Source organism: Zootoca vivipara, chromosome 4 (assembly GCF_963506605.1).
Source record: "Zootoca vivipara chromosome 4, rZooViv1.1, whole genome shotgun sequence".
In the NCBI taxonomy this organism is placed as follows: domain Eukaryota; kingdom Metazoa; phylum Chordata; class Lepidosauria; order Squamata; family Lacertidae; genus Zootoca; species Zootoca vivipara.
Window position 1 is genome coordinate 84,652,621 of NC_083279.1, and position 144,179 is coordinate 84,796,799.

At 44.4% G+C, this 144,179-nt stretch overlaps 1 protein-coding gene across 1 annotated transcript; it reads left to right on the forward strand.

The window, feature by feature from the left end:
* Window positions 1-19,974: 19,974 nt before the first annotated feature.
* TRPC6 (transient receptor potential cation channel subfamily C member 6) lies at window positions 19,975-92,347 on the forward strand. Its single transcript, XM_035115113.2, has 12 exons — window positions 19,975-20,810; window positions 64,256-65,030; window positions 66,449-66,628; window positions 67,809-67,973; window positions 76,858-77,071; window positions 80,087-80,320; window positions 82,358-82,622; window positions 84,156-84,351; window positions 85,001-85,204; window positions 89,220-89,303; window positions 90,004-90,079; window positions 90,527-92,347. The coding sequence occupies exons 1-12, from the start codon at window positions 20,665-20,667 to the stop codon at window positions 90,679-90,681; spliced, it is 2,694 nt and encodes an 897-aa protein (XP_034971004.2). The 5' UTR covers window positions 19,975-20,664; the 3' UTR covers window positions 90,682-92,347.
* Window positions 92,348-144,179: the final 51,832 nt, after the last annotated feature.

Here is a 144,179-nt window from a genome sequence, read left to right on the forward strand (position 1 = left end):
GTTTTTGACTATGTAACTTCTATTTTGAACACAATTCAACATACAATATCTCACTATGTGTAATTCCATAGACCAACACATCATGCCATACCTTCAAGTTTTCTTTTCTTTTTTTTTTCAAATAATTTTTATTCATTTTCCAAATAAAAAAACTCAAAACAGGAAAAAAACACAAAAAAGCAAAAACAAGACATAAAGAAAACATAAAGAAAAAAAATCTCAAATCTTATATTATTTGCTTAACATTGTTGACTTCCTCAATTCCCCCCTTGCTGGGTCCGTTTTAAAATTCCAATTAAGCAGTTTTTATCTTATGTCTTAAATTAATCTAACACATTTGATCATTAATATTTTATTCTAAAAATATCATCTATTTTCCACCAATAATTAATCAATTTATCCAATCAAAAATTATTTCCCCTTCCTTCTATCTTCTATTACTCCCTTTAGCCTCAAAAATTTTACCAAGAACTTTCCATAAATTTAAATATTAATTCTTCTATCATACTAACATTTAAACACATTATAACAAATTAAACCCCCTTCCCCTGAACTCAGGGTCTCCCAGATTCTTCAGCGAGTTCCATAAGTCATTCCAGTTTCAGACCGTCTAAAATCAGTCAAGAAAGTTACATCCATTATTACCCCTCACCCCACTCCCACCCTGTCCCAGCCTACCCACCATTCTTCCTCAATCACCCCCTGATGCCACCCCAATTCTTTAAATGCTATAGTACAAAACCATCCAGCAATAATTCCATTTTCCAGCCCTTTCTCAGTTTTTATTCCCTTTGGATTCTGACCCCAGCATGCATCCTGCCCTCCCTCTCTCACCGGGAGGACATTGCTCCATGCTGGTTCTTCTTTGGACTCCTTGGATCAAACAGATGTTCTGTTCCCCCCTCTCACTTGGGGAACGATGTTCCATGTATCTTCATCCTTTTTTAAAAGTTCAAATACACTGTCCAAGACTGATGATTGTTCCTCTTGCTTGCCTTCACTCTCTGTTAGAGTTAATCCTTTTTCTCTGTCCTGACAATTCTGATTCCTTTCACGCCATTCACACACCTTCATGTTTTCCATCTGATCCAATATCTACATACAAGGAACACTGGAATCCTCAAAGCAGCAATACGTGGAACACCATAAGATAAGCATACCATATTGTGGTTATTGCCAATATAGGAACTGAATGGACATTATCTCCTGACCATACATTGGACTTTAATTTTTGCAGGATATGTTCTGTTTACATGATGTGTTGGTCTATGGAATTACACATAGTGAGATATTATACGTTGAATTGTGTTCGAAATAGAAGTTGCATAGTCAAAAACAGCCTGCTACTTTGTGTGTGTTGTTGCTATGAGTTGTAACCACCATTTATTTATTTTTTATTAAATTTATATTCCGACCTTCCTCACAAAGAAGCCCAGGGCAGCGAACTCAAATGATAGAATAGTTTAAACATAATTAAAAACGTCTTTAATACATTTCCAATACAGATGCAGAATGAGAAAGATTTCAACTTGAAAGACTTGTTGGGAGAGGAAGATCTTTGGCAGGCAAGAAAAGACAAGAGAAATGATGACTGTCTGACAGCCCTGCTCAGGAAAGTTTATAATGTTTGATGTTTAATAATAATAATAATAATAATAATAATAATTTATTTATACCCCACCCATCTGGCTGGGTTATGTTTTTGGATGTGCTGGAAGAGGGTGGCTGGAGAAACCCAGCCAGATGGGCGGGGTATAAATAATAAAATTATTATTATTATTATTCTCATCATTAATCAAGGGGAGGGAATTCCAAACAGTTGGTGCCACAAAAACCTAAAACCCAGTCTCTATATCAGGCACCCCCAAAAACTTCAGCCCTCCAGATGTTTTGGACTACAATTCCCATCTTCCCCGACCACTGGTCCTGTTAGCTAGGGATCATGGGAGTTGTAGGCCAAAACATCTGGAGGGCCGCAGTTTGGGGATGCCTGCTCTTTATTGTATGGAATGCCTGCTCTTTATTGTATGGACCTCCTTATAAGATGGTAAATGTAGGAATTTGTTGAGAGGCCAGCAACACCTGGAGGGTCATTGGCCTTTAAAGATTCAGAAGGTGGCTACATGCTGTCTCAGACTTATCATCAAATTGGAAACCTACAGACAGCAAACCGCAGCTTTTGCAGGAATTTTTCATAATGGCATCTCCACACATTGAAAAAACACCTCTTTTTTTCCAGATACAAAGTTACAGAGTTCTGTACTTACACCCCATAGGCTTGATATCTATTTGCACTGAGGTCATTTTGTAGCACTATAGATTAGGTGTTAGTTACATTTACACTCCCTAAAAATTGCCTTTGCTGCGGCGTTGAAAACAGAATGGAAGAGGGGACTTCTTTTTGACGTTTTCGGTTTTTTATTTATTAAAAAAACCAACAAATTATTCAGCTTGGCAATATTCATAATGCCACAGAATAACAGCTTGCATATTTAGGTGATGTTGCACTGGTAACAAACAAAATTGGAATGAGACTTGAATCTGAATGCGAACAGTTCAATTGGGGGGGGGGTGTTTCTTTTTCTCACAAAAGAAAAAAAGTTTGAGATATTCATCCGTGAGATAGAAAAGAAAAGTATTAAAAATATCCACTTGTAAGAAAAGAGAATATTTAGGAATAGCTCACCAATATCACATTGCTTCCTGTCACATGGTTTCGTTAGCATGTGTTGTTGTTGATTGTATCATTGTGGTGGTAGAAATATAATAGCCATATTAGATAAGGATTGTTGTTATTGTTGTTGTTAATTTATTCATGACCTATACATTTGTATCAGAGCAAGCAATCTACAATAAAAAATTGTTTCAAAAGTTAGAAACATACAAGGTAAAAAGGTAAAAGGTAAAGGACCCCTGGACGGTTAAGTCCAGTCAAAGGTGACTATGTGGTTGTGGTGCTCATCTTGCTTTCAGGCCGAGGGAGCCGGTGTTTGTCCACAGACAGCTTTCCGGGTCATGTGGCCAGCAGGACTAAACTGCTTCTGGCACAACAGAAAACTGTGATGGAAACCAGAGCGCACAGAAACACAGTTTACCTTCCCGCCACAGCGGTACCTATTTATCTATTTGCATTGGTGTGCTTTCAAACTGCTAGGTTGGCAGGAGATGGGACAGAGCAAAGGGAGCTTATGCTGTTGCGGGGATTCGAACCGCCAACCTTCCAATCAGCAAGCCCAAGAGGCTCAGTGGTTTAGACCACAGTGGCACCCACGTTCCTAGAAATGTACAGTGGCGGAAGAACCCTTTCCGGCACCTGGGGCGGCGCAGCCCGTACGGACTGCGTGTATCCGGCATTCAGCGCATGTGCACTCCCTATGGAATGCCGCACATGCGCACTCCGTACAGGCTGCCACTCGCGCACGGTAGCTATACGGGCTGCCACTTGCACAGCATCCATACGGGCTGCTGTACGGAGTGCACATGTGCGGCAGCCCGTACGGACGCCGTGCAAACGGCATCCTGTATGGACTGCGCATGTGCGACAGCCTGTATGGTCACTGTGCGAGAGGCAGCCTTTACAGACTGCATGCACCCTCGGTCGCTCTACAGCTGGGGGAAGGCAGGGACCATCTTGTCACCCCTCCCAGAGTGGATACCCGGGGGGGGGGCTGCCTCCGCCGCCCCCCCTCCTACGCCCCTGGGAAACATACAACACCTTCCTCCCTGCCCAGAAATGGCCATTTATGAGAGGTTATGAATCAACACATTGGAGAAAACAATGGTAAGACTTTGACCATCAACCTTTGGGTAAAAATAATACAGTCTGTAAATAATACAGGACTGTAAAAATAATACAGTCCAGACTTTGACCATCAACCTTTGGGTAAAAATAATACAGTCCACCTCATCCCACTCATTCCTGTTTTATCTTAGGGCAGGAGTCCAAAATGGCCTTCTGATCTCTCTATGTGGGTTAGATTATGGACTAGTTAGAAAGCCTCAGGGAACTTGGTACTATCAGATAAACAGGCCAGAGAGCCAAGCTGCTTGATAACGTGGTGGAACATAATGTTTTGTGGGTAGGTGCTGACAAGATGTCGATATTTTTTTTAAGAACATTATTTGTTTTAAGATACCCAAACCTGTTCCAGATCCCAGCAAAGATGGTAAACAATGCCAGAAAGGGCATTTCCATTGTAATGCACACAGTATGGAACTCTGTTCATGGAAAAAAGTCAGGTCACATCAGTGTCCATCTTACATTGACAGATGGTTTTTTTTATAAAAAAAATCTAAATGCTTATCCCCTTTTTGTGACATCCTGTACTCTGTCAGTGACCTTTTAAAACATTGGTGCTTATTTCAATGCTTGTACTGTTCAAGGTATGTGCAATCTTATACAGCTGTGAGTCAGCAGCATTTGCTATAGTGGGACTCCTGAATAAACATTCAAGGGCTCAGAGAGCATGACTTTTGCAGTTTTATTTCCTGTGTCTAGGAGTGTGGCCTGACAGTTGTGTGCTGCAAAACATCCGCTAAATATGCAGGAACCTGGTCTGCTTTTTGGACAGGAGACCATTTGGAAACCCTGCGTTTGGAAGGTTGGCAAAATATAGGTAACTATAATAAGCAAAAATGATGTGTAGCCTACATTGGGAAGCCTCGCTGAGTATTCCCATAGAGAGGCAGCTCAGAAATGCACGCAAGCGGCAAGCATAAATAAAACATATTAGAAAGCAATATAAAATCTTTTCAAATATAAATGTTAAAAACCCAGTGAACGTTGCCCACAGGGTCTAACATTTCTGCAAAAGTGGTAACCTTTTCATAGTTATTGCAGTATTTTCCCTGCACAGGAATTCTAATTTATATATTATCGTCCAGCTCTTAATTCCTCACACTTAAAATCCATCTTATTTCCAAACTCTATATCCTTCAGAAATGTTTTATCTGATTCATTTTGACACTTCTTATTAAAATAGCCCTATTTGGATTGAGTGCAAGGGAATGCAAGAAAGGAGGAAACAAGGCAGAATTTAGATAAGAAAAAAACTTGGTGGTGGTGGTGGGGGGCGGTGCAATATCAATATTTATAAAACCCCATCTTTGGTTGAAATCTCTAGGTGAACTCATGCCATCAAAACATTATGAATAACTTTTTCAACATTTTCGCCATCATATGCAGCAGTGTTCTTACAGCTGACCTATTAGCAAAAACCTGGCAGTGGAAAATAGTACCTTGGAGACACGATTTTTCACCCAGTCCTTATACCCACCCAAGAATCATAGAATCATAGAGTTGAAAGAGACCACAAGGGCCATCCAGTCCAACCCCCTGCCAAGCAGGAAACACCATCAAAGCTTTCTTGACATATGCCTGTCAAGCCTCTGCTTAAAGACCTCCAAAGAAGGAGACTCCACCACACTCCTTGGCAGCAAATTCCACTGTGGAACAGCTCTTACTGTCAGGAAGTTCTTCCTAGTGTTTAGGTGGAATCTTCTTTCTTGTAGTTTGAATCCATTGCTCCGTGTCCGCTTCTCTGGAGCAACAGAAAACAACCTTTCTCCCTCCTCTATATGACATCCTTTTATATATTTGAACATGGCTATCATATCACCCCTTAACCTTCTCTTCTCCAGGCTAAACATACCCAGCTCCCTAAGCCATTCCTCATAAGGCATCGTTTCCAGGCCTTTGACCATTTTGGTTGCCCTCTTCTGGACACGTTCCAGCTTTTCAGTATCCTTCTTGAACTGTGGTGCCCAGAACTGGACACAGTACTCCAGGTAAGGTCTGACCAGAGCAGAATACAGTGGTACTATTACTTCCCTTGATGTATTCTAGTTGCTATACTCCTATTGATGCAGCCCAGAATTGCATTGGCTTTTTTAGCTGCTGCATCACACTGTTGACTCATGTCAATTTTGTGGTCTACCAAGACTCCTAGATCCTTTTGTGTTGGTCAGATAGCTAGCTAGCTAGGTCTTCTACACATTGGGCTATTTCAAATATAAACCCACTGAAAGTGCAATGGATAACATACTTTTTGGTAGAAGATGGATAGCAGTGGAATGAAAACAGTGGTGTACATGAAGAATGAGCAACGATGCCTTCTTACACCCCTAGCGTTGAGTACAGGAGAAGCAGTGTCCCCCCCCCCCAGCAAGAGCGTGCCAGAGTGCAGTTTCAGCATCTTCTTGGTTTTTTTTCTAGAAAGAAAGTGCTGGTTTAAAGTGTGGCACTTACTGTAACAACTTTGTGGTGAGTTCTGGTACCTTTTTTTTATAGAAAAAAAGCACTGAGGAGAATGGAACCTTGCACGAACATCTTCACTGTGCACCACAACTCAGGCCCTCAATAGTCCGTCCCCCCGCCTTTCAGCCCATGGCACCCCACTCTGACAATCTTAGACATGCCAAGACATGAGCACAGGCCACACTGAACAATCTGTGTTTCATCCAGGAGGGACGAGCTGTTTGATAAAGATCTTCTTCAGTGACCCAAGAACGCAGATCAAAAAATCGAAGATAAAAGAAGCTTGGATTTGTATGGATTATTCTGAATAATAATAATAATAATAATAATAATAATAATAATAATAATAGTGTTTGGGACGCGGGTGGCACTGTGGTCTAAACCACAGAGCCTAGGGCTTGCCGATCAGAAGGTCGGCGGTTCGAATCCCCACGATGGGGTGAGCTCCCGTTGCTTTGTCCCTGCTCCTGCCAACCTAGCAGCTCGAAAGCACGAAGTGCAAGTAGATAAATAGGTACCACTCTGGTGGGAAGGTAAACGGTGTTTCCATGTGCTGCTCTGGTTCGCCAGAAGCGGCTTTGTCATGCTGGCCACATGACCTGGAAGCTGTACGCTGGCTCCCTCGGCCAATAAAGCGAGATGAGCGCCGCAACCCCCAAGTCATCTGTGACTGGACCTAACAGTCAGGGGTCCCTTTACCTTTTCCGTTAATAGTAATAGTATTATTTATATGTCACCCATCTGACTGGATTGCCCCTGCCACTCTGGGCAGCTACCAACAAATTAGTAAAATACAATATTTCATACTATAAATTAATACTTCGTTGTGGCTTCGGTGGCACAGAAATATTTTTTCCTTAAGTACATTTCTATATACAGTATACGTGTCTGTCTCTTTCCATATATTGTTTGTCACCTCTAATAGGAAATGTCCGTATCATGCTACTGTCAGATTATCATACAAAGTGAAAATGTTATTGTTCATCTCTTAATGGCATATAAACAGAGCTTTTTCAATCTTCTTGGAAACAATTTCAGCTATACGGCAGATGATGGAATGATGCAGGATTAAAACCACACTCTATGTATCTGCATATGCATATCTTCAGGTCCTCTAATATTATCCGGATCGCTGAGTGCAAAAATGATGGCATATTCATACAAAATAAACAGCTGACCTGCACACACATTTTAGAAACTACAAATCTTCAATTCTGACCAAAAACGTGGAGCTACCGGTTGCAAAATATATTCTGAGAAACACTGTCTGCCAGACTTATCAATCATATTTCTTGAGATGCCGGCAGATTCAACAATGCTAACTGGATACACACTCTCTATTGAACACAAGCTTGTTTTGTGTGATAAAAGACCCGGTGTCCTCATGAGCACATCCTTTGCTCAACCAGCAGCCACAACCGGATGAGTCAAATATAGAGATCACATTATAAAGTGCTTTTAAAGGAATGGCATAAGCATTGTGTTTATATTTTCTTGTAGATTCCTGTATCTTGCCAGCTTGAAATGAACAGGTGGCTCATATACGATTGATGATACACCCTACATCTTGTGAATAAATAAATGTGTGCTTATATGTGTGCGTGAGTGTGTATGCATATATGTAGGGTGTATCATCAATCGTATCATCAATGCATAGCATGAGGGGGCTGCTGGGGCAATGGCCCCAGGCACATTTTGTAAGAGGGTTGGGGAGGGGTGGTAGGCTGTATGCCTGCTGAGCCCCTTCCTGGATCCAGTACAGATCCAGTTAGCCAGGCTAGCTTCCTGGTGAGGTAATTGCTCTCTTAAGGATGGGTCATTAAGGCAACAAAGGAAATGGTTCTGTGCCAGATAAAATGAAAGGGCCTCCTACCCTCAACTTGCTGGTAGTTAGAAAGACTAAGGCCAGAGTGGAGAGTTGTGTCTGCAAGCTAGAAGCAAGGCTGGGGGTGGGCAGCTGGGAGAGAGAACCATGCCTGATTTCTGGTGGAATCCAAGGCTGTAGCTATGGAAGAAGCAAGACCCGTTTGGGGTGTTAAAGGTGTGAGCCCTCATTCCGAGGAAACCAAACCCTGGATAAGCTTGGAACCCCTGGAATCTTGCACCACTCAGAGGTTGAGGTGGTGTATAACAGTAGAAACACGTGGTTTGCTGAGCTATTCCCCACTGGAGTGTTAAATGTGCATATTTGTAGTCTCTCTGTGTGCAATAAACATCTCTGTGTGCATGTGAAATACATGTCTATTGAAGATGCTCACCGGCAAAGTTCTTATGCCTTTTAACCACCCAGGGAAAAATATGTGGGATGGGTAAACTCATGAGAGAATGTTTTCCATTCCAGTGCCAATCCCATCATCACGAACAATCTCTTTTAAAAAAGAGAGTTCTGTGCACAAAGATGGAAATCGGACCTCAGTTTGCTTTCAACTTGTATGTATCAACAAGTTAATTTTTGTGACTGCGTTTCCCTCCCAGCTGCCAGCTTTTAAAACTGCTTTTAATGATGCAGTTTAAATTGTTGAAACCCACGCTTGTTACAAGTACATTATTATTGTCATTGTACTAATGCTATATGTGTATAGTCTCGTCCAGCAAGATGTGTACCTCTGATAGGTGTCCGCCTGTCCGGTGATATTGCCTCTCCCTCTCCCTCTGTCTCACACACAGCAGTTTAGGCCACAATCCTAACACTACTTACCTGGGAGCAAACACCATTGAACTTCTCTTTGAGTGGACACGGTTAGCATTGCAGCCTAAATCTCGGCGCTACAGGAATGTGGAAATGGTTTCCCTCCAAATGTTGCCAAACTACAACTCCCATCACCCCAACCATTGACCATGGGGCTGAAGGGAGTTGTAGTCCAGTGACATTTGGATGACCACAGGTCCCCAACTCTTATGACTTGTTCCTAAAGTACAAGGAGGCTTTCTTACTCACCCCCAAATTCCTTGTAAAACTTGAGCCGTTAAGTTAGCCGCTGTCAGAATTTACAGCAGTTGCTCAGTTGCCATTTCACAGTTGTGAGATGCCGCGAAAACATAAATCTGCTACGAGGGAAAACATGCTGTTGATTAAACCCTCTCAATTTATAGGAGCCATAAAAACGTTGGCTACAGAGAATTAAGCGTTCCTTCCCGCTTCCCCCAAGCTTTTATTTTTTTTGAGATGTTGAGAGTTCCCGCACCCTGCCTCTGCTGTGCTGGTCATCTTGAACCTTTTCAGTTCCTTGGCCACTTAGGAGTTGGGGCTGGATTCATTTGGCTGTTCCTGTCTTTGTCCTGCCATTCCCCCTGTAGCCATGCAGCACTGCTGTCTCAAAACACGGCTCAGATTTACCCAGGCAACCCTAGGAACACTCAGTGACTCCCTTAAACCACTCTGATTTCCCCCTTTCCATGGTGTTTTCTACCCTTTCTCTCCTCTTTTATTCCAGGTGAGTTTTCGCTTCTCCTCCGTTTCACTGAAAGGGCATTAATGCGATTCTGTCTCTTTCTAGATGCTTCACTCTTGTCAGTTGCTCTGCTTAAGGGCTTGCTTCTGCAGTGTGACCCCCCCATACGAAGGCAATACGACTGAAAGCTGAAACCTTCACCATCCAGTTCCCAGAATTACATAGTTTCTTTATCTTGGCCTTTGGCATCTGAGATACACATTACCAGGTCCCACTCTGTTCCTGCGATTTGTTTTATTATGACTATTTTTGTGTGTGTGTGTGTTGCATCGGATCGTTATAAGGTGTATGATCTTTGTTGTTCCTTCGGCTCGCAAACCGCCTTGCGTATAGAAATATAGAAAGGCAGTGTGTGAATTAAAAGTAAAATGGAAAAAAAGAAAATAAATGAAAATCTCAGGGGGGCGATCCTGCAAGGGATGGGTGATTCCCACCCTGGATCCCGACCTCCACTCAACAGCTGTAGATCAGAGGAGGCGATCCTGCAAAGACTGGGTGATGCTCCACTAGCAGCTTTACTTTAGGAAACCCCCAGGATTGCGAGCGAGGGGTCTGAAGGGGTGAGTCAGGAAACGGAGAGGGAGTGCCAGGGCTCTGGCAACATCAAAGAGCCCCTGCTCCATAGGCAGGAAGAGAGGGAGGCGGAAAGAGTGGACAGGAATAGGTCAGACAGAAGACCCGTCCCTCCCCCCCCCCGACGCCGGAATTGAGAAGGAGGAGGAAAGGGAGGCGCTTCTCAGTTCCGAGGCTTTTATGCTGGTCTCGAAAGCGGAAGGGAGTAGTGCAGGAATCTGACTTGAGCGGGTAGACATGAAATGAGCAATCCATTACACTGTAAATAATGTGCACCAATAAAAACGTCTGAAAGACAAGCATGTGGACGGTCGTTACTCAAGAGTAGTCACAACAAACCCTGACAATATGCATACCACACAAGTGTCTCATTTGAGCAGGATATCTCGGACAGATCGTGAAGCTGAGGCTCCAATACTTTGGCCACCTCATGAGAAGAGAAGATTCCTTGGAAAAGACCTTGATGTTGGGAAAGATGGAGGGCACAAGGAGAAGGGGACGACAGAGGACGAGATGGTTGGACAGTGTTCTCGAAGCTACGAACATGAGTTTGACGAAACTGCGGGAGGTAGTGCAAGACAGGAGTGCCTGGCATGCTATGGTCCATGGGGTCACGAAGAGTCGGACACGACTAAACGACTAAACAACAACAACATCTCGGATTGACAGAAGCTGTCTTGGCTTCTGGTCCCAATCCCGGGAGTCCTGTTTTGGCTCCCGTGCTCTGGTCGGTTCTTGTCTCACCCTGTGGCCCAAGTCAGTTGGCTGACATCAGAGTGCAGGACCAAAAAAATGGAAGTAAAACTTACTTTGTTCCCGCTTGCCACCACCCTCCTTCTTCCTCCTTCTGACAGCTTCTGGAAGTATGTCTGTGGTGTTGTTGGAGAAGGAGGAGGCGGCTGTGGCGAAGTTGTGAAGGAGTGGCTGGGTGACAGCAGCTGGTGAGTGAGCAGGCAGGGCAGGGTCAGGGTCAGGGGCGGGGTGTTTGTCCAGATTTGCCCTACCGAAATGTTGAAGGGTATGCTTAGGTGGGAAAAGATCTGCTGCTGGGCAGGGTTCCACCTTCCACCTTCAAACAACCCTTCCACTGCTGCATTAGGGAAGGAAATCCCTTTCACTCTAAAAGCAGTGGAAATGCACACTGGGTCAGAGCCCACACCCAACGCAACCCCCTTCCTCCACCCCTGCCTGCAGCCAAATAAATCAACATTCGGCATTTTCATGCATTCGTCTAGCTGAGTTGCCTTCGCAGCTCATGCAGAGGTAAGGCCCTCTCATTTCAGTGGGATTTATATTCCCAAGCAAATGAGTGTAGGGTTGTGGCCTTGTAGGGACATCCTTAAATGGCAGTCCTGTCATGTTTAGAGATCTTAAGTTGAATTTATAGGGCTAGATAAACAAGCCATCTGAACGTTAATTGTGCCCCAGCCATTTCTTCCAGGCTTCAGATGACCCATGTCAGATTATTGTTGCAGTCATTGTGTGTGTGTGTGTGTGTGTGTGTGTGTGTGTGTGTGTGTCATGGCAATATGAATCCAATCTTATCCTGGATTCCAGCCTGAATTTATTAATTGATGTTTTGCATACTTTTGGACTTATGCAAGCCTCTCTCTCTCTCCTTTTACATAAATGGATCTCCTCACTTTATGGTAGTATAGCACCACCGAGGCATTGCAATAGCAGCATGGATGGGCAGCTGCAAACTTTGGGGGTTCTTCCAACTCTGCTAGTGTCACTCTCTTGCACATGGTTTGTGCTGTTGCAGTTCCATAGGGCTGTCAGTCAGAGAATGAATTAACTGTTAGTACATAGGAGGACCCAGGTGGCGCTGTGGTTAAACCACTGAGCCTAGGGCTTGCTGATCAGAAGGTCGGCGGTTCGAATCCCTGTGACGGGGTGAGCTCCCGTTGCTTGGTCCCAGCTCCTGCCAACCTAGCAGTTCGAAAGCACATAAAAAATGCAAGTAGATAAATAGGAACCGCTACAGCGGGAAGGTAAACGGCGTTTCCATGTGCTGCTCTGGTTTGCCAGAAGCGGCTTTGTCATGCTGGCCACATGACCTGGAAGCTGTACGCCGGCTCCCTCGGCCAATAATGCGAGATGAGCGCGCAACCCCAGAGTCGGTCACGACTGGACCTAATGGTCAGGGGTCCCTTTACCTTTACCTTTACATAGGAGGAGGGTTGTAAAATGTTTTCTTCTGGGCATGTTGCGAAACAGTTAATGCTTCTCACTTTGACACAGGTCTGGCTCCAGTTCGCTATTTCAGGCATGCCCCATGGCTTTTGGCTTAGAACAGGACTTAGAAATTAACGCCTCCTCAATTTCAGAGGAGGATTGTCATATGGCTCAGGGGCTGCAATTTGAGAATCACAAACCTGCTTGTGTACAGAAGTGGTTATACAGTTCTTTGAATCCTGAACTTACTAATTTAATAGAATCATAGAATCGTAGTGTTGGAAGGGACCGCAAGGGGCATCTAGTCCAACCTCCTGCAATGCAGGAATCCATTTACAGCAGGGGTCAGCAAACCTTTTCAGCAGGGGGCCAGTCCACTGTCCCTCAGGCCTTGGGGGGGGGCTGGACTATATTTTTTGGGGGGGGAGATGAATGAATTCCTATGCCCAACAAATAACCCAGAGATGCATTTTAAATAAAAGGACACATTCTACTCAAGTAAAAACACGTTGATTCCTGGACCGTCCACGGGCCAGATTTAGAAGGTCATTGGGCCGGATCCAGCCCCCGGGCCTTAGCTTGCCTACCCATGATTTACAGGTATATATGGATGGCAAGCAAGTTGTTTGCAAGATTTTGCTAATGGACTCCATCTCCCACCAGCCCCAGCTAACAACCATGGCCAACAGTCAGGGGTGATGGGAACTAAGAAGAGAGCTTCTGGATCAGACCAAAGGTCTGTGTCACCTGGCATTTTGTTCTCACAGTGGCCAGCCAGATACACATGGGAAGCAGGATTATGAGCCTGACAGCACACACTTGCTCACAATACACTGGGTATACCGAAGGCTGAGAAGCAATGCCAAACTACCAATTCAGACTCCTCGCCCTCACTATGTAACCAGTGACAAAAATATCAGATGGAGAAAAGCCCTTATAGCTCTGTGGCTCCAGTTTATGTACTCTGCCATAGTCTCTCCCTATGAAAAGAAAGTTTGCCCAATTGGGGTGGGGTAGTAATGTGCCTAAAGATTTATCCTATTGGTTTGTTGAATCTACTTTAAGACTTTAAGGAATCATAGAGCTGGAAGGGAGCACAATGGTTATCTAGTCCAACCACCTGCAATGCAGGAATCTCAACATGCAGTCCAGTGTCTTCTCCCCGTACAGTATCTCTCCTTCGCCACCTCCCTTCACTTGGCCAAGGAATGTGAGCTCCAAGTTTCTCATTCCTTGACCTAGTAAAGGAGGGAAAGGATTACAACTTTCCATTCTGCATACCAGATAGATGTGTGAATGTATCATGGAGTGGGGAGCACAGAACTCCAGAGATCTGTCATATGAAAGCTTGAAGGTTCCCCTCCCTTTTAGGTGTCAATAAATGGTGTTTTGAAATCCTGGCTGGGGGGGAAAGGCAATGCAATCCCCTCCTTGAAACATTGCTCTTGATATTCTGCTGCCATCATATCTCAAAACCTAATTCTACATTTTCTGATTCCTGCAAGACTTTATAATGATTCATTAACAGGCTTCTGGTTTCCTTCAAACCACAGAGTAATATCTCACATGTAGTCAAATTCTGAGGAATATTATGACCTTTTACACAATGTCTGATATGAAATAAACCTTATACAACAAAATTCTCAGAGCTTTCATTTTCATACGAATCTAATTGTATTTATCACGGTTCCATTAAAAGAGAAACCCATCATTTTAATAAAACCACAATCCTCCCATAAGGCAAAGCTTCCAAGTATATTTACCTTATTAGATCTTCCATTATGAAATATGAGTGCTAATGGAGAATCCTTTAGCATTCAAACTGGGTAAATTATGAGTCGACTAAGAGTTCCTTTTTTAGCAGTCCCTGGCCTTTATATTTCATTATAAAATTTAAAATCTGCAACATAGCTCTTAGTGGATCCCAGGATTTTAGCATGCTGCCACAGGGAGCAATCCTATTTACAGAACGTTGGCATAAAGTAACCCAGTGTGAATTAAGCTGGTGTAAAGTTACACATTAAATCTGAATCCCCTCATCTATTCCAGATTGGGTGACACCTTGACATCTTTCTTAACATTCTGATTACAAGCTGCCTAAATTTCTCAAATAGTTTGAAAATGAAAAATAATAATAATCATGGTCTGTGTCAGTTTATGATAGTTTTAGTTCATAAAGAAGAATTTGCTTGATCCCTAGATCCAAGCATGGGGCAGAATGCTCTCCGGTGGGAGAAAGACCCAGCGGAGGTTTTAAAACACAAAATGTCCAGCAAAGTAAAGCATGGAATGCACACTGTTAGAGCCTTAAAATATCCTCCTTATAAGTTGCTTTGAGAGCTTCCCCTTTCTTCCCCTTCATCACGGCAAAGACCACACAATTTGGTAAGTTTAAAATAATGGTTTTACTTACTTACAAACTTCAAAGGCCAGTTTCATGTGCTTTCCCATGCAGCAGCCAGAAAAACGCAGTTACAGAACTTGGTAAAAACATTTCTAAGCACACGGTTAGGACTTGGACCGATCAGCTCACACATCCTGCCTGGTTGGATTCACATGGTTGAAGAGGGGAGTTAACAAAGAGATTTCTTGACCCTTCATCTTTTTTTGCTAAATTTGATTGCAGTGACTTTGTGATGTATGGTATCACATATATAACATAAGGAAAGCTTGCTGGAGCATGTCAGTGGTCCATCTCCATCCTGTTCTCAAATTGACTGAGCCTATATGCTGAACATAAGAGGGCAGGGCTTATATAGCATTAACATTCCAACAGATCTTACTCCCCACTTAGGTTTCTATGGGAGTTCCCAAAATCATCACATTGGGTTCCAGCATATTCAAGTCAAGTCTCTGGGTCTTCCCAGCTTCAGATTAAACTAGCTCTAACTAGTCCCTGGTCTAATATTCTTCTACCCCTAGGACAGTGGTTTTCAACCAGTGTGCTGCGGCACCCTGGGGTGCCTTGAATGATCCTCTAGTTATCTCCTGCTTGGACTACTGCAATGCACTCTACGTGGGGCTACCGTTGAAGGTGACCCCGAAACTACAACTAATCCAGAATGCGGCAGCTAGACTGGTGACTGGGAGCGGCCGCCGTGACCACATAACACCGGTCTTGAAAGTTCTAGATTGGCTCCCAGTACATTTCCGAGCACAATTCAAAGTGTTGGTGCTGACCTTTAAAGCCCTAAATGGCCTCGGTCCAGTATACCTGAAGGAGTGTCTCCACCCCCATTGTTCTGCCTGGACACTGAGGTCCAGTACCAAGGGCCTTCTGGCGGTTCCCTCATTGCGAGAAGCCAAGTTGCAGGGAACTAGGCAGAGGGCCTTCTTGGTGGTGGTGCCTGCCCTGTGGAACGCCCTCCCATCAGATGTCAAAGAGGAAAACAGCTACCAGATTTTTAGAAGACATCTGAAGGCAGCCCTGTTTAGGGAGGCTTTTAATGTTTAATAGATTATTTTATTTCATTTTTCTGTTGGAAGCCGCCCAGAGTGGCTGGGGAAACCCAGCCAGATGGGCGGGGTATAAATAAAAAATATATTATTATTATTATTATTATGATCAGGGGTGCAACTCCCCCCCCCTCCTCTGATGCCCTCTTGTGTCTCTACCTCCAAAAGGCTTGCACAGCTGTTTATTGCAGAAGCCCTAGCTACAAAGAGATGGGAGAGGAGAAGACGCTGAGGGAACACTCCACAAGAGAGGGTGTTCAAAAAAGGGTGGGAGGCTGCCAGCTCTGCAGGCAAGGGGTGACATAACTGGGCTCCTGAACCCCACAGGGGTGCCACAGAAAGAATGTAGTTGGTTAAGGGAGCTGTTAAGGTTGAAAATCTATAGGATGATGTGGCATTCAGCCAGGTTGGGGCAGGAGAATGCCTTGTCCTTCTGGAATCATCACTATGTGGTTGCAACATGGTCAAGTCTTTTGTCATGTTGAAAAGTATTATTTAACAGCAGTTCAGCAGTTCCTTTACTACTCTTTTACAGTATTTAAAGCCACAGACTTAGATTTGACCTAATGATATTCATACCATACTAATTTTATTGGTTGTTATTATTACTGTTATTATTATTGTTTTATATTTAATAAAATTTATTATATTTAACAAAACGTGTATGCCTCTTAAATAAAAAAACACACACCTCCAAATGGTTTACAAAGGATATACAATATATATTAACACTGTAAATAAAAATCAAGGTTAAAAACAATTCTATAAATAACAAAGTGAGTAAACTTAATGTTTAAAAGTATACATTCAAAGCGAACATCATTTTATATTTGGTATTTAATTTTGTTAGGACACTTTGAGCTTTTATTGTACAAAATGACTAACCAAATTCATAATTAATATTACAGATTAATAATTTTACCACAACTGAGCCTGGGTTACAAAGTCATTTTGCAACAGAAACCAAATGCGCTTCTTTCTTTCCTCCATTCTCTTCAATGTGTTGTTTATAAATTTTGGAGGGCAACAAAGCAGCAAAAATCTGCTGAAGCTTGTTTATAAGTACTGTGTCAGTAGGCTGAATAATATTTTGATTACCCCCTTCTTTAAGCAATAAAGGAACAATCACAATGTTTTGAATTGTGGGGAGAATAAAAAATAATCATCACACACAAAACTGTGTTCAGTCCATAGCAGCGTTTTCAACATGTTTTCAATAGCTATAATTCAGGGAGAAGCAATTACAGAGTATTTCAGTTGGGTTTTTTAATCCTATGTTTCTGTCTTTCTTGAGGCCCCAAAGCAAGTAAACACAACACTAAGTACTCCTAGTCTTTGATATTCAGCACAATATCCTTAACTCCCTGCACTGATATCAGCTAGTAAAAGAAACTGAAATCCATACAAAATTGAGCATGCTTGCCTAAAAATCTTATGAAAGATGGGAATTTGACAATAAGGAAGGCAAGCCTAAGTGGAATAAATTCAATCCAATTAGTATTTCTTTGCAACAGCAAGCGAGTTTGGAAAATGCTGTATCGTTTTCAAGTATGATTGCAATTACTTGTGAACCTTAAATGTGGTGTCTAATGAACTGGACGTGAGGTAGAGATGACTTTTCCCTTTTCCCCAAAGTCACGTTACAGCAGTGAGTTAAAGCTAGTGTGGTAGAGGTGATTTGAATTTCTTTGCTTTTTTCCCTTCCTCCTAGCTTTTCTCAGACACTGAAGCTTTCCTCCCTTTATCCTTTAACTCTGCACTCAGCAGCAGAGCTGTGTTGCTTCCAATAACCATTCAGCCAGACCTTCTTGTGCCATGACTTGCCTGCTTCCCGCAGGCATCTGGCTGGCCGCTATGGGAGCCGGATGCTGGATCGGGCCACTGGCCTGATCCAGCAGGCTCTTCTGTGGCCCTTATGTGAAATTTCTGAATTAGATATTTGTCCAGAATAGACAACCAGATGCCTAATTGCAAGGCATGCACCATGCCAAGCATGAAGATGGATACATCTGTGTTATATAAACACAATTTCCAGTCAACCGCCGATCATGAGGCTGAAATACATTTTCGTAATGCAAGCCATCCATTTTATTTACATGAAAGTCATCCTGTAACAAGACCTTGTTATCCTTTATGCCTCTTCTCTTCCCTCCCCCTTAAAAAAAAGATTACAGTCCATTGTGGATTTTTTCTTAAAAAAAGAAATAATAAAAATAAAAGATGAGTAGAACATATTTATCAAATGTATTTCCTGAAAAGACAGATTAATGGCCAGCTATTGTGCCAAAGAGATGGATGGCACACTTGTAAAGTGTGTCAAAACTTTCCTAAGCGCTGTGCAGATATTAAAAGGATAAGGCAGTCCTTGCCACAGGCTCATTATCTAACAATCATGATACTGGATAATAATAAAAAAAGCAATGAGAGGGTAAGAGGAAGGCAAACACTGGAGCAGCTGCACCTTCTTTGGCTGAGGGTATCATAGAATCATAAGGGACCCAGGTGGCGCTGTGGGTTAACTGGGTGAGAAAGCCATGGTAGTGTCCTTTATAGAATTCCACATAAAGCCATGGTAGTGTCCTTTATAGAATTCCAGGTGGCGCTGTGGGTTAAACCACTGAGCCTAGGGCTTGCTGATCAGAAGGTCGGCGGTTCGAATCCCTGTGATGGGGTGAGCTCCCGTTGCTTGGTCCCAGCTCCTGCCAACCTAGCAGTTTGAAAGCACGTCAAAATGCAAGTAGATAAATAGGAACCGCTACAGCGGGAAGGTAAACTGCATTTCCGTGTGCTGCTCTGGTTCGCCAGAAGTGGCTTTGTCATGCTGGCCACATGACCTGGAAGCTATATGCCGGCTCCCTCGGTCAATAATGCGAGATGAGCACGCAACCCCAGAGTCGGTCACGACTGGACTTAATGGTCAGGGGTCCCTTTACCTTTACCTTTATCATAGAATCATAGTGTTGGAACTTGGAAGGAACCTCGAGGATCATCTAGTTCTATGGTTCCCTATGTGGGGCACACACCCTACGAGGGGGGGCAATTTGATTTTTAAGACGGGCAATTCAAGAATGAGTTATTAACAGTGAATGGAATTTAAGCTTCCTCCACGTGAATAGTTAACTTTTTGAATAAGAATTATATGGGGGGGGGCATCAGGATTTTAGAGATTCTTAGGTGGGGCATGGCCAAAAAAAGTTTGGGAACCACTGATCTAGTCCAACCTACTGTAGCGCAGGACTCTTTTTGCCCAATGTGGGGCTTGAACCAACGACCCCAATATTAAGAGCCTTATGCTGTACCTACGGAGCTACACCTTTCCACGATGCTTGGCGATGGAGAGAGGTGAGCTGCTCCCTCGGACGCTTCCTCCTGATGCGCTACTACAGGGGTGGCCAACTCCCAAGAGATGGCAATCTACTCACAGAGTTAAGAACTGGCAGTGATCTACCCCCTTTTTTGGGGTTCAGGTCAAAGTTGTTGAGCTTTTTTTTTCCAAACGAAAGCCTGTTTTTTGGGTTCAGGTGAAAGAGTTGCTGAGTTGTTGTTGTTGTTGGTTTTTTTTAGGGAGGAGGAGGGCCCGTTTTTTAGGGGTGCAGAGAGAAAATGTTGAGCTTCTTTTCGGCGAGCCAAGGTATGGGGGGAGCCAATGATCTACCAGTGATCTACGTCAGACATCCAGTGATCTACTGGTAGACCACGATACCTGTTGGACGTGCCTGCGCTACTACCGTGTTTCTCATATTATAAGACACGTCTTATATTTATTTTTTCCTCAAAAAAACACACCATGGCTTATTTTCAAGGGATGTCTTATTTTTTTCCTCCTCCTCCTGCCGCGGCCGGCATTGCTGCTGCGCCTATCACTATGTCTTATTTTCGGGGTATGGCTTATATTCCTTGAATGCTTAAAATCCTGCTATGGCTTATTTTATGGGTATGTCTTAAAATATGAGAAACAGGGTACAAGGGGGAAAGCTAGGGAACGTCGACAGCTCCTAGGGGGCGGGCAGGAACCGAGGGGCGTGGCTGGCGAGGAATGGTGCGCCTCGCATCTCGGCCGGGCGCGCCAGAACTTTTCCTCCTGCGCCATGTGATTCTCTCTCGCTCTTCTTCTCCACCCCTTTCCCCCTTCTTTCTTCCTCGCCAGCTGGAGCTGCGTAAACTTTTAAAGCCCACTCCTTTTTTTTTGCAAAGGCTGCGGGCAGTGACGACTTTCGGAGGGGTGGCGGCGGCGGATCTCGCTGGTTGACATAGTAACTCCTCTCTCTCTCTCCCTCTCTGCTCGCCTCAGTCGGTGTCTGAGGGGCTGCTCGGTTGCTGCCGCCGCCGCGGCCGCCGCCGCCACCGCTACCTTCATGGACTGCAGCGAGCGACCCCGGCAGCAAAGCGAAGGAGAAGGGCTGCTCGGGGCTTCGCTGCCTCCGCTGGAGCTCCGGCGACCCCGGCTCCTTCGCCATGGGGACACCGCGCTGCCCGTAGCTGCGAGCGGGGCGGCAGGCGGAGGGTGCGCCCAGCAGGCGAGTCTCCTCCTCGGCGGCGGGAACCCCGGGGCCACTTTTTCTCCTTATTTCTGAAGGAAAGGCAGCAGCCCCGAGTGCGAGGAGCGCCCCACTCTCTCCACCTTTGTTTGTGTCAGGTTTTTTTTGGGGGGTCATCCTTTAAATAATAATTCGAGAAGAAAACGAGGGGCTTTCTCAGGGACGACGACCCCAACCAAGAGCGGGGTGAAGCAGCAGCAGCAGCAGCACCATGAGCCAAATTGGCCAGCTGCCCTTCGGGCCGAACGGCTCTCCGGCGGCGAGCGGGGCGCGGAGGAATGACAGCCGCGACTACCTGCTGATGGACTCGGAGGCGTGTGAGGAGAACTGCACCGCGCCCTACGCTTACTACCCCGCGTGAGTGGCTTTTCCCGCCAAAGTGAGGGGGTGGGCGCCGCTTTTTGGAGAGGGGTGGGAAGTCAGGCGCGTCTCTCTCACGCGCTGCGCAAACGACGACGACGGCGGCGGTGTCGGAATGGGGCAGAGGGAAGCCAGCTGCTCTCTCTTTCTCATTTTCCAAACACAAGAGTTCAAAGGGGGGGGGGCTGTCGTGTGAAACAATAGCGGGGCTGCTGCTAAGAGGTCGGTCTGACTCGCTTCCCGGATTCAGGGCTTCCTTCAGGCAGCTCCGCGGGGCGCGCGGAGCTTTCCCCCTCACGGAGCTGCACCTGTGGCTTCCAGCCTCCCCCGCTGGGAAAGGGAAAGCGCGCGGAAGATGTGGCAGGGCTGGAGGGGGCGATCCTTATCTAGGGAGCCTTTCCGCCGTGGGGTTTGAAGGAAGCTGAAATATAAGCCTTCGTCCCCCCACAATAAAATATCTGAGGGGGGGGGACTCCCAAAGTTGATGAGCATTGCCATTCAAATAGTGTGCCGTGTCATGTGATCGATTATGCGGGGCGGGGCTTACCTGCGCCCCCCTCAAATATTTCATTCAAATCTGCACCCGTGGAGGGAAGATAGGGAATAGGTTTGGCCACAGCGAGGCTGGCGCTGGTAGTTTCTCTCGTGTAAGAGTGCAATGGAGTCTGTGTGTTTTTCTCTGCCAGAGAGGCATCCCCTATGAGTGTAGCCAGGATTTTTGTTGGTGTGTGTGTGTGTGTGTGTGTGTGTGTGTGTGTGCAGAATCTCAGATTTGTATTGATGTTGATTGATTGGGGGGGGGCAGCCCCTCTTTCCATCCCAAGGTGGTGTGTAAAATTGAGGGTGGCATTAGCTACAGGTAAGAATTAAAGATATGGGCTGCTTGCTGCCCAGCTCTCTAGGCGTGGGAACCGTGGGAATGATGGGATGTAGAAGGTAGCCAATGCCATGCCCAAGGGGCAGAGGCGGCCAACCTGTTGTCCAAAAGCAGCGGAGAAATAAATAGGAATGGAGGTCCCCTGTGGGCTGGATATGGCATTGGGCTCCTGCCTGCCTGGCACCCCAGAACTGTTAGCTGCTGAGCTGCTTCACAACCCAGCTGAATGAATAGCCAAAGAGGAAACCCACACCAACACACTTATGTAGTGCCTATTTACAAGCATAGGAAGCTGCCTTATCCTGCATCTCATCATGGGTTCCACCTGGCTCAGTACTGCCTACACTGGCTGGCAGCAGTTGTCCAGGATTTCAGGCCGGGAGGCTTTCCCAGCCCTGCACAGAGATGAGGGGGAGCTTTCCCATGCAAAGCATGCGCTCTCCCGCTGAGCCACAGCTCTTCTTTAATGTGTTAAGATTTGAGGTTTTGAGCGCTGCTGCTTCCATCAAGGTTGGCAACCATTTGAGCATGCGCCTTCCTGCCCAGGTTTAGGGATGTGTGGGGAGTGTTTTGGTGAGGGCTGTAAGTGAGCAGCGTATTTGTGTGTGGCAATCAGTGGGAAGTGCAATGTGAGGAAGAGAATGTATGTAAAGTGTATGTTGAAGGAGGGAGGTGACACACAGGGGTGAAGGTGCTTTATCTGAGGAAGCCTGTGTGGCCCTCTAGGTGTTGGTGGGCTCCAACTCCCACCGGGCTCTGCCAGCATGTGCAGTGGTCAGGGAGGGTGAGATTTCTGGTTCAGAAACATCTGGAGAGCCACAGGTTCGTTCCCCCACCCCTGCTCTTAACAAGGCAGGGTGCATAAAGAAGGCGACGGTTCTTACACAGGATTGGCCGTGAGCTTTTTGTTACAGTTACAGGTGTATTTGAAAGAGGGGGGGGGATAAGGTGAATGTGGAGAACTCATATACTACGGCAGGTTGTTTGTCAGGGGTGCTGTCAAAGGGAGCTCTAGAGATCCTACAGTGCTAGCGTTAAACACCTTGAGGTCCTTTGTAGACTAGAAAAGATCCCAGTGGAATGAAATGAATAATAGTTTCCTTCTAACTAGGGCAGTTACAAATAAGGGAGGGAGTGGGAGGGACATATTCCGCTCTCTCTCTCTCTCCCAGTGCATTTTCACATGGAGCGAGACTCCTAATGTCCACAAATGATTGCGAGTACAAACTAAGGTTAGCAGGATGCAAAGATGTGAGTTGATCTACCTGCCACATGCTGGAGGAAGGCTACAAGGCACCAGGAGTGTGTGATTGGGTTGCTTTTTGCCAGCAATATGAAGAATTAATGGCTCACAGAGGGGTGGTGAGAGAAGAGACCATCGCTGCTTTGTGGTGACCTGAGGGATTGGGGGGAAGCCTGCACTCTGGCCAAGGGAACCTGGAAGAGAGATCTCTCATTGTGCTCACCCAGATGCCTCTCTGAAACCTCTCTGAAATCTGCTTCCCCTCCTCCTATCCCATTATGTCTGCTGGTAATGATGCAGAGACCTCCGTCCCCCCAGGTTGACACTCAGTGGTCTCTTCCAAAGAAAAAAAAAGTGTGTGTGTGTGTGGGGGGGAGACCACCAGGAAGGTGGAAAAGAAAGGGAGGGTACCCCCAGGTGCCCAGAAATACCTTTATTGAGAACTCTGTATTCTTTGAGTTACTGTATTCTTGAGAGGCACTTTTAGGCACAGCCAACCTGAGTCTTTGGCCTCCCACTCTACTGCAATACACATACAGTACTTGAAAAAGATTTGAAGAACTGATGAATTCTCTCCAGATGCAGTGAGTAATGCTATCTCCTGCCTACAGCCCAGTGCAGGAAGTGGAGAGGATAAAGGAAATGATAAATGCAAAAGAGAAAAAAAGAGGCATCTCTTTTCAAGTGTCAGAACTAGGAGTTGCTACATAACACTAGTCCGTCTTGGACTCGACATATGTGTAGGAAGGCATTGTGTGTGTGTGTGTGTGTGTGTGTGTGTGTGTGTGTGAAATGGAGCAGAAATGTGTATTTTGGGGGTGGGGTGGGGAAGACAAGGGAACCAAAAGCATCTGTCAGGTAAGTGAATAATGCTTCAGGGAATGTTGTTAAGGGTCTGATGAGGAGGAGAGATGAGCACACTCTGGCATGGAATATCTGTGTAAGTCCTTGCCAGATAGTTCTCATTTCAGCAGCCCATTATTAACATCCCCTGAAGCATAATCCAGTTATGCGACAGATGTTTTTGCTCCCCTCCCCTCCCCAACCAACATTTCAACTCTTTTCCCCCATAGGAGTAGGGGGGGGGTAACATCAGGAGTCCATGCCACACATGAATGGGTCACAACCAGTTGTGCATGCCTTGTGAATAGAAGGGAAAGTTGGACACAAACCACTGCCATCTGCAGCAGTAATTTTATTTTGCTAATCTGCATGGCATATTCCCTTACCCTAGTGTCAAGATTCATCCAAAACAAAAAAAAAATCCTTCAGTAGCACCTTAAAGACCAACTAAGTTTTTATTTTGGTATGAGCTTTCGTGTGCATGCACACTTCTTCAGATACAGTGAAATGGAAGTTTCCAGGCACTTATGTAGAGAAGGGGTGGGGAGGGGTGGGGATGGGGAGGGGGGATCACTCAGAAGGGTGGTGGAAATGGGTGATTGACTGACTGATAGCTGTTGATGACCGGAAACGACTGCAAATGGTTTTGCATGAAAAAGCAAGGGTTGAGATGGCTGAAGATTGCTTGCAACTGATAAGTTGCAACTTATCACCAAGCTCAAAACCATGGAGGGACCTGGTTTGAACAGAGATATCGGATTCTTATCTCATTATACATGATAAGCGATCTTCAGCCATCTCAACCCTTGCTTTTTCATGCACGGATTAATTCACTTTCCATTACTTTCAATGGGAAAGTTCGCTTCAGTTTATGAACGCTTCAGTTTATGAACAGACTTCCGGAACCAATTACACCCATGCTTCGGGTTAAGTACGCTTCAGGTTGAGTACTCCGTGGAACCCGTCTGGGACGGATTAATCCACTTTCTATTACTTTCAATGGGAAAGTTCGCTTCAGTTTATAAATGCTTCAGTTTATGAACAGACTTCCGGAACCAATTGTGTTCATAATCTGAGGTATCACTGTAAATTACCGGTAATGAAGCTATTTTAAATGGTGCATTTGTGTTTGTTTACCTGTTTTATTTTATTATTATTATTAAATCCAGAAAGTATACATTCAAAATAATGCATGGAAATGTATACAGATGTCAGGCATCCCCAAACTTCAGCCCTCCAGCTGTTTTGGGCTACAATTCCCATCTTCCCCAACCACTGGTCCTGTTAGCTAGGGATCATGGGAGTTGTAGGCCAAAACATCTGGAGGGCCGCAGTTTGGGGATGCCTGGTTTAAAGGAATAGAGTTTCTGAGAAATCACATGAACTTAACATGCTGTGCTTCCTGTTTTTCTGTTTCTTGATTTGCTGTTGACAACTTTTAACTTGTTAATGTGTTGGAGAGGTACAGTCATTCCTCCGTGCAGAATAAGAACTGATTACACTATGTAACATGACAAGAATCTGAACCGTTCAGTGATGGCTGTAAGAGGCATAGTTTCTTCCTCGCTAATGCTTTCCCTTTGTATCTTAACTACTTAACATGAGTCATTTTGTTATCCACCTCCTCTGATTTATACCACTTAAACTTGCCAAAACCTATTAACACAGCCTGGCACAGAATAGGACTGTTGGTAGGAGGCAGCAGCAATAGGAAAGGATTAAGATTAAGGAGCTCAGTGGTTATAAGTCTACATATTATTATCACTGTTATTCATTTCATTTCTTTATATTTTTAAAGGGGTGGGGGGAACAGTTTGCAGCCTACATAAAAAAAATTCAATAAAACATTTCTGAATAAAGTCAAATGTGAAATATACATTCAAAACAACATAGCTAACAGGAAACTAAAATATTATCTTGAAGATTTCAACATAAAAATTTGCAAAGGAGGTCAAGTACAGAATACACATTTAACGTGGCTAACATTTTTTTTTAACTTAAGCATTTCAAAAGAAAACATGGCTAAAGGAAGTCAAATACAAAATGCACATTTAAAACAGCATAATTAGCAAGAGGATGAAATGTTATAAACACTGAACGTATTTGCTGCTATCGCTGCCAATCCTGCCGATGGTGTTTCATGTCGGGTGGCGGCTGTGGAAGCTCAGGCTCAATGACCTGGGTCTTCACTAAGAGACAGACATGATGGTCATACATAAAAGAAACTTGACGAATATGAAAACTAACAATAAAGATACCAACAATAAAAACATAGAATCATAGAAATGTAGAACTGGAAAGAACCACAATAGTCTTCTAGTCCAACCCCCTGCAATGCAGGAATCTTTTGCCCAATGTGGGGCTTGAACCCACAACCCTGAGATTATTGTGGAGGGTGATATATAAATATTTTTTTTATAAAAGATTTTTTTTATTAAAGTACGAGAATTTTTACATACATTATATTCTCTCCTTCCAATTTTTAATTTCCCGTACCATTTTTCCTTTCCCATCCCACCCCCTCCCCCACCCACAATCCATCGAAAGGGTTCAAACAGTTGTCCTCAGCCATGGGCACAATGTCTTTCCTTTCCACTGAATGTCTTCTGATCCAGTAGTTGTTATCCATTGAAGATAGGGGTTCCATCTGGTCCTTATAATACCGTAGTTGACTTGGCCCTCCATGTTATTTCCTGTGACGTTACTGCCATGATGGCTGACTGAATAAATTCAAACAAATAATTAGTCCAGACCTCTGCTATCTATTTTTCTCTAGCTTTCCAACCTAAAGCTATTGTTGCCTTTCCTGCTAGTATCATTGCTTTGAAGGTGTGCTGGTCACCTTTCTCTATGGCAGTGTTTCCTAGTATACCCATTGTCATGAAATTGAAGTCTATTGCTAACTTCACTTTAAAAGCTTCATTAATAACCTTAAGGATTTTATTCCAAAATCCGGGTGATATATAAAGCTAATAAGTAAAATAAAATAAAATAAGCACAGGTAGATGATTTTGCAGGAATGAAAAGGGTTGGTTTTTTTTTTGCACTTGCTGGAAACAAAAAAGTGGAGGCTGTTGTCTATCTGACATATATCCCACAGTTTGGGAATTGTAGGCAGCTGCTGTGAAATAAATGGCCTCCAGTAGCCAATAAATTAATTCACCGAAAGGATGTGACTTGAACTCAACAAAACCAACTCTCCGGCCACAAGATCACTGTGATTTGCAACAGGCCCTCTTAGATTGTAAAACTGAGCAAAAGTTGACGGAACACATTTTTTACCAGAGTCTCTGGGTGAGCGCTATTGATCATTGTCTGTTGCTAACAGGAGGTTGCAGTGTGCTTGCTTAGAGAAAACCTGAGTCAAAATGACTTGCCTCACTTTATATCCTTTCTTTTTTCCTAATCGGGGAGAACAGCATTTAAGAGGGAAGCGATCCATCCATCCTAGGGCCGGGTTCTCAGAGGCGATATACCTTTAACGTGTCGTGAAATTATTACGCCTGCTTTGAAAGAATAATAATAATGATAATAATAATAATAATACATTATTTTCAGAGTGAGGTGAAAATAAATTTAGGTTTGACCCAAATGCTCATCATTTCTCAGATGCAGAATCTTAATGACTTCTCACCAAAGTTGTAGGAATAATAAAAGTTTGTGCGTGTCGAATGATTAGCACTTTAAATGTGTAAAGCAAGCAAGTTAATCAGAAATAAAAGATTACTGGGTCATTCCTCCACCCCAGTTTAGCACATGACATATAAATGCACATTTTCTCTCTTCTGCAGACTTCCTACATAACCATATGTTTCCACATAAATCCATTATAGTTTTGTTATTAAGTCTAAAATAACTGTTTATAAGTTTGTGCACATGTCTCAGGCAGACACTGGCCATACTGAAAAGTTGCTGCACACTCCCAGCTTTGGGGAAAAGGTTGGAGGATTTGAAGACCCTGCCAGAGTCTTGCACCTCCTTTCCAAAGCCCAGCTCCTCGCTTAGATAGATATTGACTACCAAATGACCCTAAAATGATATTACTTAAGCATAGAACATATCTGCTGCTGTTGCTGCCAATCCTGTCAATGGGACAGTTATTTAGTTACACAACCCTTTGGAGGGATCAAGGAAAAAAACTTTATCACCTGTGCATTCACTTCCCATTAGCACTTCTATTAAGCTGCCTTAAGACTTCCCTAGTTAACACCAGAAACTCACATTATATTATGCTGTGAACCAGTAAGCAATCTGCATGAATGTGGAAGGTATGTTTATTTCTATAGGTACAAACAAGTGTTCCAGTAAATATACAGTAGCCTGCAGTTCTGCAAGACTAAAATGTTTCTGGCCGCCACACAGCACACACAAACGCTGTTTGCACAATCCAAGGATTGTCAAAATGCGCAAAGATGGAACCCCCATGCAAGTGCAGCTTTTCCCATTTTCAGACTTAAGTTCCTCACCTTTACAGACACTTCTACACTGCAGCTTCATTCTGCAATGAATGATAAACAGGGTGCTGTTTGCCTGCAAAACATACTTCCAGTGCCCCAGGCGCTAGGGAGGGAGGATAGAAGGATTTGAGGGTGAAGTAGTAATTAGAGGAGGGAAAATCCCGAGGCTTTCTTATACAAATGTGTTTCCTTTATATCTTGTTAAACTAAGATTAAATTCCTTTTTATTTAAGAGCCCAGAGAGCCAGCTGGCCTTTGTATTTAATTACGCCCACCAAGCATACAGTTTTACCTGTGTTTGCAGACTGTAATTCTATGCTTTATTAAGGCCAAACATACATAATCCCTTGATGGCAACCTGGTGAATGGTGGTACTTTTTAATACTGCATGAAGCAAGAAAGTGGAGAAATTCAAATTCCTACAAACGGAACAGTCCCTGAAGAGGAAAAACAGCTAGCAGGCATAGGTAGCAGATGAGTTGGGCCAGATTTCCCAGTTGTACTAAACATGCCGTTTTTGCTAACTTCTCCAGCACGACGCCATGAAACCTAGATTGGTAAGCTTGCAATGCCATGCATGCTTACATAGGAGTGAGGCCCAAATATCCTAAACCAACTTACTTTCAAATTAAGCTACATAGGATTGGGCGGCATAAAGAGTGCACAGGCATTGCTGAATAAAGCAAAGTTAGACAAGGTGCTTCAAATAATTTTTAAATGGGAAGAGATCCAAGAAACTATTATGTGCTCTATGAAGTTTAATCTAGTGCACATTTCCTTTGCAACTTGCAAATTGTGGTCGATGTCCAGGATCTACTCAGTGGAATCTTTGACTTTCTCCTTCTGAGGAGTCATTCATAGGGATGTAGGAAGCTGCCTAATGCCAAGTCAGTCCATCGGTCCCACTGGTGGCAGGTCTCCAGGGTTTCTGGAAGGAGCCTCTTGCAGTGCTACCTGGAGATGCCAGGGACTGAACCTGGGACCTGCTGCATGTGGAACAAATGCTCTACACAGGGCTACAGCTCTTCCTCAAGTCTTCTCCATTCCAGAAGAGGCTTGCTATGCAGCATGGGGAACTGCTACACGAAAAACAGATGAAGAGACAAAGGCTCCCTGTGTGTGTAGAACTCATCATAAAAAGGTAAAGGTAAAGGACCCCTGACAGTTAAGTCCAGTCACAGACGACTCTGGGGTTGCAGCACTTATCTCGCTTTACGGGCCGAGGGAGCCAGTGTTTGTCCACAGACAGTTTTTCTGTGTCATGTGGCCAGCATGACTAAGCCACTTCTGGCACAACGGAACACTGAAACCAGAGCAGCACATGGAAATGCTGTTTACTTTCCCGCCAGAGCAGTACCTATTTACCGGTATCTACTTTTACTTTTTGGCATGCTTTCGAACTGCTAGGTTGGCAAGAGCTGGGACCGAGCAACAGGAGCTCACTCCGTCGTGGGGATTGGAACCACCGACCTTCTGATCGGCAAGCCCAAGAGGCTCAGAGGTTCTTTATACCCAGTGCCATGTTATAGCCAGCCTCCACATTACAGAGGGCTGCTTACGATTGTGGAGAGCACCATGTGTGGAAAGGAGCTCTGTAGAGAGAGCTGCATGGCAAGAGGTTATGTGCTTGCCTTTTTGGGAAGGATGACATGTTGCTTTGGTGCTTGAAAAAAAATGGTTGCGTGGAACTGAACAGAGTCAGTTCCAGGGAAGGGAAGGGCCATAGCCCATTAGGAGAACATATGCTATGCACCCTCACCCCCCCAAAACAACTGGACAGGAAGGTGCATATTCCAGTGGTCACCAACCTTTACAGAAGCATCTTCCTTTCTTAAATCTTAAGTGCCAATCTTAAATGTTAGGGAAGACTTTGTACACAGAAGTTCCCAGGTTCATGTCCCAAGATCACCAGATAGTAGGAAAGACCTCCTGTCTGGAACCCCGAGAGAGCCACTGCATGAGACTCTTAATCTCAGGGTCATGGGTTCGAGCCCCACCTTGCGCAAAAGATTCCTGCATTGCAGGGGGTTGGATGAGATGACCCTCGTGGTCCCTTCCAACTCCACAGTTCTATGATTCTATGATGTGTACAGAATTAGACAGTGCTGAGCTAGATAAACCAATGGTTCCTGTGAGTCTTTCTCAGGCAGCTTTTTAGAAGATCGTATTGCTGAATGAGCTGCACATTGCAGCAATTCACATGTAGTGAAGCTAGGAAATACAGCAAAGGTGTTGTGCCTGATTTATCAAACAAACCCACGCAGAAAATACACCCTCCAAAAAAGCTTTATGAAAGAAAATTAAGCTACCCAAGTGACAGGGGTGCAAATGGGGCAGTTTGGGTCCATTTGTTTTTGTTTTTTTGTTTTTGGAATAACGCCGCCGGATCGCTAGTCGGCATCGTTTATGGTCGGAACTATGACGGTATCTGATCGTCTTCAAACCTCCGACTTTCGTTCTTGATTAATGAAAACATTCTTGGCAAATGCTTTCGCTCTGGTTCGTCTTGCGCCGGTCCAAGAATTTTGGGTCCATTTGTGATGCCACCCAGGGGCTGCCAGAGACATTTACACATCCATAAGGAGAGAGAAAAGTAGTGGCTGTGCCCTAATCAGCTGTTTGGAGTCAGGGAGGTTGTTTGCAGCCACACCCACATTCCAGCAGGTGATCAGAGCTGTTAGCATTTGCAGCTTCGCCATCTGTTCAATGCTGAGACTCAGCTTTAATCTTGTTTTCTTTTTGTTTTCTTTCAAAAAGAAAAGAAAAAAATAGAATTGATGCTGTAATTTATGGTAACAGCACAGATGAGTGCATTCTGCAATCACATTCAGCCACAACATAAAATTTGTTAGGGAAAAAAAAAGAGAGCTTCCCATTAACTCTGCCATTCTTACGGCTAATTCAAAATAAGCCATGCTAAAAGGTGGGATCCATGAATGCTACAGTCGCTGCATTCAAAGATACTGAAATCTTCCATTCTGAGAAATAAATTTTCATTTGCTGTTGGGATTTGTTTTCAGCATACAGAGGCTACCGTAAATTCTCATGTCAATAAACCGTACTTTAGCATAAAAGGTAAAGGTAAAGGGCCCCCTGACCATCAGGTCCAGTCGTGTCCGACTCTGGGGTTGCGGCGCTTATCTCGCTCTATAGGCCAAGGGAGCCGACGTTTGTCCGTAGACAGCTTCCGGGTCATGTGGCCAGCATGACAAAGCTGCTTCTGGCGAACCAGAGCAGCACATGGAAACGCCGTTTACCTTCCCGCCTATTTATCTACTTGCACTTTGACATGCTTTCAAACTGCTAGGTTGGCAGGAGCTGGGACCGAGCAACGGGAGCTCACCCCATTGCAGGGATTCGAACCGCCGACCTTCTGATCAGCAAGCCCTAGACTCTGTGGTTTAACCCACAGCGCCACCTGGGTCCCAGGGTACTTTAGCATAGCTTTGCTCAACCAGTCAGTAAGGACTGAGTGGACGAGACCAATGGTCAAGAAGGCAGTTTCTGCACATGCTGTGTAGAGGGAAGTGAAAGGCAGATGGGGCCTGTCAACCTGGGAAGGTACCCCATCTAGGAGAAGGAAAACACTGACCCTAAACCTCCGCTGCTTTGTGAGGTATCTTAGGGTGAAGAAAAAGCTCAGGAGAAAACCCTACACATATCCGGGGTGGAATCCCTAAGACGGTTGGATGCTTGCATGCCTCCTTCCGGCAACTCCTGCAGCCAAGCTGGTGTAAAACATGTTGCTCCGCTTTCCTTTGGACCACATCAGCGAGGCCGAGAGGGAGGTTTTGTTGCCTGGGCAGTTCAGGACCTCCAAACACACTGCCCAGGCTTGCGCCCTGGGGAGGTCAGTTTGGTGCTTCACCCTTGGAAGCATACTCCATTGTCTCTCAAGACAGATGGATGCCAGGAAGAACAGTTCCCATCATTCACTGTTGTCTGCTATGACAATTTAAAGAATTAGCCTAGGGAGAAAGCAATGACAAACCTAGACAGCATCTTAAAAAGCAGAGACATCACCTTGCCAACAAAGGTCCGAATAGTTAAAGCTATGGTTTTCCCAGTAGTGGTGTATGGAAGTGAGAGCTGGACCATAAAGAAGGCTGATCGCCGAAGAATGGATGCTTTGGAATTATGGTGCTGGAGGAGAGTCTTGAGAGTCCCATGGACTGCAAGATGATCAAACCTATCCATTATTAAGGAAATCAGCCCTGAGTGCTCCCTGGAAGGACAGAGTGCCATGTCAGCGTCAGTCCTCTATTTATTGCAATTAACAAATCAGGAGAGAGAAGTGACACCACTGCCTTTCTTTAAATAATTCCATAAATTGTCTTCATTTTCTTATTCCATTTCTTTTTCATTTTCTTGCCCAACAGAAGCTTCCATTCATATAGGAAAATAAGTAAAGGTCCCAGCTGAGGTTGGTTTAACATTTGTATTAAACACTTTGGCTTCTACAGTAATACAGCTGGGATTTCAAAGGAATGCTTGGAGCCAAGGTGAAACAAAAATTAGCAGAAAAAGGTAAACAGAAAGATGTAAACAATCCAGTAGTTATTTTGATGATGAAAACTGCCTGCCATACAATCCCAGTGTCCTCTCTCAGTTCATCATTTCACTAAATTGCATAAATTCACAAGGAATAAAAAAACATGTAAGCAATTTACTGGCCAGTATTATATTATCCTCCAGTACAGTCATACCTCAACATCCGAACGCTTCGTGCCCTGCGTGCGCGTTCTGCACATGTGCAGAGTGGCGCGCACGGTTGGCGAAATCGCGCTTCGCGCATGTGCTTCGCGCATGTGCACAAGCAGGGCTTCGACATCTGAAAACCTATCTCTGTACATAATGCAGCAATTCCATAGGATACTGATTGCTAACATATATAATGGATATGTTTGCATATAATCCCAAACTAATGATACTTAATGCATGGTACGACTTTGCCATGAAACATATGCTCAACAACCCCAAAATAATCCCACACCTTCTGCCATTGGCTGATTGCAGATTTTTGCAGCACTGAGCACTATATGCTCTTATGAGTATATTCTGCCATCCTGTTCTAGTTTATGGTATAGTTCGAAAACAGTTTTACCAAATGCTGGAAGTTGTTTGCCCAGAAAGCCTTTCAAGTGAGGCTTTGAACCCAGATCTCAGCAGTCCAACCTCCCACACTGCAGGTATCACCCCTCACTAGCCGTCGGTCTGCCTAGAGCAGAAATAGCCCAAATGGTGTCCTGCAGATGTTGTTAGACTATGACTCCCATCATCCGTTGTCCATGTAAGATGAGGTTGATGGGAGTTGTAGTTCCAACAATATCTGGAGGGCACCAAAAACCTCATCAGGAGGATCTCTCAGCAGCCTTGGGCATCTAGCTGTTTCTCCACCTGACATAACTCACACAAAGGTTGTTGTGAGAACTAAGCTGGTACCTATCAGCATCAACAATACTAGGCTATGTGGCCAAATTCAGAAGTCCCATCCCTCCGTAGAGCTGCACCTCCTGTGCTGGTAGTATGCCTGTCCAAGTGCTGGCAAGAAAGGGGCAGAAGGCTTAGTGCTCCCTGGAGATCCTCAGCTGTGTAAATGTCAGGAATGAATCCAGTTATTAATCCAAAACACTGCTAAGGGTCACCTTATAGGTTCATGTTATTCTTTAACACAGAAACTACCTGAAACCTGCTTGTGAATACCTAAGAGAGTGAGAAAACGGTCAAGGTTGGAGTATTTTAGCTATATGGGATAGCTGTTTCTAACTCTTTGTCTTCTTTACCTATAAAATAAGCCCTCAATTGTACATTACAAAATAAGGAGATCGATAGTTAATAAAAAAAGGCTGCAATACTTTGAATCTCAGATATTTCGAAAGCGTGTCGCTAATTGCAATTCCATTCTCTGAATAGTGCCCTGCTAAACTCTGTGGAACATTAATGCACAAATGGTTTATAGCACAACTTGAAAAAACTTGTCTGGAGCAACAGTAATTTGTAGTCATATTTCTGCATGGCTGACTTTCATTTCCTCATAAATGCTAAAATAATGAATCAACTTTGAGCAGAAAATGTAATTAGCTGGTTCAGAAAATATGACCAGTCTTCCTTTTCAGTTATCATACTGCTCACTCCTCCCCCCTCTGTCTCTGTATATTTTGCTTGGCATTTTCACTCAAGCCTGCAATATTTGAATCTTGCACAGACCCCATTCATTTCGAAAGGGTTTGGTGTAGGAGACCTTCTTGAAAGAGCATGCCCGAGATAATAATTCTTCAGGGAGCTGGGTGCTGATGCTGGTTTTCGGTGTCGCAAGTTGTTTGGGTGACCAACCACCCTAATAGAATTTAATAAATCTGGCAAGGCCATTGGTTGGCTTCAGTGTCTATTGTGCAGAGTTATGCTTTCTCTTGTACTTTTTAACCTCTTCTGTAGACAAGAGGATTTTGGCAGCTGAATGTTCTAATACAGGTGAGACCAGTGCAGTGTTGTGAGGGTTTTGGACTAGGAACTCAGCTACATTAGTCAAAAACCAGCATTTTAAATGTGTTATACACTTGTAACACCAGATGGCACTGTGGAGCACAAAACCTTTCGATGCAATTTTACGTACAGGTTTTTTCTTTTGCTATAACAATTGAATTTATGACTTATTTATAGCATCCCCGATCCCCGTGTGTGGATCTGGGAGACCAGGATTCAAATATACACAGGATGGTTAGAACATGGGACTGATAAAACCAAGGTCACAGGTTTGATCCCCATATGGGGCAGCTGCATATTCCTGCATTGCAGATGGTTGAACTATATGATCCTCAGGGTCCCTTCCAACTTGACAGTTCTACCATTTTATGCATGACACTTACTGGGTGACCTTAGGGCGGCTTGCCACTTTCTCTAAGCCCAACCTCCCTCACAGGGTTGTTAGCATGAAATGGTAGCTGTGAAGAACCATGAGCTCCTTGGAGGAAAAGTGAGATATAAAAATTATTAAATACCAACATTTGCTAAAAATCCCGCACTGCTGTTAAAGGCGCACTCCCATTGTGATTGGCTCTGAGCTCCTGCCCTTTACACTTCAGTACCTTTTCCTTCCCCTCTGCTCTTGTGGGTGCACTTTATAAGCTGCCAGAGCCTTGCAGTTAGCTTCCCCTGATCTGCAGATGCTTGCATGCTGTTTTCTCAGTGAGGCTCCTGCTGCTGTGCATCTGCTTGCTATTAATGCCTCAGCACTGATCTCTTGTTCCATCACTAGTGAAGCAGTGATAGAGAGCACTCCCCACTGCATTATTCTAGATTGTTGACTGAGGCATTCTGTTCTTTCCCCAGTCTATGCACTTCTTGAGTTTTCTGAACTAGTTTCAATAACGTTGCTTTCCCCACCCCCCTACCCCTAAGTGTTTTTAATTGTTCTTTCATCTCTTTCAAACAGCATTCTAAAACTATTGGGGGGGGGCGGGGTGTGTGCTCACAGGGTAAAAACATTTCCAGAAACATTCCAGTCTGCTGTGGAGCAAGTCTTTTGAGACCTCATCAGAAAACTGTTTGTGGCATTGTTAAAATGAACAGTTTCAGTTGTGAAGAAGGAAAACATGGATTTCAGAAAAAGAAGAAAAACAAACCCTGTTGCAACAAAATATTATGAGCAGTGATCCATATACTCTTCTTGCAATATTTAGTGCTGGATAAGAATCCTGCGCACTTAATCATTGAAAGTCTAGGATTTGGCAGCCTTTCTGAAGCTAAGCAGGCTCGAGACTCTGAAGTGTCTGAATGGAAAACAATGCACATGGCCTTACCTTCCTTGAAAGAAACCTGTCTCACCGCCAAAGGATAAATTTACAAAGAGCAGGTTCATAAAGGAGAAGATTGTTCCTTGTTTGAGGCTTTACAGCGGTGATGGGCAACCTTTTGAGCTTAGTGTGTCAAAATTCGCCAAAAAACCGAGCATAACTCGGGTGGTGTGTCACTTTGAGAAAAAAACCACAATTTCGCGATATTTATAGTTTAAATAACAAAAACGTATAATTGTAATATATAACTGTATTTAATAAACCAAAAACTAATTATTTAACCAAACCAAACCAAACCAAACCCAAAACCCCTTATTTATCAGAAAGTGCCCAGAGTTGTTGAGCTTTCTGGGGGGAGCTGCTGACCAAAGTTTTGCTTTCCTTTTTTTGGGGGGGGGATGCCCCAAAGCTGCTGCCCTTTTTTCGGGGGAAGGAGAACAGAAATAAATGACGAATAATACCTTCGCTGGAACTAACACGCAGCACCAACATAGTATGCCAAAGTGCCAAAAAGCCCAGCACAGAACGGGTTAAAAAACGAACGCTGTTACACCCAATCATCCTCTTCCAAAGCTCCAGAAAAAACAGCACAGAAAGGGTTAAAAAACCAATCTCTGGCTACCAGCAGCAGCAACAACAAAAACAACAAAAAGGATCTGGGTTTTAACAGCGGAGACAACAGGTTTTAACAGTGGAGACAAGCTGTAGCGTGAGGAGGAGCGGGAGAAAAAAATGGGGGGGGACACACGCGTGTCATAGGTTCGCCATCACTACTTTACAGGTTAAAACCAATGCTTTCGGTTGTGATGATACTTAATCTAGTGATGATCTTTTTACACTGGAGGTTGGAAATATGACTAACAGGGCGAGTAGTGATTGACAGCCAAGCACTTGTGCTTGAAACTTACTGCAGTCTTCAAAGGGTCTTTGCAAGTATCCGCACATAAAGTACATTCTAGTAATCTCACCACGACACCACCAAGCTGTGGGATATCCAGCTTCATATAACCAACATGCTTAAGTCTAATTAGTGCATGAAGGGGTTAATGCCATAGAGTAAGCTGTCCTGCTGGGTTTAGCTAGGGCCAGGCTACTTCCCCTCACCTTGGGAGGAGGGCAATCAAGGCCTTTGTTCACCTCAGTCTACCAGAGAAGCTCAGTGTGTGAAGAGGGTAAGCTGGTTGCTGCAATTTAGTCACAAGGCTCTAGCAAGCCTTTCTTCTGTTCCTATACCAATAATTTAGGAATTTTCATCACTGTAACTAAGCCAGGTTTCACTGCCTGTGGTTTCTGATGGCTATATGGAAAGTTATTTATTTATTGTTTGTTAAATTTGTATGGTGCCCTGCATCCATAGATTTCACAAGATAAAAATGCAAACAAAAAAAACAAAAAAATACACAATAAAAACAAGAACAAAAACAAAACAGTGACCCTCCCCACTGGAAATGCACATGAACTGGACCCTTGAAGAGTTTGTAAGTAAACCTATTTTTAACTTACCAAATATGTGTCTTTTTCTATGCTAAAGGAAGTGGGAAACCTTGGAAGGAACCTAGAATAGCATATTTTAAAGGTCTAACAGCCTATATTTCCATGCTTTACTTTGCTGCATGTTTGTGATTTTGTGACTCTCACCAAAGAGTACTTGCCCCAAACTTGAATCTTGGCATCCAGGAATTCATCTTTTATATATCTATTTTTTCCCTTGCCACCAACATGCCACAGACAGCTATATCAAGGTTAAAGTTGGAAATATGGACATAGTAGCCACATCATGGGATCGTTTCTTGCCACTTAGATCTCCCAGTGTTTTTACAGCAGAACAGGTCTGGCATAAACTGCAACTGTTCTTCCACTGCTTTTGTATCAGAAAAGTCCACATAAAACTTTAGAAACCACATTTTACACTAGTAGTCCTGCCTTCACAATGAACTGGAAGGATTTTTATTTATTTGTTTTAATTGCTCCTAAAATCAGTTTCCACTGTCCCTATAGAAAACCCTGCTTCGGTCATTTCGAAAACGAGTCATGCCTTGTAATGCAGTGTGCGCATTAGAACAGTATTACTTAAACCAATAAAGTTCATTTTTGTTCCTCCTTATGCAAACTTTGGCATTTTGAGTACGATAATTGCATTAGTCTGGCGACAGGGAAGCAAGAAGCAGGGGCTAATGACTCCTGAGGAGCTTCATTTGTTTCCCCTTTCCTGGCAAGTCCACAACCTATTGGTCCCTGAGCTCTTGGTTCTTATGCGCATGTGATCTGATTCATATCGAATTGATTTATAGTTAATGGTTTGGAAATTGTGGGATGTGGGTTTTGACTTGTTGCTTATATTTCTGCACTCCAGGAACAGTGCCACCCTAATCTTGATTTATTCTTGTTGAACAGGGATAGGATTGCACGTAAATTCCCCTTGCACCACCAGAGTTCAAAAATAAACCAGGCATAGAGAACCCATGGTGGTAGCAGGTTCCATAGTTTAATTGTGTGATGTATGAGTAAGTACTTTCTTTTGTCCGTTCTGGATAGCCCACCGTTCAGATTCATTGGTTGCCCTTGAGTTCTAGTATTACGAGAGACGCAGGTGGTGCTGTGGTCTAAACCACTGAGTCTCTTGGGCTTGCCGATCAGGAGGTCCGCAGATCGAATCCGTGCGATGGGTTGAGCTCCCATTGCTCTGTCCCAGCTTCTGCCAGCCTAGCAGTTCGAAAGTACGCCAGTGCAAGTAGATAAATAGGTACCACTGCGGTGGGAAGGTAAACGGCGTTTCCGTGCACTCTGGTTTCCATCACGGTGTCTCGTTGCGCCAGAAGCGGTTTAGTCATGCTGGCCACATGACCCGGAAAGGTGTCTGTGTACAAATGCTGGCTCCCTCAGCCTGAAAGTGAGATGAGTGCCACACCCCATAGTCACATTTGACTGGACTTAACCATCCAGGGGTCTTTTACCTTAGTATTATGAGAAGGATGTCTCTTTCTTCAGTTTCTCTACACTAGGCATACGGCAAGTCCTGTGTTCTCTTTGAGGTTGTTCTTGCCCCTGGTGGGGCGGAAGACATTATTTAAATATTTAAAAAATAAATTTATAAGTTGTGTGACCATGTTTTCCCAGTTGGATCCTTTTACATGTTTTTTTTGTATTTCATGCACTGTGACTTTCCGATATTTTTTATTGATTATAGTTTAGCAATTATTTATTGTAGAATTCTTTATTAAGTGTAAACTGTTTGGTTATTATTTGATTATATTTATTTTTACTCTTTACTAATATATTCTAATGGGTTATTGAATATTCTTTATTTGATATAAGTTGTTCATTTTAAAGTTATGTTCTTATTATGACTTTTTTGGTATTGGATCGGATTGTTTTTAGGTGTGTGATCCTTGCAGTCTGTTTTGTTGTTTTTTTCAGCTTGCAAACCACCTTGTGTGTAGTAATCTAGAAAGGCAAATTAAAAGTGAAATGAAATGAAATAAAGACACACACCTGTGTCATTCCCAGCTACTTGGACTTCTTTGATTTCTCCATGGATTTATATGGACATTCTCAATTCCATCCCTGGAGACATTTAAAAATAGTGAACCAGGGAGTGAACTAGCCAGACCATGGTTCTTTTTAACATGCACACACACACACACACACACACACACACACACACACACACAGTTATGGCTTTATGACTGTGTCTGTGCCTTCCTCTTCCACCCACTCCAGCCTGCTCCCACCCAGTTATCAGTCCTCTCTGCAAGTTTTTCAGTATCCTGTGCATTGAGTTCTTTTGAGGGCTTGTGTCCATTATTGCAGGTTTTTTGCACTTGTGGTCTATTGCAGGTTTTTTGCACTTGTGTGTTAGTTTTGGCACCAACACATGAAGATTCAAAATGATGTTATACACCCATCCACCAAAACCTGTACCCCCCAAAAAAAATGAAATAAGAGATTGAGATAATGAATGTTCAAGCTCCTTGCCTTATGCTAAGACATTTCTACAAGATAAGGTAGCATGTTCTCCAAGACAGCTTCATTTGTAGCATTCTTCCTGTCCAGAGTCCAGGCATCATATGTCCTGCTCACCTGTTCTGGACCTTCACTTGTCCTGTTAAATCTGATCTCCACCACTCCCTGTCGTCTTCCGCCTACTCAAGCAATTGTTCCGCCGCAAAAGCTGTGTGTAAACCCAAGCGCATACACTTCAGGCTTGATACAATCTGACCTTCTTCCCATAGCAAAAATTTCCTTCTATGGCTATTGGTTGCTCAACTGGGTGTTTGCCAGTTTTCAAGCTGACTACACTGTTTGGACCGCTCAGTTACACTTCACCGCAGCTCATTTTGCCTGCTCTTAAATGTGAGAACAAATTGAAAATCAAACAATTTTATCAAGTCAATGTATAGATAGGTAGATATGAAGAAGGATAGAAAACTCAAATTCTTGTGGTTTTCTGGAATAAGCTTAAGCCCTTTGGATCCCTGCTGAATGGAGTTAAGAAGCCTGCAGCCAAATATTTTGGCTGGTTATTTGAAAACTATATGTGAACTTCAGCTTTTCTCACATCTGCGGTTCCTACCTCTCTGTGTCCATTTTCGCTCTCAGTTTTCCTTCCCCTCTCAGGGACAAAGTACACGTTATGTGAGAAGTGATAATATACATTTAGCAAAAAGCGGGTGGGAGTTGGTTTCCAACACCGCATATTTTCTCCAGCGGCTTTGCCCTAAATGTATGTTTTCCCCTCTTTCAGCCATTTGTAGGGAAAGGGTTAAAACAAGGATGGGGAACCTCAAGATCTGGCTGGACTCCAGCTTCCATCAGCCCCAGTGAGTATAGACCAGTGTTTCTCAACCAGTGTGCCTCCAGATGTTTTGGGACTACAACTCCCATCATCCCTAGCTAGCAAGACCAGTGGTCAGGAATGATGGGAGTTGTAGTCCCAAAACATCTGGAGGCACACTGGTTGAGAAACATTGGTATAGACAATGGCTATGGAAAATGGTGTATAACTGGAGGAACACAGGTTCTCCACTTCTGGGATAAGTGCTCCTTCTCACTCCCCATCCAAGTCCAGCACTGGTGGTCTATGTGATTGGGCACCTGCTAAGACCAGCCCTGGCAGGTCACCCACTGTCAGTCAGAGCTTTCTGAGTCATTTTGGAGGCACGTGGAAGCAAGGAGGCTCCCCAAAGCATGTGCCTTATCAGGGACAACTCCTTGCCCTTCTCTCAGGCTCTCGGTCCTGAGTCCAGCATGTAAGGGATGAAGTCCTGTACTAAAGCTTAGAAAAATATCAGTGTGCTTTCTGATATTAGAGGCACACAGAAGCCCAATTGGGTAGTCTCCTGTCCTGGGTTGCATGGCAAGCACAGAGCTTGGTTTGCCAGTTCAGACAAGACAGCAAACACCATGGTCTAGTGAATGAGCAGTGAGGAGCCTCAACATGTAGATTCACCTCTCTCCTTGTATGCAGTCTGTGGCTCCTCACAGTTTGTTCATGACATCATGATATATGAAACATCTCTCAATTCTCTCTCCAGGGTCAAGTCCTGGGAAACCCGAGCCTTCCAGTTTTCAGCAGAAGCTGAAAGATGGGAAATGCAGGGCAGAAGTCCTCCTTCACTCAGCACATAATTAAAGTGGAATTTGCTACCACAATATGTGGCGATGACCATCATCAACACAGATGCTTTTAAAAGGGAGCTGGGCAAATTCTATTTTTTTTAATTGAAATATGTACAACCCGCACTTTCATAAAAAGTATATTAAGGCAGTATACAACATGCAACATTATGAGTAAAAACACCTGTAGAAACACCAGTAAAACCTCTGTAAATATTGGCTAGTTCAGTTGTGGTGGCTGTATGCTAGCAGGCTAGTCTATTTTACATCTTAAGATGGTGTGTGAACAGTGAGGAAACACAGCAAGCTCTTGATGCAGGAAGAGAGAAATCTTTCTCCTTTGCCTGCTTGGCACTGTAACTCAGTGAGGTTGCTTCATGTAGGTGCTTCATGTAGATCATGTGGGAAAGATAGTAGAGGTGGGAGGTTGAAGCCTCCTCTTCTCACAGTCTCCTCCCTCATCTGATCCATGGGAAACAGCTGAAAGGCAGGGGAAATGGGGGACGGCAGGAATGCCTGGAGATTCCACATCTATGCTCTATTGTACTGTAAGATTAAAGCTCAACACAAACGTGAACAGATCTATAAAGGTGGCAAACAAGACAGCAATGTGGTGGGTAAAATCAATTCTGACAAAGGTTGAAGACAGCCTTTGAGGCATGGCAAGCTCATAACTGCGTAAGCAGGCTGTTTAGTTTATAAACAGCAACTTGCAGAACAGACAAATGTTAGTTCAAGCTACGAGGATCAGTGCGATAGACATTTGACTTGTGGTAAGCTGCAACTGTTGATAAATTTACAGTGTAAATGTCAGCAACCCAGGGCTTCGAGAAGTTTGGGCAGTCTGATCATTAAGAAAAGTAAAAGGCCTCTCCTTTTTATTGGCGCTTGTGTCAGATTCAGATGATCAAAGGCTACACAGATCATTGCAGAATGTGTAATGCATGGCTACAGACACCAAATAATTCAACACTCATGACGAAAACAGCATCTTAGCTACACAGAGGAGAGTTGCAGTGATGGAGATACAGGAGACTGCAGAACTGCTCAGAACCAGGGAACGGTATGGATTGCATTCACTACTTGTTTATATATTAGATATAAAAGAAATAAGCTCCCCAACAGTGGCCTTGTTCACATATGACGCTTTTCATGGAAATTGGCACCCCCTGTGATTTAGCTCTACCTTGCAACCATAATATCCAGCATAACTCACTGCATTATTTGCTAACATCAAAAGTTTCCTTGTCCCCACCAGTGACTCAGTGGCCTGCTTTGTTTGTTTTTCTCAGAGGCTTGTGTCCATCTTCATTTTCATCCTTCCACCTTTCTCCTTTACCTAATATAGATAATTCCTTTTGTTGTGGAGAGGCTGGAAGCAAGGCAGCAGCAGCAGCAGCAGCAGCAGCAGCAGCAGCAGCAGCAGCAGCAGCAGCAGCAGCAGCAGCAGCAAAATACTTGAATATAAATAACTGGGCAGAAACATAAATCAATATATTTAATATTGACCGTAATAGTTTCTCTTTGGAGACTGTGATGACTTCAGTCTGTAGTTCACTTTCTTTATTCATGCACTGTAATATAAGTCTTAACAGGTAATAAAATGTTCACCATCCCTAATTTAATCCAAGGCAATGCCTGCAACTTTTCATGGGCCAGCAAGATATTTTTATGTTAAATAATAATAATAATTATAATAATTTTTATGTTAAACCCTAGATACTATTAAAGCAACTTATTATATTTATTTATTTGTTTGTTTGTCTTTCTTGATTTAATCTCTCCTCCCTCTTAAGGCTGGTGCTCTGATAGCAGCTGTGATGAGGATGAAATGCACATTTATCTTATATAGCATTCTTTTACTTAGGAAGTTGAAACAAAATTTAAAAAAATCCTCCCAGTAGCACCTTAGAGACCAACTACGTTTGTCATAGGTATGAGCTTTCGTGTGCATGCACACTTCTTCAGATACACTGAAACAGAAGTCACCAGACCCTATGTATAGGAAGGATTTTTTAAATTTTGTTTTGACTACGTCAGACCAACACGGCTACCTACCTGTAATTAGGAAGTTGAGTTTACAGTCGGTGGTGTCATTGTGAATGGGCTTCAGGGCAGAGGTCCAGGGCCTTACAGATGAAGGGGCTCCCAGAGTGAATGATGGCAAATAATGAGGACATTGGCAGGAGGCCTCAGAGCAAAGCAGAAGTGGCAGTCGATGTGCCTCCAGCCAGCCATCATCCTCACTTGCATAGAATGCCTTTGAGCCATGAGGTTCAGAGACATTGTGAGCAAACGAAGATGACAGGGAGCTGGAGGAGCATCTGCCGGCAGGAAACTCCTTGCAGTGAGCTCTTTGCGACCCAGCCTCCCCATCGAAAGGACTATTTCCTGCTTGCTAAGCATATAGGGGAAGGGCCCTTTAAAAGCCATCCTTTCCCATCTAGTAAGCTTATGAGGAGAGCAGAACAAGGATGACGGGCAAAGAGAGACCAAAGCAGCTAGTCCAGGACTATGTATGTAGAATCATATAATCATAGAACTGTAGAGTTGGAAGGGACCCCAGGCATCGTGTATTCCAGCCCCTGCAGTGCAGGAATCTCAACTAAAGCATCCATGACAATGGCCATCCAACCATTGCTTATAGGGGTGGGGACAGATCAGCAGAGGGTGAGGTGATGCAGCCCCCACCTTGCCCAAGCCTGACAGCACTCCTGATCTACAGTATGAGGCAGTATATATTGCAATGTGAAAAGTCAGTTAGGTTCCATCTGATACTTTTCTAAAGATTGAAACTTGCAGAGCATTCTAGGCGGTATAAATGATGAGCATTTTCCATATGACTAATAAAAATTCGTCCTGCTTGAGCAAACACTTTAGGCTTTGTTTCCTGTGAATTGAATAGTGCTTTAAGCAGAGCATGAATTGTATTTTTACCTGCCAACGAAGTGGGATCTTTTCTATTAGTGCTTTACTAGGTTTATATTGAATGGGCACAGCGTAATAAAACAGGGTGGCTTCTGAATTAATCAGGTGTCCCTTAGCTAAGCACTGGCAGAAAGCTACCCGGCCTTCCAATATTCCCTTCCTTTCCTTGTAGGTACATAGTGCTAGTTTGCAGTCAAGGATGCCTTTGTCTGCTTGTCAGACCATAGAATGATAGAGTTGGAAGGAGGGACCTCAAGGGTCCAACCCCCTGCAATGTGGGAATCTTATCTAAAGCACCTCTGCTTAAAAACTTCTAATGAAGGAGAGTCCACCACCTCCTGAGGGAGTCTGTTCCATTGTTGAACAGCTCTTACTGTCAGAAAGTTCTTCATTATGTTCAGCTGGAATCTCCTTTCTTGTAACTTGAAGCCATTGGTTTGAGTCCTATGCTCCAGAACAGGAGAAAACAAGCTTGCTCCTTCTTCCATGCATACCTACCAAGTTCCTCTCTGAAAAATAAGGGACCGGACCGAAAGTAGCATACCGGAAGTAGCGCGACGTCCATTTTGGAACTGGGCGGAGCATGCTCAGAAGTGACTTTTGATGCTGCTGTGCCCAGTTCCAAAATGGCCGCCGCACCAGAAGTCGCACTGCAGCCATTTTGGAACTGGGCAGAGCAGCATCAAAAGTCGCTTCTGAGCATGCTCCACCCAGTTCCAAAATGGCCAGTGCGCCAGAAAAAACCGGGAAAAAACAAAAAAATCCATTTTTTTTGGCTGGGGACAGCTGGAAAAATGGGGGTTTCCCAGGGAAAATGGGAGACTTGGCAGCTATGCTTCCATGTGACAGTCCTTTAGGAAGAAGGGGGCATACATCTCTAAATGGGTTTTGCCAGACTTTGTTTAACTCTTTTGCTGGCCATAGTTGGGCCAAAGGCATGGAAGTATCCCTCAGGTTGGTAACAACTCACCCAGCTTTTGAAGGTGTGCCTGCCCAGACAAGGTGATATGAAGTTATTCTTGAGATGTGAAGTGCCCTTTGTAATTACACTTTACACTGTCTAATTCATGCCTTGATGTTGCAGTTATTCAGCAAGTTATCTTGAGCTGATGTCAGTGGGTTGTTGATACACAGGGGTCTGAATGTCCTGTGTGAGGCTGGGAATCATGGAGCAGAGAGCAAAGGTGGTCAGGGGCAGCAGGTCTTTTCAGCACCCTGGACAGATCACAAAAAGATTCTTGGTTCTAATTTGGCCTGAATTCCTTTCTGCAAACCTGCATCACTGGCTACCCCAACCTTTTACTCTGCGTCTCTGTTTAGTTTACTGCTTATAACTGGGGGTCACTCAGGACACTCACCTTCGTACTTAAAACATGACATGTATCTTCACTGACATCCATGCCCAAGATGCCTTTCATGGTTTATTTTCCACTATCCACCTCAAAAGAAAAAATGGAAGGATTGTGGGAAAATGTGGCTAAATAGCACATATAACCTCCAGACCTTTCTCCAGGTTCTTTATTATTATCAGCTGAAAGTGTTATTGAGGCTGAAACATGCAAGCAGATATGCTCAGGGAAGCTCACTTTACACCCCACAGTGTGTTTAGTGGCAGATCCATAGTTTTCCCTCATTGGGATTTAGTAATGTCTTCAAGATAAAGTTAATAACATAAAGGCTTTTAGCATAGATCCTCTCCACATCCAATTCCGTCATATTTCTACCATGAAAACAGTTTCTGTGCCAGTGATAATGCTGTCTCAAGTCTTAAATGGAAAGCCTTAATGCCCATTTGTCTCTGTGGATGTCTGTCACCAGGGAACTAGTTAAGAGATGCTTGCTAATGGTCGTAGGGCAGCACTAAATTTATTTGTTTCTTGCACAGATAGCTTTCTTTTTCACCAAGGAGATCAGAGAAGCATGTTTAGCCACATAATAACTGTCAATTAGGTTAGACCAGTGTTTCCCAGTTCTTTTGGGGCTCCAATTCCCATCATCCCTAGCTGGCAAGACCAGTGGTCAGGGATGATGGAATTGTAGCCCCAAAACAGCTGGAGACCAAAGTTTGGGTTGGACTAAAGCCTTACAATTTGCAATCCACAAAGTTGAACAGGGGCAAAGAGAGCAGGAAGCGATTCACAAAGAAGACATGCTTTTTGGTTTATTCTAGATTAGAGTGCAAAATGTAGTGGACTTTTGAGACCACTTGCTGCTTTTACTTTTTATGCTTCATAATCACAGATATAGGGGGTTCCTGAGGCATGAAGTGCAGAGTGGAATGGGACGCCCCGAAACACAACAGAACCTTCCCCTCCAGATTCCCCTTGAAGATGCAAGCTGAAATACTCTGTTGATCTACTATAATTCTTTCACTTTTCACCCTAATTTCAGCAGGTGTACTCTGAGTAGCGTTATAGGTGCTTGTTGAAGAGTAAGATGGACTTGATTATACAAATGGGGCCGGCTGACAAACTTTTTGGAGTTTGTGCCTTACCTCACACCAGTCAACATATTCTGACAAACAGTGTTGGAGATTAACACCACTTACCTGTTTAAATGAATTTCAGAAGAAAATAAAAGAAAATATGTAAATATTGATTTTTTGAAGTCGGTGTGATCAATGGAACAAAACAAGCATTGAAGGATAAGATTTTACAAATCCTCACTAAGACTGCAGTCTTATATTCATTTAGCTGGTATGAAGCCCCATTGAACTCAAGGGGGCTTGTTGCTAATTAGATATTAAGTGGCCTTATCCTTAATCTACCAGCATCAGTCTTTGATGTAATTCTAGGAATGGATTTTTCTTCCCCATGAAACTTGCCCTATGGAAACAAAAAGCCAAAATCAAGCATTGACCCAAATGCCTTTCTACTTCGGCTGGTGGTTGTGACTGGCTGCAGCAACTTACTGGTAGCAATTGAGATTTTATGTAGTGTGGGCTTTTGATACTGATGTGTTAAGTTACATGCCAGGGTAGCCAATGTGGTTCCCTCCAGATGTTTAGCATTGTGTGTGTGTGTACACTGCTGTATCATAAAAAATATCGCAACAGTTTACAACAATATAAAAAAGTAAAACCAGGCAATAAAAGCTCAAAATGTTAAAAACAAATTAAAAGCAAACATTAACAAACCATTGTAGGGGATATAATCTGGTGGAATAGAAAAGTTTTCAGGAGGCATTTAAAAGTTGGCACAGAAGGTGCCTGTTGAATCTCTGTTGGCAGGGTGTTGCACAGGACTGGCCGATGTCAGGGACTGGCTGGACGAAGAAGAGTGGTAGGAAGCACCAGAAGGGAAATCCCAAGGGAAACCCCAGAGGATGAAGGCTCAGAGCCAGGAGATTGGTGGCGGGACTCAGAGGAGAGGTCAGAGGGAGAAGGGGGGGAGGGAGGAGGTGCCAGATGCTGAAGCGGCAACAGGGTTTAGTGAGCAGGAAGAGTCTGTGACAGGGAGCAGTTCAGACTCTGAGGCTGAAGCAGAGGAGGGGAGTCAAGAGGCTGCAGAAGAATCCAGAATGTCTCCCTCTCTTGCTGCAACAAGCTCCTCTCCACCCTGGTCTCCAAGAACATGCAGAATTATGAGGAGAGCAGAACGGAGGCCAGAGGTGTGCAGATGCAGTTTGAGACTGGTTGAGAAACAACTAGGGGAGGAGGAACCTTAGAAAGGGTGGATGGCAGATACCTTCAGTCCTGGCAACTGCTCCAGAGGGGCAAGACCTACTGGAAAATGTGCTGAGACCACTAGTCCGAGTTGTATGTTCGTTTCCTTGAATGGAGAGTAAACTTCACTGACAACAGATGTCTGCTTCTTTCTTTGCTGACATGTGTCTGACTCCAACCCTGACAGCCGATGATGCTAACGGCTCAGTTTCTCATTGTTGTCAAACAAACCCTCACCAATTCGGGAAGAATCAACAGGGTCACACTCCCCGTCTGTTGTCCAGCAGAGCAACCAAAGGAGTTTCCATGCCAAAAACCAGCTCTAAACCCTGATTGAAATGAATCTAGAAAATCTGTCTCATTCAAGAGAAACTGGAATTCTCTTAGGAATGTTTGCCTCCATTGTAAGATGCTTGTTTTTATATAAAAACATGAGAGAAGCAGATTATTTTAGTATTTTGGTTCCAAATAATCATTTCTGATCCTTAGGAGTAGGAAAATATATCAAAATGAGGTCTTCTGCTTCTGGAGTTCACTGTCTTCTTGGAAAAATAATTCCAAATGCCACTGTGGGAGTCTTTGCAATTAAAAGTCCTTCATGGCAGTGATTTTTTTTTTTTATGCTTCTGTGCCTTCTTGAGTTCTCTGCTGTGCTCTGATTTATAGTGGATGGTGCAGTGTTTGGAGTAAACATGAAGCTGGTGCTAATGAAATTTTAATAGTTTTCTTCTATTTTCAGACTCAAATATTGGTGCAGTTGAAGTCAGTGACAGCTTACTCTAGATAACGGTCCCATTCCTTCTTGAGGATTGTCCATAAAATTTCAGATTCAGTATTTTGTCAATAACAACACTAGCAGGGCAATTCTGTGCATGTATCCTCAGAGGTAAGCCCTCTGATTCAATGGAACTTACTCCTGGGTGACATTCCAAATCAATACTGGGCCAATACCTTTATTAGGCCAATCAAAGCATCACAAAATAGTGTGCAAGCTTTGAGTTCTCCAGAACTTTTCATTTTGTTGTTGTTGGTTGTTTAGTCATTTAGTTGTGTCCGACTCTTCATGACCCCATGGACCAGAGCACGCCACGCACTCCTGTTTTCCACTACCTCCCGCAGTTTGGTCAGACTCATGTTCGAAGCTTCGAGAACACTGTCCAACCATCTCGTCCTCTGTCGTCCCCTTCTCCTAGTGCCCTCAATCTTTCCCAACATCAGGGTCTTTTCCAAGGATTCTTCTCTTCTCATGAGGTGGCCAAAGTATTGGAGCCTCAGCTTCACGATCTGTCCTTCCAGTGAGCACTCAGGGCTGATTTCCTTAAGAATGGATAGGTTTGATCTTCTTGCAATCCATGGGACTCTCAAGAGTCTCCTCCAGCACCATAATTCAAAAGCATCAATTCTTTGGCGATCAGCCTTCTTTACGGTCCAGCTCTCACTTCCATACATCACTACTGGGAAAACCATTGCTTTAACTATATGGACCTTTGTCGGCAAGGTGATGTCTCTGCTTTTTAAGATGCTGTCTAGGTTATTCATTGCTTTTCTCCCAAGAAGCAGGCGTCTTTTAATTTCATGACTGCTTTCACCATCTGCAGTGATCATGGAACCCAATAAAGTAAAATCTCTCACTGCCTCCATTTCTATTTGCCAGGAGGTGATGGGACCTCAATGCATTGCAATATAAATTGCTGCGGCAATGGTTTCTTTCTGGCAGTGGGTTAATTGCTCTATCTTGTTTGAAAGACAAATGAAATAGATGAGTGCTTTGTTTTCTTATGGCAAGTTTACCCCTGATATCTGGAGCCAGCGCTGGATTTTTTCTTCTTCTCTTCCTCCTGAGTACAAACAGCAATCAACATCAGGCCTCTAAATAATTCTAAGCTAAACACATCCTATCAGATAAATATTTATTAGAAATGCCCAATTAGGCAGAAATAATAGCTGATTTCCCTTGCTACCATTAAAAATGTTGGCCATTTTCTGCTTCAAGGAGCGGAGATGTGAGTTAGGAAACATAAAACAAAATCTTGCATCATAAAACGGGACAAGGGCAAGCACATTTCTGTTACATTTTATTTACTTACTTACTTGTTCATTAAATTTGTATACCACCATCCACCTGAAGATCACAGGGCAGTTCACAACATAAAAATACAAAATGAGAACACAAAATACATAATAATAATAATAATAATAATAATAATAATAATAATAATAAATGTATTATTCATACCCCGCCCATCTGGCTGTGTTTCCCCATCCACTCTGGGCGGCTTACAACAGAAAAATGAAATAAAATAATCTATTAAACACTAAAAGCCTCCCTAAACAGGGCTGCCTTCAGATGTCTTCTAAAAATCTGGTCACTGTTTTTTTCTTTGACATCTGATGGGAGGGCGTTCCACAGGGCCCTCTGCCTGGTTCCCTGCAACATAATCATCATAAAAAGCAAAGCAATAGCCCCCCACCCACAAACACGTTTCAAATGCCTTACAATGTTTAATTACACAAATCTAATTACATGGATTGATTTTGCCTAAATTATGTGTTTGTTTTTATGTGTTTGAAGACCTTTATTAAGAGATGCTTGCACTTTGGCTTGAAAAAATCAGGTGTATATTTCATACAAATTAAAAATGAGGTTCTTAAAAATCCGAACTGACCAGATACGAAACAATTTAAAAACCTTTAAAGGTGTATTGAGAAGAAACAGGCCTTTAAAAAACAGGTTTGTCGCTCCAAAAAGGAGACCACTTTAGGTAAAAATAATAAAAATCCCATGCTGTGTTTTGAACTCTGCCATGCCTCTCCTGGATCCAGGTTGGATACAAACGAAGGCTGCAAACATATAAATTACCTGGGACATATGCCTCATTCAAGTCAATGAGATACAGATAAGAGTTGTGCTGCAAGTTAGTTGAACTTCAGTCCCATGAAATCCATTGGATAATTTATTAATAACTTAGGTAAAGGTAAAGGGGCCCCTGACCATGAGGTCCAGTTGTGTCCGACTCTGGGGTTGCGGCGCTCATCTCGCTCTATAGGCCGAGGGAGCCGGCGTTTGTCCGCAGACAGTTTCCGGGTCATGTGGCTGGCATGACAAAGCTGCTTCTGGCGAACCAGAGCAGCGCACGGAAACGCCGTTTACCTTCCCGCCGGAGCGGTCCCTATTTATCTACTTGCACTTTGACGTGCTTTCGAACTGCTAGGTTGGCATTAATAACTTAAGTCCCATTAATTTAAATTGCAACTAAGTTCAACTAATGTAGTCTGGCTCCAACCATCCATACTTTGTCTATGCCCCAATGAATCCTTAGTAGAGCCAGGAGAAAATGATACTTATTGTCCTTTCTGTATTTTTTATATGGTAGCCATACTGGAGCTTCCTTCCTTCCTTCCTTCCTTCCTTCCTTCCTTCCTTCCTTCCTTCCTTCCTTCCTTCCTTCCTTCCTTCCTTCCTTCCTTCCTCCCTCCCTCCCTCCCTCCCTCCCTCCCTCCCTCCCTCCCTCCCTCCCTCCCTCCCTCCCTCCCTCCATTATTTTTATGAGGACTTTAAAATGGGTGCTACTCAACAAAGTAGATCTGCTAGCACAATACTTAGGGCTGCATAATGAAACTTCCCTTCCTTCTCATTTCTCTGTGCACCCCTTGAATCTGTTCCAGGGTTCCCTCAAGCCCTTCAGATTTGGGGAGGGCAAGGAGATGAATAGGAAGAGGGTAGGAAGGGAAAGTTCCATTGCACAAGTGGCAGTATTTCGTCAGATACTGCCTAATGTAATTATTCTTTCTAACTGGGTGAGAAAGCCATGGTAGTGTCCTTTATAGAATTCCACATAAAGCCATGGTAGTGTCCTTTATAGAATTCCAGGTGGCGCTGTGGGTTAAACCACTGAGCCTAGGGCTTCCTGATCAGAAGGTCGGCGGTTCGAATCCCTGTGATGGGGTGAGCTCCCGTTGCTTGGTCCCAGCTCCTGCCAACCTAGCAGTTTGAAAGCACATCAAAGTGCAAGTAGATAAATAGGAACCGCTACAGCGGGAAGGTAAACGGCATTTTCGTGTGCTGCTCTGGTTTGCCAGAAGCGGCTTTGTCATGCTGGCCACATGACCTGGAAGCTATATGCCGGCTCCCTCGGCCAATAAGGCGAGATGAGCACGCAACCCCAGAGTCGGTCACGACTGGACCTAATGGTCAGGGGTCCCTTTACCTTTACCTAAAGCAAAGGGAATGAGTGTTTAATGTTTTAGCTGGAATATGTCAAGCTTCCTGTTTACCGCAACACATCCAGTGAAAGGGAATCTCAAGCTGCTGGATCCATTTACTTTGGCTGCTCAAAGCAGAGCACCCAATTTATTCCACCCAGAAGTTAAATTGCATTGCTGACATTTCAAATGGAGATGGATGGTTTCATTTCATACTACCTTGGTATGTTTTGCTGCACAGCATCAGAGTGGCACTGTTTCACCAAGAGTGAAAGGAATAGGAAAATGAGACAAGAGATTTGGTGCACAACCAGCCCTGCTTGTAATGGATCATACATTCTGCATATACTTACAAATCTTATTTACAATTAAGCAGTATATAAATGTTGTTGAATAAAAATTGTGAAATGGAATGACTCATTGATTTCATACAATGCAAACCAGTTAAGCGTAGAGTCAGATCAATGCTAGCCTATTAAGCTCAACTCCTAAAAACAAATTCATTTTATAAATATAATGTAAGACTGTATTGATTAGAAGGCAAAAGCAAATTGATTGCTGGGACCCAAAAAGCCAACCCATACCCCAAGGACTTGCTTGCATTCCTTGAGCTGAAATTTCACCATGCCACATAGCAAAACTTGCTTTGAAACACAGGGGACATTCAAAAGCAAGTTGTGTTGTAGTGACATGGGGTGTGTCTGATGTTCAAAGTAAGCAAGCCAAAGAAATATTAACAGGCACACTCAAGTCTTGGGGAACCTAAAGTAGCTCTTTGGATCTTGGCCCATGGCTGCCCTGAATTTAGTAAATTGGCTGTGGGTGAGTTGCGTGACATGGATCAGCAGGTGGCTTTGATGTCCAGATCCTACCTTTGTTCCCTGCCCCACATTTTTATGGCCTTAAAACCAAACCAGCACCTGGATGAAGTAGCTTGGACTTCCAAAGAAGCATAGCTTCTCAAGAACCGAGTGAGTTGATGTGATTTGGTCTCTTATTACAACTCTCCCACTTCATTCATTGAGAGCCAGTGTGGTGTAGTGGTTAAGAGCGGTGGACTCGTAATCTGGTGAACTGGGTTCGCTTCCCCGCTCCTCCACATGCAGAGCTGCTGGGTGACCTTGGGTTAGTCACACTTCTCTGAAGTCTCTCAGCCTCACTCACCTCACAGAGTGTTTGTTGTGGGGGAGGAGGGGAAAGGAGATTGTTAGCCGCTTTGAGACTCCTTAGGGTGGTGATAAAGCAGGATATCAAATCCAAACTCCTCCTCCTCCTCCTCCCCTTCTTCTTTTTCTTCATTCTCTAATGTAGTCTTTGCCAACCTGGTGCTCTCCGGGTGATTTGGATTATGATTTCTGTCTTCCCCAGCAAGCATGGTAGCTGGGCCTGATGGGAGTTATAGTCCAAAGCATTCAAAGGGCACCTGGCTGCTGAAGGAGGCATGAATAGTATTAATCTCTTAATGCCGGTACCATTGCAAGGCCAGACTGTGTATGTGGCAGAAAGTTGCATTAAACCTAAACATGTTGAGCCTAGATCCAGGAACTAAGCTGTTCCTACTCATTGCATTTATTGCCTAGGAACTTGGAAGAATAATTAAAACACTTCCCCTCCCCCCCTTTTCTTCCTCTCTTTATATAAAAACTAATTCTGGTATTCCATCTTGACTATATGGGACACTTTAAAAGCCTTTTAGCAGGAGGCCGTTGTTAAGAAAAGCAGTCACCAAGAGGAAAAACATCTGAATATTCTGAAAGATGCCGAAAGTCTGGAAGCTCAACATAAAAAGCTCGATTTCCAGCAGAGTCTACCAAAGATTAATAGCTGCTGCCAGAAGCAAGTTTAAACTCTGGGAAACTTCTAAAGCAGAAGCAGCTCTCATCCACTTTTCAAGCATGTTCATTACACAAGAAACAACAAAACAGATTCCTTGCAGTTTAATTGATTAGTATTCCTATTTCTTATATTGATCTGTGGTTTTGAATCTCACTCCTCCCTGTCCAGCCACAAAGGCAGTTCTCTCTATATGGTTATTTCAAATAACATCATTAACAGTTATGTTTAGAAAAGTTGTTGTTGTTGTTTAGTCGTGTCCGACTCTTCGTGAAAAAGTAGGCTTCTGCAATATAAAATAAAGCACTGTTCAGCATCTTTAGGCAGGGTCAGTAATTGTTTTATTTTTAAAAATGTCTGGTCAGATGTCTGCAACCTATAATATACCAACTCCCAGTAAAGTTTCAGGCCTTGTTGATTTAAGACACAAAGATATTTGTCTTTGGGCTTCCGGTTCAGCGCCAGCGCCGATCGGCGGGGTTTCGTCTCGTCTCCGAGACGGCCCGTCTCTGCTAGGAGTGGGGAGGGCAGCGAGAGCGACGCTGCGCCCCTTAGAACCTCGGGAAGAGCGTCCCGGGGGCGAATTTTGCTCGGCAGAGCCCCAATCCGGACTCCCCAGCTCTCCGGCAAGCTCTAATAAGAGCTCCGGAGTGAGGAGGGTAGAAGTCGCGGGGGCCATCTTGAGCAACAACGTTATCCTAGCAGAGAGAAGCTTCAAGCCGAAGGCGGAGAGCGCTGGATTCTTCCGAAAAAAACGATTGGAAATAAGAGTGTAAGTAATCTCACGATTTGGACTATAAAATAATTTGGATTTGGGAGAGAGGGGGAAAAAGAGGAAGCCACCCCCCCCACCGGCAACCTAAGAGACAGTAAATAGAAACCCGAAGCCGTAAATAGAAGATTTCAATTTAAAAGGTTCCCTCAAAGGCATTAAAGAGGATCTCCCCTAGATGCAGGGTAAAAGAGGAGAAAGACTGCGGTTGTGAATACCCTGCAGAAAGAGGTTAAGATCAAGAAAGACCTTTCTTTTCCCCGGGAGCCGGCAGCCCAGACAACCCAGTGAGCTGATCAGGATCTATAAGTGGAATTTTATTTTTATTTCTATTTTTGGACTTTTTGGAAATCCTTTTTTTGGTTTATATGCTTTTGAAATGTGAGTTTGAACTTTATTTCTAATAAGACTTGGAGAATGCAGCCAGCTTGTTAAAATGGAGTCGAGAAAATAAACTGTGACCATTTTCCACCCCATGTGACAAGTTTTGACCTTGACAGGATTGAACTATGTCAACAAAAAGGTATTTGCCTGAGTTCCAGCGGACTGTTTTGACCATAATGCGGGAAGTAAGAATAGGACTATGTCAAGAGGAGACACAACAGCAAGAGTTAAAGCAACAATTCCAGATGGTGATGGCAGAATATGACTTCTTAGAGGATGAAGCTACTGAAACTGAGGAAGACGAGTGTGAGAATGACAGTGACAGTGATTTGGAGGATTTTGACAATGATGGGGACTGTGATTTGGAACGAAAAGATGAAGATGAGGACTGTGACAATATAATACAAAATGAAGCTCACCACGAAAAAAAAGATGATTTTATTCTACAAAAAGTCAGGTGGAGTGCCCCTCCTTTGAGGGGGGTACGATTGGATTTATTGGAACTCCAGAATGCCCACAGGGAAGAGGAAAAAAATAAGCAGAGAAGAGAAGAAACTCAGGGGTGCTGTATGGAGGCCTGGATGGCAAAATACTGTAAAAAGGGGGTGGGGTGAAGGGAAAGTGAAGTTGTGATTAATAGGATGGATTATTAGGATTAAAACTGGACTGCTGACTACGGAACTTGCTGGATTGGGGGGTTGGAGCCGGAAATTGGGGATGAAAGGTTAGATTGGGAATAGTTATAGTTTAAAAGTGAATTGATTTTGGAAAAAGGTGAAAATATGGAGGCTTATAGAGGGGGAAAAATTAGGCACGGGAAGAAAAAATGGGAGTTTGATTTTTCAGTGATTTGGATATTTGGTGAAAATGATAATAGCTAAGTTTTAAAGTAGTATAAGGTATAAAGGTAATTATTTCATAGAATAAGAAACTGTTGAAGAGGATAAAAAAAGGGATGAAAACCGGGGAAGGGGGGAGGTTGGGGAAGCCCACAAAATATGGTTTATTAATTATGAATGAAAAAAGATTATTTTTGTTTTGTCTTTCCTTTTTTGTCTCTCTTTTTTCTCTTTTTTTCTTTTTTCTTTTTCTTTTTTTTGGGGGGTATGAGAATAGATGGTTGGATGGACGTCTTCCTGCGTACTGCCCTGGTTTCCTGGAGCTCTCTGGTGGCAGGGGGGGCTTTGGGGGCAGGGGAGGGGGAGGAGGACAGAATTCCAACCATAAAATGGACCATCTCTGACTGTTCACCTGCGTGGGATACTTCTGTGGCAGGGGAGGACCCATGGAGGGGGGTGGGAAGAAGGTGGAAAAGGTGTTCATGTATGTACCGTTTTTTTGTAAATTGTAAAATCAATAAAAATTATGTTTAAAATAAATAAATAAATAAAAAGATTTTTTAAAAAAGATATTTGTCTTTGTTAGCTCATAGAAACGAACTAATCTAGTTTCATACCTGGCCTGAAAATCCTTGAAGGCTGTTCATTAACAGTTCCCAGATGCTAAGAAGTAATGGCAGTACTTAATGGTCACGACTGCTAGGACCCAGTGTGCAGTAGCTGTGAAACAGGTGAATTCCATGCTGCGGATCATTAGGAAAAGAACTGAAAATAAAACCGTGAATATCATCATGCCGTTATACAAATCCATGGTGCTACTGCACTTGAAATACAGTGTACAGTTCTGGTCGCCTCGGGATATTGTAGATTTGGAGAAGGTTCAGAAAAGGGCAGCTAAAATGATCAAGGGGGTGGAACAACTTACCTTCGAGGAAAGGCTGCAGTGTTTGGAACTTTTCTGAGTTTAGAGAAAAGGTGAGTAAAGGTGACAGGATGGAAGTTTGCAAAATTATGCATGTCTTGGAAAAAAGCGTCCACCCCCCCCATAACACTAGACCTCCTGGGCAACCCATGAGCTTGACAGTTGGAAGATTCGGGACAGATGAAAGAAAGCAGCACCTAAGAGATCTGAACCATCATATCTTGTTACTCCTTTGTGCCTTGCTATACGATGAGCTTTTTATGGAATAAATGTCTATCTGTTCCCTAAATTATGGTGTGCAAGTTTCCAGCTTTATTCAAAGACAGCCCTTCTGCAGCTGGGAGATCACAGCTGATTTAGAACTACTTTGGATGCGTGCTGTAGTCTGGTCAGGAGGGCTCTGTCTAATCCCCCTTCAAGATTGCACACCTTGCTATGTTTTTTTCCAGCTCTTAGTATGGATGAGGCTTAAATAAGGTCATACCCAGACTCTTTAAGCATACTTCTGGCTCTCTAATAACCATATTTGGACTGGGTGGTGGTTCCTTAGGTATGCCAAGGAATTTCTTCCCCCATACGCCAAATTCCTTTACTTATTCTAAAACTGGTTTTGTGGAGGCCCTCCTTCTTTAGAAAAGCAAAACGGTACACCAGGCATCCCCAAACTGCGGCCCTCCAGATGTTCTGGCCTACAACTCCCATGATCCCTAGCTAACAGGACCAGTGGTCAGGGATGATGGGAATTGTAGTCCAAAACATCTGGAGGACCGAAGTTCGGGGATGCCTGCAGTACACAATGCTTTGCTTCTTTGGCGATACCTTTTTCCTGCATGACAGCCTGTCTTTAGCAATACGGTGAACAATTACATTTCCAATCTCTTCATTAATTCCGGATATTTATTAGATTTTCAGAGCTTAAATCTGGATTGATAACTACAGGAAGATGGTGTCAGTTCCTGTTAGCAACAGAGATGAGTTCCCTCTTTCGTTTTTCTGTCCTTAGAGAAGAGCAAAATAATGCTGCTTGGACACTTTTAATGGTGCCGTGGAAGGCCTCATGTCCGAAGAAAGACATGTGCCCTGGTAGCAAATGAGCCTTCATAGGAGATAAGAAGCAGGAAGAAAGGTGGTGACGTTTCGGAAGCGAACTGCACGCGTGTTTCTTTCCGTTTTCCCACCCTGCTTGCCTTTCCCCAGCAATCTTGTATTTGTTGTCTGTTTCTCTCTGTGCCACTTCCCTGCAAAACTGTGCTCAGAGTGGCTTACAGCCTATCAAATTAGCAATAGCAATAAGAAAGTATTAGAAGTGCCACGTCCCAGATGATGCACCTGTCTGGATAATTTGGATCTGGGGCTCAATCTGCGAACATCCTGGGACTCCACCCTGTCACTCAGCTGGAGTAATGCAAACACTGCCTTCCTGGCTTGCAACTGGAAGGGCTTTCTTTATAGCCACTATTAGGGTGAGGCAATTGAACAATCTGACATGTGCAAGAGATATGTGGGTTTTCAGTGCAATAGAGAGATTCTTGTGAAAGCAAGCTGTTCACTTGGAGCTGTCTGTGGTCCTGTAACTTCTGACCTGCCTGACCACCTTGAAGCCCAGTGGGCTTTGGCATCAGACCTGAACACGATGGATGTCTTCAAATTTCTGCTTCCAGCACCAGCCAGAAGTGATTAAATTTGAGGATCGTTACAGAACACAGCAGGAAAATGATGAAATGACTCTCCCCTTTCCAAGCTTTTCTATTTATTTAATATTTTTAAAACAATTGCCAAGCAGTAAGTGTTGTCCTCCAAGACAAATACATGCACAGATGTTAAATCTTGTATGCAGTCTTCCACATGGCATCAAAACAAACTTGGAAAAACTTTTATTTTGCATATTAAGATCACATCCACAGTGTATACTTATGAATCAAATCAATAATAATATTTTGTTGTCCTTGTTTCAACTACATACCGTTCTTGTATTTTTACTTTGTATCTTTAGTTATGAGACTAAAAGTATAAACACAAGTAGCCCTGAGATCTTGTGAGGAAAGGCAGTATATAAATCTAATTATTATTAATAAACATAATAATAATAATATACTTCAGTCTGAAGCATTAAGATTATTTTTCCATAGTGGCTGCTGTGACCCAGTATGCTGCTTTGATTGTGGTGTGTTGCTATAACATAGAGTGAAAAATAGAATATTGAAACGATCTTTATTATTAATGACAGCTATTATTTATTAAAGCTATATGTTGCCTCACACTTCCTGTAGGCATCTATATTGAGGATTTGACAGTATGCAGATTTATTTAAATCTAAACCATTAACAGGCGGGTGATTAATCTTTCCCAATTTTGTAATTGCTTGACAACCCTAATTAAACCCTTGATACAGCAAGACCGAGATGTCTGAAACATGGGAATAGATTTGGACTTGTAACATATTTATTTGACAGGGAATCTAACTGAAATGATCAAATGACTCTTTATCAGTAAAATTTATTTCCGCTTTTAAAATATCCGCTTTTAAAATATTTATGTTCCTGAGGATGTGGAACTTTGTGAAAAATACTCTGTCAAAATTTGTTAGAAATTAGAAGGAACCATATTTATGGTTTGTAAATAAACATGAGCATGGGGTCAGTGGACTGTGCCAGTAAGAGAAAAAAACTCTGCACAACTGCAGTGTAGTGGAGCATTGCAGACTCCAAAGTGGGGTTATTTTAATATTATTTGACTGTTCTTAGCTGCTGCTGCTTTTTCTACTGGTTCAGTGGCCTTAGTTTTCATTGTTTTACTGCTTTTTTGGCATTGCCTTTTCGTGTTTCTGTGTTGAAATCCCCGGGTGCTGAATTGGCATTCCTGTTCAAGAATGAAAATAAATCAAATGCACTGCCCCCTATCATTTGGTTGAGGTCCTTTTATTCTTCAGTCATCGCCAATCTATACACCCCAGGTTTGTCTCTTATTTGCTTAGGAGATTTGGAAAACAGATAGTGAATTCTATCAGATTTTATCCAGGGTGTGCATGTGTGTGTTTGGTGGTGGTGGTGGGTGTTGGTTTCTTTATTGTTGAAAAGCCTTTGCAATCTCTCTGAAGGTCTTTCGGGGTTTTTCTTTAAAAGCAAGCGGCATTGTTTGGTTTAATGGTTTTCCTTCTACAGAGGATTTTCTGCAGAGTGCTTTGGCAGGAAAGTGTTTTGAAAGGCTGTCTTGCAAGTATACTTTACGCTGCATACATTGTGGTATTAGAAAGATCCAGGGAGTGATAGTAGGTGAAGTAGCACCGTTAGTGACCTGAGTGTGCTGAGTCATGATAGAAATCGATGGTTCTCACCATGTGAAAAGAGGCCTCTCATGCAAACAGATGTTAAGATAAGCACATGTGTCCTTCCCAGTCCTGGGGGCAGAATAAGGGCACCCTTGGGGAGTTGGTGGAGACCCAGGGGGCCAACCACTGATGCCTGTCATGGGGACCCCCAAATCAATGGAAGATATCGCAGAATACTGCTAGGACCCAGCAAAGGGCCCATTGCTACATGCCCCGCGCTCAGTCAGAATCTGGTCCTGCTTCTTAGCCTGTCAGGCCCATTTTGGATTTGGGTTTCCTACTGTGGTGTATATTGAGAGCATCAAAAGCAAGCCCTTTCAAACTTACTCAGCTGATCCACAGAATTGACTTCTTCTTCTTCTTCTTCTTCTTCTTCTTCTTCTTCTTCTTCTTCTTCTTCTTCTTCTTCTTCTTCTTCTTTGCTTCCTCTTTTCTGCTGGGTTATTGGGAAGGAGGAAGTTTTATGATTTCATGCATCTAATTTTAGTTCCCATTTTATAAACTGTGCTGCTTTGAAGTCCAAGTCTATATCCAAAGATAGCAGGGCTAAGGCAGAATTTGGAGAAAGGGCTTGACCTGTAACTGCAGATTATAATGGAGAATACACGATTCTCCAAAAGTTTTTAACGTAAGGGCGTTCCCACCAAACATGAATAAATGAACCAATGAATCCAAGAACTGTTATTTTTTAAAAACATTTTTATTGGTTTATAAATAAATACAAATGCAATAACCATTAAACACTTATCTAGCAGAACAGCCAATGGTCTTGGATTGAATTCTCTGCTAGTGGGTTTTGTAAGGAGCAGCTCTGGAATCTGCTCCCTGCCCCTTGTTGGTAAACACTTTTAACTGTGTGTTTTCATCTGATGCGGACAGGTCTTGCTCAGTTTGAAAACTGGTTGATGCCTCTGCAACTAGTAAAGTCCTAAGCCTAAAAAATAAAAACAGAATTATAATATCAAGTGCTTAATAGGTATTATCAGCTGGGCATGGAACTAAGTTTTGGAACAGTTTCCTGTGAGTTCTAGCGTAGGGGGTGGTTCTAGCATAGACAAAAGTCTCAGCAGCCTCTCGTAGGTGACCTGGCTTGGATATTGTTGTAGGCTAGACACAACCTCTAGCTGTGGTTCTGTTTCTTTCCCATTTCATGAACTGTCTTGCTTTTATTAGCCTTACATAAGCTACTCTGGGGAGCTTTTTTTGGCTGGGGAGAAGGATGAAAAAAGCTTCACATAAACAAATCTTAGCATTATCTCAACATTTGACCCAACACAGGCGAGTCATTGAGGGTAAAGCGAAACAGGATAATTTAGATGTTGCATGGATTCCAGTTATATCAGTAAATCCTATGGTTCCACTGGATCACCAGCATCCCAAACAGCACTCCAATAATGAGGATAACAACAATATAACTCTTTTTATGTTTATTGACAAGTTATTTCATTCAGCGGACATGTTGCTCTTTTCATACATTTTTTTTAATAAAAAAATTCCTTCCAGTAGCACCTTAGAGACCAACTAAGTTTGTCATAGGTATGAGCTTTCGTGTGCATGCTCATACCTATGACAAACTTAGTTGGTCTCTAAGGTGCAACTGGAAGGAATTTTTTTTATTATTTATTTCGACTACGTCAGACCAACATGGCTACCTACCTGTAACTCATACATATTTTTGTTGTTCTTGTTTTATATGCACGTTTGTTTTGTGGCATCCAGTGAAATCTTCTAATGTACTTCTACAAAACAAACAAACAAACCCAACAAAATTCTCTTTAAAAAGAACAAAAGCCAATTTCAGTTATTGTTTCAGATGATCAAGTTGCTATGAATTTTGCCAGATGGGATACATTTGATTTGCTTGTAATTTGTGATGATTTATGCAAATGAGAGAGAAGGGGAGCAAGTGAAGCTATCAGGATTTGGTCTTAATTCAGATTGGGGATGAGGACTAAAGACCAGGTGTGAGTTGAGATTACCTACTGTTAAGATCATCTTATGCTGCTGGGATAAAGGTAAGGCCAGTGGAAACGTTTCTGACATACAGCTTATCGTGGTGCAAGTAACTTTTCATACGCCATCGGCTGTGCTCTTCCACATTGGAATTTCCTTCCTTAAATGTTTCTGAGAATCTGGAAGTGAAAGTGCTGCTGGTGCTGAGAGAGGTTCTTTGAGAATAAACAGAGAACAAACAGAGAGTGAGAAGACAGCAGATTTTCCTACAAATTTCCTGTTTTCTTTGAGCTATGAAATCATTGAGGTGTGTTGGCCCGTGTCTACTCACAAAGCAGGGTGTACCTATTTCTTCTATAATTTGGAGAGCAGGTTGTTTAAATTATAGTTCCCAAAATGCATATGATTAGTCCACACTGCAGTAGTGAGATGTCGAAGCTTCTTCATGAGGTTAACTGCAGGAGCAACCACGTTGGGGCTGTTGTAATGCAGCAGTATGCAGGGAACCACTTGTTGCACAGTTATATCTTGTGCATTGCACCCAAACACAGCGATGAGCAACCCAAATAAACAATATAGGTGATATGTAATGATCAATCTGCTGGCTGCTGGGACCTATCCCCTGCAACCAGGACAGCTCTGTAATGTTGGCACTTAAGTTGGGAAGGTTAGCGTGGGGGTGGTGCCTTGTTGCACATGGGGGAAGCAGGGAAGGAGAAGGGCCCATAGCTTAGAGGTAGAGCATCTGCTTTGCATGCAGAAAGTCCCAGTTTCAATCCCTGGCATCTCCAGGTAGGACTGGGAGGTTCTGTCTGGAACCCTATCACTACACTGCCATTACTGAGCCAGATAGACCCCCAATGGTATGATAAGGCAGCTTCCTATGAGTTCCTATGAATGTGCCAGGCCACTTAGTTGTCCATTGTACCCCTTTTGCTATTTTTTATTGTAGTTGTTAGCCATATTGGGTGCTGCTTTCACCCGTTCTTTCCACAGTTTGTTTTTAATGCTAAGTGAATTTGGTTCTGTCGGTCTATAACTGGAGGTGTTGTTTAGTAATATGTAAGGCTCAAAGCAGGGGTGGGGAAGCCTGCCCATTTGGCTTGTGAAGCCATTTTCATAACCTCCAACATTCCTCTGATGAAAACCAGGGCACGTGTCTTTTGGAGCCATGCTCTTGTTGGAGCCAACTGAATCACATGAGAGCACAGCACCACTCCAAGCGCCAGCTGCAAGTGTTGGCTCATATTCCTCCCCGAGCACAGTGTTAGTGGTTCTGGAGGGGGGAAACGGGACATTCTGGTATTAAATCAGAAGCCAGGATGGCTTCTGTAATTCCAGGATTGTCCTGGGAAAATCGGGACACTTGAAGAGTATGCATTTTGTCCAATCTGCACCCACCTACCTCACACCTGATGCCAGGTAAAGCTGGGGCTTGGATGAAAGGGTCTTTGCAGAAACCACTGACCAGCTTATTAGTAGTGCCTGTAGAGCCCCTTGCACACAGATTCTGAAGCATTGACAGCTGATAAGTGGTTCTTGGGAAGCATTGTGCAAAGGGCTTTGCAAGTGCTTTGCTGATTTCAACCTGCACAGGCAAAAATAGGTCACTTGGCATCACTTGGGTTGGCCTCATCTGTTTATCAAATTCAGCCCATGGATGCGAATGGAGATAAAGATTCCTTAGCCTTGGCTCAAAGAATCTTCCCTTACACAGGTCTAAGAAGTGTATTGAAAAGAAAGCAAACCAAAGCTGAAGACTTCATTATTTCTCTCTTTCCCTACAGTAGAGGTGCTGAGAACAGACATGCCCTCCGACAGCAGACTGTTGTCCGAGAGAAAGGCAGGAGGCTTGCAAATCGCGGACCGGCATATATGTTTAATGACCACTCAACCAGCCTTTCTATTGAAGAGGAGCGTTTTTTGGAAGCGGCAGAATATGGCAACATTCCTGTGGTCCGCAAGATGCTGGAGGAATGTACCTCACTCAACGTGAACTGCGTGGACTACATGGGGCAGAATGCTCTGCAGCTCGCCGTCGCAAATGAGCACCTGGAAATCACAGAGCTCTTGCTTAATAAGGAGAACCTGTCACGGGTTGGGGACGCCCTGCTCTTGGCCATTAGCAAAGGTTACGTCCGGATAGTAGAAGCCATCTTGGGTCACCCTGCGTTCGCCGAAGGCAAGAGGCTGGCCACAAGCCCCAGCCAATCGGAGGTGCAGCACGATGACTTTTATGCCTACGACGAGGACGGCACCCGCTTCTCCCACGATGTGACCCCCATCATCCTAGCTGCTCACTGCCACGAGTACGAAATCGTGCACACCTTGCTGAGGAAAGGCGCTCGCATCGAGAGGCCTCATGACTACTTCTGCAAATGCAGCGAATGCAACGAGAAGCAAAAGCACGATTCCTTCAGCCATTCCAGGTCCAGGATCAATGCCTACAAAGGTCTGGCCAGCCCTGCTTACCTTTCCTTGTCTAGCGAGGACCCCGTAATGATTGCCTTAGAACTAAGCAATGAGCTGGCTGTGCTTGCTAACATTGAAAAAGAATTCAAAGTAAGTTGTTTTGTTTTTTCTCTCCTGGGGTTAGGGGTTAGTTTTTTAACAGGAGGCCACTGCTGGATCATCTACTTTAGCCTCCTGTTTCCATTGGTTAACGTCATAAAAACAGAAGAGGATCCTGATGGATCTGAGCAATGGCCCATCTGGCCAACCACTGTGGGGAACCTGCAAATAGGACCCAAACACACTCTTCCCTCCTGCCAGGAAATTTTTGAGGGGGTATGCGGCGGCTGCCATCTCTGCCGCTGCTCCCCCCCCCGAGGCGTTCTGGTGCCACCTGCCAGAGCTGGTCTACTACAAAATGGGGGTGGCTAGAGCTTCTTTTTTTCCTCCTTCCAATGACACACGGGCCACTCTAGCCATGCGACTTTGTGGTAGAGAAGGACTGCTTCGCTCTTTCTGCTGATAGCCTTATCCTCCAAATGTCTCTAGGAAGTCTACAAATAGGGATTGAAGTTTTGTCTCCCCAGTGTCTGGAATTCAGAGGTATACTACCCCAGAGCATTTTGGGGGGGGGGTCAATTTAGTTATGAAAATGTGGAGCTGTCATTGTTTGGCCACAGGGTAAGAAGCCAGCTAAGGATGTTATTGATTACTCAGCCTACAGTAGAAATATATATATATATATTGTCATGCCAGTTTTGGGGGAATCTAATGAACCACCTTTAAATTGCTTAAAGGTAAAGGTAAAGGGACCCATGACAGTTAGGTCCAGTCGCGAACGACTCTGCGGTTGCTTCGCTCATCTTGCTTTACAGGCCAAGGGGGCCAGCATTTGTCCGCTCTGCAGACAGTTTTTCTGGGTCATGTGGCCAGCATGACTAAGCTGCTTCTGGCACAATGGAACACTGACACCAGAGCAGCGCACGGAAACGCTGTTTACCGGAGCGGTACCTATTAATCTACTTGCACTTTTTGGCATGCTTTCAAACTGCTAGGTTGGCAGGAGCTGGGACCGAGTAACGGGAGCTCGCCCTGTTGCAGGGATTTGAACCACCAACCTTTTGATTGGCAAGCCTAAGGCTCAGTGGTTTAGACCACAGTGCCACCCACGTCCCAATTCCACCCACGTCCCAGCTTACACATTGCCAAAGATGAGGACAAAAGAGGGTGCCAGTTTGCACAAAACATGCTCATGCTAATTTGTGTGTACAGGTGCAAATTTATAAATGATTACTTTAATTTAAACCATGCATATCACCATAGTGGGGGAGACTGCGGCCTGGTGACTTGCGTGACTGCTGATGGGAAAATGCAAGCCCCACCTCCCGTTCCTCCTCCTAAAATGGACTTGGAGCAGACAGGACTTGTGCTGTCTACCTTTGAATAAAGCTAGATGGGTCACTAGTTAATGTTATGCTTGTTGCTTATTGTAAAAATGGCCGATTTCTGTGGCTTCTTTTCCTTCACAGAATGATTACAAAAAATTGTCTATGCAGTGCAAAGACTTTGTGGTTGGACTTCTTGATTTATGCAGAAACACTGAAGAAGTAGAAGCTATTCTAAATGGAGATGTTGAGCTGCACCACGGGGAGCATGGACGCCCTAGCCTTAGCCGCCTAAAACTTGCCATAAAGTATGAAGTCAAAAAGGTAAGCTCTGGCACAAGCAGCTGATTGGGTTGGAGATGTTTCCATGAATTTCCTTCCTATTTATCTTCCTATCCAAGTACTGGTGATATCGAGCATCAAATAACACACAGAGTTCCATGAACATTTGTCCTTGTCCCAATGAATCATCACATGAAGATAAACCTTCATGAACTTTCTGGATAATTTGGAAGTGCTTTTGACATTCAATTTAGCATTTATATATCCTGCAGTACGTAAGCAGAAACCTACAGGACATACAGCCCACATGCAGTGCATGTTTCAGGGCTACAGCTCAGTGGAAGCGCACATGTTTTACATCCAGAAAATCCCGGTTCAATCCCTGGTATCTCCAGATAGGACTGGGAAAGATCACTTTCTGAAACCTTGGAGAGTCACTTCCAGTCTGACGAAGCAGTGTTGTGACAGCTTAAAGGCAAATATCAATCATTGGAACTAGTCCTAAATGCTAACAGACTGCCACTGAAGTGCTTTCAAAATTGGCATGTTCCGCATAAACCTGGGCTGCACCAGCCAAAATTATAATATAGCCCGATTGCATTACAGTCCCTTCGTCCCCAAAAAGCCCAGTTTCAATAAAATGGAAGCCTTTGAAGGTGTGGAGAGGTCCATGTGAGTATCAAAAACATGGGTGGGTGGGACACCCAACTTTGGAGAAAGTTGCTGTATAGATTCCACGATGTACCTGCTGTGCAGATTTGATTTAAATGTAGCTAAAGTGCATCTCACATTTTCAGAGGCACAAGGCCTCTCCTACAAAATGCTGTGATCCAATAAAAAGGGGATGGATGCTACCGGTACCACCGTGCCTAGACTGAAAAATTTCCCAGAGGCATCTTTCAAGCCATGTCTGAACACAATTTACACCATCTGCTTGACCCAACCTGGCAGTTTTTATTTGTAGTAAGAATCTTCTGGGCAAACTTGGAGGGGAAAAAAAAACATTTTAAAGGACGAAATTGCAGAAAACTCAAAACCAAGTGTGTTGTCTTGACAAGGAAACTTCCTGCCTCATATAGCACACAGAAGCTGCTGCTCTTCCCTTTGTGATAATCACATGAAGATTACCTGGATCGTTTCTGTTTTAATACCTGCGTTAGCAGGCTAATTATGAAATGAGTGGTGGTAATGTTCTCTTGTACTCCTTTCCTTTGTCGTTTAGTTTGTAGCACATCCAAACTGCCAGCAGCAGCTCCTCTCTATCTGGTATGAGAATCTGTCAGGTTTACGACAACAGACGATGGCGGTGAAGTTTTTAGTGGTTCTTGCAGTTGCTGTTGGGCTGCCATTCCTGTCGATGGCTTATTGGATTGCTCCATGCAGTAAGGTACTAGTTGGTGCAAGGTTGCATCAGCCTTTTAAAACAGTTTCTGTTCTTCGTTTGCATGCAGACTTGAAAGTGGGCTAAAGTGAAGCATGCACAATAAACAAGAGAGGCACTTAGCAATGCTTTAGTAGCAAGTTTTTTTATTGTAATGGTGTGATGGCAGGATCACACGCCTTGTTCTCAATAAAAAGCAGCGAAAGCATTATGTTCAACTTAATTTGCTTTTCATTTGTGAAGGTGGCAGGACTGGGGGAGGAACTGAAAGGCATCACTTATGCCTTTTGTGTTTGTGCCTGTGCTGTTTGTTAGCAACACACATGCATATAATCTCTCTCTCTCTCTCTCTCTCTCTCTCTCTCTCTCTCTCTCTCTCTCTCTCTGTGTGTGTGTGTGTGTGTGTGTGTCTGTGTGTGTGTGTGTGTGTGTGTGTGTGTGTGTGTGTGTGTGTGTATTTTATCAGATGAAGCCTTAAGCCTTTTAAACTAGTGTACTGGTACTGAAAATGGGACAGCTTGAAGCTAACAAAAAATCTGATTGCATTATGAAATACCAACATCCAACATCAACATTACATTATGAAATATCAACAGCAATGACAGCATCAACACAAAACAAGGGGCCATGCTGCAGTACAGTTACATGAGCAGAGTAGCTAAACGTTTACATTGCTGTGCAATTGCCTTTAAATTGAAGACCCAGGGGAGCAGGCCCAGGGCAGTAAGAAGATAAAGAGATTTGTGACATGTTGAACACTAGCTGCTTTTCAATGGCCCAGTACACATGTTACACTAAGCCAAACTATGGCTGAGCATAAATGAGCAAGTGTCCATGGAGCGAAAATCAAGGCTACTTTGCTGCTGACTGGAGCTAAGTCATGGGTTGGCTTAGTGTTACTGTATGTCCAAACCCAGGCTCCCGAAGACAAACCATGAGTGCCAAACCAAACTTTGTGGTTTGTCTAGAGTAAAACAAGCCACTAGCCTGGGTTCAAAAGTAATGCTGAACCAAATCATGGCTTAGCGCTGTGCAGCATGGCAGCAGCAGTGCTGGGAGGAGCTAAACAACTGTGATTTTTACTCCATGCACTTGCTCAGTTATGTAATGGCTTGGCTTAGCATTGCATGTGGACCAGGCCATTGCGGCATGAATGTTCCCAGGCAACTGAAACTCTGGAGAGTCACTGCCAGCCATTCTGGCTTCTTTTACTGCTACTTATTACATCCCACATCTGTCTTCTGCCCGCTCTGACCCGCTTTCCTGGCACCTTCAAGTGACGCTGTTTCCCAGCCTCATCCTCACTTGTGAACGTAGGCAGGTAATCAATTTGAAAGGACACTGCCAATGTATTTTGTTTATCATTTACAAAGTGTGTTTTAATCATTGCTGTCTTTAACCATCCCCTTGGAAGCTTTAAAAAGGAGCTTGTCGGTATAAACAACAAGCTTTATTAGGGGGAGGGAATAGTCATTTAGCCTCTGAGGGGACTGACAGACTGTTTTGCAGAAGAAAAATGAAACTATTTTTAGGCTGCCGCCCTAAACAGACTTACTGGAGCATTAGTCCCAATGAATTAGACTTGCTTCTGAGTTAAAGTGTGTGTTGCTACTTATTTATTTGGCTGGAGGATGAGGGTGGAATGAAGATTTCCTAAAGAATTTAGCAGACTAGTGTGCCCAGCATTTGGCTTTACCAACCTTTATTAATATTAGATTCAGCCATACTTAACGTTTCATAAACATTTTATTTATCTTTGGGCATTTTCCACTGACCTTTCACTCCTTCCTAGCTTAAGCATGCTTAAGAAAAGAAAGAAAGTAGCTCGAGACGCTTTGTAATGGTGCCTGTTAAATAGTCGCTGGAAAAATAAAAAATTGGGAGTATTTGTGGTTGACTATGTTTTCAAAAATGAAAACCATTTAACCCCCCTTTATATATGAACCATCGTTATTGCAAATACAGTTTCCCTCATTCAGTGAGATATTATGTTTGTTTGCTTCCTTCTCTTCCCAAACCTTTTCCCATGAGCTGTGAGCAGCCAACTCATCACATCCTGGAAAGTTTCTCCGCAAACCTCCTGCCTGACGCTTTTGACGTCTTGTGTTCCAGCATGTCATGCACCCCTTTCCCCGTGTAAACTGACCAGCGCCTGCATGCCTCTCAAATTAATCTGGCTCTGGAGTGCTGACTATGAAAGTATTTCAAAACCTATGGGAAATTCCAATGCTAGACTATTTCTAACAGTCTCTAATTTCAATCTACTGGTTATATTTATTTGCTTTCTAAAAGAAAATTTGCTACCCTCCTATAGAACTGAGCAAACAGGGTGGTTCAAGTTTTCCATAGGCCTTACACAGAATCCTGGATCTTTCCCATCTTGTCCACATTTTTGGGTGGCTAGGGAAACAATTTCTAAAGCTGCAATCCTATGCACGCTTACTTGGGATTTGCTTCCATTGAATAGGTTTAGCAAGAGGAGGGAGACAGTCACAGATGCGCTCAGAATACTGAGTTGACCCTCTAATCCTTGGGTGAGAAGTTTTTTTCGGGCTGAAGGCTGCGTTACATGGTAGAAAGCTGGCAGGAGCCACATTTGAATAGTGGGCAGGGCCACATTCAACCCGACCAACACACCCTCAACATACAGGGACATAACCCATCATACACAGTGAAGTATACGCACAAAACTATTTCCCATAGAATGAGGCACATATTTAATCCCTAGTAATTCCACTTAAATTTCATCGTACATTTTCCCTGTAAACTTCGCAAAAGTTTATAAACTAATAGCCATTGATAAAGCCTTTTTTGTCCATGAATTTGTCTAATCCCATTCTTTTTTCTTTTTCTTTTTGCATTTTCCAAATTTATTATACACATCTTACAGTTTTTTTTCTTTTCTATTTCTGGCTTTTGGTGTTTTTTTATAATTATATTTTGACAAAGTAATAATAAAAAATAAATAAGAATACAAATGTGCACCCCACCCCCGAGACTATTCCATTGTAACTATCCAACCTCCCAAAATTTCAACACCTCTTGCGATGGTTTGACCCCTTTCCGTTTTAACAGTAAAAATTCTACAAAGACCTTTCATATCTCCTCAAAATCATTTCTCCTGCATACTCCCCATCTTACCTTAATAGCACATGTTAATTTATCATCTATTCCCATTCTAAAGCTGTCCATGTTTCTGGCCATTGCTGTATCTTGTAGAAGTGAATGCCATAGTTTAAATATGCACTGTGCTAAGAAATATTACTATTTGTCTGTCCTGAAGCTTCTAGAATTCAGCTTTATGAATGACCCTGGGTTCTGGTATTATGAAAAAGAAAGAAAAACATCTCTCTATCTGCTTCCATGCACAATTTGTATACATCTCTATCTTGTTCCTCTTTACTTGCTTCCCCCCCCCAAATTAAAAAGCCCCTTACCCCAAACGTTTTAACCTGTACTTACAGAGATGTTGTTGTAGCCCATTGAATAATTTTGCTGCCCTTTTATGAGCCTTTCCCAGCTCTACCATATCCCTTTTTAAGGTGAGGCAACCAGATCTCCAGAATTCCAAGTGTGGCTGCGCCATAGATTTGTAAAACAGCTTTATGTTTGGGTAGTTTTGTTTTCCCCCTTCATGGATCAATGCCTTGTCGTGGCGAAGGGGCTTGAATAACTCAGAGAAGCTATGAGCTATGCCATGCAGGGCCACCCAAGATGGACAGGTCATAGTGGAGAGTTTTGACTAAACGTGATCCACCTGGAGAAGGAACTGGCAAGCCACTCCAGTATCCCTGCCAAGAAAACTCAATGGACAAAGACAACAGGCATATAAAAGTTATGACGCTGGAAGATGAGCCCCTCAGGTCGGAAGGCGTCCAACATGCTACTGAGGAAGAGCGGAGGACAAGTACAAGTAGATTCAGAGCTGATGAAGCGGCTGGGCCAAAGCCGAAAGGACGCTCAGTTGCGGATATGCCTGGAAGCGAAAGGAAAGTCCAAACACTCTCTTCCAACAACACAAGAGACGACTCTACACATGGATATCACCAAATGGGCAGCATCGAAATCAGATTGATTATATTCTCTGCAGCCAAAGATGGAGAAGCTCTATACAGTCAGCAAAAACAAGACCTGGAGCTGACTGTAACTCAGATCATCAGCTTCTTATAGCAAAATTCCAGCTTAAACTGAAGAAAGTAGGAAAAACCACTGGGCCAGTAAGATACAATCTGAATCAAATCCCTTATGAATACACAGTGGAAGTGAGGAACAGGTTTAAGGATTTAGATTTGGTGGACAGAGTGCCTGAAGAACTATGGATGGAGGCTCGTAACATTATACAGGAGGCAGCAACGAAAACCATCCCAAGGAAAAGGAAATGCAAGAAAGCAAAATGGCTATCCAACGAGGCCTTACAAATAGCGGAGGAGAGGAGGCAAGCAAAATGCAAGGGAGATAGGGAAAGATACAGGAAACTGAATGCAGATTTCCAAAAAACAGCAAGGAGAGACAAGAGGGTCTTCTTAAATGAGCAATGCAAAGAAATAGAGGAAAACAATAGAATGGGGAAAACCAGAGATCTGTTCAAGAAAATTGGAGATATGAAAGGAACATTTCGTACAAAGATTACCATAATCAAGGACAAAAGTGGTAAGGACCTAACAGAAGCAGAAGACATCAAGAAGAGGTGGCAAGAATACACAGAGGAATTATACCAGAAAGATATGGAGGTCTCATACACCCCAGGTAGTGTGGTTGCTGACCTTGAGCCAGACATCTTGGAGAGTGAAGTCAAATGGGCCTTAGAAAGCATTGCTAATAACAAGGCCAGTGGAAGTGATGATATTCCAGCTGAACTATTTAAAATTTTAAAAGATGATGCTGTTAAGGTGCTACACCCAATATGCCAGCAAGTTTGGAAAACTCAGCAATGGCCAGAGGATTGGAGAAGATCAGTCTACATCCCAATTCCAAAGAAGGGCAGTGCCAAAGAATGCTCCAACTACCGCACAATTGCGCTCATTTCACACGCTAGCAAGGTTATGCTTAAAATTCTACAAGGCAGGCTTAGGCAGTATGTGGACCGAGAACTCCCAGAAGTGCAAGCTGGATTTCGAAAGGGCAGAGGAACCAGAGACCAAATAGCAAACATGCGCTGGATTATGGAGAAAGCTAGAGAGTTCCAGAAAAACGTCTACTTCTGCTTCATTGACTATGCAAAAGCCTTTGACTGTGTCGACCACAGCAAACTATGGCAAGTTCTTAAAGAAATGGGAGTGCCTGATCACCTCATCTGTCTCCTGAGAAATCTCTATGTGGGACAAGAAACTACAGTTAGAACTGGATATGGAACAACTGATTGGTTCAAAATTGGGAAAGGAGTACGACAAGGTTGTATATTGTCTCCCTGCTTATTTAACTTATATGCAGAATTCATCATGCGAAAGGCTGGACTAGATGAATCCCAAGCCGGAATTAAGATTGCCGGAAGAAATATCAACAACCTCAGATATGCAGATGACACAACCTTGATGGCAGAAAGCGAGGAGGAATTAAAGAACCTTTTAATGAGGGTGAAAGAGGAGAGCGCAAAATATGGTCTGAAGCTCAACATCAAAAAAACCAAGATCACGGCCACTGGTCCCATCACCTCCTGGCAAATAGAAGGGGAAGAAATGGAGGCAGTGAGAGATTTTACTTTCTTGGGCTCCTTGATCACTGCAGATGGTGACAGCAGTCACGAAATTAAAAGACGCCTGCTTCTTGGGAGAAAAGCAATGACAAACCTAGACAGCATCTTAAAAAGCAGAGACATCACTTTGCCGACAAAGGTCCGTATAGTTAAAGCTATGGTTTTCCCAGTAGTGATGTATGGAAGTGAGAGCTGGACCATAAAGAAGGCTGATCGTCGAAGAATTGATGCTTTTGAATTATGGTGCTGGAGGAGACTCTTGAGAGTCCCATGGACTGCTAGAAGATCAAACCTATCTATTCTTAAGGAAATCAGCCCTGAGTGCTCCCTGGAAGGACAGATCGTGAAGCTGAGGCTCCAATACTTTGGCCACCTCATGAGAAGAGAAGAATCCTTGGAAAAGACCCTGATGTTGGGAAAGATTGAGGGCACTAGGAGAAGGGGACGACAGAGGACAAGATGGTTGGACAGTGTTCTCGAAGCTACGAACATGAGTTTGACCAAACTGCGGGAGGCAGTGCAAGACAGGAGTGCCTGGCGTGCTATGGTCCATGGGGTCACGAAGAGTCGGACACGACTAAACGACTAAACAACAACAACAGTTTTGTTTTCAATCCCTTTCGTTACGAACCTAGCGTGGAGTTTGACCTTTCCACGGCTGATGCACACCGGCTCGACATTTTCGCTCAGCTATCCATCACAACCCCAAGTCTCTGCCACTTCAGACTCCATTGGCATATATTTGGAGCTAGGACCTTTTTTGCTCTTCTGTGAATCACTTCACACTTGCTCACATTGATCTGCATTTGTCATTTTTAAGCCATGCCCTGACACCCTTATTACCCAAGAAGCTGTCTGCCTTCAGTTCCCCGGAGCCTGGCGGGGAGCTGTAATCCCAGAAAAGGTTCAGAAAAGACTGGGATGTGTAGATCTTCTCAGGCAGCTCTTCCCCCTTCCTTGACACCTCCTGCATCCCAATGGGTGCTAGGTCCTTCTCTGGCTCCTCCCGAGTACAGCCCAGGAAGTGAAGCCCTCTCTGATTGCCAGCCAAGGGCATCTGTGCCAGCTCTGGACTTTTTGCCAGGCCAGCAATGACACCTCTGCTCTTGGGAGGGCTACAGGCGAAGGAAGATAGTCAGGGGTCCAGGTGGGGGTCTGGTGTGTGTGGCGTCATCAGGGGCAGACAGCGTTTTTGGGGGGCTGGGTGTTTTTGGTGCTGAAGGTCTATGCAGGGTTCTACTCCACTTCTTGGGCTGAGATCCTCCTGGAGTTGTTGTTGGTCTAGACTCTGTCTGAGGCAGAGGGTAAGGGAAGCAGTTTCCCCACGATGCACTCCTGTCACACACAAGTGCCACAGTCTGGCCCTCTCCTGGGTTGTTGTTTATATATAAAAAATAAATTTTGATGATATGCAAAGTAACAGAGTAGCTTGCAGCTAGGAAGCTAAATAACTCTTCTAGGTGATTGATAGCTTCTTTGTAAAGGCAATGCCCAATGTCTTTATATTCAAAAGAACTTTACTTTCATAAACATATAACTGAGAAGAATATATTTACAATCACATTCTTAGTCAAACATAGGCATGTTCTCACTTGAATTGTAGATGGAAGTTTTTGAAGTTTCTTATGAAAGGTTTTCACTTTCACCTCAACAGTATTCTCTTAGTTCCTTACAGAGAGCTCCAGCACAGGTTTCTCCCTATTAATGTTTAGGGATCTTCCTCTGTTTGTTTTACTTCAGACAGATCTCACAGACACACACTATCCACAGCAGATTCCTGAGAAGTCTATCTCAGCAGCCATTCTCCCTCACACACAGAGAGAAAACAGAGAGCGGTTTAAAAACGACAGTTACTGGAATAACAGTCACAACGGAATGGAATGCCGCTCTCATGTGACTCACAGTCAGCCAATCACTTGAGAGCTACTGCCAAAGGAACTCCCCCATGTTAAAAGAACACAGTAATTTAACATAAGTAAACATTCCCTTTTCAGGAATTTAAACCATTATCCTTAACACTAGTATTTTGAAGCCCGTTAAAATAATGGGTGCTAGAGCAGACCTGTTGCTCTAGCAACCTCGGGGACATTTGTAGAGGCATCTTTGGGGCCTGATACGGAGGCTAGGGGTTTCCCCGCTGCCCCGATTCTGGTGCTCACGATCCCCGCATCACACACCACCCAAAGCCTCCTCCTCTTTGCGAAGCATTGGCTCCCTCCCTTCCCTGTCAGTGCAGAAGCTCTGCCTCAGGAGCCCAAATGCCAAGGCTGCTCCTCCCTTCCCACGTGTGCTGCCGGCGGAAGGGAAGCAGCGCCCACACGCCCGAGTCGCGTGGAAGCGCGGTCGGGGGCCCATGTAGGAGTGGCGCCACTGCTTATGGAGTGTGCCTGTTTGTGGAGCTGGCAGCTGCAGCCCGTCACACTGCGCGTGTTGAGAGCAGCCTCCTCCTCCTCGCGCTTTAGCGCAAGTGAGGTGCTGTCCAGCCGGGAGCGGCGGTTGGCGGCCGCAGGGAAACGGTAGACAGGGGGGGGGAGAGCGCGTGCGTGTGTGCGTCCAGTCCCCCTGTGTCCGTGGGGCACATGCGCAGTAGCGCGGACACAGGGAATCTGCATGCAGAGACACTTGCACTTTATTATATAGGATGAGTTGGAGAGAGATGCCCTGTAAGTGGACCACTGCCTGACCACGCTGTGGCCATTGAAACATAGGAAACTGCTTTTTATACCAAGTCAAAATTCTGGCTCATCTAAACCAGAAGTCTTTGCCAGCCATCCCTGAAGATGCCAGAGATTGCACTTAGGGACTCTTGCATGGGACTCGTGTGCTTTACACCTCAGTTATGCCCCTTCCCCAGCTGTGTATCTTCAATCTGTGGTTCCCACCTTGAAGGTGACAGCAGCCATTGTGCCATAGCATCACCTGGCATTTCTACTCCTCTGCCCCCTGCACTGCTGTAATCCTGAAGTCACCTGGGCAATTTGAGCAACATACATACAGGGTGTATGGAAGTACAGAAAACTGCAAAAGGCTAATTAGAAATAGCATTAAGGGGTGATTATTTTATGCAGAGCATTCTTTCCTGTTTCTTTGCTGTGTCTGGCTGTTGTTTCTTTTTGATAGCAGCCTTCTCAGGATGAATGTATTTGGGTGGGGGGGGGATGATGTAATCTTTAAAACCTCTCTTTTTTATTTTTGCAGTTGGGTAGAATAATGCGCGGACCCTTTATGAAATTTGTGGCACATGCAGCCTCTTTCACCATTTTCCTTGGTTTGCTGGTCATGAATGCGGCAGACAGGTTTGATGGCACCAAACTGAAGCCCAATGAAAGCAGAACGGATGGAAAACAGCTGTTCAGGATGAAAACTTCGTGCTTCTCGTGGATGGAGTTGCTTATTATCTCATGGGTAATAGGTAAAAAACATATTGCAAAGCTGTGCCTTGCAACCATAGCAGAGGACCGTGTGTCTGTTAAGACTCTTTTCTCTTATAGTGGTGAAGTACAAGACACAAAGTGAAGGGTCACATTGAATTACACATTCATTTATGTGTATCCCTTGCGTAGGTTGTGGGTGGAAAATGCCGCAGTGTTCTTCCTTTCCCCCCTCTTTGGTACTTTTCACGAAACACATGCATTTGTGTGTTAGCACACCAAACAAGGAACATTTGAGGTGCATTTTCAGAATGCTCTGATTATATCAGATGATCTGCTTATTCATACAAGCAAACACATTCTGAATCAGATCTGTTAACTCTCTGCCAATTAACCTGATTCCAAAACCCAGCTCCTACTTTCTTGGTTATAGAGAAGACAGTTCACCCCAGAAAACACAGTTGATTGTCACATCTTAAAGCACCCAGCACTGTACAGATGACATGTTGTTATTAATTCATTTAAAATTTACACTTCAGAAGCCTAGGAAAAGGGGTTCAAGTTTCAATGTGTACACACGTTACTCTTGTTATAGCTTAAAAAAAAAAAGCCTTATGCAGAAAAAAGAGGTGGCATGTTACTTTGAAAGCACCGAAAATTCAGGGGAATGCTCTATAGAAGTGACAGCATGTTACATCAAATGAAACCAATCATTTCTGGCTGCATTATCTAAAATAAGAATTAAATCTTTTAAAGCCAATTTTTTAAAAAGAAAGTTCTTGCGACTACTCTAGAGTAATGACGCTCCGCCTGCTTGTCTTTAAACAGCTTTTTATTAGTGCAGGCTATTTACAGTGAGCTGGGTATGTACAACATGTCTGCTCAGTCCGATGCAGAATCTGGCACTGAACCGCCCCTTGACTTCCTCCAACATAAGAGTCTTGGGACAGCAAACCTCCTTCCCCTCCTTCTCCTGCGTAATTCCGGAACCGGAGGAAAGGGTCTACGCTCCATGTTTTCCTTCTCCCCCCTTTCCCCCCCTCTCTCTTCCTCCCTCCTGTGTAGCAGGGGCTCTCCCGTGCTGCCAGAGCCCTGGCCCTCTCTCCCCACTTCCTGACTGCTTTCCTCAGCGTCCTCGCTGCCATTGCTGCTTGGGGAGGAACTGCTTCTGATGAGAGGGGGAGGTTCTCTATACTCTCTTCCCCTTACAGTTAACAAGCAGGACAGTAACTTGATGCCAATGAGTGTGTTCAGATATTGACAATGAGCACTGGAGATTACTAACTTGCAACATCAGATAAATCCAAATTGGTAGGAGATAGAGTTTCTGGTTGATTAGGTGTTATGCATTAGAAGCTACTATAAAATGTAATAAAAAGTTAATGAACCGAGAACTGTGAGAGACCCGAAGGAGCAAGTAGATATTTGAAAGCTGTGAAGGAGAAACACACACAGTCACAAATGTAAGATAATAATTATGACACACATTCATTCGTTTGAAATGCCATCTAAAACTCATAGCGAGCCGAAGATCTGTGCAGTACCTTTACACTTGCAGCTGCAGGGGAAGATGGATGCAGCTCATCCCAAATCTTCTTCAGCTTCGGTTAAGACATCTTCCTCTTTTGCTGTCTGCTAACAGCAGGGGGTGCTTTTAGGGTGCAGTTGATCAAGGTGGCCCAGTGTTGAATTAAATATTAAATTCAAAAGGGATCCCAACTGCATGAAACATGCACTATTCTTAAATAGTGTAGGATGGTAGTAGAATGAGAAACTCATTGTTCAGAGGCTGCTCAATTCTCTCCCTCTCCCTCTCCCTCTCCCTCTCCCTCTCCCCACTAGCTCTCTGCTCATATCAGCTTCTGCTTCTGCAGCAAAACTCTGCTCCCAAGTCACAGCAGTCAAAAATGGCGTGGTCAATTGCTAGGCTCTAAACATCTCTTCTTTATGAATTCACTACTCCAGAAACCTTATTTGAATGATCAAAAATGCAATCACAAAAAACAACAAAAACAAAAAATAGAAAAAATAAAATCATTCATTTATATCTTCTTTTAACTGACTTCCAATTATTCTCTCTGTAATCTATGTATTCACCTTATTATATCGTATCACACAACTTTTATCTTCCATTTATTATAATCTTCCCTTAAATTCAATTTAGGTTCAATCTTAGTCTGCCATTAGGATTTAGATATACCATTATTCTTTATGTACTCATCAAATATCGGGAGGCACAGCTAGCCTTGACACTCTCTGCCATTCCAGGATTGCTAGCAAACTGGCCTCTCTCACCACCGTTTGTTATAGAAGGGGTACTGATAAAAGCTGCTGGTGTATGAAAACCCATAGCTGCCACATCTCCTGCTGTGCTGGTAAATTCAAAGCTAGAGTGCTGATATCCAGCTTGCAATTTGACAACTCTCCACAAAGCCAATTGCCACCCCACCCCCCACCATTTTTACATAATGAAAAGGGAATCTGAATAGAATTTGTTGGTATCCATCTGTCTTGAGAGACAATGGAATGAACCTCCGGGTGTGTGTGTGTGTGTGAAGTCAAAGAGCTGCAGGATCGCAACCGGGAACTCATAAGTGCTGCTTCCCGGGTTTTTACTACGTTAGCAGCACTAAACTGACCTCCCTGCGTAGAAGCCTAGGCAGTGTGTATGGAAGCCCTGGGCTGCCCAGATGACAACACCCCACTCTTCAACCTTGCCAATGTGGTCCAAAGGAAAGCAGAGCAATATGTTTGGTACCAGCTTAGCTGCAGGAGTTGCCAGAAGGAGGCATACAAGGCACCACCCAACCATCTTAGGGACTCCACTCCAGATTTGCATAGGGTTTAATCCTTAGGCTTTTCTTCTCCCGAAGATGTCCCACAAAGCAGTGGGTGGAATATTTCTTGTATAAATAAAATAAGAGCTTGGCTTTCATTTTTTGAAGCAGGTATCTCTACTTCTCAAGACACGGAACTAAAACAGATATATTTGATATTTTTCTGAGACATTTTGTGGAAAGCTAATGCTGTGTGTGCTCTCTTCTTTCCTCCCCTAGGTATGATATGGTCCGAGTGTAAAGAGATTTGGTCCCAAGGTCCCAAGGAATACCTGTTTGAGTTGTGGAATATGCTGGATTTCGGGATGCTAGCTATTTTTGCAGCTTCGTTCATTGCGAGGTTCATGGCGTTTTGGCATGCTTCCAGAGCCCAGAGCATAGTCGATGCGGATGCGGATATGAAGGACTTGAAAACGGCGACATTGCATCCCAATATAAAATACTACACTTTGGGTGAGTTTATGAACCATTGAGATTTGTGTTGGCTGAACAAAGGAGAACTGTTCTAGTTCAGGTCCTACCCTCCAGATCAGGAGAAAAAAGGCTTGTTCCATCTTCCATGTGACAGCGCTTGAGATATTTGAAGATGGCTATCATATCTCCTCTCACGTCTCCTCTTATCCAGGCAAAACATATCCAAACCCCTCAACCATTTCTCATAAGGCTTACATAAGGCTTACATAAGGATTACTTCCCTAGACTTCTGTTGATGCAGCCAAGAATAGCATTACCTCTTTTTGCTACTGCATCACACCGTTGACCAGGCATCCCCAAACTTCGGCCCTCCAGATGTTTTGGACTACAATTCCCATCATCCCTGACCACTGGTCGTGTTAGCTAGGGATCATGAGAGTTGTAGGCCAAAACATCTGGAGGGCCGCAGTTTGGGGGTGCCTGCCGTTGACTCATGTTAAGTTTGTAGTCTATGCGGGTGGCGCTGTGGGTTAAACCACAGAGCCTAGGGCTTGCCAACTGGAAGGTCGGAGGTTCAAATCCCTGCGATGGGGTGAGCTCCTGTTGCTCGGTCCCTGCTCCTGCCAACCTAGCAGTTCAAAAGCACGTCAAGTGCAAGTAGATAAATAGGTACCGCTACTAGCTGGAAGGCAAACGCCGTTTCCGTGTGCTGCTCTGGTTCGCCAGAAGCAGCTTTGTCATGCTGGCCACATGTACGCCAGCTCCCTCAGCCAATAACGCGAGATGCGCGCCGCAACCCTAGAGTCGGTCACGAGTGGACCTAATGGTTATCTTTACCTTTAAGACCCCATGATGCTTTTCACATGTAAGGCCATTGTGGGATAAAATGTTTTCATCTAGAACTTATAATACAATAGTCTTTTTTTTTTCTCCTGAAGAACATCTCACATGGTTGAGCCTTATAGGCTTCCCACCATGAGTTCTTGTCTGTGTATAATCTGGCTGGGGAACTCATTACTACTGAGTGGGGCTGCTTGTCCTCTTCTTTTCACACCCCATGCAACTGGTGGAGATTATTAGTGAGCTAATAACTCCTGCCTGGCAAGGCAATGTTTCATATTCATTTTCTTTCCTTAAATATCCTATAAAAATAATTTTCTGCTGCTTGAAGAAAACCCCCCGATGGGAATGACTTTGCATGGCTTTATGGACTGATGTAGTTGTGATGTTATATAGATATACATAAACACATCAGTTTTTTATGTTTACAACATCATTTTTTAAATAAAATATTATTTTTAAAATTATTTAGCTTATTTTTTATCCTTAAACCATTTGATTTCCTTATACTGTGAACCTCTTGGGAACATAACTACAGTATTAATATGTAGAAAGAGTGCTGTAAGTTGCTCTGGGCTTATACAGCAGGTTGTAATTCAAACGAAGAAATAGGAATCTTCATTTTTAGCTGCAGTTTATACACCCCCTTACCGTATAACTAGTTTCTTCACTTAAAATCTTGTTTTTCACTCGGTGCGCCAGGCACTGACAGCAGAGGGACTCCCTCCAGCGCCCGGCGCACGGAGGAAAGAGCTGGCATTCACCCTGGCCAGGGTGAATCCACCGCCACTCCCACCGAGGGAGCTGAGGTGATTTCACCCTGGTGCCTCACAGGACCAGGCCCGATGCAGCTTGTTCCTCCCTCCGCTTTTCAACACCGTGATGTATCACTATATCACGATGTTCGACTGGTGATGCATTGCAATGTCGAAAAGCTGATATTGTCCAACCCTAACTAGGGCCTGCAGTTCATACATTAATAGCCACAGAAATGGTATGTGGGTAATGTCACAAATTTGCCTGAAAAGAAGCAGCCATTTTGTTGTTGTCTCTCTGTGTTGACATCCCTCTGAAAGGTGCTTCTCTCTCTTGTTCACAAGCGCTTTACTTCTGATAGCAAGGGGATGCACAGCAAGATCTCCATATATTGGCTGAACGTTTGGGCAGATAAATATGGAACATATATCAAAACATTAAACTGATGTTCTTGTGGGTTTTCTTTTGGTTTTTTTACAGCAAGAATAGACTGGGATCCATCCGACCCTCAAATCATATCTGAAGGCCTGTATGCAATCGCTGTGGTCTTAAGCTTCTCAAGAATCGCCTATATTCTGCCAGCCAATGAAAGCTTCGGACCTCTACAGATATCGCTTGGCAGAACTGTGAAAGACATATTCAAGTTCATGGTCATATTTATCATGGTTTTTGTGGCCTTCATGATAGGAATGTTTAATCTCTACTCTTACTACCTGGGGGCAAAGCAAAACGAAGCCTTCACTACGTAAGTAAATGCTGAAATCTGCTTTTGCTGTAGTAAGTGTAGATTATTTTGTTGGAAGGCAATCGGTCGGATTTAAGCGCATTCGCTGTTGTAATGTTAAGTATCCAAACTATGACCATGGTTAGCTATGGTCTGCAATTCCTAAATATAGGTTTGCCCAGCCATCTTTCCTAAGCTAGCAGTAGTGATGCATCTAAATGCCAAGCACATTTACTATAAAGTAATTCTAAAGGCACTTCCATGTTAATGGATTCATGGTGATTGGTGCATTCAATCAAAGTGCTGGTTACCCCTTTGGGGCAATCCTTCAATTTCTACTATCAGGATCAGTTCAGATGTCACCCCCAAAAGCAGCGGCTATGGTAGCTCTGAACAGCCGCAACAACCAGCAGATAGAAGCACCTGCTTTGCATTATAGATTAGGTCCTCTTTTATATTATTTAGTTTGCATAAATACATAATGCACTCCTCCTATGCGAGATGTATTAGGACAAGGTCCGTTTGTGCATAACAAGAGTGTGATGTAGACATCTTTAGTCAATGCTGCATAGTTTAGTTGCTAGTGTCCATATATGTCACAAGTTCCATTAAAATTTAAATTATGCATGTGCATGCTAAAGTACAGACCGCAGCTACTTCCATTGCACGTTCTCCCCGATGGTTTTTCTGCAAAAGCAGGGGTTGAACATTTAAAATGTGGACATTTAAAATGTGGACATTTTTAACATTATCACGACATACCCGATTTTCCTGCACCATTAATACATGCAGAGGAGGGCAAAGGGTCTAGTAATCAAGCCTTACGAGGAACGGTTGATGGAGCTGATGTGTTTAGCCAGAAAAGAGGAAAGTGAGAGGAGATATGATAGCCATCCTCAAGGGCTGTCACATGGATGTTGGAGCAAACTTCTTTTCTCTTGCCCTGGAGGGTAGGATCCATACCAATGGATTCAAGTTACAAGAAAGGAAATTCCAACTAAACATCAGGAAGAACTTTCTGACTGTAAGAGCTGTTCAACAGTGGAATGGTCTCCCTCGGGAGGTTGTGGACTCTCCTTCCTTGGAGGTTTTTAAGCAGAGGTTGGATGGCCATCTGTCATGGATGCTTTATAGCTGAGATTCCGGCATTGCAGGGGGTTGGACTAGATGACCCTTCAGGTCCCTTCCAACTCTGATTTTATCATAATGAATTGGAGGCAAGCTGGTGCCGACATAGGGCTTGTCCCATGCCTAGAAAGCATGGGTCTGAGCTGTTCTGCTTCTCCCGCGCTTTCTAGGCATCGGTCTGAGTGGTTTTGCCCTTGCCCTTGCCTCTTTCTCCAGGAAAACCTGGTCTTAAGCAATAAATCAGAGCAAACACCAGTCTGGAGAAAACCTGACTGGCGTTTGCTCTGATTCAGTGGCAAAAGTCAGGTTTCCCCAGGGGAAAAAAGTGGGGCAAGGGTAAGCCTGGATGGTCCCATACTCAGCTTTTACAAATCTTTTACTCCACTGTATGTTCATGTTTCTGGGATTTATTTTTATTTCTTGCAGAGTGGAGGAAAGCTTCAAGACTTTGTTCTGGGCAATATTTGGACTCTCAGAAGTGAAATCAGTTGTCATAAACTATAGGCACAAATTTATTGAGAACATTGGTTATGTCCTTTATGGGGTTTATAACGTCACCATGGTTATTGTTCTGTTGAACATGCTTATCGCGATGATCAACAGCTCATTCCAAGAGATTGAGGTAATAATGCTCTTTTGAACTACCTTTAGCTTACTCAGTCATCATTGAGTAATGATGTGGTCGGGCTCCCAGCTCCCCTTGGCCCCAGCCAGCATGGGCAGTGGTCAAAGTATGTCAGGAATTATAGTCCAGTGGGATCTGGAGGGCCACAGGTATTCAATCCCTGCTTTATTAAATCAGTACAATTTTTTCAGAACAAATATAAATTCATGATCAAAAAACAAACTCTCGGTAGGACTAGCACTGGTTACAACCACGAGTTGCTTAAAAAGTGCCATTATTTGAACAGGACTTGAGCTAAGTCGGTATTAATTTGTCCTACAGATTTCAATCGAACCTAAGTTCAACTACATTAGACTGTGCCCAAGTCAAATTCCTTAGAATCATGATCTGCCGGTGAGCTTCTTCCAACCACCTAGCTGATCACAGTCAGAAACGGGCTGAACACAGGTAGAACCTCAATCCACCCGTTATCTGATCCAGGCAAGCTCTTCCTATGAAGTACCGTAGTGTTACTGTTATTTCCTGCAGTTTTAGTTCAGAGTGGTGAAACCCAAACTGCCGCTAGCTGGGGTCTGAGCATCCAGCAAAGCAACCTTTGCGTATCATTTCAAATGACCACTGCTTAACTCTTTCCTCTGCCTTCCAGGATGATGCTGATGTGGAATGGAAGTTTGCAAGAGCAAAACTGTGGTTCTCCTATTTTGAGGAGGGCAGAACACTTCCGGTGCCGTTCAACCTAGTGCCTAGCCCCAAATCTCTGATTTCCTTCTCGCTTAGAATAAAGAAGTGGATTTTTAAGTTGTTGTTTTGCAATAGAAAAGGTTTCCAGGAAGATGCTGAGATGAATAAGGTAACTTCGCAATGGAGTAAACCCGCCACATTCTGGAATTGTAAACAATTTTATGCAATGCATGACTTCGTTGGAGGAGGGCAATTCATGCCAGACTTACACCACTAAACAAAATGGTTGTTTTCTTTCAAGGGTTTCTGGTAGAAATTCCCTAACCTACAAAGTTAATTTTATGACTGCAATTTTAGAAACAGACAGAGCAATCCAAATTCCGGATCTGCACTGCTGGAGGCTGTCTGGAGGTGGTCAAATGCCTAGCCCAGCTTGGCTCTGCTGGCCGCAGGGTTTCCTAAATGCAGTCTTGAGTTTGCAAATGCTGCCAGAGGGGACTCTTGATAGAGAGAAAAGCATCCTTCATTTCTCTTGATTACTATTATTGAAGTCTGAAGAGTGAATTGCCTCTGATTCAGTGTCCATTGTGGCGGAAATGTGGAACCTAAACCAATTGTCATATGTGCAGAAAGGAATGTCCATGGGCTTAGCTTTGAACACACAAACAGATATCCCATAGAGTAGCACTGCCTGCTGACTAGTTTTACTAGTTATGGATTGGAATGTGCATATTGCCCAAGAGTAAGGTAAAGGTAAAGGACCCCTGGACGGTTAAGTCCAGTCAAAGGCGACTATGGGGTTGCGGTGCTCATCTCACTTTCAGGCTGAGGGAGCCGGCGTTTGTCCACAGACAGCTTTATGGGTCATGTGGCCAGCAGGACTAAACTGCTACTGGTACACGGAGGACCATGACGAGTGCCAGAGTGCACGGAAACGCTATTTACCTTCCCGCCACTGTGGTACCTATTTATCTCCTTGCACTGGCGTGCTTTCGAACTGCTAGGTTGGCAGGAACTGGGACAGAACAATGGGAGCTCACCCCATCACGGGGATTCGAACCACCGACCTTTTGATTGGCAAGCTCAAGAGGCTCAGTGGTTTAGACCAGTGGTCCTCAACCTTGGGCCTCCAGATGTTTTGAGACTACAATTCCCATCATCCCTGACCACTGGTCCTGCTAGCTAGGGATCATGGGAGTTGTAGGCCAAAAACATCTGGAGGCCCAAGGTTGAGGACCACTGGTTTAGACCACAGCGCCACCAATATTGCAGGGCTGACAGGACATCTGTATGGACATGTGCATTTAACCTCTAGATCCCTCCCCCCAACTAACTTGAAGAGGAGTTTATCGGTGCAACTTTCCATCATTTCTGCCGCTAAGTGGAAAGTAAAATTATGTAGAATACTGAAGTTTCGGGATTATTGTCCACATCAGCAGGATAGCAATTATTGCTAAGAAAACCTTAAATCGAGTGACCAGGGCATCCTTTTTGCCCATGTTAACATATATCTGTTTCATACCTGCAATTTATACAATTGGGAGGAAACTGCTAATTAGGTAGGGTGGCCATGTAAAGGTAAAGGTAAAGGGACCCCTGACCATTAGGTCCAGTCGTGACCGACTCTGGGGTTGCGCGCTCATCTCGCATTATTGGCCGAGGGAGCCGGCATATAGCTTCCAGTTCATGTGGCCAGCATCACAAAGCCGCTTCTGGCAAACCAGAGCAGCACATGGAAACGCCGTTTACCTTCCCGCTGTAGCGGTTCCTATTTATCTACTTGCATTTTGACGTGCTTTCGAACTGCTAGGTTGGCAGGAGCTGGGACCAAGCAACGGGAGCTCACCCCGTCACAGGGATTCGAACCGCCGACCTTCTGATCAGCAAGCCCTAGGCTCAGTGGTTTAACCACAGCGCCACCTGGGTCCCTTTAGGGTGGCCATGTATGCATCACCAAAAACACAGAAATCAGAAGGTGGTATCAGTTTGAGTAAAATTTGCATTTGCTAATTTATGTGTATACATGCAATTTTGGAAATAATGACTATAGGGGAAATAGAATGCAAAACTTATCACCATAGACGGAAGTCGGCTGCCCAGGCCCCACATTTTTAATGGGCCAATTTCAAGGCCCTTGCTTTGCCTTCTGATGGTTCTTCATCTTTGAAACAGAACTGAGGTGGACATCCCTTCAACTAGATGACTGCCCCCTGAGGACTCTGTAATGTTGGGACACAGGCCTACCCTATAAATAGGCGTAGTAAAAGGACATTCTGTAAGCAGGAAAATCTTTGGGCAGTGTATTGCTGTCAAACTCCATAGTCCATAGTCGAATTTGACGGGACTTAGCCATCCAGGGGGCGTAGGGTTGAATCCCACTAAGTCATTGCATGAGCAGAAAAACTTCTGCAAGTGCAGTGGAACTTCTCCTAACCATCACCACTAGCAGCACTTCCCTCAAATGTGCTCCAGAGTCTTAGGGGAACTCCCGTAGCAGATCTGCGGGTTGCACAGGAGGAAGAGATGGAGGGGAAGTTCTGTTGCGCTCATGAAAGTCATTCTGCTCACGCATACAACCCAAAGTAATAGAGAAGGGCAAGGGATGAGAGCCAGAGGAAGATAAACTCTATAAAAACTCTGCTGTCTGATTCCTCCCCTCCCCTTTCCAGGAAAAAAGGCTAAAGTTAATACAGTCATACCTCGGGTTACAGATGCTTCAGATTGCGTCTTGCGCCGAACCCGGAAATACCCGAACAGTTACTTCCTAGTTTCGGCGCTCATGCATGTGAAGCATTTAAACACACTTTGCGCATGCACAAAAGTGCCGAATCGCAACCTGCACATGTGCAGACGTGGCACTGTGGGTTGCGAACGCTGCGGGTTGGGAACGTGCCTCCTGCATGGATCACGTTCGCAACCCGAGCGTCCACTGTAGTTAGGATGTGTAGATGTTCTAATAAGAGCTCAGCCTGAGCGTTTCTGCATCTTCACAGAGAATGTTTATCAGCTCCCCAAATTCGATGATTCACTCCTGCGGGTAAAATGAATGGCTATTACTTACCCGTCCAATTCTGCTGATATAAACCTTCACGGCAGCCTTGCAACTCCTGTGAGAGAATAAAAGGCTTCTTTAGAAACTGAGCATCGCTTGCCACCAAGTGGTCACATTCTGAAATGCAACATAACGTTATCTTGGTACTGCTTGCTTACACAACTGAAATCCAGGAATCAGTCCAGGCATTGCTGTAACAAGTCTTAACCGGTCCAAGCAAATGTTTTGTGAGAACTGTCTGCTCATGTTAGTAGTGTAATTAAAAAGAAGATTTTCCACAATTAGAAGAAATGAATTCTTGCATATGGCCCCACAGGCACTTGGCATCTTGAAAGCTGCACTGCAGAAATCTCAAGGCAGCCTTGTAAATAAATCCACAAAAGTTGCTAGCCCTCAAAGAACATGTTACTAGGTAACTTTGCTCCAAGGGATCTGTGTTTCTGGGATGCTGCAGAAGATAGGATGCCCCCACCCTCTATGACCTGCATGATTCCATCTTCATTGTAGGCTAGTTATAAAATTTAGAAGCTTTCTTCCAGTGAATTGGTGGCGGAGGGATTGAGCAATCCTTTCCGTTCCCTCTTAACCAGTCCTTTGGGTTTCCATGTTGGTCTTGGAGCAATGGGATTTCCGTAATGCCTGCTGCTGAAGCACGCAGTTGGGCCCCATTCACACCACACATTTAAATCGCTATGACGCCACTCAGGGTTTCCCCCAAAGAATTATGGGTGCTGTAGTTCCCTGTGGAGACAGATTGATTGTTTAAACCACTCTGGAAATCATAGCTCTGTGAGAACAACTCTCAGCTCCTTTAACAAACCATAGCCCCCAGAATTCTTTGGGGCAAGCCATGATTGTTTATAGTGTCTCAAGTGGATGATGTGAATGTGGCCTTAAACAAACTTGAAGACATTCATTTCTTCAGCAAACATTTCATTTCCTCCCCAGCAGTTTCCCCCATTAAGAGTTATTTTATCAAAAATATCTCCAAATCCTCTCTCTAGTCTTGTGCATAGGAGTGCTGCTTAAGGAGTACAGTATTCTAATAAAATATGTGGTAAGAAGGGAAAAGGGGGGAGAGGAGATTTATTAGACAATCCTCACTTAGTACTTTTTCCTTTCTGTTTTTCAGCTAGGTCAAAGTAAGGAATCAAGTATACGAAGCTCAGATGACCTCAACTTAAACATCTTAAGGAATCCTCAAAGGAAGTATCAGGTAGGATCTAGATGCTAACAGAGTAACTGTAAAGAACTTGACAGCCAAACAGAGAAGGATTATCCACAGCCCAGAAAATTGAGTAGCCCAGAAAATTGAGTAGCCAAAAATTGCATTCCTTTTGCTAGGCTTTATTTCTCTAGTCTCAGTTACTCAAAACAGTGCAAGACAAATGCAGGGGGAAATCCTATGGCAATATCCACCAGGATGAACAGCTTAGAATGCAGCAGATCTCCTATTGAGCCAGGAAGTTCCTGGCTCAGCTGGTGTTAAGCCCCCAACCTCAGCTTAGCCAAAGATATGCTGGCTCATTCAGGACCTATCCATCGGAGCCAAACCTTGCTTTCTCTCTGACAAGTTGGGCCAGCTCAGCTGCCAGTAGCCTTGCTCCTGAACAGGACTTTGGATCCGACATAACTTCACATTGACTTAATTTACACCAGCTTGCTTCTTGGGTGTAGGGTGAACCCTAAGTGCCCACCCCCACCTTCCCTACCCAAAGATGTGATGCAGGGCACATGGCCACTTAGGGGGAACTTTGACTGGGGAAACAGTCAACCTGTTTCAACTCCACCCTGCTTGTGGGTTTAAAATAAAATAACGAGTGATCCAGTGGCCTCATCCCGTGTGCTGCTGCTGCTGCCTAGAATCAGGATGCACAAGCCAATACTTGAAAGGCTTTTCTGCTTCTCTTTCCCAGAAAATTATGAAACGTCTTATAAAGCGATATGTACTGAAAGCTCAAGTGGACAAGGAAAGTGACGAAGTCAATGAAGGTAGGCTTCCAAAAATTGATGTAGTTTGGAATATCGGGTAGCAGAATTAAAAGGCTAGCAAAAAGTTTTTGGGTTCCACCGCCCCATACTTAAAGGGCACCTTTGCTACAATGCTTCTGTTTTGATTCGCAGCATAACCTAGCATAACAGCTGCTGTGGCTTCTGGGTTTATAACTCTCCCAAGAACAAAAAATAATAATCATTGGTGTGCTAAAGGGGGAGCTAGAGGTAATGGTGGCAGAACCCTGTTTGAGGCCAGCCAATTCCCTATGGTCCAGGGGGTTGTAAGGTTTTATTTGCTAGACCAAATGGGCCTTTGGGTCTGATTAATCAGGGCTCTTCGTAGTGCCGTCCCCACCCCCCACCCCACATCCCCGGCTTCTCCTTTTTCTTCTAGTAAGCCCTTGATCTTCTTTCTCTCTTTCTCCCCCTCTCTCTCTCTTATAGGTGAGCTGAAAGAAATTAAACAGGACATCTCAAGCCTCCGTTACGAGCTCCTTGAAGAAAAGTCACAGAACACAGAAGACCTGGCAGAACTCATCCAGAAACTTGGGGAGAAACTGTGTATTGAGCCAAAACAGGAACAAAGGACTTCTCTCTGAAAAAGAAAGTGGGGGGGGGGAAGGGGGGCACACTCCTCCTCCAAGCTGGCAGTCCAGTGAAAGCCATATCAATTCTATCTACAACCCCACCCCACCCCCCCACAATTCTCCTTCAATTGTAATTGACACTTTTGCAGCAGCTACAAAAGTAGATACATCTTGACAATTCTTTTTCTTTTTGGTTAACTGGGGGAAACCAGCATTTTGAGCAGATGTTATTTAACCCCATCCACGGAGGCCAACTCAACCATTGAAAGGAAAAGACATAAAATATGGTTTGAGAAGAAGCCGCACAATTAAAGACTTTTAATTACTGGTTCTACTGGTGCCAGGGAGCTATCTTGTTCTCTCACTCTCTTTCACACTCCCACTAACGTGCACACGTATTTTGACACTTCAAACGTATGCCTACTTAGAAGTAAATTCCACTGAGATGAATGAGGTTTACAAATTAAGCATTTAGGAATAAGGTTCTGATCACTTTCTTCTTTTCTTTTCTTTTTTTAAAAAATGAACTGGTCTTTCTTTAAATAAACAACAACAAAAATACAATTACATTACTTTAATTAAAGTAAAAAAGAAATAATTTCTGTTCCATTAACTAAGTGCTTGGGATGGACAAGAGGAAGGCTCAACAGAGCACATCTGAAAGCCATGATGTTACCGTGACATTACAGTGTTTTCTTCAAATCCCTCCATTGCAAGAAGGCGTTCTGGTACATTTCTTTGGGAGTGCATCTACAATACAAACCCATATTGGCTTAATCGCCGAGGGTTTCTCCAAAGAATCCTAGGTGAGGGGTGCTAAGATCAGTAGTCCTCTTCCTCTTCAGAGAACTACAATCCACAGCAATCACTGGGGAGAAATGTTTAAATGCTTTAAGTCTCTATTGCAGATACGTCCAAGGACCAAGGTGCCAAGAGCCTTGATATCCATCCCACGAAAGGCGTTCCACTGCCAAGCAGCAATTCCTAGTATCTGCCTTGTCTGCGTTTAGCATTTTTCCTTGGCGAATGTTTATATGTTGAGATACACCATATGAGTTGCATTGAGCTAAGTCGTAGAGTTGATACGCTACAATCAGTGGGCATTTATTTCAGTGGGTCTACTCTGAAAAAAAAATCAGTCCATTTGTTTCATTGGGTTTCCTCTGAGAATAATGCAATGGGATGCAACCCAATGTGTCTAGGAGCAAATGACTGGAACCATAAGTGTTCTTAGGGAGGTACGCTGTATGCCTGGTCTATGACTGCCTTACTCCCTTTTCGGCCCTGATCCATTGTGCATCCCTGTGATAAATAACTGATAACCAAAAGCCAGCCCTACCTTGTCTCATTTCACATGTTTGTATTGCTACCACCTTTCATCTAGTAACAGCACCACTGAAAGAACAACCCACACAAGCAAACCTTCCATTAGTCATGGCCAGGTATTTGATGGCGGTTGCACTTTGAGTCTACACAAGTTTGATACAGATAACCCTTTTTGCCCAGTGTGGCCCTTCGAGATGTTGTTGGGCTTTAACTCCCATCAACCTCCCATCAAATGAGTCAGCAGTGTGATGCAGCAGCTTAAAAAGCCAATGCAATTCTGGGCTGCATCAATAGGAGTATAGCATCTAGATCTAGGGAAGTAATAATACCACTGTATTCTGCTCTGGTCAGACCTCACCTGGAGTACTGTGTCCAGTTCTGGGCACCACAGTTCAAGAAGGATACTGACAAGCTGGAACGTGTCCAGAAGAGGGCAACCAAAATGGTTAAAGGCCTGGAAACGATGCCTTATGAGGAACGGCTTAGGGAGCTGGGTATGTTTAGCCTGGAGAAGAGAAGGTTAAGGGGTGATATGATAGCCATGTTCAAATATATGAAAGGATGCCATATGGAGGAGGGAGAAAGATTTGTTTTCTGCTGCTCCAGAGAAGTGGACACGGAGCAATGGATTCAAACTTCAAGAAAGAAGATTCCACCTAAACATTGGGGAGAACTTCCTGACAGTAAGAGCTGTTCGGCAGTGGAATTTGCTACCAAGGAGTGTGGTGGAGTCTCCTTCTTTGGAGGTCTTTAAGCAGAGGCTTGACAGGCATATGTCAAGAATGCTTTGATGGTGTTTCCTGCTTGGCAGGGGGTTGGACTGGATGGCCCTTGTGGTCTCTTCCAACTCTATGATTCTATGAACCTCAGCTAGCATGTCCAAAAGTCAGGAATGATAGGAGTTGTAGTCTAGCAATACCTGGGGGACCTTGCCCTATGCCTGCACCCAAAGTATGCGCAAAATTTCTACTTGGCAGATTTATCTTGGGGTTGTTTGATCATTTTAACTGGCATCTAAGCCTTGAAGGCAGGACCTCAGGCACATACAGTAGTACCTCGACTTATGAATGCCTCGATTTCCGAATTCTGCTAACCCGGAAGTATTTTCACCGCGCGTGCATTTTGTGCAAGCGCAGAAGCGGCGCGCGCGGTCTGCACATGTGCAAAGCACAAAATTGCGCTTTGCACATGCACAAAATGGACGCTTTGACTTCCGAAGGTTTCGACTTCTGAAGAGCACCGCGGAACAGATCGCCTTCGTGAGTCGAGGTACCACTGTACCTGCCAAGTCTCGCGCTGGAAAAATGTGAGATCAGCAGCGGCTTGGCACCAGAAGTTGCGTAGAAGCAACTTCCAGGGCCGCTCTGACCATGTGTGGGCACCGGAAATAGGGCAGAGTGGCACCGGAAGTTGCTTCTACGCATGCCCGGCAGCCATCTTGGTGATGGCCGCTGGGCATGTGTGGAAGCGACTTCCGGTGCCGCTCTGCCCTTTTTCCGGTGCCCACACATGGGCAGAGCAGGAGGCTCCCTGGCAGGTAGGAAATCCGGAAGATTTCCGCGATTTTTCTCCATTCGGGAGAACAGCGGGAAACAGATTAAAATCCGGGGGTTTCCTGTGAAAAACGGGATACTTAGCAGCTAAGCTCAGGCAATACCACCCACTCTCTTATCCCTTTTCTCTTATATCTGCCTAATGTGCAGATTAGGATGGGTTGACCTAATCATGTAAGTGCCCATGCAAGTCCCCTTTAAACCAGGCACCACAAATAAAAAAGCTCTGCTTAATAATTAATGGTTTGTGGGCCAAACCGATAACAAGCACTGTCATGGATGCTTTAGCTGAGATTCCTGCATTGCAGGGGGTTGGACTAAATGACCCTTGGGTCCCTTCCATGGTTCTATGAACTTTCCCCCCTTTTCCCACGGCACCAGGTAGATTCTCCCCAGGAACCCCTATTCAGTCTGCTATGGAGCAAAACCCCCCACTTATGTCCTGCAAGGGCATCTAGGGGTATACTCTGATGACACAACCATCCATCCATAAGTGTAGACTTACAGCAGTTTAACACTGACCCGAGTCAATTAGCAGAAGGTGGGAATTATGGAAACAATACAAAGCAGTTATCAGGTCTGTGGCCACATTTGTAGTTTTGAGTGAGGGCCATAAGTCTTGGTCACTTTCCCCCCTATTGGTCACTTTTTGGGTCACTTTTTCCCCTATTCCCCCACAAAAAGAGAAGGCACACCCAAAACTTACTTTTCCAAGGGATCCAGATGAAAGCTGGTTCGAGTATAATTAATCTGAGCCTTGAAAAAGGCATAGAGCTGAAAGAGGAAGTGGGAAAGACTGTCATTTTGCCAACTTCCTCCTTCAGCTCTATGTACTTTTCGAGGGAGCGAAAATGGTAGCCACCCTCACTACCTCAAGGGGGCAATGGGGGTGGGTGCTCAGAGGCTTTGTAGCAGCCAGGGGAACCCCTCAAGGGTGCTACTGCAGCCATGAGTGCCATGTTCGCAATCCCTGGTACAAACATTTACATAAGAAGTCTAAAACATTCCGCTTTTGCTTCCAGGATGCAACGGGGAAGATGAAGAATGTTTACCTTTTTCCTTAGCAATCATCCATTTGCACAATCATCCCACTCCCATCATGTATGAATAACCACCAACAAACAGAGTTTCAAGAAAGCAGCAGTTCTTTGGAGAAATGAAGCATTCGGTTGACCTTCCTTGACCAGTTGCCTTCTCTGTTTAGAATACATTTTACCCACAGTATATTGCTTCCATTTCTCTGATTTGATAATGGTGGTTTAAACAAAGGCCGTCAATGAAGTGCTGCGTGTGTTTTTTTAAATATCCACGCATATAACCTAATGCATACCGGGAAGCTATTAACATCAACACGACCATTTTTATTAACTTGGTCAAGTCCTAGTTCAAGCTGCAAGTTGATGTACTTGGGATTTTACTGCTTTTTGCAGTTTAAGAATAAGCAGTATACCCGGAGAAGCTTATGTTGTATAAACAGCTTGCATAAACCAAGACTTGAGCTGGGCTTTAAAAAAAAAAAAAGATTAAAAGCTGCTCTAGTGGCCTTTAAGCTGTAAAATAAACAGAACCAAGATAGACATGGCATTAAATGCATCTTCACAATTGATGCACGTTTTAGAAATGCACATAAAAGTCATTGGAGCATGGCAGATAATTATCAGGATCTCAAGGAGGCGCAGAGGGAGAATTTCGCCCTTTTCTCCCCTGCAACTGCCTCCATGAAAATTACTCCTTCGAAGGCGCCATCACCATTGAAAGTTGCATTGGTACCAATGGGGAAGTTTTCCTCCAATGCAAATAGAAGCTTCAGAGGAGTTAGTTGGGTTTTTTTTTTTTTGGTGACAACTGTAGAAAGAGGAAGAAAGAGTTAAATTGTCTTTGCCTCCTGCTATGCCTGGGACTTTGGGGTGAAGAACGGGTAATAAATAACTAAATAACTAATTATCAGCGCCCCCCCCTGCCTCCAACGGCTGCACTTTTTAAAAATGTGCACATTAAATGCAAAGACAAATTTAGGATCCCGTCTAGTTTCGCCCACTGGCTAAAGGACAATTTTCCTGGTGAAGAGCCGGTTGCTTTACTGAACATGTTTTTAACATGCAGTGCATAGTTTTAATAAGTGGTAAGGCTACATCAGGGAGTGCCTGATCACCTCATCTGTCTCCTGAGAAATCTCTATGTGGGACAAGAAGCTACAGTTAGAACTGGATATGGAACATCTGATTGGTTCAAAATTGGGAAAGGAGTACGACAAGGTTGTATATTGTCTCCCTGCTTATTTAACTTATATGCAGAATTCATCATGCGAAAGGCTGGACTAGATGAATCCCAAGCCGGAATTAAGATTGCCGGAAGAAATATCAACAACCTCAGATATGCAGATGACACAACCTTGATGGCAGAAAGTGAGGAGGAATTAAAGAACCTTTTAATGAGGGTGAAAGAGGAGAGCACAAAATATGGTCTGAAGCTCAACATCAAAAAAACCAAGATCATGGCCACTGGTCCCATCACCTCCTGGCAAATAGAAGGGGAAGAAATGGAGGCAGTGAGAGATTTTACTTTCTTGGGCTCCTTGATAACTGCAGATGGTGACAGCAGTTACGAAATTAAAAGATGCCTGCTTCTTGGGAGAAAAGCAATGGCAAACCTAGACAGCATCTTAAAAAGCAGAGACATCACCTTGCCGACAATGGTCCGTATAGTTAAAGCTTTGGTTTTCCCAGTAGTGATGTATGGAAGTCAAAGCTGGACCATAAAGAAGGCTGATCGCCAAAGAATTGATGCTTTTGAATTATGATGCTGGAGGAGACTCTTGAGAGTCTCATGGATGCAAGAAGATCAAACCTATCCATTCTGAAGGAAATCAGCCCTGAGTGCTCACTGGAAGGACAGATCGTGAAGCTGAGGCTCCAATACTTTGGCCACCTCATGAGAAGAGAAGACTCCCTGGAAAAGACCCTGATGTTGGGAAAGATTGAGGGCACTAGGAGAAGGGGGCGACAGAGGACGAGATGGTTGGACAGTGTTCTCGAAGCTACGAACATGAGTTTGACCAAACTGCGGGAGGCAGTGGAAGACAGGAGTGCCTGGCGTGCTATGGTCCATGGGGTCACGAAGAGTCGGACACGACTAAACGACTAAACAACAACAACAACAACAAGGCTACATTTGGTCTCTCTGCCCCACTTTCGATAACATAATCATCATGGAGGTCACAATGTTTTGGAGCAGGTCGTCTTGTGGATTCTCAAGTCAAGAAGCATTCTGTACTTAAATGCATTTGCCTCACCTCCTCAGTCAATTAATAGGAGAAATGGACTCATCCACTGGGAGCCTTAAGACCAGTGAACTCAGGGTGTATAGAAGCTTTAAAGGCCTCTCTAAGGCAGAGGAAGCCCACAGAATATAGATCTTATTTTGTAAGATATATGAAAGGACAGTGGTAAAATTTGCAAAACTGATCTGAGTTATGGCCATCCTAAAAAAACCAACCTTGCCTCATATCAGTTGTTCCTTTATCTGGGGGGGGGGGGGACAGAGCAGCAGGAAGAGCACTCTTCTCTAGTGCTCTTGATCAGAATCTCTGAGGAAATCTTCCATTAAGGAAAAAAAACCTGTGAGGAAGAAATTGTACAACCAATAATCAGATGGATCCTGCTGTGAAGGGAACATGGGGCATGAGGCTTAAGCCTAAGAGAACTCTGTGTGCAGCCCGTAATAGTGAAGGGGGAGAAGTTGGATTCAGTTTGCATTTAAATATGCACTTTCCAGAGCAATACACAAAGCAAAGCATCCTTCAAAATGAGCACTTCTCCAAATTCTTTGCAGTGCAGTTCTCCAGCCAAGCAGTGTGTGCAAAAATGCATACACCAGGCTAAAGCTTGCACTAAACTGCATATAAATGTACATACGAAAATGCATTAGGGAAAACAGCTTTGCAAAAAGTATAAGGCAAAACTGCATACCAAAAAAATGTGTGTGTAAGGATAAATTTGCACTAAAACGCTGGTGAGTTTTTATGAGGCCTTTTTGAATAAAATAAAATTGCAAACTGATGTGGAAATGTGAGGAACTGAATTGAAGGCTGGAAAAAAGAAGAAACAGAGAAATCTCATGGGAAATGCTGTTCAGGTTTTCTTTTTCTTATTCAGCAAACAAGTCAGTCTGGAAAGTGTTCCCTAGTGAAAGTTTGGTAGCCACGGCCTTAGATCCCTGTTGTCAGAAAATCATTGGGTAAAAGAAATTGCATCCCTATAAGCATTGCTTGATGCCACAGGCATTCTCTGCAGCCCTACAGCTCACTGGCTAGAAATGGCATTCCTGAATGTCACCTCACACCAGGGATAATCGGGCATGTAGTTCAGTATCAAAAGCCCCAGCAAGAAAATCTGTGGTGTGTCTTTTTCCTGTGCAGTGGGACGGCCTGTCACCAGTGGCAGCTCCTGCTGGGATCATGTTTCTGCTTCTGCCTCTTGACCCTGCCCACCACTGCCATGTGGTTCCTGGAAGGTGGAACAGAAGAGAATGTGGCCCCTGGGCTCAATCCTAGACTGATTCCCAAACACTGTGGGGCCCTTGGGGGAAGGGAAAGGACTCCCTTTGGGGTTTAACCAGTGCACACGCCTACAGCTGTGGGACTTGGGGAGGCAGCAGGGCTGCGCCAGGGTGCAAAGATCCACCCAGTGCCCCCCCCCAGGTTGCCCAGTCCCAGGCGCACAGGAGGGCGGAACTGGCCGGCCGCCTCAGGGTCTTGCTGGCTCAGTTGCCCCCAAACTCGTGGCACAGAGCCGACTGCAGCAGAAGAGCCCGCTGCGGCACTCCAACCGATGGGTGGGCTCTTCCCTGGACTCGACTCTCGGGCACTGGACTCTCGGCCTGGCGCCCCTGAGAGCTCGGCGCCCGGGTGCCCTGCACCCCTAGCGCCTATGGGTAAGATGGCCCTGGGAGGCAGTGAGTCAGGAGAGCCTCCCTCCCTGCACATAAAGGCCTTGGCTTTGGAAGGAGGCAAGTAACATACCGCCCAAAGCCCAGGGCAGGATAAGTCCAGCCTTTCAAATACACATAAGCAGCTCCAGCAATTCTGGCACAACTAGAGTACTGCAGATCTCCTTTTGTATGTTCAAATAAAGTTATGGTCCTAGTTATCCAACTACTGGTGTCTTGCTTCTTTCTTCCAGGTATGGGAACAGGGGGTGCATATTCTGTGTACGGGCACAGAGACTTCTGTTTCAGTGTATCTGAAGAAGTGTGCATGCACACGAAAGCTCATACCTATGACAAACTTAGTTGGTCTCTAAGGTGCTACTGGAAGGATTTTTTTTATTTTGTTTTGCACAGAGACCATTTGCTTTTCCTGCTCAGTCCTTCTTTGCACCAGACCAGCCTCTTCATTTTACGTCCATGTCACCTTTTCCCGCCTTTTTAAATGCAGCCCCCCCATGTGTTATGCCACACCCCCATGGCAGGCATTTTTGTGACTGGCACCTGCAAGCACCCCAAAATTATACCTGTGCCTTCTGGCCTCTGCAAAGGTTGGTGATCGACACAGCAGCACGATCGTTGGCCTCTGGGGACAGTGCTAGCCACAGGTACCGAATGAAGACTATATCTTGTATCCTATATAATAAAGTCCCTGTGTCTCTGCGTCCAGTCCCTGTGTCCCTGTGTCCACGCTAATGTGCATGTGCCCCACAGACACAGGGACTGGACGAAGAGGCGGGATGTACACACACGCTCTCTCTCTCTCCCCCTCAACCCTCTGCCTCCCGTTTCCCTGTGGCGGCGGACCAAGATGCCGCCATCTTGGTCCGCCTCCTCCTCCTCCTGACAACCCTACCTGGCCCGTGGGAGGAGCGGCGGGGCCGCGGCCTTCCCTCCCTCTCTGCGCTTGGCCGTGGGACACAACGGGAGAGCGATTTTGTTTAATTGTGTTCCTGGTGCGCCCCGCGGCCGAGCGCAGAAAGGGAGGGAAGGCCGCGGCCCCGTCGCACCTCTAGCGCCCGTTTTCTTAACGGGCTGAATGAGACTAGTATAATATATAGCATGGTAGATAGATGATAGATAGATAGAGGTTTGTAGGTGCTAGAATTTAATTAAGGCTTAGCGTAGTGAAACCAGGAAATAGGCAGACTCATGTGTACTCAGGATAAACCCAGTGCGTATTTGAACCGTGTGCTAGACCTTGCTAAGCCAAGTGGCAAAAGCCAACAAAATCAGGACTAGCCTCCCGCATGAGTGAGACAGAGGATGAAAGGGCAAATCTCGTTTGCACATGGGTGAGTTTCCTCCGTCCCTCAACCAGGAGTTTAGTTTAAAAAGGCAACGCCAGTGTTTTAGGGAAGGTTAGAGTTCAGAACGGCAGTTAGAGGAAGCTGGGATGTGCCTTGAGGAAGCAAGAGGAGCTGCAGCGCAAGGATGCTATTTTGGCTCTGAGGAAGCAGAGGAATGCTGTTGGTCCGAACCCCTCCATGGCAGGCTCAGGTTGTATATATTCGTAAATAAACCATATATCATAGAGAAGCCATGTATCATAGAGACATATTTACTGTGTCTGGAACTCCCTGGAATCTCATACCGCTGTGGAGCTCGGGAGGTGGCGTATTACAACCTCCTTGTCAGGAGAAACCTCAGTTGTGGGTGTCAGGTTGCAGTTAAAGGCGTAGCAACCAGCCAAGGAAAACAGGTAGTAACTGTAGCAGCAGGTAACCATCTGATTCAAGAGCCCAGCCTTCTCATAAACTTTTCATCTCCGCCAGCAGCTGTTTTTCTCTCTGGATGAATCATGTTCTGGTGACTCACACCCAGAGTAAGCACTGGGCAGATTATTCAGCCGTGTATTTTAAGCTTTGACCTTTCGAAAAGAGGTTCCCCTGATCGGTACTTGAATGCATTTAACCCCGTGACGTAGCTTCAAAAAAAGAGAGCAGTTATGCAGAGAGAGAAACACACTGGTTTGAAGACAAATTTGGATATGTATTTCATGTATTTGTTCACCTGTGCAATCCCTCCCTATCCTGGATACTCCTGGGTAACAACAACATGATCTTTACAATTAAAACATGAACTGACTGTGCTATTATTATTATAGGCAGTGCTTATAGGTAAAGGTAAAGGGACCCCTGACCATTAGGTCCAGTCGTGTCCGACTCTGGGGTGCGGTGCTCATATTGTGTTATTGGCCGAGGGAGCCGGCGTATAGCTTCCAGGTCATGTGGCCAGCATGACAAAGCCGCTTCTGGCAAACCAGAGCAGCACATGGAAACGCCGTTTACCTTCCTGCTGTAGCGGTTCCTATTTATCTACTTGCACTTTGACGTGCTTTCGAACTGCTAGGTTGGCAGGAGCTGGGACCAAGCAACGGGAGCTCACCCCATCACAGGGATTCGAACCACCGACCTACTGATCAGCAAGTCCTAGGCTCAGTGGTTTAACCCACAGCGCCACCTGGGTCCCCATTTATTATTATAGGCAGTGCTTATAATATACCTTATAATATATTGGTCATATATACCAATAATAAACTCAGTGTTTATATATGCAGTCATTTTTATATCTGTTTGCATTGTTAAACCACTTCAAGATGCTGCATGGGAAGTGATTCATAAATGAAACAAAATGATAATAATTATCAAAGTCTTTAAAAAAATCTTTTCTTTGTTGTGCTTTAACTTTTAAAATGCTTTTTTTCTTTAATAAAAAGGAAATAAATACCATAATTATTCAAGTGCTATATGTAGTCGTAACAGCATTACACATGGATAGGAGAGAAGTATCAGCAGATTTGGGAGGGAACCTGAAATTTGATGATGTGCAAAGGTCTTCTGGGCAGGGTGGGGTCTCTTAATGGAGACTGCTCCTCTAAGACATCCCAGTGCGCAGTGACCACATCATGTTGACTGACTATAGGGAAGGGAGGAGCACGATATGCTGCAACCTTTTGTTGCAGGTCCCACTTGTTTCTTCTAAAACTGCAGTGCCCAACTGAGTCACGACTTCTGCCAGGTTTTGGACATCAGGTTTTGGAACTCCCTTCAAACTCCTTATTCTCTTGAGCATGCAAGGCCTTAACATCCCTGCAAGGAAACGTCTTTGTTCAATGTCAGTCCTGCTTGCTTGCACTTTTGTTTTGCATTTTTCTCATGTTAGTGCAGTTTGCCAATTGTTTGGCGTTCCTTTTCCAGTCAGAAGAGTCACCCAGAAAGTCTGAAGGAATCTCCTTTCTCAGTTCAGCTCATCTATTGGGGAGCTCCCATGTGGTAATAAACACCCCACCCCTTTCATTTCTTCTTAAAGTATTTATTGTAGAATTGACACTACAGCTTTTATAACTACTGGTCAAATGAAAATAAAGTAGAACTGTATATAGAGATTCATTCTATCTCATGACTCTTCAGCCACCTGGCCAGAGTAACAGCCTTCATGCAATACAACATGCAAACCTCTCCACCAGAACCTGCCTTATAAAGAAGCATGTTGCTAAGGGAAACCTTGTTGCTGGGGGATACCTGTTGCTAGGGGCAAACATGTTGCCAGGGGCAAATCTTTTCAAGGATCGTTTCAAGTCACTGTTTAGAAGACTGCACTAAAACCTCAGCTAGCAATTTCTAGTCCTTTCCTCTGCATGAGGAACAACGAAAGATGTTATATTAATGACTGAGGGGGTCATCCAAACCAGAGATCCACTGGGATGAGTGAGATTGGATCTAGCAGATCTCCAGATCATATGCATGATTCCCAGTGCATGCAGCCTATGCTGGTGCTACTTTTATAGAAAACAATGTGCTCACCATGAACCAGGAATGCCAACTTGAATAAAATATTTGGGTGTGGGTGTGTGTGGAATCCTCACCCGACATAATTGATCACACATCATTTGAATGGCAATGCACATCAACTTTGGGGAGGCAACCCCCTCAAATATTTTATTGGGGGCGAAGGGATCTCGGCCCCTCAGAACTGGATGCTATACCATGAACATCTCCCTCATTCTCTTAGAATGGCAATGGCGGCCACCTGAGAGGTGTTGGAACTGAGTTCTGGTCAGTTCCAGCTGAAGCAAAGCCCTGTTCTCATTGCAGCTGAGCAGGGGGTCAATCGGCTCAGCCAGTACCAGCAGATCTTACGCCAACATAAGCCCGGAAAAATGGGCTTTCCAGGGGATTGGTGGGAGAGTAATGGGAACATTCTAACAGTCAATCCCTCTTTGCAGGGAACTCTGGGAATTGTCACTCTCCTAATAATCCTTAACAAACTTCAACAGTTCCCAAGATGCATTGGGGGAAGCCGTGTCTGCTTAAAGTTATATGATGCCTTTAATTGTCTAGTGCACCTGAGCATCTGTGAAATGGGATGATTACTCTGTCATTGCTTTTTGGGGGAGAAAAGCAATGACAAACCTAGACAGCATCTTAAAAAGCAGAGACATCACCTTGTCGACAAAGGTCCGTATAGTTAAAACTATGGTTTTCCCAGTAGTGATGTATGGAAGTGAGAGCTGGACCATAAAGAAGGCTGATCGCCGAAGAATTGATGCTTTTGAATTATGGTGCTGGAGGAGACTCTTGAGAGTCCCATGGACTGCTAGAAGATCAAACCTATCCATTCTGAAGGAAATCAGCCCTGAGGGCTCACTGGAAGGACAGATCCTAAAGCCTAGGCTCCAATACTTTGGCCACCTCATGAGAACAGAAGACTCACTGGAAAAGACCCTGATGTTGGGAAAGATGGAGGGCACAAGGAGAAGGGGACGACAGAGGACGACATGGTTGGACAGTGTTCTTGAAGCCACCAACATGAGTCTGACCAAACTGCGGGAGGCAGTGGAAGACAGAAGTGCCTGGTGTGCTCTGGTCCATGAGGTCATGAAGAGTCGGGCATGACTAAACAACAACAACAACAGCAACAACAACAACAGCAGCAACAACAACAACAGCAGCAGCAACAACAACAACAACAACAACTCTGTCAATGGCCAGTTTTGAAATGTGCAATTACCCTGTTTCCCCTATTTTACGATGTAGTCATAAAATAAGCCATAGCAGGATTTTTAAGCATTCAAGGAATATAAGCAATACCCCAAAAATAAGACATAGTGATAGGCGCAGCAGCAATGCTGGCCACAACGGGAGGAGGAGGAGGAGGGAAAAAAATAAGACATCCCCTGAAAATAAGCCATAGTGGGGGTTTTTTTTGAGAAAAAATATATATATGATGGTGTCTTATTTTCGGAGAAATGCGGGTAGAGGTAGCTTGTCATGAAGGGCTGATAAAAAAGCGAAAGCTTTATCTTCTGCATCACCCTTCCATTTGTATTGTATTCATACTGCCATCTTGTAAAACATCAAGGTGGGATGTGACAGCCTGTATACAATAAAAAAATGGACAACTATTAAAAATGGTACAAAGTAGTCATTAAAATGACTGGCTAATTTTTTAAAAAATGTTTTAAGCAGCTGCATAAGCCTGTCACCATAAAAAGATCTTCAAGAGTCAACCCAAAGTCAAAGGTGAGGGTGCCTGATGAATCTGCTGGAGGACATCGCTGCAGAGCATGAGACTGGCAACAGTAAATAGCCAACTTCTAGTTTGAGGCCAGTCAGGTGTCTGTAACATGGGAGACAACTAAGAGTATTCCTCCAGATAATCTCACTGATCAAGCTGGGATATAAGGGCTCAGAAAGTATCTATGTTGCTCAGAAGGCTTGAACCCAGCCTAGTTGCATATAGGCAGCTGGTGCAGCTGTTTTAGCAGAGCTATCACATGATGCTAGTTACCTACACCCAACGGACGCAGATCTAAACCACAGAGCCTCTTGGGCTTGCCGTTCGGAAGGTCGGTGGTTCAAATCCGTGTGATGGGTTAGCTCCCGTTGCTCTGTCCCAGCTCCTGCCAACCTAGCAGTTCGAAAGCACGTGTAAGTAGATAAATAAGTACTGCTGTGGCAGGAAGGTAAATGCCGTTTCCATGCGCTCTGGTTTCCACCACGGTGTTCCGTTGCACCAGAAGTGGTTTAGTCATGCTGGCCACATCCAGGCCACTGAAAGCTGTCTGTGGACAAACGCCGGCTCCCTCGGCCTGAAAGCGAGATGTGTGCCACAACCCCATAGTCGCCTTTGACTGGACTTAACCGTCCAGGGGTCCTTTGCCTTTTTTACCTTTTACCTCAGTTCATAAGAGAGGGGAGGGGAGGCCATATAGGCCTGGTTGGTCCTCTGCAGGGCCTAAGTCCTCTTCCCAGAATCCTTTGCAATGCAGAGCAGTTCTGTTGCAAGGGCAATGGATCTTCTCAGCAGGCGAGTTAGTGCGGAAAGCATTTCCCGAAGCTGGAAAGCATGGAAACCACACTTGGGAAAACGTCATAGTAGAAACATAAAATGCCACAATCCACAGAAGAACTAATATGGTATTTATTTGCATATTAGCAATTTGTTGGTCTGGTCAGGACCTGAGCACTTCTTGCACGGAAGAGACCTATAGGTTTGCTGTTTGCTTTGACTAATGCTTTGACTTTACAGTGGAACCATTTCCTAGGCGGATCTGTAAAGCTACCATGCAGGCTCACAATGTGTGCGGCGAAGGGACAATGTGACATATGACAGCTAGTCATGCTGGCCACATCCAGGCCACTGAAAGCTGTCTGTGGACAAACGCCGGCTCCCTTGGCCTGAAAGCGAGGGCCAAAAAAACCAGTAGGAGAACACTTCAATCTCCCAGGACATTCTATACAAGATCTCAAAGTAGCTTTCTTACTACAAAAGAATTTCAGAAATAGACTGGAAAGAGAAGTTGCTGAATTACAACTTATCACCAAGCTCAAAACCATGGAGGGACCTGGTTTGAACAGAGATATCGGATTCTTATCTCATTATACATGATAAGCGATCTTCAGCCATCTCCACCCTTGCTTTTTCATGCAAAACCATTTGCAGTCGTTTTCGGTCATCAACAGCTATCAGTCAGTCAATCACCCATTTCCACCACCCTTCTGAGTGATCCCCCCTCCCCATCCCCACCCCTCCCCACCCCTTCTCTACATAAGTGCCTGGGGACTCCCATTTCACTGTATCTGAAGAAGTGTGCATGCACACGAAAGCTCATACCAAAATAAAAACTTAGTTGGTCTTTAAGGTGCTACTGAAGGAATTTTTTTATTTTACTTCGACCCAGACCAACACGGCTACCTACCTGTAACCATATGACAGCTAGACATTGCCAGAACAAACATTTGGCAAAGCCTATCAAGATGGGCAGGTATGAAAATAAACAAGTGCGTGCTGACCCTCTCTCTATTAGATAGCCTTCCTGGAAATTCTGACCTACAGAAAAGGCCCGTGTAATTCTGGGAATGAAGATGCAGCATTGCTCGGAGCTAAGGATGGAGAACAAATAGGATTCGGTTCTCATTTAAAGATGGATCTATCTCATTCACAATTCCTAAAACCGTACAAACTGAAAGACAGCCATCTTTTGACAATCACACTTCCCCAAATTTTGTTATACAGCTTTCTAACTGTATAATGTGTAGCCTACCATCCAGGGGTCCTTTACCTTTTTATCTTTTACACCCAAGGGCAGCCCCTGAAGGCAGCCCTGTTTAGGGAAGCTTTTATTGTTTAACAGACCACTGTATTTTAATATTTTGTTGGCAGTCACCCAGATTAAAATACAGTATTAAAATTTAAAATGCAGCCTCATTTTGAGTAGTCAAATTCAAGCCATGAGGAAGGAAAAACGCAGGGCTCAGACTAAGTCCAACCCAAAGGCCAGGCGGAACAGCTCTGCCTTGCAGGCCCTGCGGAAAGATGACAAAGTAAGGAACAACTTGGAGTCTGGAGCAGCAAACCAGACTTCCAGGGGACGTCTGGAAAGATAATTTGGGTACGTCTGATTTGGCTTCCAGATTGCAACTAGTGAGGCTCATCCATCATCACGAAGAGATACAAAATATTTCATATTTCAGCAGTAAGAGTTTTCTTGTTCATTTGGAAACATTTGGAACTGTTACAAGTCTAGGAATTGAATGCACCACACGGGGGCAGTGGTGCCTCGCTTTCCTTTCCAATAGAAGCCAAAAGTCATGATCCTGGAAGGATTTCCTGGCTTAGAATCTTTTAATACAGTTTCCTGGACCCCAGATCCTGTGCCTCTTGGGTGCATAATTGTATGCAGATCACAGCTGCTGCCTTGTAATATACATAAATAATTAGGTATGTGGTTTTTTCTAATTGCTTGTTTTTTCACGTTTTGTTTTATCTTGGGTTTTTTTTTAATGAATATTTAAATTCTCTCTTTGGAAACTGCTTACAGGTCTTCTGTCAAGTCAGTGGCATATGAATGTTTTAAAATAAATAAGTAAAATGCAACATATGTGACTCCTGGGAACAATGGCAAAAAGCTTCTGAATCCTTCTGCAGACCAAGGCAAATGTGTACTAGATAAAGATGGAGGGCGCCAACATGGACTCTCACCAGGTTGCGTTCTTCTTACTTAAGGATGTGAAACGTATCATTTAGAAAGCAAAACTGCCTTATGGGAGAGTTGATCCCCCAAATATCTATGCATAAGTGCATCTTTGATAATACAGTGGTACCTCAGGTTACAGACGCTTCGGGTTACAGACTCCGCTAACCCAGAAATAGTACCTCAGGTTAAGAACTTTGCTTCAGGATGAGAACAGAAATCGTGTGGCGGCGGCAGTGGGAGGCCCCATTAGCTAAAGTGGTACCTCAGGTTAAGAACAGTTTCAGGTTAAGAACGGACCTCCGGAACGAATTAAGCTCTTAACCCAAGGTGCCACTGTAGAATCATAGGGTGGTATTCAACTATGTTTTACTAAGAGTAAACCTATTGACGTTAAGGGACCTAACTTAGGCCACATCTGCATTATACATTTAAAGCAGTATGATACCACTTTAGACAGTCATGACTATGGCTTCCCCCAAAGGATTCTGGGAAGTGTAGTTAGTTAAGGGAACTGAGAGCTGTTAGGAGACCCCATTCTCCCCTCAAACAGCTACAATTCCCAGAGTTCCCTGGGAAGAGTGATTGGTTCCGGACCTAAACCACTCAGAGAATTACAGCTGTGTGAGGGAATTGAGGCCTCCTAACAACTCTCAGTCCCAGGGTTTTTTTCCAACCAGAATTCGCCGGAAAGTTTCAGCACCTCTTAGGTGGACACCACTGCCATTCTAAGAGAACAAGGAAGGTGTTCATGGTGAGTTCTGGCCCCTCTTTTTCTATAAAAATAGTACTGCACAGCACCCTTAACAAATCCAGGATGATGATGATAACAACAACAACAACAACAACAACAACAACAACAACAACAACAACAACAATTACTACTACTATGGGGGGGGAGCCAAGACTGCTTAAAGTGAAAGGATCATGCTTTATACGCATAGTGCAGGTGTGGCCATAGTCATGCTCATTCATTTCACTGGGTCAACAGTGAGGAAAACTTACTGGAAGGGACCTCAAAAGTCATCTAGTCCAACCCCTGTTAGAGCAGAAAACAATAATGTCCACACCGTTTTTGAAAGATCTTTCTGTGGTACTCTATAATGATTTACTAAACTGCTCCAACAGTAAATTTCCAGAGTCTGTTTTGTGAGGCGTGTGAGGGAGGTCAGGGAATTCTTAACATCATTGCTAAACTACAGTTCCCAGAATTATCAGGAAACAGCCATTTCTGTCAAACTGGTGCAATGGTTGAATAACAACAACAACAACAACAACAACAACAACAACAACAACAACAACAACAACAACAACAATTTATTATATATACCCCACCCATCTGGCTGGGTTTCCCCAGCCACTCTGGGCGGCTCCCAACAGAATATTAAAAACAAGATAAAACCTCAAAGATTAAAAACTTCCCTAAACAGGGCTGCCTTCAGACGTCTTCTAAAAGTCAGATAGCTGTTTATTTCCTTGACATCTGATGGGAGGGTTTTCCACTGGGCGGGCACCACTACCGAGAAGGCCCTGTGCCTTTTAAATATGCACCATCAAAGCTGCAGGCTTTGCACACTTGCAGCTTACTTCTGGGTAAGCATGTTTAGGACAGGAGTAAAAAAAAAATTCTCCCTCTGACATTTACATCCTTCTAGCACTTACTGTGAATGTTATACATCATTCTCCCCCATCCTGGTGGCTGCCAGATGTTCTGAACTAAAATTCCCATCTTCCCTGACCACTGGCCATGGGCTGATGGGAGTTGGAGTCCAGCGACCTCTGGAGGGTTACAGATCCCCCACCTCTGGTGTAAATGATGTTGGTTGCTTGGTGTGCAAATAGGCCTGAGGTGCAAGTGGCAATTTGAGGTTTGGTTGCTGATGTCAGAAGCATATTGATTCGATTCCTTAAGCAGAGGAGAGCAACATGTCACAAAGATAGGGGGAAGTTGTCACCCAAAACATCTTGAGGGCATCGGGTTCAGAAAGGCTGCTATATATACTTAACGCTGCAATCTTGCCAAGTAAACATTGTAAAGCCTCTTATATTCCAGCAGGATAATTTTATTACAATACTGTATGCTTAAGTTCCTCACATTGAAACCATGGTTCTTTTGAAACAGCCAGTGGACAGATTTCAAGTCATGGGTAACCGGATCCTGCTGACCTCGCTCTAGGCAGAGAACAGCCGGCATATTGCAGTGGGCGTCTTTGTGCAGCAGAATCTAGAAACCGCTCTAAAATCATAATATACAATAACGTGTTCTTCCTTTGGATTATTTATTCAGCTAACATTGAGAGGTGCAAAAAGCAAACAGTTACCTGCTTAACACTAGACTCAGGTTGTTGTTTTTTAAAAAATATATGTGATATTATTAACCTTGTGTAGTGGGCTTTTCCCCTTCTTCATTTCTTGTCCACCTTGAAGTCAGAACTACGAAACTGTAAACTCTGAAGGAACAGTGTTGCAGAAGTCTTTTTGGTTTCTTTGGTTTCTCATTAGAAGTCTTTTTGGTGTCTGGTTTCTTTCCTGATCTTACTGGGAGGAAATTCAATTGAGATTCATCCCCCATTTCCTCCCGGCAGAACCAAGGAACATGCCCTCCAGCTGTTGTGCACCGCAGCTCCCACCAAACCTGGTTTTTGTCCATGCTGGTCAGTCTGTCAGTTCAAGTTTCTCTCCATTTTCATTTACTATATTTCTGTGCTGCTTTTCCCTCCATGATTCACAAAGCGGCTTACACAAACAATTAATAACGTGGCCAAACATCACAATTGCAACGTAAGTTGTATAAAATAATTGAACAAATTAAATGAAACAACCGTCTTCTATAAAACACTATTAATGAAACAAAAATAGATTAAACAGTCATATGATAAAGTTTACAAAGCATTCCAACACTCATAAACCACAAAACATTATTAACAAACTAACAAACTAACAAGCAAAAACACAAACTACGCACTGCTGAATTCACATGCACTCTCTACCCACTCCCATGACACATAGTTCATAAAAAAACACAGTCACATTTTCAAAATCTTAAGTACGGTTTTGCATGGGCTCGCAGTGTTTTATTTCATAAATATTTTTATTAAGTTTTGCAGATAAAATTCCCATTAAAATATATCATTCACCATTACATATAGGATTCTCTGAATCCATTGACTTCCCACCACCCTCTTCCATTTTCCATTGTCACACCTTTTTTCATTCCGCTTATCCAATTTTTCTAATTTGTTAGTAATGTTGTTACCTTTTCCTTTATACTTTTTATATTACAAGTATTACTCTAATCCTGCCAAGGCTTTTTTTTAAAAAAAAATCTTTACAGTATTGTCTTAAATAACTTATAAATTTTTCTTAATCTTTCTTAAACTTCTTCTCATTCTGGTCCCTGAGTCTCCAGGTTAGCTTTGCCATTTCGGCATAGTCCATCATCTTCATCAGCCACTCCTCTCTAGTTGGAACTTTGTCTTCTTTCCATCTCTGGCTGAATAGTACTCTCGCTGCTGTTGTCACGTACATAAAAAGTCTTTTCTGCTCTTTCGGAATTTCTGTACCTAAAATGCCTAACGAAAAGGCCTCTGTGGTGTAGTGGTTAAGAGTGGTAGACTCATAATCTGGGGAACTGGGTTCGCGTCTCCGCTCCTCCACATGCAGCTGCTGGGTGACCTTGGGCTAGTCACACTTCTTTGAAGTATCTCAGCCCCACTCACCTCACAGAGTGTTTGTTGTGGGGGAGGAAGGGAAAGGAGAATGTTAGCCGCTTTGAGACTCCTTCAGGTAGTGATAAAGTGGGATATCAAATCCAAACTCCTCCTCCTCCTCTTCTTCTTCTTCTTCTTCTTCTTCTTCTTCTTCTTCTTCTTCTTCTTCTTCTTCTTCTTCTGTTTTTTCTCTCCACAAGGGCTCACAGCGTTTTAAACGGCCCACCCCCAAATCCATATGATCATTTTTGGGGCACACTTTCCATATTATAGATGCATCTTGCACCCATTTCTGGGTTGGACAACTGCAGCGCAAAATTCAGAGGCGTGAATTTCAAAGAATAGCTTGTGTCAGTCAACCTGTTGGTTTGGGAAGTGCAGGTTATGTAGGCTCGCATTAAAAAGGTGAAGCAAATGAACTGCTTTCCTGTCCCCAGCCGGGGCTGATGCGAATTAGAGTCCAACAACATCTGGAGGGCACCAGGTTGGTGGTCCCTGGCCTAACCCAACTGTGCTGGGGAAGTGACCAGGTGCAGCTTTGTCAAAGAAACCATCAAATCAGCTGTGAGAATGTGGAGTTAATGTAATGCAGGGATTCTATTGCAATATATCCAGATTACTCCCTTGCTGCCCATTCTGCAACAAGTATTGCAGGCACAGTGGTTGGGAAGAGAGGTGCATAGTCTCTAGCGCAGCCTCCACTCACCTGGTGTCCTTTGAGATGCTTTAGACTACAATTCCCATCAGCCCAAGTTACCACTTCCTGTGCTGTAGGAGGGGGGGACCCAGTTGGTCAGGGCTGTTCTAGCCATTGCAAGTTGCTTTGTTGTTGTTGTTGTTGTTGTTGTTGTTGTTGTTGTTGTTGTTGTTGTTGTTGTTCTTCTTCTTCTTCTTCTTCTTCTTCTTCTTCTTCTTCTTCTTCTTCTTCTTCTTCTTCTTCTTCTTCTTCTTCTTCTTCTTCTTCTTCTTCTCAGAACAAGAATGACTGATCTTAGTAATTTGACCCTGCCAAGAATGGCATTAGGACAGGTTCCAGAGTACAAATTCCTCACGAGATATATTTAGAAAATGAAGGGTGATAGGCCAGGAGGATGAGACTTATCCACACAGCCATGTATGTCCTGCTGAAATCAAAACAAAACAAAAAAATTCCTTCCAGCAGCACCTTAGAGACCAACTAAGTTTGTCATTGGTATGAGCTTTCGTGTGCATGCACACTTCTTCAGATACACACTCGTTTTTCAGATACACACTCATTGGTATGAGCTTTAAAGCTCATACCAACGACAAACTTAGTTGGTCTCTAAGGTGCTGCTGGAAGGAATTTTTTTTATTTTGTTTTGACTACGTCAGACCAACACGGCTACCTACCTGTAACTAGAGTTGCTGAAATCAGCAAGATAAATTATTTGCAGCTATTCTAGGTGATTATTTATTCAAATGGGACTTAAAAGCTTTCCCTGGCGCGATGCATTTTTGCACAAGTATATGCATTCATATGCACACATTTCCCTTGCAAGTGCATTTTTGTACACATTACTCAGCCAGAGAATGGCACTGAAAAAGTTCAGAGAAGTGCAAATTTTGCAGGACAGCTCTGTTTTCGTTTGCAACTTGTTTCAGAAAGTGTGGATTGGGTAGGTTCACCTTTAAATGTGCACTGAATCAAGTTTCTCTCCCAGCTTCATTAGGCAAGCCATACTGCATAGTTAGGGCAGGGGCAGGCGGCAAACACCCCCCCCCCCGTGGTGCCATTGTAGCAATTAGATGATGTACTATTGAGCTAAGTTCACACCACAGAAAGCAGGGAGATTGTGGTATTGCACAGAACCAATGAAAACCTGACTGATTTACCTATTGTGGTACAATTATAGGACAAGAGAAGAATCTGGACCCAGAGAGATTGTGGTGCCTTTCATATTCATTGGTATGGGAGCAACTCTCCCATGGTCAAATCTATCACAGGCAGTGTGTGTGTGTGTGTGTGTGTGTGTGTGTGTGTGTTTCCAGCCCAATTGTAGTACAGTCATACCTCGGTTTAAGTACGCTTTGGTTTGAGTACTTTCCGTTTAAGTACTCCGCGGACCTGTCTGGAACGGATTAATCCACTTTCCATTACTTTCAGTGGGAAAGTTCGCTTCAGGTTAAGTTCGCTTCTGGTTAAGTACAGTGGTACCTCGGTTTACAAACACAATTGGTTTCGGAAGTCTGTACTTAACCTGAAGCGTACTTAACCTGAAGCAAACTTTCCCATTGAAAGTAATGGAAAGTGGATTAATCCATTCCAGACGGTCCGTGGAGTACTTAAACTGAAGCGTACTTAACCTGAAGCGAACTTTCCCATCGAAAGTAATGGAAAGTGGATTAATCCGTTCCAGATGGGTCTGCGGAGTACTCAACCTGAAGCGTACTTAACCCAAGGTATGAGTGTAATGGGTTCCGGAAGTCCGTACTTAACCTGAAGCATACTGAACCTGAAGTGAACTTTCCCATTGAAAGTAATGGAAAGTGGATTAATCCGTTCCAGACGGTCCGTGGAGTACTTAAACTGAAGCGTACTTAACCTGAAGCGAACTTTCCCATTGAAAGTAATGGAAAGTGGATTAATCCGTTCCAGACGGTCCGTGGAGTACTTAAACTGAAGCGTACTTAACCTGAAGCGAACTTTCCCATCGAAAGTAATGGAAAGTGGATTAATCCGTTCCAGATGGGTCTGCGGAGTACTCAACCTGAAGTGTACTTAACCCAAGGTATGAGTGTAATGGGTTCCGGAAGTCCGTACTTAACCTGAAGCATACTGAACCTGAAGTGAACTTTCCCATTGAAAGTAATGGAAAGTGGATTAATCCGTTCCAGACGGGTCCGCGGAGTACTTAAACTGAAAATACTCAAACCGAGGCGTACTTAAGCCGAGGTAGGACTGTACAGACTTCTGGAACCAATTGTGTACTTAAAACGAGGTACCACTGTACTTCCTCTTGGTTGGGCAACAACTGGGTGTGAAAGGCTTGTGCGATTTCCCTGGCTCATGTGGTTGATATATTTATACACACATACCTTATTGGCATGGGATGTACTACAAGGAAATGGATACTACACTGCTTAGCAAGGAGTTTAGCCTCACTGCCATTTTAAGCATGCCCCTTGACTTTAGGCAGCCCTTTCTGAACTCAGTCCACAGGACTGGGTTGAAATAGTTAATATCTGAATTCTCCTCCTTTTAGGTCATCCGTTCCACCCCCTCCCTTCTCACTTTACATCACTACACACCCTGGCTCCCCAGAAGCATTTTTTTCCTGGCCTTCCCAAGACCCCACTAACTTTGGCAGGGGGCCCACCCACTGCCCTGCACAACTCTCAACCAAGATACCCGTGCCATCTCCCAGGGAGGTACCTTCCAGCTTAGGTACCCAGCATGGTGCCATCCATATGTTGTTGGTCTGCAACTGCCATCAACTTTGACCATTGCCTGGGCGGGTGGGGTCTAGGAGCATCTGAACAACCATGTTGGTTACCCCTGTTTCTACCTCCTCCTCCTAACCCTGCTGGGCTTCTCTCAATGCCAACCTTTTTGAGGAAACAAGGTGAATTACTATGGAACGCTTAAAATTGTTATCTCCCTTTCCTTCTGCAAAGCTCGTGGTTTGATTTCCCAAGGTGAAAAATGTGGACTCTCTACATCTGACCCTCCATCTCCTTCGAGATTCACTCTCTCCTGCGAGGTGCTGGATTGTATTTAGCACATCAGCAGGTGGAACTATGATCACATCTCTGCCTTCATGAGTTCTTCCTAGTTCCTAGACTTTGCTTTTCCATCTGAATACAGGTAATCATTCATAGCTGGTTTAATTTTAGAGGGCCTCACTGAAGCAGCATCAAGGTAACATATACTGAGCATTTTAGGATACAAAGCCTGAGAGAAAGCTCCACTGTTCATGGCTGCTAGAATTTCAATTTGCACATGGCAGTCATTCCAGAAGGAACAAAATGTTACTAAGTAACTAACACTTATTTGCTTCAAAGGCTTTCTACATCTGTGTTCAACACAATATATTTCCACATTTCTTCTACTTCTTTAGCCCTCCAGATGTTGCCAGACTGCATTTCCTATCATCCCTGACCATTGACCATGCTGGTTGAGGTTGAAAAATGTTGATAATATGTTTGTATCCAGGGCTTCCCCCCAGCTGGAACTCACCAGTACCCACTTTTCAGGTGGGTACCATACCACTGCTGTTCTAAGAGAATGACTTCCAGCACCTCTTTCTCTAGAAAAATAGCACTGTTTGAATTTATTGTTACTGTTGTTGCTATAGAACTACTTTAAAAGATTATTTTATTTTATTTTTCTGTTGGAAGCTGCCCAGAGTGGCTGGGGAAACCCAGCCTGATGGTGGGGTATAAATATATATTATTTATTTATTTATTTATTTATTTATTTATTTATTTATTTATTTATTATTATTATTACTGAGACATTGGATTCTTATCTCATTATACATGATAAAGCTATTTTTAGCCATCTCACACCTTGCTTTTTCCTGTAAGGCCAATTGCAGTTGTTGTTGTTGTTTAGTCGTTTAGGACGCCAGGAACTCCTGTCTTGCACTGCCTCCCGCAGTTTGGTCAAACCCATGTTCGTAGCTTCGAGAACACTGTCCAACCATCTCGTCCTCTGTCGTCCCCTTCTCCTAGTGCCCTCCATCTTTCCCAACATCAGGGTCTTTTCCAAGGATTCTTCTCTTCTCATGAGGTGGCCAAAGTATTGGAGCCTCAGCTTCACGATCTGTCCTTCCAGTGAGCACTCAGGGCTGATTTCTTTCAGAATGGATAGGTTTGATCTTCTTGCAGTCCAGGGGACTCTCAAGAGTCTCCTCCAGCACCATAATTCAAAAGCATCAATTCTTCGGCGATCAGCCTTCTTTATGGTCCAGCCTTATGGTCCAGCTTGCAGTTGTTAACAGTCGTCAACAGGTTTATCACACCTATCAGCCAATCACCCATTCCTACCACCCTTTCTGAGTAATACCTTTCCCCACCCTCAGACTATATGTAAGGGTTTGGTGATTTCTGTTTCAGTGTATCTGAAGTGTGCATGCACACGAAAGCTCCTACTAATGACAAACTTAGTTGGTTTCTAAGGTGCTACTGGAAGGATTTTTTTTATTTTGTTTCAATTAAATGTGAGTTTAAGATGTTTTGTTTAAAGGTGGCTTTTGTGTGTGTTTAGAACAAAACTTTGTGAGTGATAGAACTAACTTTGAATGGCTCAGCATCACATGCAGCAAGGTTCATTAGGATGTATTTGTGTGAGATTCAAGTCTATCACAAATGGAATTACGTTTTGCCCTCTGGAGCCGTAAAGTCTAAAAGTGATGGCTGCAGCTATTTTCTTGAGAGATATGAATTTATGATGTATAAAGATATTGGACTAAAATTCCTGTTGAATTATGAAAATGAAAAGCAACACACCCTTTTGGATTAATGAATCAAACCGAATAGATTTTCTGTCCTCCTCTCTCTCTTTAGCGTCCATAAATAAAAAAAGTAAAATTGCAAACAATATACATAAATGTGGATTAAATGTCAAGCCTTTATTTATAGAGATATTTATTCTAAAAGTATGTTCCCTCCCCAAAAACCACTTGCATCAGTTTAATCATAAAACAGCTGTATGTATGGAACAGAACACACAGCATAACTGTGTTGTGCAAAAGCCCTGCAAAAGAATGTTGCCATATGGAGTGATTTGGTGTTCAGTCATAACCTTTCCCAGGATATTCCTTTCCGTTCCATTACTTCTCTAACAGCAACAGCAGTCAACTAAGTACTGTATGTAAAGTTGACTCTAAGGTATAACTGGGGAAATTAATCTTAGGTTGGGACGGACCATCATCTATAGGACGCAATGGTAACAAGATTTTATTATATAAAGAATGTCGAATTGAGGTGGAGGGAAGTCACACAGGTGTAACTTTATGTTTATATCTTTTTTATTTAATTTTGTTTATTCTTCGTTTGCGTTTTTCTTCTTTGTCCTTTTTCTCTTTCATGGAAAATAATAAAAAATTTAATGACAACCGTCAATCAACATTCTATGGCCACCAAACTCAATTCTCAGTTTGGCCAGCATCTCTTCATGTCAAGAGGAAATCTTCCAGTAAGAGAAGTTTGGTGTGCTAAATTTACGTAGAGCTCTAGTCAAAACCAGGTCAGAAGCTGGATTGAAATGAATCCAGATCTTCTGCGTCAACCTGGAATGTTTGGCGTCAGGCCACCACCTCCCACTTGAGCACCTTGGCCAAAAAATGGAGATCAGTAACTAGTTAGCTGTCGTTGCAGTCAAACGAGGTCCAAGGAGTTTCTTTAGGAGTGGCCTAATAACTGCCTCCACAAAGGTGGCCAGGATCCCTCCTCCATTCAGTCTTACATTCACAACTGCTTTCATCCAGCTGGCCATTCCACTCTGACAAGGTGTTATATCAGCCAAGATAGCATCTCATGAGAGATGGAGGAATAGTTCATACCTGCTTGCAATCAGCTGGGAGCTGCCAGCTACAAACTTTTCCCACAGGCTGAGTGAATACAAAGGAAATGTTGCTACCGTAGCTTCACTGTTCTGGACTGGGAATGTCTTCTCCAAAGGTGATGAGCTGAACTTCGGTGGGTGGGCAAGTAATTTTCCATTGGGCCTAATGAGATCGATTTGCAAAGAAACCACTTGTGCAATAACTACAGAGGGCTTCTCGACATAACCATTTCTCCAGCTTAGTTAATGAACACTTGTGTTGAATTCTATTTGATTTTCTTCCACTTCATAAATATTTACAATGTTTCCCAGATGTTGGCTTTCCACATAGATTACAGCGATCTGGTGTGCATCTGGCGCATTGATCCAGGATGCTGGATGCTGCAAATCAGAGAGTGACTGTGGCAATACCCACGTTGATCATTGCTCAACTAAATGTTCTGGCACAGTGGAAAGTCTCCCATCCAAGTACTAACCAGGCCTGATCCTGCTTAGCTTCCAAGATCAGATGAGATCAGGCACGTTCAGGGTAGTATGGCCATGGACTGGCACAGTGGTAGGTAATGTTCTTTGGACAACAACTCCCAACAGACCCAGCCAACATGGCCAAAGGTGATGGGAGCTGTATCTGAAGGAGACCACAGTGGCTACCCCTGTTCTAACAGAATCAAGCCAGGAGGAACATCAATCATTTTACTTCCCTGGCACTTCGATGAAGTCTAAGTACAGTGGTACCTCGCAAGACGAATGCCCTGCAAGACGAATTTTTCGCGAGACGAATGCGCCTTGCGATCTGATGGTGACTTGCAAGATGAATTCATTTTGCGAAAAATTCGTCTTGCAAATCGCGGTTTCCCATAGGAATGCATTGAAATTTAATTAATGCGTTCCTATGGGCAAAAAAAGAAATTTCAATGCATTCCTATGGGAAACTGCGATTCGCAAGGCGAATTTTTCGCAAAACGAATTGACTCGCGGAATGAATTAAATTCGTCTTGTGAGGCACCACTGTACTATAGTTCTCCTTGTGTTCAGCATGAGATATAGAGATACTATGGTAGTCACCATGGTGTGAAATTAATTCTTCTCTTGAATACATAATCTTAAACTTTAGTAGCTGATCCTTGGTCCATCTAGCTCAAGGGTGCCCATTTCCCCCCCAAAGAGGGCCAGATTTGATGAGGTGAACATGCATGAGGGCCAACAAAGGTGCTGAGATTTTTTTAGGATTGAAGGCCCCCAAACAGACTTTGGACATGCCTGATCTAAACTGACTGGCAGAGGCTCTTTGGAGTTCAAGACAAGGGGCATTCCCAGCCCTGCCTGGGGATGCTGGGAATTGAACCTGGTAACTTCTGCATGCAAAGCAGATACTCTAGCACTGAGCTATGGACCTTCTCTCAAGCTGTACACTCATAGGATTCCATTGACCAGGATATGGCCCTACAAGGAATTCCACAAACTTCTGGTTTGGAGCAATAGCAGTAAAGCAGAAATGTGGGAACCAATAGCAAAAAAAGATAGCTCATCTGCTTGGCACACAGAAGGGAAGAAGGGGAGGAAGGCAGAGATACAGGCAGGCAGGCACATGACCAGGCAGCCCAGGTGAGCTGTAAAGGAATAGCCACAACAAGCTGTGGCATCTCCTTAGCAACCAGCCTGCTCGGCCTCCACCTGCTGCTTCGATCCTCCTCACTGCTGAGGCCAAAAATGGAGCTGTTGGTGTGAGGTTGACAGTATAAGCAGGGGGTAGAGGGGAAACCTAAGGGCAAGGTTTCTTGCAAGATGTAAGAGTGGGAGTTCTTGAAATGCAGTGGGAGGGGGTTGGGGTGAGTTGTAAGGGATGAGGGTTTTTTTGTCAAGGGAGATATGGTGAGGTCTAAGAGGGTGGGGGGTCGGTGAGCAATGGGAGCAGGGCACAGCCCCCGGTACTGTGCATCTTTTATAGACAAGTAACCTTTGTAGTGGGAAAGGACCACATTATCTCTATAAATTGCGTTGAACGTCTTGACTAATTGTAACTTGCATGCTGAAGCTGCACTTTGAAATTCCTCTGTTCAAATATGGAGATCTTAAGATGACTGGCAAAACAGTCTGATAGCTAGATATGTTCGCTGTCTGGTGTACAAATGTTGTCATTTCAGATGTCAGATTTGCGTGATGTGATTCAATCGCAAGAATTTGCATTGCAATATATCCACTCCCGCTCCAAGTTAAGTGAGGGGAATCTTATCTTAAAGGAAAACATCTGGGATTACCTTCTTTTCCAAGGGTTCAGATTTACGAACGAGACTTTCAGCACTTATCGCTGCTTCTCCCCTGTCCCTGACTCAACAGTGGCTTGTAACCAGGGTGATGAAATACTTGGCTTGCATCAAGCTGTCTTCCAAGTCGTCATCAGCTACTAAGGCAAAGGAGAGTGTTTACATTTCTGCGGTTTTATCAGTTCGCTTTTTATTAGCCGTTAGAGATTCTAAAGAGGATTCAGAACTCAAGCACTACGTCTGCGTTAGGAGAAATTCACACCAAAATGCAAATGAATTTCCAGGAGGCATTTTAATAAATAAAGGAATAAATAAACAGATCTCATACGGATGTGGAAATCTGGGAGACTGAATTTAAGTTTGGAGCCTGAAATTAATGGCATCTTTTTATTTTTAAAAATTCAGATGGCAAGCTCAGTGGGGCCTGATACAGCTGTAAAGAGACACCCCCGACATACAGTACTAGGGTCCAAATCTGGATTGGTGGGGGTCCCACATTGACAATTTGTGGGGAGAGGGTGGCAGAAAAATCTCTTGCACTCAAGGAAAGAACTTCGTGGCTAAGGTCACATGTAGTTTGGCTCCAACTACAGTTTTCTGCCTGTAAAAAAGCAAACAAATGTCCACGACATAAAATATCCCAGATAACCTTTTTATTCCCAGTCAGTGTAAAGTATTGGGATAAAGATATGTCCCAGGGGTTCTTAAAATTAAGTGCTAAACCACGGAAGCAGACTTAAGTGCCCTACGTCTGGACACCACACGGGACATTTTACTACCCCAAAGTCATTGGAATTTGGCTACAGGTAGGAAAATGGACACACCCTGCAAAAAATGTCTGCACTTGTTGGGCTTTCTGGGATAGGGTTGGTGTCCCTTCCCCCCCCCCTATGTTAAAGCTATTCCATCTTCCTCTTCTTCAGATATACAGAGATGGAGCTTACACACACACACACACACACACACACACACACACACACACACACACACACACGTCCTGGCCCTCACATGGCAAAGTCATCTAATGTTATCTTGTCACACGTTGCAGCAATTGAACCAACTCTCCCTGTCCTGCAGTCCTGCTTTCCTTGTGGAAAGGATTGGTACTGATTGCGCACACCCTTTATGAAACTCTTTGTCTCCCATTCATTCTTACTCTTTCCCACTGCTTATTGACTCCTTCCATTTGGGTGGACTATGGAATGATTGTCTTTGTCCATGGAGTTTTCTAGGCAGGGATACTGGAGTGGCTTGCCAGTTCCTTCTCCAGGTGGATCACGTTTAGTCAAAACTCTCCACTATGACCTGTCCATCTTCGGTGGCCCTGCATGGCATAGCTCATAGCTTCTCTGAGTTATTCAAGCCCCTTCGCCATGACAACGCATTGATCCATGAAGGGAGAGCTGGACCATAAAGAAGGCTGATCGCCGAAGAATTGATGCTTTTGAATTATGGTGCTGGAGGAGACTCTTGAGAGTCCCATGGACTGCGAGAAGATCAAACCTATCCATTCTGAAGGAAATCAGCCCTGAGTGCTCACTGGAAGGACAGATCCTGAAGCTGAGGCTCCAATACTTTGGCCACCTCATGAGAAGAGAAGAATCCTTGGAAAAGACCCTGATGTTGGGAAAGATGGAGGGCACTAGGAGAAGGGGACGACAGAGGACGAGATGGTTGGACAGTGTTCTCGAAGCTACGAACATGGGTTTGACCAAACTGCGGGAGGCAGTGCAAGACAGGAGTGCCTGGCATCCTAAACGACTAAACAACAACATGAGTTTGACCAAACTGCGGGAGGCAGTGGGAGAGAGGAGTGCCTGGCGTGCTCTGGTCCATGGGGTCACAAAGAGTCGGACACGACTAAACGACTAAACAACAACAACATGGCATGATTATTCCCTGTGCTCCAAAATGATTTTCCGAGCATCCAGCAGGAAGTCACATTCCTCTTATGCTCTGTCTAGCTTCCTCCTCCTCTCTCTCACAGCATCACAAACTGCTCTTGAAGTTCCCTGCCATTTCAAAAGCAGTTGGGCATGTGGGGAAGGGAAGATCCTGCTTTTTAAGAAACAGAAGTCCAACACTCTTCTGCCCTCGTGAAATAAGGTCTCTGGACTGTACTCTTGTCTGCAAGAGAGGTGGTGTCTAGCGGTGAATATTAAGATTTCCTACCCTGCTCTTCCTTTCCACTCTCTCCCACTTTCCACGCTCCTTGCCTGCATGAATCACTCTGCTGAAATCTGTTGGAATGTTATCGCTTTTGCCCTCTTTCGGTTTTGACCTCTTCGAAATACTTCATTGGCAGGGCAACAGAGCAATGCCTTGCCAACACATAGGAAACAAGGGGTCAGAGGCTTGAGTGGCCACTTATGTGTTGCTAAAGAGAAAAAGGGGAAGGGAAATTAATCACCAGGAATGGATGGGCAAATCTGTTGGTTTCAGTTTCTCTCAGTTTCTCAATTCCCCAGTCTTAAATGCAGGTCTCCACATTTGCCTTTTTAAAAAATGTCCTCATACAAATTTATCAGCATGTTAGTGCAGTTTTCTCATAATATACATAATTCAATATGCAATTTCGCCCAATACACACATTTTGGCAAAGCAATTTCCACTTGGTATAATGCACTTTTGCATGTGATTTTCATATATTCATTCTTAGGCACACTTACCCAATAACATGCATTTTTTCTACTTGGCTGGAGAACTGTATTCCAAAATCTGGTGGAGTGTGATTTTCAAAGGACAGCTTTGTTTCAATCCACAGAAACTGTGAATTAGATGAATTGGCTCACGACTGGATAAGTGAATTTTCGCATGGAGAATTTTTGTAAAGCAGGACCTGTGAGTAAATTCTATACTTTGTATTGCAGAGGGATTCACACAAACACATGGCCTGTGATGCCCAGCTAAAGATTAACAGCATCTGAGCATGCTAAGTTTTCCTCATGTTTTGTTTTGCCTCCTGAAGCAATCTCCGGACAGAGTATGTTAGCACCTGGTCTACTCTACTGTTTTGGGTTTGGCTTCATTTCCCCTACTGCTTTTTGGGTAGCCTTGCTCTAGTGATTTGAAAACCTCTGCTGGTTGGTGGGGGGGAGAATGCTATTTGTTCCAGGAGACTGTATTGTTCAGCCTTAAGAAGAATGATAGCAATGTGCCTTCGGTTTCTTGGAAATGCTTTCTTGGGCTTTGCAGAAACGAAGTGTTTCTTCCGTGAAGACTAGTAAGACTCTTTGTGTTATATAATGCTCACAAGCTGACGAATGACTGGGTTGGAAGTCTCGTGCAAGTGAAGTTCATAGCCATCAGTCAGCCAAACAGGGTGATGCCAGTGTCATCTTGTGCACATTTATTGCTGCAGGAAAGAGAGGTCCAGGTTATGCACCAACCTGCTCTTTGGATCATCGTTTATATGTATCCAGCCTTTGAATTGCCAGTTGATCAAGCCAAGTGCCCAGCATGCAGGCTATTGAAAGTCTGGTTATCATGCCAATGCAATGTCATGTTGGGGATTGTTAGGGGATTAGGGAGTGAGAGTCAGGTATTACTAGATCAAAGTTCTTGGCTGATGAGCAAAGGGATAGGCTTAGAATGATTTGGTGTGATTCTATAACTCTCCCTCCTTCTGCAGAAGTTCTTTTTCGACCAGGAGTGGAGATCCTCAGGTCTGGGGCTGAAATGTGGCCCCCAAGCCTTCTCTCTGGCCCCCAGGGCATAGCTTCCAAGTTTTCCCTTTTCTCACGAGGAAGCCTATTCAGCATAAGGGAAAATCCCTTTAAAAAGGGGATAACTTGGCAGCTATGCCCCAGGGCCCTCCCCAGGCCTCACCTCCTTCCTTGGGTCACACTCCTCACTGATCCTGCTCCACGACCTTGAGTGCTTCTGCCCTGCTGGAATGTGCGTTTGAACTGTTACATTGTGTGTTGCTTGCTTGGCTGAAGGCTGATGGAGACTTGGGTGTGAGTGTGTAGAAACCTCTGACTTTTGAATGGCTGGAATGTAGCCTGGAAGTACAAAGAGAAGAGCCACACCCATTCCTCACCATTTGTCAGAAACGATCAGCAGTAAATCACAACATGCAAACTGGGGTTAACTCTTTACTAGCAAAAACGCAAGCTGCACTGGAGCTAATGAGCTCAGCAACTCAATCCGTGGTACGTCATGCCCCCATGAAGCAGTTGCTGAATCTGAAGGTTCCCCACCTTCCCACAGCTGCTTATGTCCCATCTTCTCCAGGGTTTCCCCCACCCCAGCAATTGGAGGCTACTTCTGCACATCACCCATCTCCCCTCCAACCTTTTCATGGCTCTCCTGGTTCTGGGAGACAAATGGGGAGGAGAGCTTGTCGCAGCAGTGAGTCTCCACCAGCCTGACTCATCTCTGCCTCTTGGCTTCCCTCCTTCCACCCTCCTGCTTCAGCTTCTGCCTCTGATTCTGGACTTCTCTCTGCCACAGACTCTCCCAGCACACTAGGCCGTATTACCTCCTCAGCTTCCGACACCTCCTCTTCCCTGTCTTCTCCCTCTTCTGCCTCTGACCACTCACTATTGTTCCACCACCACTCCCTGGGCTCTGAGCCTTCTACCCTTGGTAGTTCCCCACCTGGTTCCTCCCTCTGCGTCCAACCAGTCCATGGCACCAATTGTGCCTCTGATCACACCCACCATTGGCATGTGGCCCCTGGAAGGTTGGCCATGATAGAATGTGGCCCTCGGGCTGAAAAAGATCCCCCACCTCTGGCCTAGGCTAGAGAGTGAGATTGGCCATATCAAGGACATCCTTCCAGCAAGATGAATCATTATCGGATTGTTGCTGCAATGCAAAATTGATCGCAGATGCCATCCTCATGTTTACTAGGCACTCTTTCCCTCTTTTATGTTCCTGATAAACCAGATAAATGGGACACTACTATGAAAACAAATGAACCCTGTAACATTAACGATGTCATTAAAACAGGCTTTAATGTCTGAAATGACACACAACAGTCTTTGAAAAGGGCATTTAAAACTGAGAGGCTTGACCCTCAGAAACATTGTGTCTGGCTTGCCTGACTTTGCACAATTTTCTTCATCCACAAGGGCTGGTTATTAATGGAGCAAAACACTGTTGCTCTGATACCACAGGGCACTGATATCTATGAATGAATGAACAGTGATGTCAACTGGCTGAAATAATGTCTTTTATACATAACAGTTTGTATAATATTTTAACTGTTTTAGCATGCTTTTTTGTATTTTGACTAATGCAAACTCTAATGATGACAGCAACATTTTGTATTGCCTATTCTTTGAAATGTACAAATCCCTCAACAATTACAGAACGGCTGAAGAAAACTAGGGTAACAATCTTGCAGATAAAGCAAACTTGAAACAGGAATCTTTTTGAAAAAATAATAATATCAAAACAAATTTATCAGAAGGTGCTCAGATGATTCTGAAACAACAAAGTAGCAGATTATATAGCTCCACGTTCATTTAATTTCCTATTGCAATGTGTTATTTATATCTGGTCTTTCCCCTCTCTTCCTAATACGACTTTGCTACTCATTTCCTACCTCTCCATTTTATTATTACATAGCTATACTAAAGTGAATAAACATTATTAATTTTAAAAAGAATGGTGGGTTTTTTTTAATGTGCACGTGATTGCTGACCTACTTTGGAAGGAGGGCAGAATGCAAATTTGATAAATCCATCCAATCAATCAAATCAATCAATCAGTTAATAATGGGGGGCATGCAGAATAATGCAATTTTAGGGAGACTTACAGGGCATCAAATCCAACTGTCTGAACTGCCCTGTGATTTGAGCACTGAACTACAGTGGTGCCTCGCTAGACAAAATTAATTCGTTCCATGGGTCAATCCGTGTAACGAATTTTTCCTCTAGCGAGTCCCAGTTTCCCATAGAAATGCATTGAAACTTAATCAATGTGTTCCTATAGGCTCTGGGGGACTGGAAGCGGCATGCAACGGGGCTTCGGAGAAGGTCTCCGAAGCCCCGTCCGATGCCGGCTGTGTGCAAGGCGGCGGGGGGAGAAGCTCTCTTCTCCCAGCCACCGCCTTGCCTGCCTCCCCCAACATGGAGCGCAACTTTGGAGGTCTCCGAAGTTGCGCTCCATGCTGGTGGTGCAGGGCAAGAGGCGGCGGCGGGGGAAGACCTTCTCCCGCTGCCTCCTGCCTGCCTCCCCCGACACGGAGCACAACTTCGGAGGTTTCCGAAGTTGCGTTCCGTGCCGGTGGTGCGGGGCAAGAGGCGGCAGCGGGGGAAGACCTTCTCCCACCGCAGGTCTCCGAAGTTGCGCTCCGTGCCGGTGGTGCGGGGCGAGAGGCGGCGGCGGAGGAAGACCTACACCCGCCTCCGCCACCCGCCTGCCTTCCCCGACATGGAGCGCAACTTCGGAGGTCTCTAAAGTTGCGCTCTGTGCCGGTGGTGCGGTGCGGTGGCTCCGGGGGACGGAGCCGAATCACAGCGGGCGCTGCTTGCCCCGCCTGTCTTCCCCAAGCCAAGGGGAAGACAGGCAGGGGCAGTCGCCGCACCGCTGCGTTTCGGCTCTGTCCCCCCTGGCAAAGGAAGATTAGCTGTCAGCTTCCCGCGCTGACAGCTGATCTTCCTTTGCCGCTTTCCATGGCCACGCTTCGTAAGATGAAGCGGCGGTCATAGAAAATTTTGTCGTCTTACAAATGCCTCGCGCAACGCAAAACTCTTTCGTCTAGCGAGTTTTTCATTGTGCGAGGCATTCGTAAAGCGAGGCACCACTGTATAGACAGTATAGGGACTTACATCTCTTTTAAAGGTAGTGTCAGGAACATGGCCCCACAGAGTGCAGGGGATGAGTTAGACTCAGAGATTGAACCAAGTGAACGAGGCACCGGCTCTGCAAATGAGAGCTGGCTGACAGAATTGAGAAAGGACAGTTTTACACACCCACACACCCGTGGAAGATTCTATTAGCTCTCAAGAAGAGGAAGAGTTGGAAGGCAGCCAGAGCGTTGCCAGGCAATCAGCAGATAATCAGAGGTCTGAGTCTGGGTCAAGTGAGAATGAGGAGGAGGGGGGAGACCAGCCTCTCAGTCCCCATTCTAGGCCTCTGGATAAAATCAGGGGGCAACAGAAGGGCAAGAGGGGAAAGGCAGAAGTCTGGTGTCCTTCCTGCTGTGGGAGGGGCGAAACTTCAGACTGACCAACAAATGTAAATGCGAGCAGGTGAGAAGCTGGGCTCTGGATGTGTATTTTTGAAAATAAACCTACATAAATTCCCGGAGAGTCATTACTTCTTATCAGGGCTTGCTTGCTTGCTTGCCTGCCAGAGATCATTCCAGGAAGGTTCAATCATGTCAGTGCCGCCCCTCCCCCTGCAGTCCATCCAAAGTGGAACCATGCCCTCCAACATTCCCCTGATGAAAATCAAGACGTGCATCTTTTGGTGCCACACGAGTCAGCTGCCTCGGGCAAGAGCACAGCACCACTGCAAACATCTGGGCCGGCGGCTCATCCCCAGGGCATTCCGGGATAAATCAGAAGTTGTACTGAGAAAATAGGGCATGATGGAACAGACCACTGAATTGCAAACTGCTTTAGAAATTCAGGGCACTTAACATAAGATTGGGGAAATGAGAAACTGTGAGCAGCTGAGATTGACAGCTTTGTCCATTCTTACCTGGGAAGGTATCTGCAATGAGCCCTAGCAGGCCTCTAGACTCCCGGCAGCTGCATGAATAGAGCTTGTGGGAACAACGCACTTCCTGTTTCCGGTGGTAGGAAATGGCTGACTCCCATACGATCGGACCCTAGCCGTGCCAGTAATTCAGGGCTGATATGGGGGTAATTAGCCCTGGCAGACTCCCCAGGATGGGGGAAGACTGTCTTGAAGACCCGCAGATTGTCCAAGATTGCCAGCTTGCATTGTACAAGAGGCAGGACACTGGGGAACAGAGCAGGACATGGCTGGCACTTTCCGAGTGGATTTTGTAGTGGATTTTGTAGTGAACTGAGATAATAAATTGGGATATAGCTGTGGAAAACAGTTCATTTACATTGTTGTTGTTTAGTCGTTTAGTCGTGTCCGACTCTTCGTGACCCCATGGACCATAGCACGCCAGGCACTCCTGTCTTGCACTGCCTCCCGCAGTTTGGTCAGACTCATGTTGGTGGCTTCGAGAACACTGTCCAACCATCTCGTCCTCTGTCGTCCCCTTCTCCTAGTGCCCTCAATCTTTCCCAGCATCAGGGTCTTTTCCAGGGAGTCTTCTCTTCTCATGAGGTGGCCAAAGTATTGGAGCCTCAGCTTCAGGATCTGTCCTTCCAGTGAGCACTTGGGGCTGATTTCCTTCAGAATAGATAGGTTTGATCTTTATGGGACTCTCAAGAGTCTCCTCCAGCACCATAATTCAAAAGCATCAATTCTTCGGCGATCAGCCTTCTTTATGGTCCAGCTCTCACTTCCATACATCACTACTGGGAAAACCATAGCTTTAACTATACGGACCTTTGTTGGCAAGGTGATGTCTCTGCTTTTTAAGATGCTGTCTAGGTTTGTCATTGCTTTTCTCTTGCAACATCAAAGACAGATCTGGACAACAGCCTGGAAGGGAATAACTTAACAATTTGATAGTATGGGAGTAGCTGCATCATTAAACTTCAAAAGAAGATTTGGATAATAGCCCGGATCGGAGATTGGAATGACGAAGGAGAAGTTGCGCTGCCAAACAAGTTGGAGTAGATATATAGATATACTAGCTGGCCCTGCCACGCGTTGCAGTGGCTAATCCCTGTGACTGCACCAACCCTGTCCCGATCCATGACCTATTCTGTTCATCTCCCCGGCTCATCCCTGTGAATTCCCCAACTCCCTCTTCCCCCCAACCCCCACTCAGGCGAGTCAGTACCTCCATTCGGCCTAGTTTGTAAAGGCTATTCTGTCCCCCCCCCCGGCTCATCCCTGTGAATACCCCAACTCTGTCCTGACCTACATTCCGTTCCCCCCTCCCCCTCCCCCCACCTAGACACTGTTCTGTGTAATGGAAGTCCGGGATGTGGTCTGTCTGCTTCGGCGGTCTGGATGGAGGGTTGGGATGTCTCTGTAGGCGGTCTGGTTCCAGGGACGGAGTGGATTTTGGATGTGGGTTGTCTCCTGGGGTTGTGTGGTCCTTGTTGGTGGTGCAATGTGTGTAGCGGGCGAGAGTCTGCCTGGTGTATCGTGGCGGGGGAATCTGGGTGGTGGGATCAGTGGGTGTGCGATAGATGGTAGGGAAGGGGAAAGTGTAGTGGAGTTGTTTGTGGGTGTTCCTGGTGTCCTGGGCCAGTGAGGGACGTGGGATGGGTCCCTGCGGAGAGGTCTAGGGCTCTTTTGGAGGCGGCAGGATAAGGGGGGGACAGGATCCGTGGGGTGGGCGGGGCTGTGGAGAGGGGTATGGGGGTTGTGGGGGTTGTCCGTTCTCTGGGGGTGGGGGGGATCGTCCTATGGGTGTTGTGGAGTTGTTCTGGTCCCTAGGGGAGGCAGGATGGGTGGAGGTGGGATCCGCGGGGTGGGGGGGAGTGTGGATCAGTGGAGGAGGTCCGTGGGGGTTGTGGAGAGGGTAGATCAGTGGCGGCTTGATCCGGGGGGGGGGCAGGGGTGTTCAGTGGGATCGCAGGGGCAGGATAGGTGGGGTGGGGGGTTATGGAGAGATGTCGGGCTTTTTTTGGAGGGCAGCCTGGTCCCTGGGGGCGGCGGGCTCAGCAGCGCGCGATCCATGGGGTGGGAGTTGTGGAGAGGCCTAGATTGGCATTGGCATGATCCAGGGGCGGCGGGGTGTGTGTGTGTGTGTGTGGGTTATGGAAAGGTCTAGGAGCTTTTTGGAGGGCAGCCTGGTCCCTGGGGGCATCAGGATCGGCGGTGGCACGATCTGCGGGGTGGGGTGGGGTTTGTGGAGAGGCCTAGATTGGCGGCAGCATGATCCGTGAGCTGTGGAGAGGCCTAGGTGTGTGGGGTGTGTGTGTGGAGTGGGGTGTTCCGTGGATGGAGGGGGATCTTTGCGACGGCAGGGGATCCATGGGGAGAGGCCTGGTCTTGGCTGCGATCTCCAAGGCAGGCCTGGTTCCCTGAGAAACGGTGTGGTCTCGGGTGGTTTGTTCTCTGTTGGAGGAGTGGTCTCCGGGGCGTGAGGGATTGTGGGAGTATGTTTGTCCGTTGTTAGTTGAATGTCCACTGGAGGGCGCAATTTTTTTGACCACAAATCCAGGTTTTTACCTGTGTTAGGTGTGTCAGCCGGTCAGTGTAAGTGCATGGTTACCTGCTCTCATGTGACTCTGAGGTTGTGGCAAAATTTCAGGGCGATCGGGTAAGTGCTTGTGGGAGAAATTGGGGAATAACACACATGCACCTTCACCATTTTTAGATAGATAGATAGATAGATGATAGATAGATAGATAGATAGATAGATAGATAGATAGATAGATAGATAGATAGATAGAGATAGACAGACAGACAGACAGACAGACAGACAGATGATAGATAGATAGATGATAGATAGATAGAGAGAGAGAGAGAGAGAGAGATAGATAGATAGATAGATAGATAGATAGATAGATAGATAGATAGATAGATGATAGATAGATATAAGGAAGCTGAGCTCAATGGATGTAAAGATATATGATTTTGGACATGATTGAGAATCGCAGAGCCAGGGATGGAGAATTTTTAAAGTGATAACACCGGAATGTGGAAAACAGGAAAATAGCACAGAAGAGCAGGAATGAGATAATGGAAATATGCTTCAGAGGTCCAGACTATGGGAAGTCCCCCCCCCCCAAAAAAATCAATAATTTGGATTACAATTTGGTTCTGTTTTTTTAGTTTATTGTTTTTAATTGGAATATTATATTTGGAACATTATCATTGGCTGATTGTATTGGAAAACTAATAAAAATGATTTTTATTTTAAAAAAAGAGCTTGTGGGAACAGCAAGCCTGGATGTGAAGGTTTAGGAAGCCAGAGGTGTTTGTTTGCCTTGTGGCCTGTCCAGTATTTCCTAAGCAAGCCTGAGGATGCCAGTTTATACCTCACCCACCCAACCCAAAAAGAAAGAAGAAATTGTGTCAGTAAAGCAAAATCAGAACTTTCATCTGGTAGTTTATATGTATAGATGCAAAATCAGAAACAACTAATGGAATTTGCAACAGGGTCTGGTATGGGTTAAAATAGGATAGGAGTTTGCCTGCTGAGATTCCTGCATTGCAGGGGGTTGGACTAGAGCAGGGGTCCCCAGACTCCGGCCCGGGGGCCGGATGCGGTCCAATTGGCCTGCCAATCTGGCCCGCGACGACCCCCGCCGCCCGCTCTTACGGCGCGCAGCGCGGCAGCGCTCTTCCGGGTCGGGAAAAGAGCACCGAAAATCCTTTGTGCGCATGCGTATGGGCCTCTCCCGACCCGGAAGAGGTCATTTCTGGTGCACTTCCGGGTCGGGGGAGGCCCATACGCATGTGCACAACGGATTTTTGGTGCTTTTTCCACCCTGGAAGCGCGCCGCCGGCCCGCACAGGCCCGCACTCCCCCGTCCTCCGGCCCGCCGCGCGATCGGCGTGGTGGGAACCGGCCCAAACGCCGGTAAGTCTGGGGACCCCTGGACTAGAGGATCTTTGGGGTCACTTTCAACTCTACAATTCTGTGATTCTATGAATTTAAACTTCTCTGTATAGTGGAGAAGACAGGCATAATTTTCATTTCCCTACTGGAAATAAACAGATTTCTCATTGCTTTCTTCTGTTAACCACACTTTTAATTAGTTTATTTATTAAATTTGAATTCTGCCTTTCATCCATAGATCTTAGGGCAGTTCACAACATAAAAATTATCCATAATCATTTTTTTATTTAAAAATTGCATGGATTGTCTGCCTTCTACTCTTTGCTTTAAATTCAGTGGAATGGATTGAACACAGGAAGATCCAAAATGCAAAAGACGGGAGTTTTAAGGAGGTTCTCTGTTGGTTCTTAAAATGAGCATGTCTTTTTAGAAAGCTACCGTATATGAAAAGCTGGCTACAAATGACCAGCATGTGATTCCCAGAGGAAATGCATGGAACAACATGACCTTAAAGTTTATAGCCATAATTCAATTAGCAATAAAATCAGGTACAAATTCCCTGTATTGTAAATAGACTGTCGCTGTCACTATAACGTTCCCCTCCCAGCAATAAAACATTGGCTGCTGCTTATAGATAAACAATCTGGACCGGATCCTACAACTGCAACTTTTATGAGTATTTTGCAGGGAACTCTTCCCGTGTCTCCTCCGTTCTCAGACGTGTGTATGTGTGTGCACACACACACATGTTTGACATGCCACTTTCTCAGGATGCAGAAAATAGAATTAGCAAACACAGTATCCTTTCATTGGGCAAATGCAAATGTAAAGCACTCTGTGAATCTTCGGAGCTCTTGAAATCCTTCATCAGAAACACATCTTTGGAGCAATAACGTGCTTATTTTGTTTAAAATGCCCTTCAATAGGCAGCTTTCAGTACTATATTAATTAATTACATTTATATACTGCCCTATAGGGATGCGGGTGGCGCTGTGGGTTAAACCACAGAGCCTAGGGCTTGCTGATCAGAAGGTCGGTGGTTCGAATCCCCGCAACGGGGTGAGCTCCTGTTGCTCGGTCCCAGCTCCTCCCAACCTAGCAGTTCGAAAGCACGTCAAAATGCAAGTAGATTAATAGGAACCGCTATAGCGTGAAGGTAAAAGGTGTTTCCATGTGCTGCTCTGGTTTGCCAGAAGCGGCTTTGTCATGCTGGCCACATGACATGGAAGCTATACGCCGGCTCCCTCGGCCAATAATGCGAGATGAGCAGGCAACCCCAGAGTCGGTCACGACTGGACCTAATGGTCAGGGGTCCCTTTACCTTTACCTAGGTACCGCTACAAGCGGAAAGGACCCAGGTGGCTCTGTGGGTTAAACCACTGAGCCTAGGGCTTGCTGATCAGAAGGTCAGCGGTTCGAATCCCTGTAGCGGGGTGAGCTCCCGTTGCTCGGTCCCAGCTCCTGCCAACCTAGCAGTTCGAAAGCACATCAAAATGCAAGTAGATAAATAGGAAGTGCCTGGCGTGCTATGGTCCATGGGGTCACGAAGAGTCGGACATGACTAAACGACTAAACAACAACAGCGGGAAGGTGAACGGCGTTTCCGTGTGCTGCTCTGGTTTGCCAGAAGCGGCTTTGTCATGCTGGCCACATGACCTGGAAGCTGTACGCCAGCTCCCTCGGCCAATAACGCAAAATGAGCGCCACAACCCCAGAGTCGGTCACGACTGGACCTAATGGTCAGGGGTCCCTTTACCTTTACCTTTACAAGCGGAAAGGTAAACAGCATTTCTGTGCGCTTCTCTGGTTTGCCAGAAGCAGCTTCGTCATGCTGGTCACATGACCTGGAAGCTGTACGCCGGCTCCCTCGGACAATAACGCAAGATGAGCGCCGCAACCCCAGAGTTGGTCACGACTGGATCTAATGGTCAGGGGTCCCTTTACCTTTATACTGCCCTATATCTGAAGACCTCAGGACGGTTCACAATATAAAATTACAATAGGAAACGCCCCCCCCCCCAAAAAATGCGTAATAAAAACAAAACCAGAGACAAGCTGATAATCCCTCTTTCCATAACACAATTTAAAAGGGCAATAGACTTCAATCGGCCAAAGGCCTGGTTAAAGAGGAATGTTTTCGCATAGCGCATAAAGATGCACAATGAAGGTGCCAAACGAACAACAACACCCCCCCCCCCCGGGAGAGCATTCCACAAATGGAATAATAAAATATGCATTAATGTTTTAAAATAATGTATTAAAATAATACATAGTCAAAGGGCCCCCTACAATGTCCTTTTTATTGTGCATTCATGACAATTTGTGCTCATGATGGTATCGGGGAAGCTTTCAATGCTTTTTATGCCTGCAAGAGCTTGGGGGTGATTTGTTTCCATTTGGCCCATGTCCTATAGTTTCCTGCTGAAATCCTGTACCTTTTTATATGCAAATGTACTGGGTCTTTCTTTTTCTTTTCTTATTTTGGTCCTGCTTTTCTTCTGCTGTAGGACAAGACTGACCCTCCAGAAGGCAATTAAACAAAAAACGTTGGAGAAGCATTGCAGAGCAACCCATAAAGTGGGATGACTTGTGAATGGCCCAGCAGAAATCCACCATAAACACACCATTATTGCACTAGCAATATGTTCCTGACTGTTGCCACACACACACACACACAAACCCAACCACCAGTCTGGAGGGCCCCCCCCCCCAAAAAAAAGAACAGCAGTGGAAGAACAACAACCCTGTGCATGAGTTCAGTGGGAAAGTTGCTTCTAGGGTTGCAGGCTAAATCCTCAAGCTGTCATTTTAAAGGCTGCCGAATGCATGAGAAGGGCCATGGAGGAAAGGGCTATCAAAGGCTAACCATGATGGCTATGCTCCACAGTTGGAGGCAGCAATGCTTCTGAATACCAGTTGCTGGAAACCGCAGGAAAGGAGAGGGCTCCTGTGCTTGAAACCTGCTTGAAGATTACATGCAAGCATTGTAAAGAACAGCATAGTGGACTCGATGGACCTGATCCAGAGGGCCCATCTTCTTTTTCTTACATTAAGAGCACTTGATGAAAGGGTTCTGTTTGGCCACAATGTCACATCAATTGTGTGTGTGTGTGTGTGTGTGTGTGTGTGTGTGTGTGTGTGTGTGTGTGTGAATCAATGAAAATGTAAGTGAAGACCTGAATCCAGACCAGGCATAAGCAAACTCGGCCCTCCAGATGTTTTCAGACTACAATTCCCATCATCCCTGACCACTGGTCCTGCTAGCTAGGGATGATGGGAGTTGTAGTCCCAAAACATCTGGAGGGCCAAGTTTGCCTATGCCTGATCTAGACACTCTTGTGTGCAGATGCATGTGGGCTGGTCCATCCATGCATGTGTATTGAACTTCTACATCAAGAACATTGGTAAGAGTGCAATAAATTCCAAGCTCATAAAAAGTCACAGGAGTGATATCCTCCCCCCCTTTTTAAAAATGAATAAAAAGTGTCTCTTTTGTGAGGTTATGATCACCCACTTAAAACAGATCTACAATATGCACACTAAGAGCTGTTTGGAAAAGTATTAAGAAAGTAAGAAGAGCCCTTGTTCTTTCATATGTGGTGAACCTGTAAAGGGGTAAAAGAGTATTGGGAAAGAATTTATAATGAATTGAAAAAAATGTTTAAAAGTACCTTTCAAAAAAAACAAAACGGAAAAAAACCAGAGTCTCTTTGGTGGGGCTAATTCAGCTGGAAATTCCCAGGTGTCAAAAAAGGTTATTTATGTATGCTACCACGGTGGCCCATGTTTTGTTAGCCCCAAAATGGAAAACGAGCGAGGTCCCAACCAAAGAAGAATGGCAACTTAAACTGATGGAATATGCATGGCTTGCGGATCTAACTTATAGAATAAGAGAACAAGAAGAACATACATTGGGAGAAGATTGGAAAACATTTATTCAATATATGGGGGGAAATTGTGTACACTTGAAAACATGGGCAGCATTAAGGGAATTTCAACTGTGTAAATAACTTTTGATGGAAGTAATAATGGAATACTGAATGGTTTAGTTTTTATAAAATATGCAGGGATTCATGCTATTTAAAATGAACCATGGAAAGAGAAGAAGGGAAGCCATTGATATTTTAAGGTTGTTTAAATAAATACAGTGGTACCTCGACTTACGAACGACTGGACAACCGAATTTTTCAACTTACGAATGGGGGTAATGGCCGTGCACTTACGACATCCGAAAGGAAACCGCGGCGGTTTTAGATAGGGATTTTTCGACTTACAAATTTTTAGATAGGGTTGCTTCGACTTACGAATTTTTCCATTTCCAATGCATTCCTAAGGGAAATCGCGTTTCCAATGGCGTTTTCCGACTTACGAATTTTTCGACCTACGAAGGTGCCTTCGGAACGGATTAAATTCGTAAGTCGAGGCACCACTGTGCTCTAAATTGTAAAACAGAATGTGTGTGTGTGTGTGAGAAGAGCCCTTATGGATCCGGCTAAAGGCTCATCGTCTCCAACTTCCTGTTCTCACAGTGGCTAACCAGAGATGCCTATGAAAAACCTTCAAGCAGAGTGCAACATCACTCTCTTGGCCTGCAATTTCCAGCAACTTGTATTCCAGTGCAGACTGCCACCAACAGTGGATGTTATTGGCACCCCGAGAGACCATGGCGTGCACCTCCAGGTTAGTCTTTACCTAGGAGTAGGTCTCACTGAACTGAATAGAATTACTTCTCAGCATAATTACTTCTGAGTTGATGTCTCTATTTTGGCTCCCGTAGTTAAAAATCACAGCCCTTCTGGAATTTATATGGGTGGAAGAGCAGAGGACAATAGCAATTTGGCCAGAGTTTCCAGCATTAAATAATTTGCGCCGGGGTTATAAAAAGGCTTCCATGCAATTGCAGGAATTTCCTCTCTTAAGCGCTTCAGAAAAGAGCAAAACTTGGCTGGCAGTGAGCAGCAAAGGGGTGCCCCTTTCTCAACCCTTCTGTGTGGGTGCCGAGGAGTCTAACCCTGAAGATCTCAGTTTCCAGCCAGAACAATCCAGTAGCTAAGTGAGTGGAACATAAATGTCAATGCATTTGGGCTGATCCCAGCTACCCGCTGAAGCAAGGTCAGCAAATGGTTCGCTAAAGATTAATTCTCAAGGCCTATGAGGAAGAAAAGCAGCTCATCGTCATCCAAACACCTTGTTTTCCATGATAAGAATAGCACAGCTTGTACAAATAACGCAAAGGTGACTGCTGTCAGCGTTGCTGACATAGGCAGCCCTATGCACTTAAGAAATTAAATATGAGTCCAGGGGTGTCATGGCAAAATTTTATTTTATTTATTTATCCACACATTTCTACACTGCTCATCAAGGGGGCAAAAAAATATCCACAAAGTGGTGTGCATAAACATTCACTTTGGAAGTGTGGGGGCAGCCCCCATACCCTTAAGACAAGTCCAAAGATACAGACAGATGTGTTGAGAAATTATAATGCTGTTACAAAAGCTGTGGCAAGAGCGCATGGGATCTCAGGAGCCCACACAGAATCTGTGTCCCTTTTGAGAATAGAAGTCATGACGGAGGCTGCTGTGCTTTAAGAAATAGGGTTTATTTGCCTATTTACACCATGGAGGGGGTCCACATCTTACAGCATGGTCCAAAACATTGCAGGAAGTCTTTCCTTCTCCCTTGCCAAGAGGGATCTTGGCCTTTCTTCCCCTTTCTTCTTCCCAGAAGCCCCATGCCCTCCCCCAGAGCAGTTACCCTGTCAACCTTTCAATTCTCCAGGCTCTGGTCATGCCTGGGACAAGAAGTTCCATTGACCCACAATGGCTCTCTTAATGGCCTTAGTTTGGCCAAACTCAGGGCCGGCTCGTCGTAGACCCCCGGTGGCGCAGGGCACCATGGTGCCGGCCCGCCAGGAGGGCGCCGCGAGATGCGCCCGCCCACTGGCCGACTGGTCCGCCGGTCCGCTGCGCAGCTGCGCGCGGCGCCCACCTGCCCACTGCGCTGGGAAACGGGGCGGGAGGGCGCCGGAGAGATCGCGCTGTGCCTGCCCGCCCGCCCGCCGCGCAGCAGTGCCGCACCCACCCGCCCACCGCGCCGGGAAATGGGGCGGAAGGGCGCCGGAGAGATCCGGCGCACCATGGCGATAGGGGCGCTTAAGACGGCGCTGGCCAAACTACCCAGGAATTCATCTGCAGCTTATATTCTCCCTTCATATCACAAATGACCCCAAATCCTAGTATTTATAATTTTTTGTGTTTAGGGGGGACGCCCCACCCCACCCCCAGTTATATAACGAGAGAGAGAGAGAGAGAGAGAGAGAGAGAGAGAGAGAGAGAGAGAGAGAGAGAGAGAGAGAGAAAGCCAATGTTATTTTTCTAGAAAAAGAAGTGTCAGAACTCACCATGAACTCACCTTTTTCTCTTATAATGGCAATGGTGCCCACCTGAGAGGTGCCGGAACTGAGTCCCTGTGAGTTCCTACTGGAAAAAGCCCTAGAAATAGCACATACCTCATTCATTAGGATCACCATACAGTGGAACCTCGGTTTTTGAATGTCTTGGCTGCCGAACGATTCGTAAGGTGAATGCCGAAAACCGGGAAGTGAATGCTTTTGTTTTCAAATGTGCCTCGGAAGTCGAATGGCTTCTGCTGCATGTTTTTTTTTTTCATTTTCACCATTCACTTTGCCAACAGCCCTTTGATTTCTGGTGTTCGAACTTTTCGGAAGTCAAACAGACTTCCGGAACGAATTATGTTTGAAAACCGCGGCTCCACTGTAGCTGCAACCCTAGGCACGGTTTCCTGGGAGTAAGCTTCATTTAAGCCAGTGGTTCTTACTTCTGGCTGCAAACATTCGAGCTGTAAAACACACTGAGCTTTGACAAAAGATCTGAAATGCAGCCTTTGGCCTCTAATAGGAATTGCAAACTATATGTAAACTGTTAGCTTGACGTAGGTGTACCCCATTTTTTTTAAAAAAAATGGAAAGAAGTACCTAGCCTCCTTTATAATAACTTGCCACAGACAAACCCCTGAGTCTGATTCACTTGCCGAGCAAGAAAGGTCCCTTAATAGCTTGGGTGCTCTGCCAGATGATGCCATCGCTCCTGCTTTGGGGGTGGGGGAGAGAAAGAAAGCTCTGGAATTCTGCACCACTGATGGTAATTCACTGGAGGAGATGACACTCACCATGGACTCCTCCGATGGCTTGACAATGGCAATCAGACAAAAGGCTAGTACTCATGAAGACTGTATGGAGCTTCCCGTTTCAGAGGCTGAATAATACCGCTGAATACCAGCTGCTATGGACATCGGGGAATGGTTACTGCCTTCACGACCTGCTTGCCAGAGGCCTCTGATCGGCCAGTGCAGGAAGCAGGATTCTGGGATGGGTGTAGCCTTAGTCTGATGATCCAGGAGGACTCTCCTTGTGCTTCTTTTTTTTTTCATTGTTCTTAAGAACAATCCAAAGATTGCATCATCATTTTTATAGCTGTCCCACTTTAAATGTTATAGCCTTGTTAACCCATTTGCCTTGCAGCACAAACATGAGCTATTGAAAAAGACTTATTAAAGTGACTTGCAAATATGAGTAGGTAGGGGCAATAAGCTGCAGAATAAAAACGTTGCACTGCCTTCTGGAAATGCAGGTCCAGCTGTTGTGTCTCCTGCCCTATTCTTCCATGGACGGCCACCTCCTCTGATACATGATGTGAGGCAGTATTGGGGCCTGCTTGCAACTCAAGCCTAGTTTGGAATGGGAGGCCACGTTTGGCCATATTTAGAAAGGCAAGCCACACCAACTGCATCTTCCATTCTCCCAAGGAGCACAAACCCTGGGTGAGCGCCTGGAACCCCCTGGAATCTTGCTACCACTGTAACAATATGTAGAGGTATCTTAGAAACTCACTGGCATGCTGTGGCCTTAGCAGGCACTAGCCCAGGGGCAATGAAGGTGGATTTCTTCATACCACCAACTTGCTCCCCAAGGAGGTGCTTATGGCCACCAACTTGGATGGCTTTAAAAGATGATTAGACAAGTTCTTGGAGGAGAAGGCTATTAAAGGTTACTAGCCACGATGGTTAGTCTCTGTCTCCATGGTGAGAGGCATTATGCCTCCGAATACCAGCTGCTGGGAATCATGGGTAAACAGAGTGCTGTTGTCCTTATATACAACTTGTGGGTTTCCCACAGGAATCTGGTTGGTTGGACGAGGATTCTGGATTAGATGGTCCTGATCCAGCAGGCTTCTCTTATATTCTTATGTTCTCCAGATGTTCTTGGGACCAACTCCCATCAGCCCCCTCCAGGGTGGTCAATAGTCAGGGATGATGGTAGCCACAGTCAAAGGGTTGCCATATTCCAAAAAGTAAAAACCAGGTCACCTTAAAAATTGTTGATCCAGGAAGAAGCTCTAGCTTTTGGAAATTCCCCGCTGGACATCAATTCCACCTTTGAAGTCCCAGTAATGTCCAGGAAAATTTGGACGTACGGCAGCCCTACATTCCAGCAATTTCTGTAGAGCACCACACTGGCTACTCCCTCATCAGCCTACTTCATTGTGTGCAATAAGGGACCCATGGGCCATTTCATAAGTTACACATTTCCTGCTCTCCTGACTCTTGTAACTGCCTGTGTTTCATAGAATCGTAAAGTTGGCAGGGAGCCACCCTGGTGGTCATCGAGCTCAACCCTTCTTCAATGCAGGTTGCAACCATGTAGCATTGCTGACCAGATGGGCTTCCATCCTCTGCTTAAATATCTCCCATGAAAACAGTCCATCACTTCCGAAGGCAATCCGTTCTGCTGCCAGACATCTCTTCCCACCAGGCAGTTCCCTGTAATCTTTAGCCAAAATCTGCTTCCTGCAATTTCCTGCTCTCTGGGAGCAACAGAGAAAGGCCTTCTGCACCTTCTGCATGGGGAATCCTTTAGATATTTTAAGTCAGCTGTCATGCTCCCCCTAACTTCCTCTTCTCTGAGCCAAACTCCGGGGTCAGCTCTTTCAGCTATCCTTCATAGGTCTTGGTTCCCAGATGCTCCACCATCCTGGAAAGTTGCCTCTGTACTCACTCTATGCCATTCTTAAAATGTGGTGCTTTGCAATGTTTCACAGGGCACACAGATGCGCAACGTGCATGAATGTGCAATTCTCATATCTTGCAACCCACACATAATTTCACTTTGTTTTCTACATGGGAGTGCTTTCCTGCATAGGGAATGTGTAACATGTGATGTGGCCTTGAGAAGCAATGGATGGCAAGGTCTAGAAGGTGTGAACTAAAACCCCTGTAGTTTTAAAACACGCAGATAAGCAAGGCTGGAGGCAAAAGTAGATGGTGGTCATCACCCAGTTTGCAGTTGTGCCGTTCTTTCAAATAAAGTAGACAGCAGCTGCAAGGTGAAGTGATTTGGATTAGGACTGAACCAGGAGCAAAAGGATTAAATCCCCTAGCTCCCTGCTGCAGATCAAACTCACCCCTTCCATGGCTGCTATTTACTTTTCAAAAAAAAATCATACGTCAACTTCCTGCTGAGACAGGAAGTCTGAGACAATGGTCTAGAATGGATAGGTAAGGAGGAGTGTTGCACATGCATGATGGTATCCATAATGGCGATTGGTGCTTTCCTTGATCCATTGATAAAACATCTCTCTTGTGGATGATGTAGGATTTGCCCAGTTGCTACAGTCTCTATAGTATGAACGTCAGTGTTCTGCGTTTCAAGTACTTTTGACATTGTTGTGGTGCTTATCTCTCTGGCGGGTAAACAAAGATAACTCCTCAGCTTGCACCAAGCTAAGCAAACGGATTAGCTGCATCAAGGAATGAAACGGCAAGACTGGAGAGATGTATGAGCCCTGCCCAGACATGAGCCCCTTCAACAGTTTTGGTGTGCTCACGAAGCTAAATAACAACAGTGATTCATAATAACAAGATATAGTCAACTCCTCATTTACGTTCTGAGGCACCGTGCGTTTAAGTTAAATCATGTATATTGGGAACTGCATCAAAAAAAGCCTGCAAACACCACAATCACTCCCTCCAAATCTCAAACTCCAACTTTCCACAATGGTTGGTTGCAAGGACTTCTGGGAATGCACTTGCAAAGCTTGTGGGATTGCCAGGCACTGTTTTTTCACCCCTTCTGTGCTCTTTTAGGGCCGTTTCTGCCCTTGGTCACTTCCAGGTTCGTGGTTGTAGACATATTGAATGTGTGTTGCCTGTGCAACATAAAACAATAGGATTTATTACATTTAAACCACAGAGCCTAGGGCTTGCCAATCAGAAGGTCGGCGGTTCAAATCTTCACGATGGAGCGAGCTCCCTTTGCTCGGTCCCAGCTCCTGCCAACCTAGCAGTTCAAAAGCACGCCAAAAAGTGTTGTTGTTGTTTAGTCGTTTAGTCATGTCTGACTCTTCGTGACCCCATGGACCATAGCACGCCAGGCACTCCTGTCTTGCACTGCCTCCCGCAGTTTGGTCAAACTCATGTTCATAGCTTCGAGAACACTGTCCAACCATCTCATCCTCTGTCGTCCCCTTCTCCTAGTGCCCTCAATCTTTCCCAACATCAGGGTCTTTTCCAGGGAGTCTTCTCTTCTCATGAGGTGGCCAAAGTATTGGAGCCTCAGCTTCACGACCTGTCCTTCCAGTGAGCACTCACTGAGCACTCAGCACTCAGTGAGCATTCTACTTGCACGCCGGCGGGAAGGTAAACGGCATTTCTGTGCGCTGCTCTGGTTCGCCAGAAGCAGCTTAGTCAAGCTGTATGCCAGCTCCCTCGGCCAGTAAAGCGAGATGAGCGCCGCAACCCCAGAGTCATCCACGACTGGACCTAACAAACAGGGGTCCCTTTACCTAAACAAACACAATTAAAATACGTTTTTCTTTTTATAAAAAAAAAACTCCGTTTAAAACGGAGAGGCCCTGAATGTGCATTCAGGCACTGTGCAAGTTGTTTAAAAGGTCAAGAAGGTCCAAAAACAAAATAAAAACCCCACACCATTTGGGTGGTACCAATTGAACCTCTCCGGCAAAGCTATTCCATAATGTGATGTCACTAGGGGAAACATCCAGACACTTGTGGTTGTCTGCTTTGCTTCATTTGGCAGGGGCTCTCAGAACAGGGCCTTTGTTGAGGCTCTTAAGGTTCAGGTAGGTGCATCTGAGCAAAGGATGCAGCAGGAGGAGGAGCCAGCCATTGAAGCCATGCCATGCCTGGCTCTGTGCTGAGTCTCTCTCCCCCCCCCTTTCTGAACATTGGTGGGGCAGGGGAGCAAGAGAGGTCAGCCCCTAGGTGTTGACACTCCCGGCTTAATGAGGGTTATTTCCTTCCTTCCAACTTATTGAAAGGGTTGTTGTTGCTTGACTCCCAACAATTAGTGGTCCAGCAGCCCCTTTAATTGTTTTTCATCTGACCATTCTTTGCTCAAGTTTGCTGTACAGTCTGAAAAAGTGGCTCCCCCATAGCTGCCAAGTTTTCCCTTTTCTCGCAAGGAAGCCTATTCAGCATAAGGGAATTTCCCTTAAAAAAAGGGAGAACTTGGCAGCTATGGGCTTCCCTGTCCCATGACCCACCACCTTCCAGGTTTCTGGCCAGTTCAACAAACAGTTAAATTTCACGATGTGATCTGGGAGGATGGGGGGGGGAGCTGTGTGGAAGAACTTGATCAAGCAATATCAACACTAATGGAAATGAAATGTGCATGATTTGTGTGGATAATGTCATTATATGATTTAGACACTAGGATGGCTATTGGCTTAGTTGCATCTAGGTGGAACAGTGAATTTCCCGGTTTAAACTTGTCTGTCTTGTTTCAAAGAGGCAATAAAATTCCCAAGAGTTTTGTGCTCTAAACCTTCCATGACAGAGTCTATATTTCATTTATTCCCTTAGGCTGCACTAGTCTCTGAACTCCGCAGAGAAGGCCAGAAGACTTAATTGGAAGAAAAAAAGCATTCCAGCCTGGTGACTTTTCAACATGGTGAATATATATTTGTCCCATCCCTCCTCCTCAGAAATGTACAAAATTGTACGTTTTGTACAATTTTCATGCACAGATTTGGAAGCATGCTGTGTAGGGTTTTTTTTTAAGGTTCCATTACTGGAACAAAGCAATGAACTAGTCCCTTTCCATGGGACTAGGATCTTGGGAGACTAGGGTTCAAATCCTACATAATCTGCTCTGCCTGCCTTTTGGCTTAACATGAAAAATGTATAAAATTAAGCTTTGAACTAGCATGTCTGCAATTTTGGGGGGCTGCCTGGTTGGCATTGATCCATGACAGGGCCATTTCAGTGGTGGCCCCTATTTGTGGAATGTCCTGCCTGGTGCGATGCATCTGTCACCCTCTGACTTTCAGGAGAAATTTCATAACCTTCCTGTTTACCCAGGCATTTGACAGCTGAAAGACACTTTTCCTGGCAACACTGAGATCATTGTTTTTAGAAGAACTGTTTTTTAGGAGCTTTTTATTATTATTTTAAAAATGGTTCATTTTTGATGCATTTGCCACAACCACAGTTTTCAGTTTATGTTTTCCCCCCCTTACAATTCAATTACATGCACAAGCAGTTGCATGGACACAACCACAAGCACAGAAGGAATCTTAAAGTTTACCTGCTGGGAGGCTTGGTTTAAGCCACCACCCCACCAGGAATCTTACAGCGAAAACATCTGTAGCATTACCAAAGCTTTTGGGCACCACTAAAATGATGAAATGTTTGCGTAATGCACGCATGTCATCCTAACCTCACGTCTACAACACTCCTGTTTATTCAGTCTTCTGATTGTCCTAAAAGCTTGGAAGCACCCCAAGCCATTTGGATGAGTTAGGGATGCAATCTTTGTGAATCTTTGATGTATCAGCTGCATCGCATCTTAACAGCAATTTTGGCTTGCTTAAAAAAAACCCCACAGCATAATGAGAATTGTTTAATCATACACCACCGATTTCCTATATCAGTGGCAATAAAATAAACTTTATAAAGCACTTTGGGTCCAGTTTGTTATCTTTCAAGCTTTAACTATGGATATTAGGCCTGAATCCATTCTCAATTACAGAATCTAAAACTAAGCTTGTTTTTTATGAACTGAG

Coding starts and splice junctions, on each gene's coding strand:
- TRPC6 (XM_035115113.2), top strand. CDS start 20,665: ATGAGCCAAATTGGCCAGCTGCCCTTCGGGCCGAACGGCTCTCCGGCG. Junction 89,304..90,003: donor ATCCTCAAAGGAAGTATCAG/GTAGGATCTAGA, acceptor TCTCTTTCCCAG/AAAATTATGAAACGTCTTAT. Junction 90,080..90,526: donor AAGTGACGAAGTCAATGAAG/GTAGGCTTCCAA, acceptor TCTCTCTTATAG/GTGAGCTGAAAGAAATTAAA.